Source organism: Pan troglodytes, chromosome 10, assembly GCF_028858775.2.
Source record: "Pan troglodytes isolate AG18354 chromosome 10, NHGRI_mPanTro3-v2.0_pri, whole genome shotgun sequence".
Classification (NCBI taxonomy): Eukaryota; Metazoa; Chordata; class Mammalia; order Primates; family Hominidae; genus Pan; species Pan troglodytes.
In genome coordinates this window covers 24,177,047-24,321,225 of record NC_072408.2, presented here as the reverse complement: position 1 = coordinate 24,321,225, position 144,179 = coordinate 24,177,047, and the positions used below count along the sequence as shown (strand labels likewise).

The 144,179-nt window shown below is 35.4% G+C and overlaps 1 long non-coding RNA gene and 1 other non-coding gene across 2 annotated transcripts; both read left to right on the top strand.

The window, feature by feature from the left end:
• Window positions 1-25,331: 25,331 nt before the first annotated feature.
• LOC134807428 (uncharacterized) lies at window positions 25,332-106,473 on the top strand. Its single transcript, XR_010147895.1, has 4 exons — window positions 25,332-25,805; window positions 43,172-43,296; window positions 61,055-61,156; window positions 105,789-106,473. It is a non-coding gene; the product is annotated as an uncharacterized LOC134807428 (long non-coding RNA).
• A 12,160-nt stretch (window positions 106,474-118,633) lies between these two features.
• LOC112205103 (U6 spliceosomal RNA) lies at window positions 118,634-118,739 on the top strand. Its single transcript, XR_002938964.1, has one exon. It is a non-coding gene; the product is annotated as a U6 spliceosomal RNA (small nuclear RNA).
• The last annotated feature ends 25,440 nt before the right edge of the window (window positions 118,740-144,179 follow it).

The window sequence follows — 144,179 nt, the reverse complement described above, 5'->3', positions numbered from 1 at the left end:
TGGGCAAAATTTATAAGAATATAAATTTATGTTAACCTAGAAAATATGATTGGAAACATTTAAAGGTTCCACTTTCAGCCATAATGAAGTAACAAATACTGAACTTGCCATGTAGCTGAAATCAGCTATAAAACTGAAAAAAAAAATGAGACAACTCTTTCCATTCATTGGAAAGTAGACACCAAAGAATTGTGAACCATTATAGAGGGAAAATAACAACAATGGATGAGTCATATGGATGCCTTGGCTTTCTGCATGGAGTTAATTACTGGGCCCTGGCCCAAGGAGAAGTAACATAAAAATGTTTTTGTAATATTGCTGAATTGAGCAGCCAGGAATTAGATATCAGCAAGATTTAGAGAACCAGTATTTGGTAGACAGAGTACTGACAAAGGAAAAGCTGCTCAAAGAGAGTTTTAAAGATCTGCATAAGGGCCATCTTGATGCTTGGCTGAATGATATGTTGCACAAGACCAGGCAAAGAATAACATTAAGAAAATACAACTATCGGCTGGGCATGGTGGCTCATGCCTGTAATCCCAGGACTTTGGGAGGACGAGGTGGGCAGATCACAAGGTCAGAAGTTTGAGACCAGTCTGGCCAGCATGGTGAAACCCATCTCTACTAAAAATACAAAAAAATTTAGCCGGATATTGTGGCATGCGCCTGTAATCCCAGCTACTTGGGAGGCTGAGGTAGAAGAATTGCTTGACCCTGGGAGGCAGAGGTTGCAGTGAGGCAAGATCATGCCACTGCACTCCAGCCTGGGCAACAGAGTGAGACTCCAACTCAAAAAAAAAGAAAATACAGCTATCATAGACATAGAGCAATAAAATAAAAATCCTTCAGAACTCCCATGGGGTTGGAGTTTGAATTTAACAAATCAGAGTGAAGAGACCTCATGGAACATATCAAACATTTTGTAGAGTTGCCAGATGGTTTACGCATTAAAATTACAACTAAACTAATTATAATGTAAGTCTACTCTAGACCTTAACAGGGATGTTTAGAGTCATTTTATGATGACAAGTAGGCAGTTGTTTAAGAGGATAAAACAATATTGAATGTATGTGCACTTAATAACACAGGCTCATTTTATTAGTCTTTTCTCACACCAGTATAAAGAACTATCTGAGACTGGGTATTTTATGAAGAAAAGAAGTTTAATGTACTCACAGTTCAACAGACTGTAAAGGAAGCATGGCTATGAGTCCTCAGGGAACTTACACAAGGTGAAGGAAAATCAAGCATATCTTACTAGAGTGGAGCAAGAGAGAGACAGAGACAGAAGGGGGAAGCAGTATACACCACGCCCGGCTAATTTTTGTTGTATTTTTTAGTAGAGACAGGGTTTCACCATGCTAGCAAGGATGGTCTCGATCTCCTGACCTCGTGATTTGCCTGCCTTGGCCTCCCAAAGTGCTGGGATTACAGGCATGAGCCACCGCTCTCGGCCAGCAGTATGCACTTTTAAACAACTAGGTATTGTGATAACTCATTCACTATCATAAGAACAAGAGGGAAGTACATGCCAATGATTCAATCACCTCCCACTGGGCCCTTCCTACAACACATGGGGATTACAATTCAATATAAGACATTAAAATGTGTAGAAGCAAATGAACTGTGCTTATAGAAAACTCTTACACCTTTAAACTATTATATTAGAAAAGAAGAATGTTCTAAAACATAAATTTTCACCTTAAGAAATTAGAATAAGAACAATAAATTAAACTCATAGTTGTAAAAGGAAAGAAAATAAACATATCATTGGAAATCAGTAAAATAGAAAACAAGCACAATATACAGAAACATTGATGAAACTAGAAGTATTTTCTTTAAAAGGATCACTAAAACTCATAAAACTCTAGAGTAATGAAGCAAAAAAGTAGAAAAAAAACTGTAAATTAATAACAAAATTAAAAAAGAATATCACTAAGAACCTACAGATATTGAAATGATAATGGGACTTATGAACAAAATATGTTCATTAATTCAATAACTTAGATGAAATATTACAATTTTTGAGATAAACTAAAAAAAACTGACATAAGAAGATATAGAAAACTTACATTACCCTGTATGGATTAAACTATATGTATTTTGTTTTGTCTCTATCTTTCCCTCTCTCACACACACACACATGAATAGATAGATAGATAGATAGATAGATACATAGATAGATAGGTAGATAGATAAACACAGAATCTCCAGGACCAAGTTCCTTTACTAGTGAGTTTTTGATTATTTAATAAGGACATACTTCAAGTCTCACATAAACCTTTCAGAACATTCAGGGGTAGAGAATATTTCCAAATTTAGACAAATATATCATGGAAAAAAATACCAATATATTTCATGAATACCGATAAGCTTTAACAAAATATTAATAAATCTAACTACAATTACATACAACGAAGACATCCAGGACAAGTTTTGTCCCAGAAATGTAAGGTTGTTTTGATATTCAAAAATCCATCAGTATAATGCACTACAGAATGAATGAACTTATATTTAACATTGTACTGGACATCCTAGTCAGTATAATTAATAAGAAATAAAAAGCAGTACAGGTGTATAAAAATTAAAATAATCTTTATTTTCAGACAATATGATTGTGTGCATGGAAAATCCTAAAATCTACCAAAAAATAAAAATAAGGAATTAATAAGTGAAATTAATGAGGTCAAATGACACAAGGCCAGTATATGCAAACAAATTTTACTTCCAAGCAAAATCATTTTGAAAATGAAAGAAATTTAAAATCATCATAAGAGTATCAAGAAACATAAAATACTTAGGTATAAATTTAGCGAATATGTGCAAGGTTTATACAGATAAAACCATAAATTACTGCTGAAAGGTATAAAAGAGAGCTTAAATAGTTGAAATTATTTGCAGTGTTTATGCAGAGAAGGACTCAAAATTTGTAAGGTATCAATTCTCTGTTAGTTAATCTGTAGATGCAATAAAATCCCAAATAAATTTCTATTTGACTTTTATAGAATAATTGATAAATTAATTCTTAAATTTTATGTTGATGCTAACAATCTAGTCTAGCCAAACTAATCTTGAAAAAAATATGTAGAGGACTTACATTTTCTGATTTCAAAACTCAATATAAAGTTACAGTACTTAAGACAGTGTGCTTTTAGCATAGGATATATAGAGATAAATGGAATAAAATAAAATGTCCAGACATAATCATGCACAGATATGGCCTTTGTATTTCAACCAAAAAACCACAGAAATTCAGTAGAGAAATAATAATCTTTTCAACAAATGATGCTGGGATATTCTGGATTTCTGATTGACGAAAAGTAAAACTATACCATTCATAAAAATTAACTGATAAAATGGATGATTGCTCAGAATATAAGAGCTAAAGCTATGACGAACATAGAAAAAACCATAAGAGAAAAATCTATGAAACTTTGGGGTAGAGAAGCATTTCCTAGCTAGAACAGAGAAAGCACTAACCGAAAAAGAAAATAATAATCAATTGGATTTCTTCAATATTACAAACTTCTGTTTGTCAAAAAACGCCATTAAGAAAATAGAAAAGCAAGGCAGCGAGTAAGGGAAAACATTCTTAATGAACATATCTGTCAAAAAATTTACATCCGTAATACTTACAGAAATTGTACCTCAATAATAATAAATCAAATAGCTTCATAAAAAGTAATATACAAAACATTTAAATACTTTATAAAAGAAGAAAGTGAAAAGTTGGTTAATATCATAGGTTGCTAGGAAAACGTAAATTAAAACCACAATGTAGTACTACTGCACATATACTAGAATGGCTGAACTTTAAAAAATTTATACCAGTTGTTGGTGAGGATGTAGAGCAAGTGATACTCTCACATGTAGCTGGTGGGAGTGTAATAAGGTAAAACAATTATTGAAAACCGTTTGTGGCTTCTAATAATGTTAAATATGCTGTTATGCAATTCTAAGCAATTCCTCTAGTATTTGACTCAAAGATGAAAACGTGTCTTTATAAAAAAGACTTCATATGCAAATATTTATAGTTGATCTATTCATAATCACCAAAAACTGGAAACAGTTTAAAAATTAATCAATATGTAGTATAGTCACACAGAGGAATAAAAAGGAACAGAACAATGGAAAAGGAAGAAATAACTGATAAACACAAGAACATAGATAATCTAGAAAATATTTAGCTCAGTGCAAAAATTCAGGCCTCAAACTGAATATTGTCTGACTCCTATTATATAAAGTTCTCACAAGTGTAACTAATCTAGAGTGAGAGAAATAGTATGGTTGACTGAGATGTGAAGTAGCAGGGACTGACTGCAACTCATGAGGAAATGTTTGGGGGTTATGAAATGTTCTATATCTTAATTGGAGTTGTGGTTACCTAGGTTCATAGACTGGTCAAAACTCAAGCCATTTTTTCCCTTAAAAAGTGACTGCATTTCCTGGTATGCAAATTGCATCTCAGTAAAGTTAAAAAGGAACACAAAGCAAATGATGTCTAAACTTATTTTTTCATCTAAAATAAAAATGGAACAGGTTCTCTTTCAAGCTGTTTACTTTTTATCACAGATATTTTCATGACGCCTCAGTGAGGTATGGGTATTTCTGCCACTCAAATCTAATGTATCCAACATGCTCTTTTCACTAACTAAAAAACTGCTTTGCCTTTTGTATTATCTATCTTGATTTGATACCATCCCTCACAGAAATTTGTTGTATGGATATTTTGCATGATATATTGAAGCAAAGGGCCAGGGCAAGATCACTAATAACTTCTCAATGTTGGCAAAAGTATTCTTGCATTGGATATGAGGCTTAACCTAGCCATTTCTATTTCTGCAGTAATATCAATAGTGGTTGCCTTTCTAGACAGTTACCAGAAAACTGTTGTGTATTATCTGTGGGATTGTTTCTGAGCCCTCTAGTATTCTCTGTAGCATCAGTGGGACAGCAGCCTCGTTTCGCTTCTTCAGGTCATCAGCTGCAATAGATTGAGCCCATTCTACACCCAGCTGTCCTCTATTATCACAGATTTTCTTTGAGAAAGAGGACTATCTGGTGTATTAGGTTTTCTGTTGCTGACATAACAAATTGCCACCAATTTAGCTGTTTAAAATAACAGAACTTTATTATCTGTCAGTTCTGTAGGTTAGGAGTCCAGGTACATAGCTCAACTATTTTCCCTGCAAAGAATTTCACAAGGCAGAAATCTAGGTGGTTTCAGGGCTGTGTTCCTATCTGGAGGCTCTAAGGAAGAATCCATTTCCAAGTTCGTTCAGGTTGCTGGCAGAATTTATTTCCATGTGGTTGTAGGACTAAGAACACCTTTTCTGTGGGCTGGCAGCTGGGTTTGTTCCCAGCTTCTAGAGAAGTTGTGTTGATCCCTACTTCGTAGATTTCCTCAAAGTCAGGAGTTTCAAGTTGTGTTCTTCTCATTTAATTCACCCTGACTCCACCTTCTGCCTCATCTTTTCTGCTACAGACTGACAGACTCTTCCGACTTTTGCTTCTAAGGGCTCATGTGAATTCACTGGGTACACCCAGATAATACAAGACAATCTCACTCTTTTAAAATTAGGTGATTGGTAACCTTAATTTCATCTATAAATTCCTTCACAGCAGTACCTACACCAGGGTTAGTTACACTGAATAATCAGGAGACAGGAATCTTACGGAGTGAATCAACTTTAAAATTTTACCTACCATATGTGAGTTCATAATTCTTTAAATCAATTTCATCAAGTGTTCTCTGATCAGTACTCATCAACATTTGCCAAAGTTATCTTCTCTCACCATTACGGCTGCTACTTTGATCTCAATTTTTTTATCTTAAGTTTTTTAGTAAACAATAAATTGCTGATATAGTATATAAAATTACTGCATATGAGTTCATAGCGCAAACACTTAGGTCCATGCATAGGGAACGGAAATTGAGGCTATTAGTCCATTTTCACAGTGTCAGAAAGAAATACCTGAGACTGGGTAATTTATAAAGGAAAGAGGTTTAGTTGACTCACAGTTCCGCAGGGCTGGGGAGGCCTCAGGAAACTCACAATCAGGGCGGAAGGCAAAGGGGAAGCAAGTACCTTCTTCAGACGGTGGCAGGAGAGAGCGTGTGTCAGCACAGGAAAAACTGCCATTTATAAAACCATCAGATCTTGTGAGAATTCACTCATTATAACGAGAACAGCATGGGGGAAACCACACCCTATAATCCAATCATGTCCCATCAGGTCTCTCCCTAAACACCTGGGGATTACAATTCAAGATGAGATTTGAGTGTGGAGACAAAGCCCAGCCACACCACAAAGTACGTTATTATTTCAATCTTGACTACTCTTCTCTCCCACAGGCATACACCTTTACTCATCTTCCTTATGTTGTAAAATTAACTCTATGTATGAAAGAGAGAAGTAAGTAACTGTTTATGTTTGACTAATCTTTAATGTTATGAGGGTTACAGTTATGGGAATAAGTTACATTTATTGTTCTATATTAAGATAGTATGACTTTTTGCCACCTCACCTTCCAATTTTTTTGTTATTTATAGAAAAAGATAATTCCAGAGGATGTGAAGAAAATCAAGTTTAAAGTTATGAAGGCAAAAGTTTAAGCATTATCTGAGGACCACAAGATGCCAAGGGGGAGATTTCTATCTGGAAATGGTGACACAGATGGACTAAGTTGGGTCAGGACCATTATGAGAGGTCTTTCCCCATAATATCCAGATGTCAAAAGCACCTGACCCAATTCAAAGGTGACAATCTCAAAGAAGTGTCTAATTTTTTTATGTCCCTAAGTCCTGCCAATATTAACATTCAAACTATCCAGACATGGAAAGAGAGAATTAAAGACATAGATGCATAAAAGGAAGAAAGACAAGTCACTTTACTAGGACATCTCAGTACAAATGAAACTGGGAACGTTTCATTTATATATATCCTAGTGATTCAAATATTGCTTTTTATGTGGCTTTATGTACTGTTTCTTCTCTACTGCCCTGATGAGACTACTCAGCGTGTAGCATGTTCAAGATCATACCAATTATAACATACTCCATAAAAGTTTTCATGACTGATCTTGTTGAAATAGCTTTAATGTTTTCCTCAAACTACTAGATACAAACATGAAATGCAAAGAAATCAGTATTCATTTGTTATCTCTAAAATGCACTCATAATTTATTTGTTAAAATCTTAATAAACATATTTTAATGTTTTCTAGTTATCTGACTAGATTGTATCTAGTCCAGCATATACATTTTCTTATATTATGAATTCGTAAAGCAAATAGGCTCTCTCTGTACAGTACCCAGTGTCAAACAGCTAATACAGCACCATGCTCAAAGAGGTATTTAATAAAGTTATAAATAATTTCTTATGATCATGACATTCAAAATCCTTAAACCAAGAAAAATTTGGTATAACAAACTAATAAACTGAATTTTAAAGTTAGATCATCCTAGTCCTAATTTTATTACTCTTTGACTTTAAGCAAGTTTCTTTTTAATCTGCAAAAATGGGCAGTAGAGTAATTTTGCAAGGACCTATTAATAAAACATTAATTATTTTCAATTTAACATATCATGCAAAGCAGATATGTATGACCAGATTGAGGATAACAGAGAGCTGTCCTTTGAAAATGATCCTTAAATGTTATTTGTTCGTTCCAGCATCAATTTTTCCAAAAATAACAGAAGGAGAAAAATATATCAGAATGGAGCAACACGATACATGAAACAAAAATGGAAGTGTCTGGAGTGAGTCTAGGTGAGTATGAAACGTCTGCATGATTTGCATTTAGACTTGAAATACTATTGTGTAAGTAGTACTCTTTAAAAATAAAATGTAAATTAAACTTAATTCAGAAATCTCATTTCCTTCCAATGTTATTTCAATAGTTATGAAGCTTATCTCACTCAGGAACTGTATGTAGCTAAGAAACTGTGCTTGTTCTAAAAAAGCCCTTTGGAATAAAACTGCTTCACAACTTGTAAAATATTATCATTCATTTTGCCATTTTGCTTGGGATTTTCCCATCTCTTTGGATTGTCTTTCTTGCTTCCCAAGACATCTCTGCTCTGACAGTAAGAAAAAGGGATCTCCTGGGTAAAATTCAGACAGACCACGTGGCTTGACAATTTGAACTTACTTTTTGCCTTTCAACTTCTCCTTCCGCCTCTCTTTTCCCCCAAATCCCCAGGGATGCACAAATTTTACCTTCACTGTGTGAAGATGTGTTTTGGGAAAAGAGGAAAAAGTGTTTTTCACATACAGTTGAACATGACCAAATTATACCAGTGAAACCTGATGAGAAATGTTAAAAAAAAAAAAAAAAGTTAAAAGATAAATCTTACTTTGCTTTATCCGGAAGAAAATTTATATGGCTACTATATAAAACTCCCAACTACTTATCTAAGATTATTTTAGCAGCCTTAGAAATTAGCGTAGTTGTTGCAGAGGCTGAAAAATCACTGTGAGAGAAAATAGTTCTCATCATCACTTTACTAGTATTCATTCTCTTTTTCATTGGAAGCAAAACATAGTTGGGGTATCAGGCTCAACATTTTTTTCTAGGTCAAAATAAGAGTCAGAGATTATTTATCACATGTGGTAGATAATGGATGAATTTTCTAAGGTCTAGTTTTGGACTTGAACCTAATGCAGTGTCTGTAAACTAGAAAAACTATGACAAAGTCCAGCTTATATTATTTGTCATCATTATCATTGTCATATCATCATAATCAGCTGACCATTATTTAGTATATTCTATATATCAGGTGCTGTTTCCAGTGCTCCGCATCTATTAATTTATTTAAACTTGAGAACACAGTCTTCTATGTGTGCACCTACACTTCCAACTTTTGTCCTCATTTGGCTTTACTTTATTGTAACGTTCCTTTGCATGCCCCAATTCAAATCCATGGCCTCCCTAGTCATTCAGACATAATGCATTTTTATGTTCTAGTCCAGACAATGTCTCTGAACTGGATATTTTCTAACAAACATCTAAAAAACCCTCTGTGTTTCTAAGTTTTCCAAAAAAACTTCTCCATTTGGATGGCACACTGGCACCTCCAGCTCAAAATATTTTCTCTCCCTCTGTGTTTGTTGTCCTGATTACTTGGACAGCAAGCCTCAAGTCACCCAAACAAGAATTATTTCAGTCATCCCACATGCTTTTCTCTTTTACTTTTAACATGTTCAGTAAAGTAAAACTAAAAAAAAATACTTTCACTTTACTAATCATTCTCTAATTAATTCAAGTTAATACTGTAGCTTTTGTTTATCTTTGAGTCTGCACCCCCATGGCAAATGTTTTAAGCAAATTCTGTGCTCCTACTCCCTAGGAGCAATATTATCTCACCATTAGGAGTACAAACACTGGATTCAAGTATACACGGGTCCAAATCCCATTTTCACTGCTTTCCGGCTGTGTGAACTTGGACCCATTTCTTAATCTTTGCAACAGGAGTATAGAAAATAAATATCTTTATCAATATAACAAGATGAAGGAAGAGTAAAAAAAGTTATACAAATTACTTGGTAATAAACAAGAGACCTCAAATGAGATGTTAAAGTTAAGTCCAAATAAGTCAGAAAATAAAACAAATGTAGAGAAGTAAATTTAGTTTTAAAAATTCAGAGATTATGAGACTGCATTTTAAAAAATCAATTTTGTGTTACTTACAATAAAAACACCTAAAACAAAATGAAACATTAAAGGATGCAAAAATAAGATATATCATGAAATATCAACCATAGGAATGTCAACGTGTCTACATAAATCCCGTTATAGAATTATAAATCATAAGTGGAATGTAAAGCTTTGTCTCTCTTTGCTTTTATTAGTAGGTAATTTATGTGGCAATTCATAGATACCTAACTGAAAATACCTTATATAAAACAGAAATCATTGGTTTACATACTAGAAAGTTTAGTCCTGGATTTGGCTTAGACATGGCTGTACTCAGGAGATTAAATGTGGGGTTTATTTTCTCCATCTTTTGGCTCTACTATCCTCTTCATGTTGCTTTAATTCAGCAAATAAATTATCTGCACATGGCAGGAAAGATATCCACTGTGAGCCCCATTCACAACCTGCCAGCTTACCAATCCTAGCAGGTATAAAGGGAAAGAGACCTCTCTCTTCCCATGCCCATATAGCAACCTTGGGACAAACTCTGTTTGGACCTGCCAGGGGGATGTCTATGGATTATTTCTGACTGGGACACATGCCCAGCTGATTGACCGTAAGTGAGATGAGAGACTGTGATTGACAAAACTACTTGGATTATATGCACATGTAGGATGGAATAGCACTTTAAAAGTAATCAGTACTGAACAAGAAAAAATGTACACTAAACCTCTTTTACTGACTATTGTTTAGAGTAAGGCAATACATACCAAGACCATAGTGAGAGACAATGAAAAAGATCCATGAAGGCCTATTTTTAAGACATATGCTGGGCTGGGAGACAAAAGAATACTGTGGCTTACATATGGCTCAGCCCAATTCACAATGACTTATTTAAATGTAAAATATTTATTTAACTTTTGAACTCCATGATAATTTTCTCAGATCCTGTGACAACAGGGAGCTGACTTCTAGCTTATATCTGTCTTCTCCTTGGATTAATGACTAAAACACATTTATTTGGAAATACAGGAAGAATATAAATAAATGACATTTTAAATTGTTCTTTCTGACTATAGGCATTCATCAGTATCACAGTATAAATCTTAATACAGTATAATAACAGTGTAAAAGTTTTTTAAATGATTTTGTGTAGCTTTGTGCTTTGCTTTCTTCCTTTTACATGTTTTTCTCCACATATTGCAGATTTCCAGGGGCAAATGAAATTAGCCTTCAATGGCTTAGGTTCTAGTGACCAGATCACAGGGTATTTACTGATGCTGCATTTTTGATTCAGATAAAGCCTTTAGGCAAACATCACAAACCTCTGTAACTGACTATAACAAAGGGAGTTAAAGGATACCTATACATTGAAGTGAAAGATAGTAGTATTAAGGGAAAGAAAAGTCAATATAAGGGGAAAATTGGAAGCATATAAGAGAAAGCATAAAAGTTTATAATAGTTAGTTGTCCCGAATGAATCAAAAGCTTCTCTGGACAAAATAATAGAATAAATACGATTTCAATGGCATCTTAACATCCTTGGTAGAACAACAGGTTTTTTTTTTATTATTATACTTTAAGTTTTAGGGTACATGTGCACATTGTGCAGGTTAGTAACATATGAATACATGTGCCTTGCTGGTGCGCTGCACCCACTAACTCGTCATCTAGCATTAGGTATTTCTTCCAGTGCTATCCCTCCCCGCTCCCACTACCCCACAACAGTCCCCAGAGTGTGATATTCCCCTTCCTGTGTCCATGTGATCTCATTGTTCAATTCCCACCTATGAGTGAGAATATGCGGTGTTTGGGTTTTTGTTCTTGCGATAGTTTACTGAGAATGATGATTTCCAATTTCATCCATGTCCCTACAAAGAACATGAACTCATCATTTTTTATGGCTGCATAGTATTCCATGGTGTATATGTGCCACATTTTCTTAATCCAGTCTATCATTGTTGGACATTTGGGTTGGTTCCAAGTCTTTGCTATTGTGAATAATGCCACAATAAACATATGTGTGCATGTGTCTTTATAGCAGCATGATTTATAGTCCTTTGGGTATATACCCAGTAATGGGATGGCTGGGTCAAATGGTATTTCCAGTTCTAGATCCCTGAGGAATCGCCACACTGACTTCCACAATGGTTGAACTGGTTTACAGTCCCACCAACAGTGTAAAAGTGTTCCTATTTCTCCACATCCTCTTCAGCATCTGTTGTTTCCTGACACTTTAATGATTGCCATTCTAACTGGTGTGAGATGGTATCTCATTGTGGTTTTGATTTGTATTTCTCTGATGGCCAGTGATGATGAGCATTTTTTCATGTGTTTTTTGGCTGCATAAATGTCTTCTTTTGAGAAGTGTCTGTTCATATCCTTTGCCCACTTTTTGATGGGGTTGTTTGTTTTTTTCTTGTAAATTTGTTTGAGTTCATTGTAGATTCTGGATATTAGCCCTTTGTCAGATGAGTAGGTTGCGAAAATTTTCTCCCATTTTGTAGGTTGCCTGTTCACTCTGGGTAGTTTCTTTTGCTGTGCAGAAGCTCTTTAGTTTAATGAGATCCCATTTGTCAATTTTGGCTTTTGTTGCCATTGCTTTTGGTGTTTTAGACATGAAGTCCTTGCCCATGCCTATGTCCTGAATGGTAATGCCTAGGTTTTCTTCTAGGGTTTTTATGGTTTTAGGTCTAACATTTAAGTCTTTAATCCATCTTGAATTGATTTTTGTATAAGGTGTAAGGAAGGGATCCAGTTTCAGCTTTCTACATATGGCTAGCCAGTTTTCCCAGCACCATTTATTAAATAGGGAATCCTTTCCCCATTTCGTGTTTTTCTCAGGTTTGTCAAAGATCAGATAGTTGTAGATATGCAGCATTATTTCTGAGGGCTCTGTTCTGTTCCATTGATCTATATCTCTGTTTTGGTACCAGTACCATGCTGTTTTGGTTACTGTAGCCTTGTAGTATAGTTTGAAGTCAGGTAGTGTGATGCCTCCAGCTTTGTTCTTTTGGCTTAGGATTGACTTGGCGATGTGGACTCTTTTTTGGTTCCATATAAACTTTCAAGTAGTTTTTTCCAATTCTGTGAAGAAAGGCATTGGTAGCTTGATGGGGATGGCATTGAATCTGTAAATTACCTTGGGCAGTATGGCCATTTTCACGATATTGATTCTTCCTACCCATGAGCATGGAATGTTCATGGCAGTGGTTTGTAGTTCTTCTTGAAGAGGTCCTTCACATCCCTTGTAAGTTGGATTCTTAGGTATTTTATTCTCTTTGAAGCAATTGTGAATGGGAGTTCACTCATGATTTGGCTCTCTGTTTGTCTGTTGTTGGTGTATAAGAAGGCTTGTGATTTTTGTACATTGATTTTGTATCCTGAGACTTTGCTGAAGTTGCTTATCAGCTTAAGGAGATTTCGGGCTGAGACAATGGGGTTTTCTAGATATACAATCATGTCGTCTGCAAACAGGGACAATTTGACTTCCTCTTTTCCTAATTGAATACCCTTTATTTCCTTCTCCTGCCTAATTGCCCTGGCCAGAACTTCCAACACTAAGTTGAATAGGAGTGGTGAGAGAGGGCATCCCTGTCTTGTGCCAGTTTTCAAAGGGAATGCTTCCAGTTTTTGCCCATTCAGTATGATATTGGCTGTGGGTTTGTCATAGATAGCTCTTATTATTTTGAAATACGTCCCATCAATACCTAATTTATTGAGAGTTTTTAGCATGAAGCGTTGTTGAATTTTGTCAAAGGCTTTTTCTGCATCTATTGAGATAATCATGTGGTTTTTGTCTTTGGCTCTGTTTATATGCTGGATTACATTTATTGATTTGCGTATATTGAACCAGCCTTGCATCCCAGGGATGAAGCCCACTTGATCATGGTGGATAAGCTTTTTGATGTGCTGCTGGATTCAGTTTGCCAGTATTTTATTGAGGATTTTTGCATCAATGTTCATCAAGGATATTGGTCTAAAATTCTCTTTTTTTGGTTGTGTCTCTGCCCGGCTTTGGTATCAGAATGATGCTGGCCTCATAAAATGAGTTAGGGAGGATTCCCTCTTTTTCTATTGATTGGAATAGTTTCAGAAGGAATGGTACCAGTTCCTCCTTGTACCTCTGGTAGAATTCGGCTGTGAATCCATCTGGTCCTGGACTCTTTTTGGTTGGTAAGCTATTGATTGTTGCCACAATTTCAGATCCTGTTATTGGACTATTCAGAGATTCAACTTCTTCCTGGTTTAGTCTTGGGAGAGTGTATGTGTCGAGGAATTTATCCATTTCTTCTAGATTTTCTAGTTTATTTGCGTAGAGGTGTTTGTAGTATTCTCTGATGGTAGTTTGTATTTCTGTGGGATCGGTGGTGATTTCCCCTTTATCATTTTTTATTGCGTCTATTTGATTCTTCTCCCTTTTTTTCTTTGTTAGTCTTGCTAGAGGTCTATCAATTTTGTTGATCCTTTCAAAAAACCAGCTCCTGGATTCATTAATTTTTTGAAGGGTTTTTTTGTGTCTCTATTTCCTTCAATTCTGCTCTGATTTTAGTTATTTCTTGCCGTCTGCTAGCTTTTGAATGTGTTTGCTCTTGCTTTTCTAGTTCTTTTAATTGTGATGTTAGGGTGTCAATTTTGGATCTTTCCTGCTTTCTGTTGTGGGCATTTAGTGCTATAAATTTCCCTCTACACACTGCTTTGAATGCGTCCCAGAGATTCTGGTATGTTGTGTCTTTGTTCTCGTTGGTTTCAAAGAACATCTTTATTTCTGCCTTCATTTCGTTATGTACCCAGTAGTCATTCAGGAGCAGGTTGTTCAGTTTCCATGTAGTTGAGTGGTTTTGAGTGAGTTTCTTAATCCTGAGTTCTAATTTGATTGCACTGTGGTCTGAGAGATAGTTTGTTATAATCTCTGTTCTTTTACATTTGCTGAGGAGAGCTTTACTTCCAAGTATGTGGTCAATTTTGGAATAGGTGTGGTGTGGTGCTGAAAAAAATGTATATTCTGTGGATTTGGGGTGGAGAGTTCTGGAAATGTCTATTAGGTCTGCTTGGTGCAGAGCTGAGTTCAATTCCTGGGTATCCTTGTTGACTTTCTGTCTTGTTGATCTGTCTAATATTGACAGTGGGGTGTTAAAATCTCCCATTATTAATGTGTGGGAGTCTAAGTCTCTTTGTAGGTCACTCAGGACTTGCTTTGTGAATCTGGGTGCTCCTGTATTGGGTGCATATATATTTAGGATAGTTAGCTCTTCTTGTTGAATTGATCCCATTACCATTACGTAACGGCCTTCTTTGTCTCTTTTGATCTTTGTTGGTTTAAAGTCTGTTTTATCAGAGACTAGGATTGCAACCCCTGCCTTTTTTTGTTTTCCATTTGCTTGGTAGATCTTCCTCCATCCTTTTATTTTGAGCCTATGTGTGTCTCTGCACATGAGATGGGTTTCCTGAATACAGCACACCGATGGGTCTTGACTCTATCCAATTTGCCAGTCAGAACGATAGGTTTTAATCACTCTTAAATATCTTAACGCAATTGCTATACTAATTTCTTCTATTTTTATTGTTTTTTTGAAAACAGATTGCATATGTAATAGAAACCTCCAAAAAAAGTGGAAATTAAATGATACTAACTTCTAAAAGATTTTTTATTTGAGACTTTCCATCCATTCTAATCAGTCCTAAGGCATGAAAATTGACAACAGTGACCTTTGCTTTTGAAACAGTGGTCCCCAGTCTTTGTTCTCAAGAACCCTGAGTCTAGAGAGAGGCATACAGGAGCTCTGTCACATACTTCTTTGGAAAGTGTCACAATATAAAGCTATCAACAGTTATACCAAGTAAACAACCATAAGAATTTTCATAGTAAAGAAAGTGAAAAGAAAGTTGATATCACATTAATAAAACAGTTTAAAAGTAATAAGAACTGCTGGCCAAGGTTGAAAAACTGATATTAAATTAGTCTTCTTGCCATTAATGCAAAACAAAGCAAACAAACAACAACAACAAAGCCCTAGGAAATTAGAAAAGCAATACGAAAAGAAATTCTTCACATATTTTGGACAACAGACATAACAGACCTAGGATCCCTGAAAGAAGAAAAAAATATATCAAATACACCCTACAATTGCCAGGCTTTCTTGCTAGAATCATTTGCAGAACAATGCACAGGGAAAGGAAATCCAAGCGGGAGCTATAAACCAAACTAGTGCCTGAGCTTGCAAGTTCACATCCACTGAGATATATTTGAGGTCCCACAGTTTCAAAGACATCTCATCCAACATCCAGAAAATTCAGAGGATGCTTCAGAAATGCCATACCTTAAAATACAGACTAAACTAAGAGGAGATGAAAGACTACACTGGATGGGCACTAACAAAGTGTGAAAACAAGCTTAAAAAGATTAAGGTGATTGGCAAGTAAATTAATGGTTTGCAGAACAAAACCAAACACTAAAGAAAGGCAACAGTATTCATACACCCAATGATGTTCAAACTGTCCAGCAGCCAATCAATAATTACTAAATAGGCAAAAAAGCTAAAAAATGTGACACATAATCAGGAGAAAATTAGTCAATAGAAACAGAATAAAAAATGACAGGGAAAATTGAATTAGCACATTAAAACTTTAAAAGAGCTAAGTAAATACGTACAAGTACTTAAGAAAAGCATAATGTGATCATGAGAAATATAGAAAGTTAAAGAGCTGAATGGAACTTATACACCTGACTATATATCTGACACGGATGGACTTAATAGGAAATTAGTTTTTCTCAAGTAAGACTTAAGTAGATTTGAAAATATGACATTAGAAATTATCCAAACTAAAACATAAGAACAAAAAATAAAACACTGAAAAAATTTAAAATTTTGATGATTTTTGGACAAAATTAAGTAACATAACACATATGTAATTCAAGTATCCTAAAGATGGGGGGTTAGGTAAATGTTTGAGAAAATAATATGTGAAAATTTTTCAAATTTGATTTTTAAAAATTAATCCAGAAATCCAGGAAATTTAATGAACCCCAAGTAGCATTACACTAAGAGACATGATAATCAAATTGCAGAAAACCATTGACAAAGAAAATAATATTGTAAAAGTAGCCAAAGCAAAAAGACACATTACATCTAGGGGAAAAAATTTAAATGACTACTGAATACTCATCAGACAGAATTTAGCCAGAGGCAATAAAATAAAATTATTAATCTATTGGAAATTGGTTAGTCATGCCAGAATTCTGTACACAGTGAATATATCTTTCAAAAGGTATGGCAAAATAATGCCATTTACAACAGAAAAAAGTTAAAAATATATAGCAGTAGCCAACCTGCACTACTTGAACTTCTTTGGGATAAAGGAAAATGTTATCAAATGCAGATAAGTCAGAATCATATTTGTCCATTGTATAAACAAATATAAACAATTTTTATGTTTTCCAAACTTTCTAAAATACAATTGTCTGTTTTGATAAAAAGTAGTACTTTTTACCACTCAAAAAATATATACCACTGTAAAAGCAGTATTTTGAGTGGTATATATCATTGTGGAAGTACATTATATGATAGAAATAACACAAAAGACAAGTAGTGTAGAAATACACTGTTGTATAGGTAAGTGACATAATATTATTTGTAAATAGATTATAGTAAGGTCTAAATATATATTGCAAACACTGGAACAACTAACATATGGTGCAACAAAGTTATATAACAAAAACATCAGTAGAGAAGATAAAAAGGAATAAAGGAATACTAGAGGTATTCAAGTAATCTTAAAGGAAAAAGGGAAGATGAAAAACAGGAACAAAATAGATGGGGCAAACAGAAAAGAAATACTAAGATGTAGACTGCAATACAATATCAATAATTACATTAAATATAAATGGATTAAACATCCAAATCAAAAGAGAGCAATTGTCAGACTGCCTAAAAAAACAAGATCCAATTATATTCTATTCACAAAAAATACTTTAAATATCAAAACACATTTGGGAATGAAAAGGAACAATCTACTGACACATCCAACAACTTGCATGAGGCTCAGATATATATTTTTAATAAAAGCATTCAGGCACTATTAAATGCATACTGTATATTTTCATTGAAATGAAATTCTGGAATAGAAAAAAATAGATCAGTAGTTGGCTGTGTCAGGTATGAAAATTATAATTTACTGTAAAGGAGCAGGAGGAAACATTTTAGCATGATGAAATGTACTATATCTTAATTGGGATGATGATTACAGACAGACATATAAAGACATCAAAATGTACTCTTAAAATTGATGTGTTTCATTTACTATTAACTATACTTCAATGAAGTTTACAAATAAAAAGAAAAATATGACAACTGGAAAGATTAGCCTCGAGTAAGAAATCAATTTAAATATTTAATTTCCTCTCTAATCTGTCAATAAAGTTAGTTGGAAAACAAAATAATTTCTATAGTCATTTGTGGCAATTGACTTAATATCCAATTTGTTGAGGTTTGAAATAATGAACATTTTAAATATTTTAATAACAATAGAACTAAAGAGTTTATTTTGCTGCACGATTCTCTAATATCTCAGAAGCTGTAACTTCTACATATCATGAAGCACATTGATTTATACTGTGGATATTTGCATATGACAAAGCAAAAGGCTCAGTTGATTTTATATACTTGGAGGCCAAAAAGATTTGAGTATGATAGGTGATTTAAAGCTGTAAAAACTACAATTGCTGAACTTCCAAGGTCTTTTGTCATTAAAAGTGTTTTTTAAAACAGAAAATAAAATTTAGTTTTTGTCTCCTATTTTAAGTAATAAAATTATAACTGAGAATAAATTGTCATATTTATACCAGCACATATTTCCCCTGAAAGTAAGCAAAGGAGTTAAAACTTAAAAACCTGATTGAAGACAGCTGATATTCTTCCACACAGAATCAATTTAAGGAGTTAGAAAGTAATATCATAAAGGAAAAGAGATAATCAACTTTTTGTAGGATATTTAAAATCTTATTATAAAAATGAAAATTATTAACAAGTAGAAAAGAAATAATATAACACCTATGAATTAGAAAAGGATGTTGGAGAAAATCCACAATGAAGCCAAGACTACAGAGAAGTACAAGTATAAATACAAAAACGTAGCAAAGAAGTTAGAACTTAAATTTTATTTTAAAGTTCAGATTGAATTAAGAATAAAACCTATGCAGATTTTTAAAAGAAAACCTACCAGCATGGCAAATATGAGAGATAATGACAGAATTGTCTGAGTATTGGCTACTGGGGAAAAAGAAAACCATAGTTTATAAATTTACTGATTCACATATTGATAATTAAATATTTTACAATTATACTCAGTGGAGATCTTCACATTATATGATCTAGAGCAGGGGTTGCAAACTTGTTTTCGTACATAAAGTTATGTGGGAAAACATCTATGCTCATCCATTTATGTATTGTGTATGGCTACTTTTGTGCTACGAGGAAAGATTCGGTGTAGTTATAGCAGTGATATGGCCTGCAATACCTAAAATATTTATTATCTGGCTGTTTAAAGAAAAGTTTTGCTAACCCATGGTACAGAAAACAAAAGTAGATTTAAAAGGAAATATTTTTTCAACAGCGATAATATTAGATAGCTGCATTCAGGAGTTGTGGCTGCTTTTCATGATAAAATCAACTGGTGTTAATTCCTTATGTTAGTGAAAGGAAAAATGAACAAGGCTATTAAGAGATATTTTTTGTTGTTGTTGAGGGGAGGGAGGAGAGAGAGACAGACACAGAAAGAGAGCTCCACAGAGAGGATTGTTATTAATGAAATAAAACATCCACAAAGTGGCGTTTTGTCTTTTTCTTTAGTCTCTTACTTCAATTAATAAAATTATAAAATTTGTGAGTGTAACTTTTCATAAAATTTGGAGAGATGTTTGTATATTTCTAGAATGCCCTTTGATTACTGGTTTTACTGGATTTTTTTTAATTGAAGGCCTTTTGACTATTTAATGACATCTCTTGGCCCTTTCTCTGAAAAAATGCACATAATCATATACCAAATTTTTTTCCTATTTGATTCAGTATATGAAACCTTTAATACTTACTCATTAATCCCTGTATTGATTTCATATCAAGAATTCTTGCTCTGGATTAAACATATTCATACTTTTAGTTCATCATGAACTTAAATATCTTTTATTTTAGTCTTGCTTCTTCTTTATCTTATGTTTGGCACATTGTAAATAAAGACATAAGTCATTTTTGAAAGCCATAAGAAATTGGATGCTGCTTTTTGAAATTAAAAGAGAAGAGGCAATAAATAGATTTTAAAAATTAATATTAGCAAAATTAAAACATTCTAAAATTAAATTATTCTAAATAATTATTTTTAAATAATTAGCATATTACTTTATAAATGAAAACAAAACTCTTGCACAACATTCATAGCTGAGATGGTAAAAATCCTTTGCTTTTAACTCAGAACCTTAACTCAAAATCTCTCCACTAAGGTTTTCCAGGAAACTAAACAAATAGCTACGTGTATGTCTCTCTCTAACCAAAGTTTTATGACAAAATACTTTATAGACTTAAAGTTGTTAAAATGTGCTTTGATACAGGCTCATGAGGGAACATATTTCATTTATATATTTCACCAGTAAATCTTTATTCTTACAGAATGTATTAATGCTTAGAGAACAGATGTTTCTTGAAGTAGATTGGGATCTGCTGCTGTAGTCGAGCAGTCTCATTTACCAAAGAGAAAATGAAAGGTGGAGGAGGTTAAGTCCTTGCCCAAAGTCTCACATCTTAATAGCAGAACTCAATCCAAGACTTGGGTTTTCTTTCTTTGTCTAATGCTCTTTTCTTTCTTCTTTATGAAATAACTTAATATTATTCCTCTTTACTCTCCATTTAAGTTCTACCTGGGTCCAGATTACTGCAATCAGAATCATTGTAAATTTAGTTGGGGAATTCTTCATTGCTATGATGGGTACAGAGAGTTTACTTCAAATGCACTGTGACAGGGAATAATTTATCTCTCATAACCATTTAAAACACCACTTTAGATGCCTGAATGTCGGCTTTCTAGTCAATGTTGACTGCTGAGGCTCTGACAGAATGACAGTCCTTAACTGGTTAATCAGAGGATGTAAGTGATGTAAAGGTGACAGTCACTACTCTATTAGTGTTCCCAAACGGAAGATCAGAACTTCTACTCATGATGCTTGAGAAAAGTTTTATAAGAACTAAGGCAATCTTTATCATGATTTTTAAAACAAAAGGTTTTAAGTATCAGAGGATGATACTTTGTGGCCCAAACTTTCTCCCCATTGCTGGTCAAACATAACAATTCTTATCTGACATGTGACACCATCATAGCATGTTGTCATTCATTATAGGGTATTCAAAGTGAGTTTCTTTTTGTTTGTTTTTAGTTAGTTTGTTTGTTTGAGACAGGGTCTCACTCTATCACCCAGGCTGCAGTGTAGTGGTGCAAATTCAGCTCACTGCAACCTCTACCTCCTGGGCTTAAGCGATCCTCCCACCTCAGGATCCCAAGTAGCTGGGACTACAAACACACACATCGCCATGTCCAGCTAATTATTTTGGTATTTTTCATAAAGACAGTTTCACCATGTCGCTCACACAGGTCTCAAACTCCTGGGCTCAAGAAATCTGCCCACCTTGGCCTCCCAAATTGCTGAGATTACAGGCGTGAGCCATAGCGCTCAGCCCAAAGTAAGTTTCTAATAACATTTTCATTGCCACATTTTTCAAATAAACTACTTGAGAATTATTTATACATTTATACTACATGAGAATTATACATTTATACTACATGAGAATTGTTTGCACATGTGATTGTCATTCTTACATGTGCAGCTGGCAATAAATAGAGAACTGTTGCACAAAGAAAGTTCTGACAAGCTTTCTTTCAGGATATATTTATTTCAAGTTACTTACTTGTGGAGTTTTATACACACATACACATGCACACACATATCACAGAATCTAAAACTATGGATTGCCATCAGCATCTCCCCATCTCCAAAATGTTTCACTATAGGCTTTGAAATTCTATCCCCTCAAAATTCTATCTCTCGTAATGTGTAGATGTTTTTCTCAATGTTGAATAACTCCACCAAGGAACTGAGATGACCAAGAAATAAGGAAGGGTAAAATCAATGCACTCTCTTTTTCAGAACAGAGCAGACATATATGTGAGTCTAAGATATGTATACGATGCTGTTTATTTGGATTCTTCAATGCCTTTTAATGAGCTAGACACATTCAGAATGCTTCAACCACCTGCTACTTCAGTAACAGTGTATGTATTTCCAGATATTTTCACTGAGTAGCAAAGAGTTACAGGGCACCAGGGTGAAAAAATTGGAAATTGATGTTCCATATTCTAGTCTGGGAACAGGACGGCTGTTATACAAAAATTTTAAGCTATATGTGTGTGTGTGAGTGTGTGTGTGTGTGTGCACACACCTTATATATACCTCTTGCTATATATATACATTATATACATTATGTATATTATATATAATCTGTGTAATATGTATCTGTATTATACATATATCTATTCTTTAATATTAGATCATGGGAAATTAAGATATGAGCAAGCTACTCTGAATATCACAATATCAACAAGCCTCATCACATGATTTTAAAAGGAACTAAACTTAGTGTAACTATACGAGGAATATTTTACTTCCTAAGAAGCTTCATCTTTTATGTTGTTGAAGCCAGAAGCATTATATTCACAGTTTCAGAGTCAACCTGTGCCTGGATAGATATTGATCTAAATCAGTTTGGTCTGGTAATATTATCTCTCTTGTGATATGGTTTAACTTTTTACCATAAGAGATTTCCTCCAACCTGGAATGCATCCAGTGTTCAGATAGCTAAAGGGAAAAGATACTGAAGAAGCTACTTGCACCTACAGGCTACACCTACACACTAAACTCACTACACAGTCAGCTTGGGTGAAATTAGAGAGAAAACTGCCCAAGCGTGTCAAATGTCTAAGCTTTAAGACCCGGGGTGGAATGAAACAAAAGAGGAAGGAGTCCAGGGGTGTTTTAGCGTAATCATGCTGGCTCATGCCGCTGAAGGCACAGCTGGGATTGAGAACTCACTGCTGTGAGGAAACTTGCAATTGTATTCCCATCCCACAGTCACCAGTGGACAGGTAGGATGTGTGTGTGTGTGTGTGTGTGTGAAATGTTCCTGGTAAGAAAGCAAAAAGAGAGAAAAAATTCAATACCACAGAAAGTAATATGTTTCTCATTCCTTTATTATAAATGTGTGGTATCTTAAATATCTCTCAGCTCTCTACCCCTTAAGTTTCACTTTTGACAACTTGCTAAATGAGACTGTGTGGTGCATAGCATTCGAATACCCTTTTATTCAATGTGAAATTCTATTAGCGTATTCCAGAAAGTACTAGTATGATACATGGAATCTGGTTTTTTTTACATGCAATATACATATGGAGGATAAATTGTTTTTGGTAAATACAGGTAAATTCATGAGAATTTTTTATACAGGTGAGTGTCACTCTTTATACCAATGTATGTTATTGTTGTTGTTTATGTTTAGTGTTTTTAGTGCTAGGAGGAGGTGGCATCTGGTAATTCAAAGCACTGGATGTAAGCCCAGGTATCAAGGCAACATTGTACTTTGTTTCCTTACATTTCCATGCCCCCATTTTGATGGCTTTTCGATCCATCTCTATCTCCATTTGCAGATTTAGCCATTTGGTAAAACTGACTGACAGCAAAGTCAGGCACATGAGAGAAGACATCAATGGTACTTTTTGGAAATAAAACATGTTAATAGGACCTAAAACCCTATAAATGACACATCATGTATCTGTTTACCAGATACATTTATATCTATTGCAGAGACTGGAGTTAGAACTGGATAGGTGGAGAGGGCATAAAGCTATACACCTCAATGGAAGGAAAATAACATTATCTGAACCGCTTTCCAAAATGAGAAAAAAAATCTACAAACAAGACTCACATGAGATATTCCTGCAGAATATTACCATGATATTTAGCCTTCTGTAATGTAACTTATAACAAAACAGTAAGTGGTTTCTAACATTTGTGACAGATGGTTACTTGAACTACCAAAGTTTGTTATGTTATACATTAATTACTGTAAAAGATGTATGACTAAATGGTACAACTCAGACATTCCACACTTCCATACACATATTCATATTTTGACCCTTAGCCCAAAGTCAAATCAGATCATTAAGAGATTTGTATAATTTCTAGTGTACTAGGAGTTATTTTCTTCCTTTCAATTAGCAGAGCTACCCATGACATTTTGGATGAAAACCTCTGTACTAGAGAAGTAAGTATAACATAAATAGCTAAATTGGTTTGCATAAGGATGCTGCATCTCTAGAAGTGAATTTCATTCTAGAAGTTTTAGTATTACTAGGCAGATATGAGTTAAAAATCTGATTCTCATCGAGACCATCCTGGCTAACACAGTGAAAACCCTTCTCTACTAAAAATACAAAAAATTAGCCTGGCGTGCTGGTGGGTGCCTGTAGTCCCAGCTACTCTGGAGGCTGAGGCAGGAGAATGGCGCGAACCCGGGAGGTGGAGCTTGCAGTGAGCCGAGATCGCGCCACTGCACTCCAGCCTGGACGACAGAGCGAGACTCTGTCTCAAAAAAAAAAAAAAAAAAAATTGATTCTAGGCCAAGCAGCTAAGAGGAGTTGGGCATTTTATTTTGTCTAACATTTCATTTTGCACACTGGTATATACTACCTACTTCATAGTTATGAGTAAGTGAACAAATGCCTGCCAGTCATGGAAAGTATAGCTGCTGGCACACAGTGAGAATTTAGTTGATATAAGTCATTTTTTATTCTTTGTCATTATAACATAATTATAGTTATTCAGAGATACCTACACATTTAATACACATTTAATTGGCTTATTTGTCCTCTATTATATAATCTATTTAATATCTATAAAATACCCAAGACCTGGTAGACACACCAAAATACAGAAGTATTAATGTAATACATGTAAATTCTCAACTTTCTCTCCCTTTAAAAAAATAGAATCTCAAGAAATTCTTAGAAGTTGTGGATTAGATTGAATGAGCTAGCAGTTGAATTATTTCAAACCCTTATGCATATTTAAAACCAATGGACCAGTTAATTATTGTATTGCAGCCAAATTTACTAAGTTTCTTTTCAAATGACTGATTTAATGTGTGAATTTTTTAATTAAAAAATAATTAGGGAAAATTCAGTTAAAATAGAAATCTCTCAAATGCATTCAGATATCCAAACCAAAGCAGTAAAGCCTATAGATTATGCACACTGATTTTGATATCAGACAGACCTGGTTTGAATCACAATTTCATAACAAATGAACTGGTGATTTTGGAAAAGGAAAATTTATGTTGATTTCTTCTGCTGTAAAACAGGGATAATACTGGGACAACCTCTTATCCCCGTATTGCTTAGCATATCTCAGCTCATATTAAGTGTTCAATAAATATTATTTATTGTTGTTGCTATTGCTATTGTTATGTGTGTGATACATTAATCTACCTAAAAAGAAGATTGATTGCGTTAATATATCAGAACTATATTTAAATTAAATTTAAATCAACTTAAAATATTTCTTATCTGCTTTCAGTTATTCCTTGATATCTATTTATGGAGAATTGCTTGCGGGACACATGTGGATACCAAAATTAGTGGATGCTCAAGTCCAGTAGAAGAAATGGAGTACTATTTCCATATAATCTATGCATATCCTCCCTTACACTTTAAATCATGTCTTGATTATTTATAATAGCAAATATAATGTAAATGTGCTATAAATAGTTATTATTCTGTACTTTTTGTGTGTACTTTTAAAATTGACTTATTTTTAATTTTCTTTAAATACTTTTGATTTGCAGTTGGTTGAATCTGAGGCTATGAAAGCTACAGACGTACTCAGAAATACACTATCTTTATGATGTCTTTTAATTTTCATAGTGTACTTTGAATACACCATTACATCTGCTTTGAATATATTTTTATAGAATTATGACCTTTGAACTGTTGGACATTTCTTATTTTCTTGATTTGACAAGTTCAGTGTTAACAGAATGCCTGATCAGGTTTCAGTTTTAAAAGCCATCTCTTCAGGTAAGTTTTCTCAGACTATTACATTCAAAATAACAATTTATTTTGCACTTATTTATTGTCTACTCCAACAGATTATAAACCCCATAAAGAAAGGGACAAATTTTGTTCACTAATATGTTTACAGAACTTAGTTACCTGGCATTCAGTATAATAAATACTTTTTTGTGGAATGAATAAATGAGGTAATCATATATAATAGACTTGTAGTTAATAGAAAAGGGGCTCACAAAAGACAGAATTTTTACCTATACACATTTTTTTTGGGTTATGCTGCTACCTTGACTTTTAAGAAGATACACATTTTCTTCTGATGAAACTTATGAAAAAGAGCTAGTCAAAATTTTGTTATGAAAATATATCATATACATTTAAAAGGGAGAAAAATATTCACAATGCCATACCACCATCTAGGGTTAATAATAGCTAATAACATTTATTGTGCACTTGCTTAGTGCCAAGTCCTGTGCTAAGCATATCATTCACATAGTTATTCTATTTTATGTTCCATAAAACTGTAAGGTACAGGCTATTATCATCATCTTTTAGATGAGAAAACTGGGATACAAATGGAGTAAGTAAATTTTCAAAGCTACATAATTAAAGTGGTAAGACAAGATTTCAAACTTAGAATATTTACAAACCTTAGCCTTTAACCCTATATTATGATGTTAAAATATTTTTGCCTATTTCATACATTTGCAGACTTCCTTGCAGTTTATTTTCGAAGCTATGTAGTTCCTTATAATAGCAATTCTGAGCATTCCCTTCTGAATTATATATCCTTCAACACTGCATTTTTAAATTGATACTTTTTAACAATTCCTCTTTTTGCAGGACACTGAGATTATTTCCTCTTTTGAGAACTGTAGTGAGGCATTGGTTAGTTTATCAGGGTAGTATGATTGAAGCAAAGCCATTCGCTATATTAAAAGAGTATGAGCATTTTAAAAAATCTCGGTTTTTGTTGCCAAATATTTTTGAAATGTATACGTTTTACCTCTGGGATCATTGTTTAAAGTACCTATTTTATATGCCTTTGGTAGTCTTTTGGCATAAATATTTTTCATAAATCATAGTTCCAAAAGTGAAAAATAGTGTCTCAATATTTTAGTTTTTATGTTTAACATGGTTTTTATACCTTTACTGTTTTTCAAATTGTTCTTTTTTAAATTGCCTGTTTCAATCCTTTCCCAACAGTTTTTCTTTCACAGTTACTTGTTTTCAATTTTATTTATGACAGTAGTATTTCTCCATCATACAGATTAAATTTTTTAAATTCTAGCCCAATTGTGGATTTTACTTTTGTTTACTATATTTGGTGATATGCAGAAAATGTAGCTCATTTTTTTTATGTTATTTCGGTACTTAAAAGTTCTTCTCTAGGACAAAATCTATTCTACTTTTATTTATGTCTAATATATTTAATTATTCAAATATAAAATCTAGTACAAATGTATAATTATTGCAATTAATTATTTGTTACATCATCATGTATTGACATATGTATATTCCCTAAGAGATTTTAATGATATCATTTTTATTTGGACAGTTTTATGTATGTGGTTTCTTGCTTCTGGGCTGCTTATTTTGTTCTTTTGATCTTTATGTCAATTCTTTATTAATAGTCCCTTCTTATTATCACTACAGTTTTATATAATCTACTATCTAGTAGGCAATGTCTTTTATTTGTACTTTCTTTCCAGAATGCTAATAGCCTCATTAATTTTCCAGATGTGCTCTAGAATTATTTTGCCAAGGTCCAAATAATCTCTACTAGGGTTTTAATTAGAATTGTATTCAATATGTTCTTCATTGAAGAATAATTGACACCTCTGAAATATTTGGAATTCTTTGGTGTCTTTTTGTCAGATTATATAGTTTTATTCATATTGCTTTTAATCATATCTTACAATATTGGTTCTATGTATCTTATGCTGACTTGTATTTTTAAGACATAAACTGGAACCAAACATAAGCAGTGGTAAAACTCATAAAATTTCATAACTATAGATATTACATCTTAATCATGGAAATGATGCCACTCAGAATTTAGTTAAATGTCAGTTTATCTATATGGTAGATCACACATAAACACTTTTGCCTCCACCAACACCAATCCCACCCACATACATTGGATTGAACCCAAGTTTATACAACAACTCATCTGCTTCTTCACTATTTCAAATCCCCATGGAAACAGGCAGGGTATCAATTTTAAACAATAACCCATAAGTGTGAGTTTTGTCACGCCAAAATGTGGCATAAGATATGAAAAGTGGTTTGAATCCTAGCCTTGTATTTACTAGACTGCCCTTCATAAAGTTATTTAATATCTGTAATTTAATTTTGCTCATCAGTCAAAGCAGAAAAGTAATAAATCTTAAGTCATAGGATTGTGGTAAAGATTAAATGAGGTAATATTTGATAAAAAAAAATGTCTGGAGTATAGCAAATGTTTGATGCAGATTGGATGTCATTACCTAAATGTGGGTACTTAGGTGAGGAGAAAGAGACACAAAGCATATGATACCTTTCTTTTAAATCAAAATTCTAAAGGCTAGGCTAACCGAACATGCAAATTGCTGTCAAAAAAAAAAAAAAAAGACACCCAGTATATAGCATCCTTTTGCAATAAGTTCTTTTAAGAACATAACAAATAATGCTATCAACATGAAAAGATAATATGGAGAATTTTGCACTGAGGACTATTTCCTAGCTGTCTCCTCCTGTTTGATTAACTATTAACTTTAAGTCAGTGAGAACCTTTGACTATCAAAGATCCATAGGCATGGAAATACTCAAGTCGAAGAGAAAATTATAACTCAAAGTAGTCATATAGTTTTTCCAGCCCTTGTCTAATTTTATAGATAAGGAGTGGAATCTTGGAATAGAATTCTCTGAACTTCTTAGATAACTATCATATTTAGGAAAAGACTTAAATTTAAACTTAAAAATTCAGCATATGCCTGCTATGTATATAGATATATATATACATATTTATATTTGCAAGTAGTATATATGTATAACTGTACTAATAAAATATCCATATTATAAAACATAAGCATAATGCTGTTTAAAAAACAAATAAAATAATATTTTTACATGACTTTCAAATCCTAATGCTTCACGGGTATTGTTAGTTGATAACTCATAGCAAAATATGTTCTTAGAGTGAGGTTGACTGTTACTGATATGGGATTCAAATGCATATTTCAAATAGACTCCCTGTTATGTATAAAAGAATTTATTTAAGTTTTTTGATTACATCATTTTTTTTCTTCTGGTTTTTCCTTTTAATCTCTTAATGTAGAAGATAGGGAACTCACATTCAAAGTAGAGGCATGTTCGTTCTGCATTCTGCATTTTTTTATTATTCTCTTTTGCATACATATTTAGTATTACCTCATTTGTATATTGTCTTGGTAAAGATTTTCTCCAGGCATGTTTGTATTTTGTGAAATTTTATTAATTAAAACTAGGTGCTATAAACCACAAATTTAAATCAGCACAAACAAACTGTGATTAGTTGAAATATGTGAAAAGTGAACTGAAGAATGAAGGCCCCTGATAACCTCTGCCCCCAAATGTGGAGTACCCCCACTCTTCCCTCAAGTACTCTACACCATGTCTGACATCCTAGCCAAATGTGGTTTCCAGTGCCATTCCTTATGTTGAATATTAGGAATGCTAAATGTTTTTCTTATTTAATTAGTTAAAAATCAATTTGAGCTGATAAGAGAAGTTTTCCTATTTCCTATCCAATTCCTAATAAATCCTTGCATATCCCACAATGCTAAAAATCGATTGTCTATTTACATTAGGCCATTCTCCATAACATTAAAGTTTTTAAGTTTTATAATTTGTATTAAGATTTAGAAGTTAAGAAATTCTAGCTACTAGGGACATACCTCCACTCAAGACCTCTGTGTGTCTGACTAGCGAAGGAAACGTGTGGCAGATGGGTGCAGAGATCCCACATTCTGCCCTTCTTCCAGAAGCTTTTCTCACCTCCAAATCTTTTTCTCTATTAAAATATATTCAAATATAATTAGTGTAACATTAACATGGAGGAAATTTTGTAATTGCCAGTTGTTCTGTAGCCATGGTTACATCAAAGATTTATAGCAAGTAACTCCCGGCTGGGCACGAACAAGCAGTTAGCAGGAACAGCAGTAAGAAAATGTTTGTGTGCACGTGCAGGTGTGCTGACGTGAATGTTTGCCAAAAAAAAAAAAAAAAGAAAAGAAAAGAAAAAAAGAAAGAGAATATTCAGTGACATTTAAGGTGCTAATATCTGGAAGTCAACCTTTAATTTGACAGCTTTTAGTGCTAGTTAATTTCATTCATCCAGGCGAGGTGTAGGAAATTTGCAGCACCTTTAAATTATCACGTTTTTCCACACTGCCTCGGGCCTATGTGGAATACCTGAACCATACTTTTTTTTTACCTTTTTTTTTTCAGGTCAGTTGAAGTAAAACTTTCATTCCCTTTCTCAGACAATTAATCTTTAGCTAATTGAAGCAGGGATGCTGCAGGATGGGTTTCAGTGGGGCCTGTAAATCTCATTTAGCAAAGTGAATTCAAGGCACATGCTGCACCTAATGATGTGACAGGTGGACTGCACCGCAAGACAGCAGCCTCGGAAAAGTTGATTCTCATTAGACCCGCAGAGTCCTGCAGTCAGTTTTCTGATGGCTGAAGAACACTAATCGCATCTGTTTGCTACTGGGGTGGGTGGGGGGAAGCAGGGAAGTTGAAAGGGGGAATGTGAAGGGAAGAAAATAAGAGGAAGGGGCAAAATTATCTTCTATTCTTTCGCGAGTTAATATACTTGACTCCTGCCCAAACACCAGCAGGTCTACCTCCCACCAAGCGATCAGCCTCCGTTCTGCTGACTCCAACAGGGTGCACCCTTTCTCTAATTAACTAAAATGGCTATGGAAAGCAAAGGAGGCCTTGTGTTGGGTGAACCAATTATTTTGAAGGGTATTAAGTCATCAGATTTACTTTTATCTTGATTGCATTGTGGAAATCGTGCATAATTAATGGTGGGAGCTTATTAGGAAAATGATTAGGCAAATTACACAGGTGTCGGATGCATTTTTTATGATAAATTTGCTAGAACAATCCTGCAATTCCATCTGTTCAGCTCACATCAGAATGTCACTCTGAAGAAATTAATGGTGCAGAGTTATACAAAGTTACTACAAGCTTTGGTTGCAGATTTAGGTAAGCTATGTATAAATATATAAATATATAAAAATATATATAATTATATAGCAATTACTAACAAGTTTTTGATGGTACAGCTCAATAAATTTCTTATTTAATCCTGAAAGTAAATGATATTCAGATGGAAACAGAGAAGTAGAGCAAATGTAAACCTCATCTCATCATTTTGATGTGTATGTAAATAAAAATAATCACAAGCTATAATAGCTCTTTCCTTTATGTAATGACTGCAGAAGAGACACCAGCTCACTAGCAGCATGAATACTTGTTTTGTCCCAAAATGTCCAATCTTACCTGCAGCTGTTCTCATTTTCAATTTTCTTTCAGTTTTAAATGTAATCACCTTAAGAGTCGCAGTTTATCTGAAGCCTTTTTATAAGCAGTGTATATAGTATATCCATATAAACCAATTATTTACTGTCTGAGAAACCAACTTCCTTTTTGAATGCCAGAAGAAAGTCAGATGGGAGACTTGATAGGAGCTTCCATTCTACCTGATCATTTATCAGCTGGGATCAAATCATGCTTATTCTCTCTATGTATGATCAAGTTATGTCATGTGTTAATATTCTCCAAAACCTTTCTGATATCACAACCTGATGTAAATCTCTGATCTGAAATATCTGCTCTTACATATCAGAGCAATATACTTCACGGTGTCTTTTAAAAAATGTCAGACCTAGTTCTGTTGTCTTATCACAAAAAAAGTAGTTAATTCTTAGTAGCATTCAAAATACCTTCATACATCAAAGCCATCAGAAAATGTTTATAGTTTAAATTATTAGAGTACTGCTCTAAAATAGCAAATCACCCTTCCTTTTGTATAGCATCCTGGAAAGAACCATTATCATCTTATGGTCTTTGGGCTCTTCAAATTCCAAAGCAAATTAGAACATTAATGAGCATTGACATAGTAGATATACTCACCGTGACATTCACCAAAGCAGCATTTTTGACTAAAGCATTTTACAAAGAGAAGATATGAGGTAATCCAGGCCAAGAAAAAGATCCAACTTCCATACTTCATATGTATTTTATTTAAGCTGCATATTCTCAACCAACTGAAGCCCAGTTGTCTGTTTTTCCTACAAAACTCTCAAACTCAACAAGATAAAAACTGAATTCATTATGACTACTTCCAAAATAGTTCCCATATGAATATATGCAAAACTTTAGCAAATGCTATTATATCCCCCACCTTATTAACCAGGCTTGAAATTTTAAAAACATATCTTTCCTCGGTCTCAAGTCCAATGTCCAATTTACCACAAAGTCCAGTCATTTCTACCTCTAGAATATCTTCCCCTATCATCGATACTACCTCAGTTTGGAATTCATTGTTTCCCTCTTGTGTTAATTTGATGCCTTCAAAATTGTCTTTTTATTACTTAGCACTTTATACCACTACTGAAATTATTTTCTAATACTCTACCATTCAATATTTCCACATTGCTTATAAGATAAAAATTCATCTTTCTTGGAATAAAGGCCTTTCATGATCTGATGCTTTGCCTAGTTATTTTTTGCCACTCCCCTACAATCATCTTGAACTACCTGTGGTTCACTGAGTATGCCATGCATTTTAATGCTTCTTCGCTTGTGCAAGTGTTACTGCCTCTGCAAGGAGAGCTCATTCTTAATGTTCTGTTGTCTTAATATTCTTCCTCAAGTCTCTGAATAGTGCCACATCTTCTGTGAAATCTTCCTGAATCCCACAAATGCATTTTTTACCTTTTCCTCTGTGCAAATGTAGTACATTGTATTTAACTCAATATTACTATTTTTCTTAGCAAGTTCATCTCTTCCATTGAGGTGTGAGATCTTTGAATGGAGGGATTGTGTCTCAAGCTCCACTCTATAACTGCTGCCCAGTATATTTTCTAGCACATAATATATAATAATGATTATTAAGTAAATAAACAAATGAAAGTATATGTGTAGCCAGACATGTCTGAATAGTAACACCCCAACCAGCTTCAGCCACGGGGGATCTTGATTCATAGATAACTAAATTATTGATTAATGAAAGCAAGACACTTATCTTGGAAGCCAAACCTGGAATAAATCATAATTTTCTCTTACTTGCATCCTTACACACATACACAAATGCACACACATACACATATTTGTTCACCTACCACAGGTAGCACAGAGAAAGGTATTCTCTAGTAGCAGCAGCAGAGAGCTGTGTTGAGTGTACATATTGTCTTGCTACTCAAAATGTATACCAGGTCCAGCAGGGTTGGACTTAACCTGTAAGAAATGCAAGCTCTTAAAATATTACCAGGTGATGTATGGCACATAATGTTTTTGAGAGGCACAGCATTAGAAGACATATCTTTCACAAACTTCAAGGATTTATGTAGTAATAAATAGAAATACAAATGTAATAGAGGTATAAATTGAAATAGTGAAAAATTTGAATTTCAACTTTGATCAATATCAAGCAGATACTGAGAATTTTCTGTATTAATAATAGGACCTCTTATATAGGGAGTAACTTCTCCTCTTTATATTCCTACAGAGTGTGGATCAGCATTAGGGTGAGAAGTATTAGGTTGGTGCAAACATAACTGCGTTTTTTGCCATTACTATGGAATCGAGGAGAATAGAAAATAAAGATCTTCACAGAATCATGACATGACTATTATCTATCTTTTAAGTTACTTTATTCAGGTATGATTTATGTGCATATTTAAGATATACAACTTAGTGACTTGGGAAATAAATTACACCCATAATACCATCACCACAATCAATGTCATAAACACATCCATCACCTCAAACAGTTTTTGCTTTATTATTATTTTATGTGTAATAAGAACACAAGTATTACCCTCTGTGAAACTTGAAGTCTACAATACAGTATTGTTAACTATAGGCATTATAATGTACAGTAGATCTCTAGAAATTATTCATCTCATATAACTAAAGCTTTGCACTATTTGACCAACACTCCTCATCCTCCTCACCCTAATCCCTGGAAACCACATCCACACCAACATCTATTATTTTTTGATTTTTTGATTATGTCCATTCTTGCAGGAAAAAGGTAGTATTCCATTGTGGTTTTGATATTTTCATTTCCCTGATAATTACTGATATTGAGCATTTTTTCATATGCTTGTTGGCCATTTGTATATCTTCTTATGAGAACTGTCTATTCATGTCCTTAGCCCACTTTTTGAAGGGATTGTTTTTTTCTTGCTGATTTGTTTGAGTTCTTTGTAGATTCTTCATATTAGTTCTTTGTTGGATGTATAGATTGTGACGATTTTCTTCCACTCTGTGGTTTGTCTGTTAACTCTGCTGATTATTATTATTATTATTATTTGTTGTGCAGAAGCTTCTTAGTTTAATTAAATCCCATCTATTTATCTTTGTTTTTATTGCATTTGCTTTTCAGTTCTTGGTCATGAAGTCTTTGCTTCAGCCAATGTCTTGAAGGGTTTTTCTAATATTATCTTCTAGAATCTTTATGGTTTCAGGTCTTAGATTTAAATCCTTGATCCATCTTGAGTTGATTTTTGTGTAAGGTGAGAGACGAGAATCCAGTTTCATCCTTCTATACATGGCTTGCCAATTATCCCATCACCATTTGTTAAATAGGGTGTCCTTTCTTCACTTTATGCTTTTGTTGGCTTTGTTGAAGATCAGTTGGCTGAAAGTATTTGGGTTTATTTTTGGGTTCTCTATTCTGTTCCATTGATCTATGAGCCTATTTTTATACCAATACCATGCTGTTTTGGTGACTATGGCCTTGTAGTGTAGTTTGAAGTCGGGTAATGTGATGTTTCCAGATTTGTTCTTTTTGCTTAGTCTTGATTTGGCTATGTGGGCTCTTTTTCAGTTCCATATGAATTTTAGGATTGTTTTTTCTAGTTCTGTGAAGAATGATGGTAGTATTTTGATAGAAATTGCATTGAATTTGTAGATTGCTTTTGGCAGTATGGTCATTTTCATGATATTGATCCTACTCATCCATGAGCATGGAATGTGTTTCCATTTGTTTCTGTCATCTATGATTTCTTTCAGCAGTGTTTTATAGTTTTCTTTGTTTCCTTGTAGAGGATTTTTACCTCCTTGGTTAGGTATATTCCAAGTATTTTATTTTATTATTATTTTTGCATCTATTGTGAAAGGGGTTGAGTTCTTGATTTGATTCTCAGCTTGGTTGCTGTTGGTGTACAGCAGTGCTACTGATTTCTGTACATTGATTTTATGTCCTGAAACTTTGATGAATTCTTTATCAGTTTTTTGAGCTTTTTGGAGACTTTTTAGGGTTTTCTAGGTATATGATCATATTATCAGCAAACAGCAACAGGTTGACTTCCTCTTTACTGATTTCGATGCCCTTTATTTCCTTCCCTTGTCTGATTGCTCTGGCTAGGACTTCCAGTACCATGGTGAATAGCAGTGAGGAGAGTGAGCATCCTTGTCTTCTTCCAGTTCTCTGGGAAAATGCTTTAAACTTTTCACCATTCGGTACAACATTGGCTGTGGGTTTTTCACAGATGGCTTTTATTACATTAAGGTATGTCCTTTTTATGACAATTTTGCTGAGAGTTTTAATCATAAAGAGATGCTGAATTTTGTTGAATGCTTTTTCTGTGTCATTTGATATGAACATGTGATTTTTGTTTTTAATTCTGTTTATGTGGTATATCATATTTATTGACTTGTATATGTTAAACTGTTGCTGCATCCCTGATGTGAAACCCACTTGATTATGCTGGATTATCTTCTTGATATGCTGTTGGATTTGGTTAACTAGTATTTTGTTAAGGATTTTTGCATCTATATTCATCAAGGATATTTGTGTGTATTTTTTGTTTTTGTTATGTCCTTTCCTGGTTTTGGTATTAGGGTGTTGCTGTCTTCATAGAATGATTTAGGGAGGATTTCCCCTTTCTCTATGTTGTGAAATAGTGTCAATAGGATTGGTACCAATTCTTATTTGAATGTCTGATCAAATTCAGCTCTGAATCCATCTGGTCCTGGGCTTTTTTCTGTTGGCAATTTTTTTTCTTACTATTTATTGGTCTTCTCAGAGTTTCTATATCTTCCTGGTATAATTAGGATGGTTGTATATTTCCAAGAATTTATCCATCTCTTCTAGGTTTTCTAGTTTATATGGGTAAAGGTGTTCATAGTGGCCTTGAATGATCTTTTGTATTTCTGTGGTATCAGTTATAATATCTTCTGATATGGTTTGTCTGTGTACCCACCCAAATCTCACCTCAAATTGTAGTAATTCTTACATGTCAAGTGTGAGGGCCAGGTAGAGATCATTGAAACATGGGTGTGGTTTCCCCCATACTGTTCTCATAGTACTGAATAAGTCTCATGAGATCTGATGGTTTTATAAATGGGAATTTCTTTGCACAAGCTCTTTTCCCTGCTGCCATGTAAGAGGTTACTTTACTCCTTATTCACATTCCACCATGACTGTGAGGGCTCCCCTGCCATGTGGAAATGGGAGTCAATTAAACCTCTTTCCATCATAAATTATCCAGTTTTGGGTATGTCTTTATTAGTGGCATGAGAACTGACTAATACAGTACATTGGTACTGGTAGAGTGGGGTGCTGCTGTAAAAATATGTGAATATGAGGAAGCAACTTTGGAACTGCATAACAGGCAAAGGTTGGAAAGGTTTGGAGGGATCAGAAGAAGACAGGAAGATGTCGGGAAGTATGAAACTTCCTAGAGGCTTGTTGAATGGTTTTGATGAAAATGCTGTTAGGGATATGGACAATTAAGCTCAGGTTGAGGTGGTCTCAGATGGAGATGAGAACTTGCTGGGAACTAGAGCAAAGGTGACTTGTTATGCTTTAGCAAAGAGACTGGTGGCATTTTGCCCCTGCCCTGGAGCTTTGTGGAATCTTGAACTTGAGAAAAATGATTTAAGGCATCTGGCAGAAGAAATTTATAAGCAATAAAGCATTCACGATGTGGCTTAGGTGCTGTTAAAAGCATTCAGTTTTATGTATTCACAAAGATACGGTTTGGAATTGGAACTTATGTTTCAAAGGGAAGCAGAGCATAAAAGTTCAAAAAATTTGCAGTCTGATTATACAGTAGAAAAGAAAAACCTATTTTCTGAGGAGAAATTCAAGCCAGCTGCAGAAATTTGCATAAGTAACAAGGAGCTGAATGTTAATTACCAAGACAATGGGGAAAATGTCTCCAGGGCAAGTCAGAAGTCTTCACGGCAGCCCCTCCCATCACAGACTCAGAGACTTAGGAGGAAAAAACGGTTTCATGGGCCAGGCCCAGGTTCCTGTGCTGTGTGTAGCCTAGGGACTCGGTGCCCTGCTTCTCAGCCACTCCAGCCATAGCTAAAAGGAGCCACGGTACATTCAGGAAGTGGCTTCAGAGTGGTGTTGAGCCTGCAGGTGCACAAAAGTTAAGAACTGAGGTTTGGGAAGCTCCATCTAGATTTTAGAGGCTCTATAGAAATACCTGGATGTCCAGGAAGAAGTTTGCTGCAGGAGTGGGGCCCTCATGGAGAATCTCTGCTATGGCAGTGTGGAAGAGAAATGTGGGGTGGGAGCCCACACACAGAGTCCCGACAGGGGCATTGCCTAGTGGAGCTGTGAGAAGAGAGCAACCATCCTCCAGACCCCAGGATGGTAGTTCAACTGACAGCTTGCACCATGTGCCTGGAAAAGCCATGGACATGCAATACCAGCCAATGAAAGCAGCTTGGGGGGAGGCTATACCCTGCAAAGTCACAGGGGTGGAGCTGCTTACCTCTTGCATGAGCATGACCTATATTGAGATATGGAGTCAAACGAGATCATTTTATAGCTTTAAGATTTAGCTTCCCTGCTAAATTTTCAACTAGCATGGGGCCTGTAGCCCCTTCATTTTGGCTAATTTATCCCATTTGGAATGTGTGTATTTGCCCATACATTGTATGTAGGGAGTAACTAATGTGCTTTTGATTTTACTGGCTCATAGGTGGAAGGGACTTGCCTTATCTCAGAGGAGACTTTGGACTATAGACTTTTCAGTTAATGCTGAAATGAGTTAACATTTCAGGGAACTGTTGGGAAGGCATGATTGCTTTTGAAATGTGAGGACATCAGATTTGGGAGGGGCTAGGGTGAAATGATATGGTTTGGCTGTGTCCTCACTCAAATCTCGCCTTGAATTGTAATAATCCCCACATGTCCAGGACAGGGCTAGGTGGAGATAATTAAATCATGGGGGTGGTTATCCCATACTGTTCTCATTGTAGTGAATAAGTTTCACAAGATCTGATGGTATTACAATGAGAGTACCCCTGCACAAGCTCTCTTGCCTTCCACCATGTAAGACGTGACTTTGCTCCTCATTTGTCTTCTGCCATTACTGTGAGGTCTTCCCAGCCATGTGCAACTGTGAGTCAATTAAATCTTTTTCCTTTATAAATTACCTGGTCTCAGGTTTGCCTTTATTAGCAGCATGAAAATGGATTAATACATTTTCCATTTCTTTTTTAATTGAGCTTATTTGAACTTCTCTCTACTTTTCTTGGTTAATCTCACTAATGATCTATCAGCTTTATTTATCTTTTCAAAGAATCAGCTTTTGTTTATTTATCTTTTGTATTTTTTGTTTGTTTACTTCAATTTCATTTAGTTCTAATCTGATCTTGGTTATTTCTTTTCTTCTGCTGGGTTTGGGTTTGGTTTGTTCTTTTTCTCTAGTACCTTGAGGTATAACCTTAGATTATGTTTTGTGCTCTTTCAGAATTTTTGATGTAGGCATTTAAGGCTTTGAACTTTCCTCTTAGCACCACCTTTGTTGTATCCCAGACGTTTTGGTAACTTGTGTCACCATTATCATTCAGTTCAAACAATTTTTTAATTTTTATCTGGATTTAATTATTGACCCAATGATCATTCAGGAGCTGGTTATTTAATTTCCATGTATTTGCATGGTTTTGAGGGTTCGTTTTGGAGTTGATTTGCAATTTTATTCCACTGCAGTCTAAGAGAGTACTTGATATAATTTAGATTTTCTTAAATTTACTGAGACTTGTTTTGTGCCCTATTATATAGTCTGTCTTGGAGAATGTTCCATGTGCTGATGAATAGAATGTATATTTTGCAGTTGTTGGTTAGAATGTCCTATAAATATCTGTTAAGTCCATTTGTTCTAGGGTATAGTTTAAGTTCATTGTTTCTTTGTTAACTTTCTGTGTTGATGACTTGTCTAATGCTGTCAATTAAGTATTGAAGTCCCCAACTATTATTGTATTGCCATCTAATCTCATTGCTTCTGTCTAGAAGTAATTGCTTTATAAATTTGGGGGCTGCAGTGTTAGGTGCATATTTATAATTGTGATATTTTCCTTTGGGAAAAGTCCTTTTATCATTATATAATGTTCCTCTTGGCCTTTTTAACTACTGTTGCTTTAAAGTTTGTTTTGTCTTATATAAGAATAGTTACTCTGGCTCACTTTTGGTGTCCATCTGTATGAAATATTCTTTCCACCCCTAAACCTTAAGTTTATGTGAGTAGTTATATGTCAGGTGAATCTTCTGAAGACAGCAGATACTTGGTTGGTGAATTCTTATCCATTCTGCCATTCTGTATCTTTTAAATAGAGCATTTAGGTATTTACATTAAATGTTCACATTGAGATGTGAGGTAGTATCATATTCATCATAATCTCTGTTGCCTGAATACCTTGTTTTTTAATTGTGTTTTTGTTTTATAAGTCCTGCGTGCTTTAAGGAGGTTCTATTTTGCTGTATTATTATTTTGAGAATTTGTTTCAAGATTTAGAGCTCCTTTTAGAAGTTTTTGTAGTGCTGGCTCGGTAGTGGTGAATTCTCTCAGCATTTGTTTGTCTGAAAAAGATTATATCTTTCCTTCATTTATGAAACTCATTTTTCCTGGATACAAAATCCATGGCTGATAATTGTTTTAAGGAGATTGAAGATAGAGTCCCAATCCCTTCTAGCTTGTAAGATTTCTGCTGATAAATCGGCTGTTAATCTGATAGGTTTTCCTTTATAGGTTACCTGATGCTTTTGCCTCACAGATCTTAAAATTCTTTCCTTCATCTTGACTTTAGATAACCTGATCACTAAGTTCCTAGTTGATAATCTTTCTGTGATAAATTTCCCAGATGTTCTTTGAGCTTCTTGTATTTGGATATCTAGATCTCTAGCAAGGCCAGGGAAGTTTTCCTCAATTCTTCCCTTAAATATGTTTTCCAAACTTTTAGATTTATCTTCTTCCTCAGGAATACCAATTATTCTCAGGTTTGGTCATTTAACATAATCTCAAACTTCTTAAAGGCTTTGTTCATTTTTTAAAATATTCTTTTTTCTTTGTCCTTGTTGGGTTAGGTTAATTCACAAACCTTGTCTTCGAACTCTGAAGTTTTTCTTCTGCTTATTTGATTCTATTGCCAAGACTTTCCAGTGTGTCTTGCATTTCTCTAAGTTTATCCTTCATTTCCAGAAGTTGTGATTTTTTTTTAATGCTATCTATTTCACTGTAGATTTTTCCCTTCATATCTTATTTTTTTTTAATTTCATTAAGTTGAACTTCACCTTTCTCTGGTGCCTCCCTGATTAGCTTAATAATCGACCTGAATTCTTTTTCTAGATATTCAGGGATTACTTCTTGGTTTGGATCCATTACTGCTGAGCTAGTGTGATTTTGGTGGGTGTTAAAGAACCTTGTTTTGTCATATTACCAGAATTGTTTTTCTGATTCTTTCTTTTTGGGGTAGGCTATGTCAGAGGGAAGATCTGGGGCTCACAGGCTGCTTTTCAGATGCTTTTGTCCCACAGGGTGCTCCCTTGATGTAGCACTCTCTCCCTTCCCCTAAGGATGTGACTTCCTAAGAACCTAGCTGCAGTGATTGTTTTTGCCTTCTGGATCTAGCTACGCAGTAGAGCTACCAGGCTTTCTGCAGGTACTGGGGGGTGTCTGCACAGAGTCCTGTGATGTGAACTGTCTTCAGGTCTCTCAACCATGGGTACCAGCACCAGCTGCAGTGGAGGTGGCAGGGGAGTGAAATACACTCTGTGAGGGCTCTTAATTGTAGTTTTGTTTATTGCTATTTTTTTGTTGGTTGGCCTCCAGCCAGGAGGTGGCACTTTCTAAGAGAGCATAGGGAGAATCAGCTGGTGGGCAGGCTCCTAGAGCTCCTAAGAGACTATGTCCTTTGTCTTTGGCTACCAGGGAGGGTAGAGAAAGGCCATTGGGTGGGGGCAGTGTTAGGCATATCTGAGCTCAGACTCTTCTTGGGTGGAGCTTGCTGCAGCTGCTGTGGGGAATGGAGGTGTTGTTTTCAGGCCAATTGAGTTATGTTCCCAGGAGAATTATGGCTGCCTGTGCTGTATTATGCAGTTCACAGGGAAGTGGGGGAAAGTCGACAGTTGCGGGCCTCACCCAGCTCCCATACAACCCAAAGGAGCAGTCTCACTCTCATCATGCTCCCCGCAATAGCACTGAGTTTATTTCCAGGTAGTGAGTGAGCAGGGCTGAGAACCTGACCCAGGCTACCTGCCTCCCAGCTGAGAAAGCAAGCAGGGCTTTCAGGTTTTACACTGCCTGCTGTAGCTTCTGTGCTGTGTCTGCACTCCCGCTTCATCCCCTTCCCTGAGTTCTGGCCAGGAAACTTCACTTTCAGTCAAAATTGTAACAAAGTTCAGCTGGAAGTTTCCTTCTCTCTGTGGTCTTTTCCATTTCCTCTGGCAGCCCTCCCCAAAGACCTCTGAGAGACAAAGTCAGAAATGGCTTTCCTGGGAACCAAGTAGCCCACAGGGCTCTTCCCACTGCTTCTTCTACCCCCATATTTCACTCGGGTCACTAAATTTGTCTCAGCTCTAGGTAAGGTCAATTCTTCTCCTGTGACCTGGACCTTCAGGCTCCCCAGTGTGAGTCTGTGACTTGGGGCTGACAATCCTCCTTTCCCACTTTGGGAACTCACAGTTTTTCAGTTGTCTCCTGGAGCCTGCAGGAGCAATCCACTTTCTTCAAAGGGTCTGTGGACTCTCTTGGCTTCCTCGGTATGTTCCTGTGGGAGTTCTTGGAGCAAAAGTCACAATGTCAGTCTCCATGCGCTGCTCTGTCCATCTGAATGGAAGCTGCAATTTGGTCCTGCCTCCTATCTGCTGTTTTTCCCAGATGAATTAATCCATTTACATTTAAACTACTTATTGTTAGGTAAGAACTTATTATTGATACTTTATTTGTGGTTTTATCTATTTAATAGTTATTTTATTTCCCTCTTCCTCTCTTGCTGTTTTTCTTTGTGATTTGATTATTTTTGTAGGGATATACTTTTATTTTTCTTGTATTTATTGTAGGTTTTTTCTTTGCAGTTGCCATGAAGTTTGCATTAAATTTTTTATAGTTGTGACAATATATTTCAGGCTAATACCAACTTAACTTCAACCACATACAAAAACTATACTTTTATATCCCCCACACACATGCTCTATTTTAATGTCAAACTTTATACCTTTTTATATTGTATATCCATTAATGCACTTTGGTGCTTATTGTTATTTTTAATATTTTGTCTTTTAACTTTTATAACAGGATTAAAATAGGTTATACACCATCATGATAGTATTGAAATATTATGTATTTGTTTATATATTCACCTATACCAATGAGATTTAGACTTTTGTATGCTCTCATATTGCTGTTTAAAATCCATTTACTTCAATTTTAAATCTCTGTTTAGCACCTCTTGTGAGGCAGTTTTATCAATGACAAATTCTCTCAATTTTGCCTGTCTGGACGGTCTTTATGTCTCTATTTTTTAAAGATAGGATCGCCCAATGTAAAATTTTTGTTTGGCAGTTTTATTCTTTCAGCCCTGTGAATATATCATTTCATTTTCCTCTGGCCTGCAAGGTTTAAATTTTGTTCATGTATTGCTTTCTTATTTTTGTTTAATTGTTGACTTGTGTTCTCTTGTAGCTCCTGAGCTTAGAAAAAAATATTTTGAATTTTTTGTCAGGCAGGTTGTAGATTTCTCTATCTTTAGGATTACTTACTGGAGCTTTATTTTCTTCCTTGTAGTGTCAAGTTTTGTATTCTTCATGATCTTTGTATCCTTGCATTGGCATATGTGCATTTAAAGACGTAATCATTTCTTTCAATCTTTAGGGGATGGCTTTGCCAGGAAAAGTCCTTCAATAGCAGCCTGGCCAAAGATTCTGGGCAAATAAGTTGGCTGGGTCCATGGGCAATCAAGATTCTGGGACCTGCAATCAAACTTGCTGCTGGCGTTTGTAAGTGTGCCTTCTACCAGGGGCTATGGGCTGGCTGTGAGATACACAGGTAGGTTGTTGAGAGACCTCTTCCCCTTTTCTTAGTTGTCCTACCTTCAATCAATCTAGCCATGCAAATTCCCATAGTGATTTGGGTGAAGCACACCAGAAGTAGCCCCCTTGGGCCTCATTCTTAAATTTGGGGTAAGTTGGATCCTCAGTTTGCACTTTTTTTTTTCTCCATGGAAGAAATTGTGGGCCAAAGGGATCCCTCTTGGCACTGTGCTTTGTCAGCTTGTGGGAGAGATGGTTTGGGTAAAGTGGAACTGGTGTTCTTACCCTTTTTAATAAATCTTTTATCCTTTCTGTGCCCCACCTGGGTGTTTTAACCTCTAATCTGAATTCTAGAGACCTCATGAAGGTATTTTTCCCATGAATAGTTGTTAAATAAGTCTTTCTGTGAGGGATAAAGGCTGAGGCCACCTATCCTACCATCTTTATGACCTCTTTCCCATTTTTTAAATCAAAGCTTATGCCGATTTCTTAACAACAAAGATTGGAAGTTAATACTCTTTTCCTGTGTATGTGTGTGGGATGTACATAAACAACTAATAATGCTTCACTAAATTTTTTAGATTGCTGCAGATTTTTTTTTACTACAAAATATTCAGAACAGTCTAAAATGCTGTAAATTTGAAAGTGGATGAATCCATTTTTAAATGATATTTCTATTTTCTTTCTAAAATTTCAAAAAATAATATCTTCCAATATTAGTACGGTGTACTTAAACAAGATAGAACTAAATTGTGTAGGATAAATTTACCAACTGAGGAGCACCTTTGACAAAATAGTGCCTGAACAAGCTATGTATCGATCTGGAGGTGTCCCAGTGCCATAGCTGAAAGTCAGGCTTACCAATCGAGGGAAAATGGGAAATCTGGAAAGCATCTAATTCATTGTGCAACTTTTTCTCAGTTAACCATATATCCAAGGCAAACACTTGCTTCTATTTCCTCAAAATAGACAAGGCAATATGCCTGGTTGGGTTTAGTCTAAACTTAATACTACACTTAATTTAATGAATAGATTAAGCATGAAGAGAAGATGATCTCACAATTCAAAAGCTCTAGACATAACACTATTTTTTACATGTAAGAAGTGGATTTTTTATGTCATTGAGGTCTTTTTTAATATGAAACTTGTCTGCTTTCTTAAAGTAGGATATGAAAGGGGGGCACATTTTTATGGAAGTTTTTTTTTCCTTCCAGAGATCTGAAAGAAATTTTGATTATCCATTTTATTCAGCATATTATTATCAAAGAAGAGTACAAAATTAATGTTTCCTTATAATTTTGCTAGTATTTTATAGCATAATTGTAAAAATTTTATTACTTCTATATATTTTCCTAGCCATAGTGCCATGTATTGGATCCAGTCAGCTTATCTTATTCAAAACTGATTATAACTATAATAATCATAATAAATTTGGGTCTTTCTAAGGTTTTAAAGATTCTTTACAAGCCATGAAAATATGTTGTAAGTGCTAATAAAGTGAATCATAAGTACTTTATTGACTTTTAAAATATGTCAGAATGCATAAAATGCTAAACATATTTAAATGTAAACTTATTTGCAATGATTTTCTTTTTCTGCCAACAATGTAACTTTGGAAAATCAAACATTCTCCCTACTACAACAGTGATAATTCACAAAAAAGCCTGATATCATCTCCAATTCAAAGAACTCAACTGTGTTGTTTCATCACTGAGGAAAACTACATATTTGCATATAAAAAAATGCTTCATGGAAAATATAATTTCTCTTGAGATTTCAGCGGGTACCTAATTATAAATAGTTATCTGATTTATTTAATTATGACAATAAAGAATAATCATTAAGATGGTTGTTTTCTAAATAATTGGTGTTTTCATAAGCATAACAAAAGCAAAAAATGGTCACCATAGGCTACATAGCCCATGAATACTACATTGAAGATCATCAAATCCCAAAAGAGACTGACACTAGGTGCAACTTTTTCGCAGTTAACAAGATATACAAGGTGAACATTTGCTTTTATCCCCTCAGAACAGACAGGGGAATATGCTTGGGTGGGTTTAGTCTAAAATTTATACTTCATTTAATGAATAAATTAAGCATGCAGAGAAAATGATCTCACAATTCAAAGGCTGTAGATATAAGAAGATTCTTTACATGTAAGAAAGTGGATGACTTTTTTTTTTTTACGTAATTCAGTGTATTCCACGGCATTGTATGTTCTAAGTCAGTCTCCATGAAAACCTCAAAGAGACAGCCTTTTGGTAATTCATTAAACTGTTAAGGCATGAGAAATCACATAGTAGGGAGTAAGGATTTTCTAAAGATAGACTGTTGGGAGAGAAAGGTGCTTTTTCTGAAGACTTTTCTGGGAAAATGATCTTCTCTACAACAAATGAAAAACCAGAACAGTTCAATAGGTATTTAACATTTTGCAAGATATCCAGTGCTATCAAAATTCATCCCAGATTTTCAAGATTGAGTTCTGGTTATCCCTTTTAAATCATATATGACACCCAGCAACCTCTCTCACTTACCTTCATAGTTCTATCAGACTTACCTTCATTGTTCTATCAGACTTAGTTCTTCGTAAGAGAAGCAAACATCAAATAATGTATCTTCTAAGATGCATTTGAGACCCAGATACTGAAAGTAGAATAGCATGCCATTTTGGTCATTTGACATATTCAAAGAGAACCCAAATAAAGCAAGTAGCTTCACTTGAAGGTGGAGAGTTGACTCTCTGGAACAAAACAAGATATCTTAATTTACTCTGATAATAAACAATTTCTATATTCTGATATGCAGAAAAAATGCGAGAAAATACCTTTTGTAAAACTATAGATTGAATGTAGATTCTGCATGTCTTTCAAGTGTAATTTCTCCAGGTCTATCAGTTGTTATCTCCCATAGTCAATCAAACTTCAATTCAATTCTTTATTAGCAGTGTGATCTTAGAGAAATTCCTATTATTAGCCACAGCTCCTCATCTGCAAAATGGGATCATTACTACTATCTATTTCCTAGAATTATCTTCAGCATTAAATAAGATCATACATGCCACAATCCTTTAATGCCACCTTCAATACCACCATCCTCACCACTAAAATGATGATTCACAGATTATATCATGATGGAGAAAAAGTAAGGAAACTCATTTGGTAGTCATACTTCATTATTATAATTGCAGCTTTGTTGTGACTATCTCAAAATTTGATGTCCTGGAAAAAAAATAGCATTACCTTCCTTCCAGATTTGTTTGCCCTTTGTTTATTTTCCTCTTGTTCTTCAGCATTGATATAAACTGACATCAAGTGCCAGAATTTAGTTGCATACCCCATAATTTTGAAAAAGATAAATTACTTGCTGTGGGATAATTTTAACATTCAGCGCCTGTGTAATAAAGTTCTGCACCTTTCATCTTTGTGATTGGAAAGACCCATAGCTAGGCATAGAGACCAATGTTTATAATTCTTATAGAATTGGAGTAACTTGGAAGCAATAATAGAATGTTAACAACAGCAACATGAAAAAAAAAAAACATTAAATTTAGAAAGGAGAAAAAGAGAAGGCAACAATTTGAGAAAACTCCAGTAAGGGATTTCAGTTGCCATTAGGATATGTTCCAAAAATAAGGACCCCAGGGAACTTAGATTAATCCATCATTTATCTTACCCACGAGGTGGATCTGTAAATGACTTCATTGATCCACAGCTGTGTTCAGTATCTTACACAACAGTGGATCAGGCAGAAATAAGATTGTGTGGGCAAAGGGGCATTAATAGAAAAGATTGAGCTAGAATTAGTTTCTCAGATTCTTTGCTAGTGTGTCCTGACAGCTTCCACCTGTTTGGTTTTAAACTCAAAGGAAATTTCTTCTTACATGATTATTATCATGGAATGCTGTTCAACGCTGAAGCAATTCCTTTCACTGTTTCCATTGGCCAAATGAAGGAGATTTCTAAAGACATGCTATCAGATCATTTTCTCATCACTGATCTGTGATGTTTATAGTTTAGCAGCTATTTACAGGGGAGTTAAAGCTGATCTGTAAAATTTAAAAATGTATATTTTAATTAAAATCAAATTCAGCTCAGAGGCAACAATTTAATATTCTTTGTGACTAAATCCCAGGGAGGTCCCAGATTAGCATAGATTCATGTTCCTTGAAATTCAGAACATCTTCCAGATACCATCTTGCTGTTCCTTCAAGATCAGAAAAGGAAATGTATTGGCATTATGCACTGCTCTAGGTGAAAGGAGTGTGTCTTACAGAAGTAGCTCTGGCAGCACAAGGTTGCTACAAATCTCTGACAATACTATCATCTGACCCATGTGGGTTTGTAACTTCAAGAACAATCCTGCTGGTATACATTTGCAAAGGTCACCTGAAAACATTATTAAAGCAGCATATGTCTATGTGTTTCAAAATGAACTCAATTTTGGTTCTGACATGGCAACACTGAGAATCAGCCCATTGAGAGATTTGCTTAATTTCCTATATTACTTATTGAGGCCAAATTTTTTATTGGAAAGAAGTCTGGTATTTGAATAAAGAATCTAGGAATACCGAACAAGATTTTTATTCTGTCACACAGATGAACTGTCTCTCTTTCCCAAAACAAGTTTCTGCTTTACATCTTAATCAGTGCACTTTTCCGTTACTGCCCTTGCTTATGAGAGAATTGGTGCATGACTCAAATATTGACCAGACATGTGGTCCTCTTGCCATCAGATGTAATTTGGCTTGCCCAGTGGTAATTCTATGCATGTGGCCACTTGTGGGGAACTTGCATTGATATTACATCGCTTCCTTTTATTGGTTAGCAGAGATTACTTTGTCTCCTAAACTATTTTCCTGCAAATTCTTAGTTTGGTAAGAGAAATGGCAGGTGAATATGTGTAGAATAAAAAGAGAGCCACATATCTATTATTTGAACATCTTTTTAAAATGCAACATGTGGGCAAAGAAGTCGTTTCAAAAGTTGGTTGGTTGGTTATGTGACCAGTGTTAATGATAATATCTTGGGTGCAATGCATGTCACTCTCTGTCACCCAACATAACTAAAAGCTTTATATGCATATACACTTTGTGTAAGAGGGTTGAGTGTAACTAAAATAGAAAACCAGAGTTACAAGTCTGAGTATGCAAGAATGACAAAAGAGTCAAGTAAAGTGTGATAAAGGAGACTAAAAGATTAACAGAAAGAATAGAGACCTTGAGAACATAAATTATAAAGAATTGGCAAAAATCTTGGAGAATACATAGCGGTTTTAAAAGGTACTGAATTTTAATTTAAATCTCAGAGTATAAGAGAGCACTTGATAATATTTGGTTACATAATTTAAACAATAAATAAATAATTTTTTCTCTATAAATAGCTTCATTTCTGACTGAGTTTAGCATACTTTGGTCTACAAAATGAGGCAGGAAGGTTTTTCCAGTCTTTTATAATTTTATGTTATCCAAAAAGTTGAAATGTATACTAAATATAATGTGGGCATAAGTCAGGACTACGTCTGTGAAATTGACAAAAAGCAAACAAACATATACTAGCCGAAATATGAAAACAAATATATTGCCCTCTTTATCTGGCAAATTAAAGGGCTTTCAGATCCAATGATTCAAAGAATGTGACCAAGTTATTTATTCTTTTAAGTGCCATCTTGTCATCTTTTGGAAGGCAAGCTCTTAGGAAATAATGAATTCCTTGTCAATGTAATTTGCATGACAAAATTGAATGATTCACATATTATAGAGATAATTTTAGGCTATGGATAGAGGTCACGTGTATACCCAATGAGATCAATGTCCTTGAAACCTCATGATTCCATGACACTAGTAATTCTTTTATCAAGAGTCTAGAAATACAGACTTTAAACTGTTAAAAAACATATGCTTGGTAAGCATCTAAGCTAATGCATGTGGGGCTTAATATCTAGATGATGGGTTGATAGGTGCATCAAACCACCATGGCACACATTTACCTATGTAACAAACCTGCACATTCTGCACATGTATCCTGGAACTTAAAATACAATTGAATTAAAAAAAATCTTCCTTTCATACTGTCACCCCCACTCGACTGGTCTTCTTTTCTCTGGAGACCTTTGAATGCTTTGACAGTATCATCAAAATCACGGCTGTCCCTTCCCCTCACTGCTAAATGTGAAATGCTGTGGTAGTGTGAAATATAAAAGCAACATCTTGGAAATGGTGCCCTCTCCAAATCCTTGGGTCTGGTCTGGCTCTGGCCCACCCTAGGGACCCTAGGGACAGTGGGTCATTTTCTACAGCAGCTCAGGCCCAGCTTTAACATCAACCCCAAGGCCAAAAAAGAAAATGTACCTTTCTTCTGTGGGGCTCAGAAAACAATACCCCAAAATGAAGGCTTCAGAAATAGCCTCAGAAATAAAAGTTTTTCTCTGACCTTCTGCTTTCCTGTCTCTCAGTCCCATTCTCCATCCGAGGCTAGAAAGAGAATCTAGAATCCCTCTTCTCCAATGCAAGTTACAGAAATCAGAATGCTTTTTCCCCAAAGCCAGCCATAAAACCTAAAACTGTTACTCTAATTTTCCCTTCAACTTTCTGTGTGAAAACGGGCCATAAAGAAGTTATCTGACCTAGCTTGTTTGACTGTAGGTCACAAGATTCCCATTCCAGAGAGGGCCCTGCCCCATACCCAGAAGAAAGGAATGCTGCTCAGAGAGGCCAAGAAGAGTCTAGACAGACAGGCTTTGCTGGGTTTCCCGACTCAGGCTATTAGCATTAGACCAGACTTTTTTGTGCAATTGTGTTTCCACACAGCTGTCCATACTTTGTTGAACCTAAGCATAAAAATGGAAAATCTCCCCTATATTTTTGAGTTTTCATTCTGTATGCTCTCATGTATACATACATGTTAAATAAATTTGTATGCCTTCCCCCACCAGACACAAAAAAACAGATGCTTTAGTGACTGTAGTTAATAATAACATATTGCATATTTCAAAATAGCTAGAAGAGAGGATTTTTAAATGTTCTCACCACAAAGAAATGAAAATATTTGAGGCGATGGATATGCTAATTATCCTGATTTGATCATCATGCAATGTATAGATGTATCAAAACATCACGTTTTACCCCATAAGTATATACAATTATTTGCCAATTAAACAATAAAATAAAACTTTAGAGAAACAAAAAACAGAGACTTACAAAATCAGTTAAAAGAAAAGATAAATAATGTATGCGATTATAATGGGAAATCAAGTTTTAAAAATCAAATTCCAATTTACATGCAGATTCTCAGGAATAATATCAGTATTTTAATTGACAAGTAGTTTTTTTTTTTTATTTTGTGGAGAGAGGGACAAGGTTTTAATACAACCATCCACCCAGACAGCTAGCCAGTCAGGCAGCCATTTGTTACTCATTTATAAATAAATAGTGAGCAGCAAATATATACCAAGCCTTTTTCTAAGAGCATGAGATACATTGGTGATCTTATTAGACATGGCCCCTGCCCTCATGCAACTCATATTTCTAGTGGGAAAGGCAGATACAAAGTAGGTTCAAAAATAAATACTTTACATTAGAATGGGGAAGGAGTTATATAGGACGGTCAGGAAAGGTCTCCCCAAAGACCCGACATTCAACTTGAGATGAAATTTGAGGTCTCATCATTGAGCAAAGAAAAGCAAAGGGTATTCCAGTAGAGCCAGTATCAACAAAGGTTTTGAAGGTAGCAAAGAGCTGGCCAGATCAAAGATATGAAGAAAATCTTTATCATCGAAGTCAGAGAGAAAAGAATGGTATTAGATAAAACTGTGGCAGGAAGCCAATGCCAGATTATGTACATTTGGAGTTTGTACTTTATTTTAAATGCAGTAAGAAACCATGGCCAGGCACAGTGGCTCGCGCCTATAATCCCAGCACTTTGGGAGGCTGAGGCAAGTGGATCTCCGGAGTTCAGGAGTTCGAGTCCAGCCTGGCCAACATGATGAAACCCCCGTCTCTACTAAAAATACAAAAATTAGCTGGACGTGGTGGCAGCCGCCTGTAATCCCAGCTACTCAGGAGGCTGAGGCAGGAGAATCTCTTGAACCCAGGAGGCAGAGGTTGCAGTGAGCCGAGATAGCTAGATAGCACCATGTACTCCAGCCTGGGTGACAAGAGCAAAATTCCGTCTCAAAAAAAAAAAAAAAAAAAGAAAGAAAGAAAGAAAAAGAAACCATTAAACCATTTTACATAGGAAAGAAACATGGTATTATTATTTTATAAAAAACTTCAAAAGCAGATGAGTAGAAAATGTATTGAAAGTGAGAAAGAGTAGAAGCAAGGGGAAAATTAATGGATTTGAGATATAATGTAAGGTGAAAATGATAACTTATGCTACTAAATTGAAAAACTATGTTTTAGGCAATGCTGAAACCATAAACCAGTTTGAAAACTCTACCTAATAATAAAGACAGCACCCTCCCTCCAGTGGTAGCAGCCCTGATATCATTTACTGTTTGTTAACAATAAGTTCCCACTAAATAATGGAGAAAAAGACTCACAGCAGTTTCTCCAAAAAAAAGCAATATTCTGTGTTGATTGAGTCAATACAGGTTTTGCTAACTTCCTAAAATTTTCATAATCCTTGTAGGTAATGACTACCAAATTGTATGGTGAAACAGTTAACAATAACACTTTAAAAAAAGAAAGAATAACCTGTATCTGAATAGTACTTTGCCATCACGTTTCTCCTTCATTTTCTTGAGATATTACACATCTGTGCAATAGGTATTATTATTCATGTTTTACAGATAAAAGTAACTGAAGGTCCCAAAGGTTAAGTGACTTGTCTAAGGTTGCAAAACTAAAAAAGCAACAGTCCTGATCAAACCTAGGTCTTCTGACTTTTAACCATTAACTCATTCCAACATGTAACACTGCCTTCTCCATGCAAATTGGATCTGTCCTGCTTTGTCTCATGCTTAAATATGAATTTGTATGAAGTGACTATATTAAAAATTTGCTTGTAATACCAAGCTAGCAGGAATAGTCACAGAAAGAAGAAGCAAATTTAGCCTCTTTAGTCAAGCCTTGGCCTTTCTGTTTAGACTGCAAATTAGCACTGATTGTGTTAGAGGTTTCCATGGTGTAGGCACTAGTCTCTCATGAACTGAACTTACATCGTCAACATTTAAAGCTGAAAGCCATTAGACAACAGCAACTGAGGTCACTTGTTACCATTAAGAATTTATGCAGCACTTTATATTTGGAAAGAGGTCAATGAAATGTAGACAGATTTGAGTGCTGCCTAAATGGACAAATCTGTGCTGGCATCCCAACAGCACAGTCGCTTCATAGTACAGTTTTTATCCCTTTTGATTTATGACAGAATGTGGTATTTATAACACAGTGCACAGTTTAATATGTACAGACCTTCACTCATACTAAACCAAAAAATACCATATTTGTTTTAAGTTAACAGCTTTATCATTAACTATTCCTGGGCATCAGTAAACTTGTAAAAGATCCAATTTATTCCTTGGTCCCCAGGTATTCAAGAAAAAAAAAATCTTAGATGTATCAGGCTTAGTTTGTATTGAAACAATTTAGCATAGTTTGATAGTTGTATTCTTTGAAGTCAAGGCACACACAGCTTTCAATTCTTTTGTCTGACCTTCTGGTAATTCTGTGACTTTTAGGTAGGTCATTTAACTTTTCTGTACCTTTAATAGCATTTCTTAGGGGTTAAAGAAAACATGTGGGTATCATTTATTATCTTTGGCCACCTAGCCACTAATGTAACTCCCACTAATCCTAAGCTGCTGTTCCCGATATTATACTTACTTTTTTAATCCTCCCTTGTGGTTATGAGGCAGACACTCGAACTATAATTTGTCAATCACCAAAGTTACCCTAGATATTGATTTAGGATCTAGTGATGCAAGAATTAGGGGACCCCCACAGAAGTGGCAGCAGCTATATCTCTTTCTCCAGGGGCAGAGGTAGGCAGTGTTGGCAACAATGTCCACTGTTTGGTACCCATCTTTTCATTCGGCACACCAGATGCCATGTGGGCGTCTAGTGTACAGGAAGGGAAGTGGGACTGTCACTAAACCGATTCTCCCCCATGCTTTTGAGTTTTCCTTCTGGTTCTTCTTGGCCCCTTACAGATCTACTCTGGGTTTTCCAATTCTTTTTCAAATAACCATTTGCTTCTGGCTAAATCATCCCAATCATCCCTTGTTGCTTGCACCAATGAACCTTCGACTTACAATAAAAGTAGTGAATTGGGTATCTGACAGTTTTATGTATTAGCTTTGAAGTTTTTGAAGAATTTTCTTTTATATTACTTCTCTTAATCATTGCAGTAATACAATGAAAAGATTAACAATTTACTGAAGAGACTGGTGGTCAGAGAGGTCTCATGAGGTTCCCAGTATTACGTTTGGGAACTACCAGGATTAATTCTTTTATTTTCCTGAAAGTATATTTGGTTTTTATTATTAAATCATAACTGTTCAGACATAACATTTATGTGGGTTCTTGGGTATCCATTTTAATAAAGATCAACAATGCATATTTAAGTCATAAGATGTTGCATACAAGACAATTTCATTTATGTAGAGCAACCAGCCACCCTCAAATAGCACACTTACTATGGCTATTATAACATCAAACTTTGCATAAAGTAGACATTTTGACAAGATTCCATCAGTTTCCAATCTCCTATCATGCATTATAAAACAAAAATGTATGATTTTCTAATTTTCAAGAAGCAGAGGAATATTATAATGTAAAAATTTCACATTTATTATAAAATATCCCAAATTAAAATTTTACTGATTCCTATAGAATATAAATTTGTGATTTTAAATAAAAATCCAGAAGTACTCAAATATATGATTTCCTAGAAGTCTCAATATCTTATTCAAGATGCACTACACTACAAATATGTTACTTATTTCTTTGAGAACTTAAAATATTAATTTTAATGGTCAACAAATGCCTCACGGAAAAATCATATTGTATGCTAAGATTTCAAATTGGTACAACAACTTTGGTTAATGGCACAAACTCAAGTTGAACATGTGCAAACTCTATAACTCAGAAATCCCCCTTCTATGCATGTACTTAGAGGAACAATTGCATCTTTCTAACCATGAGGAGCATACAAGAATATTAATTATGGCACTGCTTATAATGACAAAATATTAGAAATAAACCAATGTCAATCAACACGAGAATGGATAAGTTGTGGTATATTTTTACAATGCATTATAAAACATTAGAAAGAATAAATGATAGCTGCACACAAAATGGATGGATCTCAAATACATAGTATTAAGTAGAAAAAAAGCAGCAAGTCAGAAAAAAAAATCATGCTTTATGATTTCATTCACCATAGTTCAAAAAGAGACAAATCTAAATGATATTTGCAGGTTGCATATAAATGTAGCAAACTGTAGAGAAAAGTAAGCTTTTAAAAACTACAAAATTCATGGTAGCTTTTACTCCTGAAAAAGGCAAGAATGTGGTGAACCTTTAAAATGTATTGGTGGTATGATTAAATGAGTGATTATTTTATTTGTATTTTAGTAACTTAAACTACAAGTACGACTGAATTCTTCAAATAACAGATTTTAAGAATGAGTATATATGTGATTTACCTATTAATCATCCTAAGTATTCAATTGTTGAAAGGGTTCACAGATCTCAAATAGTTTATGCTCATGAAATAGCTTTATCACAGGCTGAGGTACGATATAGCAAGAGCAGGAAAAGTCTGCATTCCATGGGTCCTCACTTTTAATGCAGTCAACATGACTACAGTGTAGTCTTCTTTTTCCTACTTCCACTGGTCAAGTTGCACAGAACATATTGTGTCAAGCTCTCAAACTGCTACCTTGTAGCTACGTCACTACCAGAAAGTTCAATGTCTTCTTCTTCCAGGGGGTTCTCTTAGAGTGAACTGGTCTGTTCACACAGGTGTAGGCACATTCTAACTTTCTAACTGTGTGACATTTCTTAACCATTAAAACAACATCTACCTGCTTATGGTGGCTCAAGCACATACCTACACACCCCTCTACTCTGCAACCCACTTCCCAGGAGAGGCTCTACCAGACAAGTTGCAATCCATAAATTCAATTAAAATTACTAAGTAATGCTGATGGACTAATGCAAATTGAGGAACTAAGAAACCTGTGGTCATAGAGCACCATTTTCATAATTAATAGGTTTCCTAGTACTGGCCAAGGGTCAGTACTTCTGGGTATAAGTATGGGGTCAATCCAGAGCAGGTGAGAGTAACGCATGCTATGCAGTATATATTATGACACATGTGCACCACTGATAGGGTAGTATTGACTACATGCCAAAAATATGAGTAATTATTAACTAGCCTATGTGTTTCTATATCCATCTAATCTTGATTGCTAAGCCACTTAACCCCTACCTCTAGGCTTAGTCCAGCTGCTGATTTTTGGAAAGCCTCTGTTCCTAAGTAGAAGCAGTGTAGGGAGTATCTTCTTCAGCCAGCCTCAAATGTGCCTTCTCAGTGGTTTCTTTTTTAACAGCTTTGTTTTTAACAATGACTATAATAAGGAATACCACTTAGTAAGAACCTTTTACATTAAGCACTGGACTTAATAAGAAAAAAATTATTATCTCATTCAATGTTACAACAAGAAAATTGGAAGAAATTGAGATTCTGGACATTTACTTAACTTTCCCAAGGCTACAAAAAAAAGCATGTCAGTTAAACATGCTTTCAGTTGCAAGTATCAAAAACTTGATCATAATGTGCTAAACAAATTGGGGCTTATTTTTCTCTCATAGCAAGAAATAAATAGCTCTGGCCTACGCTGTACAATAACATCAGCACTAGGTTCTCTATGATACGTTCAGCCTTCTTAAGTTGCAAGAGAGCTGCTACAGTGACATGAATTGTATTTGCATTTGAGGCAGGAAGGGGAAAGGGGCAACATCAGTCAAAAAAAAAAAAGGTCCCTCTTATTAGGAAAATGAAGTAAAATTTTCTACTGACACTCCCAACAAATTCTCCTTAGTTCTTATGTAGAAGTGTCACACGGACACTCTCAACTGCTGGAGAGAGGCAAAGAAGAAAGTATTTAGACTTGGATGTTGTGTAGGCCAACAAGAGTGTGTGTTAGCCAGTTAAGGGTAGTGCCTGAATTCAAAAATTAATATTAAGCAGTCACTCCTCTCATTCTCTTTGAATTAAATTGGTGTTCTCTTTCCACAATCAGGTTTTATTTTTGGTTTGTTGTTTTTATCTTGCATTTGAGTCCTTACCTTGATTCCCTATGAAGAACACTAATTTCTCTGAGAATGCTCTCCTACCATCTCTTACTCCACTGACCATCTGTTCTTTGCTCCTCAAAGCAGAGTGTGCACTTTTCTGGGCATCTATAATATCTTCTTATTTTGATCTGCTGGCTTGATCCATCCTTCCACTTGATACAATTATGGTCATTTGTTTTTCTCATTAGTCCATTTATTGCACCCAGAATATAACCTAGCATTTTCTCTTAAGATTGTGCCTGGGATGGCTTCTTTTCAATGACTGTCAATTATTTCAGCCACAACACATTGTCATATTGGAATTGTCTCAGAACACCACACCTATAGACAGATCTCTATCTTCTATGAAGAAAAGTAGAAGGTATTGTCTACCATCTGTTTGAAAAATAATCTCTTGCCCTATAAAATCTGTTGATATATTTGTTATCAGGTTTTTTTTATTTTAAATTTTAGAAAACTACAGTTTAATAGAAAGAGTATTGAATTTATAAATTGCTTTGGGCAGTTTGGCCATTTTAATGATGTTGATTCTTCCTGTCCACAAGCATGGAATGTTTTTCCATTTGTTTGTGTCATCTCTGATTTATTTCAGCAGTGTTTATTAGTTCTGCTTGTAGAGATCTTTCACCTCCCTAGTTAGTTGTATTCATAGGTATTTTATTCTCTTTATGGCAATTTTGAATGAAAGTTCATTCCTGATTTGGCTCTTGGCTTGACTGTTGTTGGTGTAGAGGAATGCTAGTGATATTTTCCACACTGATTTTGTATCCTGAGACTTTGCTGAAGTTGTTTATTAGCTTAAGAAGTTTTTGGGCTGAGACGATGGGGTTTTCTAGATATAGGATCATGTCATCTGCAGACAGGGATAGGTTGACTTGTCCTCTTCCTATTTTAATATCCTTCATTTCTTAATCTTGCCTGATTGCACCAGTCAGGACTTCCAGTGCACAGGAGATATAGGCAATGCCAAAGCTGTGCATCAGGCAAGACTCGCATTCCTCCCTCCTCCGTCATGGCCCACAGCCTCATCACCATGAGATGGCTTGGAATCTGTCTAAATTAACTCTATTATACCTTTTGTTTCTGTTTACTTCAGTCCCCAAAGGAAGGCGAAGACCTCTTGTTATCTCTCATCATCTAGAATCCCATCCTTATAAGGTTTCATGCATCCCTAGTGTCATCTTTTCTTTTGTGCTTCACCAATTCCCAAAACTCTTCCACTATTCCGCCTAAAACAGGGGTACCAATCGCTTTATTCTTATCTTTTCTGAACATTCTCTTCACCTTCCAGTTTTAATGGAAACTTGACCATTTTCTAAGCACACTGGTTTCCTGGAAATTCTCTCACATGCTACTTCTCTGTCCATACCTTTCAAGTTACCAAGCTTGGAAGTACAGCAAGTATTTATCATTGTTACTTCCAGACCATTTCTCATCTCTACTCTATTTACGAATAGAAATGGGAGAAAACAATTTTAAAACCATGTCAGTAGCTTTGTCAAACTCTACTCTTCTTCTGTGCAATTATCTATAAAATATATCCTTTTTTTATTCGTCGTTTGTTTTATCTCCATATTCTCTCTCATATTTCTCCTGTCAGTATTCTTGGTAACTTTAATAATTTCATAAACAATCCTTCAAATGCGGCCTTTTAGTTTTTTAACATTCTCTGCTTTGATCATCTGATCTGATCTACCTCTACTTTAAACATACACTCCCATAATTAGACGCTAACCGCTTCTATTACCAGCAACTAAAACCCCTTCACATAACATCAATGGTAATAATTTCTCTCTGACAATTTCTGATTTATCCAGTGCATCCTCTCTAGAACCTTAATTCAACAACTTTCTTTATATCTAAAAACTATGAACATTTTATCTAATAATTTTTCTACTCTAGCCTTCCTCCTTTATGTCTCATTAGTTGTGCTCTGTAGTTTATGGTCTATTATTAAAACTACTGCTAAAACATATCCACATAGCCCCACATTTCTTGCACTTTCTCCATTGGTCATACCTCCCGGATAAAGCCCAACCCTGGATTACTACAACTCTTTTTCTGTTCTTTGCACCTAAGCAAATAAATGTGATTTAGAAGCACATAACCCAAAAGGCACAAACATATTAATTGGTCTCAGGCCATTAAATATAGGTGTTACTTGACATTTCTGTTACATTTTGTTGTCCCTATTATCATTATTCAATCTCTCTCATTAAAAACTATTTTATACTTTCTCCAATAACTGTCCCAACAAATCCACTCTTGGAAAATAAGCTTAATTCCTATTTCACTACTAGTATAAGCACAATCAGAAGAGATATCATCTATAATTTCATCTATACCCCATCAACCTACCTGCATCTATACTCCAGCTTATTTCCTGTAACCACATGTGAACCATCACACTGCTATTTAATATCAACTTTTACATATGTGTGTATTTTTTAACTCATTCCTCCTATTTGCTAAAAATTATTTCTTCAAAAATTTTGCCCTCTTTAATATTAATTATTTCCTTTCTACTAGATCATTTCAACAGCATATAAACATGTGATAGCATCTTCCATAATGAAAAGGTAATTTAATCCCAATCACATTGTCTCATCTATTCTCCTTTTTAAAATCCCTCTTAAAAATAAAACTCCCAGAAATGCACACCTGTAATATTTAAGTTCCTCTTTTTGCTCTTCAGCCAACACCAATCATTCCTTCTTCCATCCCTTCTTAGAAAACTGCTGTTTCAATGTCATAAATCATGAATTATTCAGGCAGTGGTTTATTAGGAGCCCTCATCTTGCTTCACCTAAAGGATTTAACACAATTGTTCATCATCTACCTCATGAAACAATTTGTTCACTTGGCTTCTGGAATATACTCGTTCACAGTTCTACTCCTACTTACAGGCTGTTCTTCATCTGCCCCATCTGCTGCATCCTCATCTTCTTGGAGTCCCTTAGGGATGTGTCCTTGGACCTCTTCTCTTTTATTGTTCATGCTCTTTCTGTTGCAATCTCATCAGGTCTCATGGCTTTGATACTGTCTGTATACTGATGACTCTCAAAAGTATATCTCTATCTCAGACCAAGAGCATGAGCTCCAGATTTGCTTACCCAACTATTCCCTCACTTGGATTTTAGATAGCTTAACATATCCCAATCTGAATTTTTAATTTACTTCTTCAAATGTGAATTTCTAATTTACTTCTTCAAATGCGATCCTCCCTTGTGTTCTGCAGCTCAGTGAGTGGCAACCTTTACCTTCAGTTGCTTAGGTTAAATTTTTTAAGTCATTTTGACACCTCTTTCTCTTCATTCCACATCAAACTTGTCAGCAAATTCCTTTGACTTGGATTTCAAAATGTATAAAATATCCAATCTTATCTCATAACTTTTGTTATGATCACCATAACTGGTGTTACCAGGATTATTGCAATAGTGTTCTACTTCAGAGGTCTACAAATTATTGCCTGAGGGCTAACTTACTTGTTCATATCTTTTGTGCATTTTGACGTGGATTGTTTATCTTTTACTTATTGATATGTAGGCAATAGTCATATATCCTAAATAGTACTCATTTGTCTGCTGTGTATTTTGCATCTGTCATCTTCTAATCTTTAGCTTACTTTTTACTATGATTTATAGTATTATTAGTGTACAATTTTTCACACATTTTACCAGCTAACTAAATTTTAAATTCCCTGAGGACATTGTCCCTTACCTGCTACTTTAGTATCCTACTATGGCTAACTCATCATGAGTGTTTAATCAACATTTGTCGGTTGATTGATCCAAAATACTGCATTTCACTTGAGTGAAATTTTCAGTACACAGCACACAGGTAACAAAGTTATAATATTCAGCAGTCTGTACTAGCACTGACCTGTACCCTATCAGCAGCCAGAAATGAGCTTTGGAGGATAAGCTGGTTTCTCATGTTCCACTGTGTCAGAACTCAGGTACACAGGGCAATAAGTAGGAGGCAGCGTATAAATGCACAGAGGATTCCAGACAGAATCTTAAAGTAGTAAATGCACTTTCAAAAATGAAAAGGTTCGTTTCAAGGTCCTGCTTCTTTACACTGTTAGAAATATTATTCAGGAAAAGTCTTTTAAAGAAGCTCTGTTCACATAGTGTGCAATTTTATACACACAGGACAGTCAAGCTACCAGGGACTAGTTTTGTATTCTATAATTCATTTGCCACCTTCAACTGTTAGCTTGCATGTATGTTTACATAAGACTCTATTTTACATTTACTACCAGATCAAATAATATATATGCAGCACCAAGAGAAAGTATTCCTACTGCCCCTGCAATAATATCATTCACTAAAACTTTAAAATATAAGAGAGATGCCTTTCTAGCCATATACTTACTCTGTCTCTTTTTTTCCTCTCACTGTCTCTCTCTTCACTCAAAAGAAATAACTATCTTGGAATTTTACTGAGTTTATAAGCCTGCAAATAAGTTTACTGATATAACGAAAGTCAGGAGGGACAACATCTGAGCAAGATAAATCTGAGGTAAGAGAAAAGGAAAACGTATACAATGCTACAAAAACTATGAACTAATTAACATGAGACTCACACTTGATTTGTACGTATAGGCTTTGCCTGGTTATTGCATCTGTGTGTCTGACTAGAGAATGTTTTTAATGATTTCTGAACATCTTAAGTCCACTGGAAAACTACTATCTTACATAGAAAGAGTGAGCATAACATAAGTGACTAGTCTGACGGTAGCAGACCTAAAAGTAATAGACAGACATTAGGAAGGGAAGTACTTGAAGAGAGAGACTGAAAGAGAAACAGAGGTATATAGAGAGAAGGGTTAAAGAGGCAGCCAGTTCTGAAATGAAAGCTAAGAGGACATAATATTCTGATATAAATGATTTATGTACTCAACACATTATTGCCATTTACTTTCTGCACTGTGAAATATCAGCTAATGTTCTTAAACTTATATGGTTAGAAGGATCGGCTAGAAAACTTTTAAAACATTATTCCCCAGATCTATTCGTCTGTCTCTGAACCTCCACCCCACTTTATGGTTCAGGATGGCAGCTGGTCATTTTTTATGCATATATTTATTTACTTTTAAAGTATCTTGGCTATTTATTTATATACAGATGCATTACATATGCATGTATTAAGTTCAGGAGGTGATCCTGATTTCCAAAGACGTTTGGGAACCTCAGACTAATTTTGTGATTCACTGAAAGCTGGGTAGGAAGATATCTCTGCTTTTTTCTCTGCCTCCTTAGCTTTTCCTTCAAAATTAGAAGAAATACTAGTCACATTGAATGAGGTTTTAGGCCTGCCATTAAAACATAAGATTCACAGGATAAACTCTCTCTTCTGCTAGATTGATAAAAGGACTAGGATCTGAAGTTCTAACAAGTAGATGTGGCCAACATACTTCTTTTTCTGTTCCATTTAATCAAGATTTCTTTGATCCCTTTGATGATTTGTTTCTTGAAACCAATTTGAGGTAAGGTTTGGACTTATATGGAGAAACGTTCCTAAGAATTTCTCTCAAAGTAGTTAATTTATAGCTTTTTTCAAGTGTTAATTGTGACTCTGTAAAATAGAGATAATAACACTTATCTTCCTTCTGGTTTTGAAAGAGTATAAATAAATAATGTATATGTATGGCTAGAATTTAAATTTATTAATATGCTAATATATTCAGATATGCTAATATGTTCATATATGCTAATGTTTATATAACAAATATGTAAAATGGCATATAATATTATTTATATAGTTTACCAAAGATAGAATTGTGTTTCAACTACCAAACTAGATTTATAATATGCTCATGATCATTTTTAACATGCTCATGATCATATAACATGATCATTTTTCTAAAACAAATCACACTGCATGGTATATGGTCTCTGGTTGCTGACCCAGCCCAATATTTCCAGACATCTAATCTATTAATCTTTCATACTATTTTTAAAATTCATTAAATTCTTCATTCCATCTGCATATACAAAGAAAAGGGAAATCAGACCAATTCATGCTGTTGAAAAGTATTCTGAGATATGCAGCCTCGGTTATCAAAATAACATAGTCTTATAGTCAGAGACTTCAGATTACTGAACCATGCCAAAGTAAAAAGGAAACAAAATTAAATATATATTTCAAAAACAATTTTATAAGAGTTACAAGAGACTTCAACTATCTCACCTGCATTTGCTGTTAGTCTTTGAATAATTATTTAAACCTGTTAGGTGAAATTTTCTTCCTATTTAAAACATCACAATGATTATCTCTACCATATTTGAGTGTTGTAAGAATTAAATGTCATCATTTACATAGAAAACACTGTATCATTTCTGGCATATTTTAAGGGCTATATACAAGTTATCTATTTTTATTTACCATTATACTTATTTAACATCATAATGACAGAATTCATACTCCAGGAAGTCCTCTGTGTATTCTAACCTACTCCCTAAATTATTATTTTACAATTTCATTTGTATATTGTTATATATATATTGAATGCTGTGTGTATCCCCAAAATTCATATGCTGAAATCCTAATCTTTAGTATGATAGTATCAGGAGGTGAGGTCTTTGGCAGGTGATAAGATCTTGATGATGGAGCCCCCATGAATGGACCCTGGAGAGTTCCCTCACTCCTTCTGTCACTTGAGGGTACAGGAAGTAGTTAACCATCTTTGACCAGAAAATAGGACTTCACCAGAACCCAATAGTGCTGACATCCTGGAATAGGGCTTCCAGCCTACAGAACTGTAAGAAACAAATTTCTGTTATTTATAAGCTACCCTGTCTGTGTTAGTTTGTTGTAGCAGCCCCAACAAACCAAGACATACAAATAAAAACTTGTTTCAAAATATACATTTTAATTATTACAAAAATTACAGAAGGTTGACAGTTTTTATCCTCAATCCATCATTTTAGTATAAAACACAGCATAGTAATAGAAATATTTATATTTGTTATAAATAAGTTAAATGAGCCAATAAACTGATTCTACCTACTAAAATATATTTATAAAATGTATTAATTAATTATTTATTGATTTCTCCAAAAAAAGATACTATCACTGGCTATAGGAGCAATTTTAACATGACATTAAAGGAAATTTTCACACCAAACTGAAATTCGAACACTGGCTCCGGAAATTTTAATCGATGATGAAGTAGCACAAACATATAAAATATCTAGATATTTTTCAAAATATGAAGTAGCACAAACATATAAAATATCTAGATATTTTTCAAAATATTATTTATTTATTTATCTGTCCATCTATATAACCTGTCTCTTTGACAAGAGCCATTTTGAAAATTGCATTTTACAAAACATGAGATGCAAAATGACACTACTAACAAATCATTAGACTTTCCACTACTTGCACTGTAAAAATATATCCAGAATTTTGCCTAACATCAAACTTAAGAAAATGATCTTGCTTTTGAGAAGGTGTTAAATAAGTCATGATAGGCCAAAGCTTAGAGTTCAACAACTAGGAAAACTTGGATTAAAAATATTAATCGTATTTTTAAGATACCCATGTGCTGTCGAAGCAACAAAAAATAGATTAACAGGAATTTTACAGAAGAAAAGGACTTTCTGAAGTAAGTTGACAATCTGAGGCAGTGTATTTGCTTATTTGCAAATTCTTGTCATGAACTAAAAATCAAACTTGCTCAGGTAGAAAAAATCTGTGGGATGAAAGAGTAATCAACAGAACTTTACCCATCATCAGTTGTTGATCAGACACATTGGAAACTTATGAGGATTCAAACAAATGACTTGTTCTTCTGTTAGATATTTTCTAAACACTGTTCTCCACCAGAGGCTAGGGTGTCAGAGTAATAGCTTCTAAGTGGCAAAGTAAAATTTCCTATAGTTTTATAAATTATAGCAATCAAAAAATTGTTGAAAATTCATTGCTTTTTTCAAACATTAATGTATTTTTAAGTTCATATAGTTGAGAAAATGGGCTGAAACTTTTGAATATCCAAGTTGAGATATCCTAATGTTTCGGGGCTGAGAAAATGGAGAGCTAACATACATTCAAACTGACAATGTGAAGAATCATGTACTAGACAGGGACTAAAAAAAGAAGTGTGAATCTTAATACACCTAAGCTCCTACCATTTGTTTGGATTCGAATGATTAATCTCTTACTAGTTTTCAAAAAGAATAGAAATAAAAATATTTTTGGTGAAAACTAACATTATCTCAACACTGTCCATCACACAGCCAACAATTACTAGATAGTCGACATGGCAAGAAAATATGGCTTATAATTAATGTAAAAAAAACAGAAAATAGATGGATATCCACAGTTTTTTAATATTTTTGACTTAACAGAAAATAATTATCATTAATATGTCACAGAAAACAGAAAAGAATAGATGGATCAAATATTTGAAAAGATTAATGTCACCAAAGAACTGGAATGTGTAAAACAGAATCAAATGAACATTCTAGAATTTAAAAATGCAAACTGATGTCAAAGAATTCAAAGTTTGGTTAAATTATACTTTGGATAATATAGAACAGTGTTATTAAACTCAAACATACATTTAATATAATTACTGATTAGCTAAAATTTACTATTGACATTTTGCCCACTGTTTTTTGAATGTTTTATAGTTCCTTCATTTTTTTTCCTTTCTTTTTGTTTTTCTTTGTGATTTGTTGATTTTTTTTTTTTTGCAGTGGCATATTTTGATTCCTTTCTCTTTATCCTTTGGGTTTCTACTAATGTTTATTTTTCTTTCTGGTTACCATAGGGCTTACATTAAATATCTTATTGTTATAGATTTCATTTTAAGGTGATAACAACATCAATTGCATACAAAACTCTATATTTTTACTTTTCCCTGCCACTACATTCTATGCTATTGATGTCACAATAGCCAAAACATTCCTAAGCTAAAACAACAAAGCCAGAGGCATCACACTACCCAATTTCAAACTAAACACCAAAGTTACAGTAACCCTAACAGCATAGTACTGGTTAAAAAAAAAAAAAAAAAAAAAATATATATATATATATATATATACACATAAATATATATATACACACACATAAATATATATACACATATATACATAAATATATATACATACACATATATATATATACACACACATATATATATATATATATATAGAGAGAGAGAGAGAGAGACCAATGGAACAAGATACAAAACTCAGAAATACAGCCTGATTCTCATCTGATTCTCAACAAGGTCAACAAAAACAAGCAATGTGGAAAAAGACTCCTTATTTGATAAATGATGCCGGGATAACTGGCTAGCCAATATGCAGACGAGTGAAGCTGGACCCCTACCTTTCACCACATACAGAAATTAACTCAAAATGGATCAAATATTTAAATGTATGACTTCAAACTATAAAAATCATAGAAGACAAACTAGGAAATACTTTTCTTATCACTGACCTTTGTAAAGACTTTTTGGCTAAGTTCCCAAAAGCAATTGCAACAACAGAAATTGACAAGTGGAGCCTAAGATTAAACTAAAGAGCTTCCACACAGCCAAAGAAACTATTGAAGCAGTAAATAGAAACCTATGGAATGGGATAAGAGATTCACAAACTATGTGTCTAAGGCCTAATATCCAGAATTCATAGATAACTTAAATAAATCTACATACAAAAACAACTCCATTAAAAAAATGGGCAAAGGGCATGAGCAGCCACTTCTCAAAAGAAGAGATATACGCAGCCAAAACACATATGAAAAAATGTTTATCATTTGTAATTATTAGAGAAATGCAAATCAAAATCACAATGAGATACCATCTCACACCAGTCAGAATGACTATTATCAAAAAGTCAAAAAACAACAGATGATATTAAGGCTCAGGAGAAAAGGGAATGCTTAGACATTGTTGATGGGAAGGTAACTTAGTTCAGCCACTGTGAAAACCAGTTCGGAGATTTCTCAAAGAACTTAAAGCAGAGCTACAATTTGACCTAGCAGTACCATTACTGGTATCTATTCAAAGGAAAATAAATCATTCTACCAAAAAGACGCATGCACCCGTGTGTTCATCACTGCACTGTTCACAATAGCAAAGACATGGAATCAACCAAGGAGCCTATCAATGTTAGATTGGATTTTAAATGTGGTACATAGACACCATGAAATATTATGCAGCAATAAAAAAATAAAATCATGTCCTTTGCAGCAACATAGGTACAGTTGGAGACCATAATCCGAAGCAAATGAATGCGGGAACAGAAAAACAAATGCCATGTGTTCTCACTTATAAGTGGAAACTAAACATGAGCTCACATGGATATAAACATGGCAACAATAGACACTGCATGCTACTAAAGTGGAGAGGGAGGCAGGGGTATGGGTGGAAAAACTACCTATCAGATACTATGCTCACTACCTGAGTGATGGGATATGTACCCAAAACCTCAGTGTCACACAATATTCTCACTTAAAAAACCTGTACATGTACCCTCTGTATCTAAAACTAAAGTTGAAATTTAAAAAACAGTAACAAAAATAAATTATTGTCAACTGATAAGGTACAATTTACATCTGCCATATTACCAGGTAATTGATTTCTATATGCCAAATATCCTTCTTTTTCTTCTGTTCCTCCATTATTGTCTTCTTTTGTGTACATGTTATCTAGTGTGGCATTTTAATTCTCTTATTAAAACAATAGTTTCCATTACTATAATAAAATAAAATACAGTAAAAATAAAAATAATGGGTAAAACAGAAGATAACTCAAGGAATATCCGAACAAAGCCAAAATTTAGCCTTTATGTAATTGAAGTACAATAAAGAGAAGATAGAAAGATGAGATAGTAGTAGTTTTGGAAAAAACGTGGTAGGGAATTTCCCAAAACTGCTGAAAGATATCAACCCACATACTTCAGTTCTCAGAAAACAAAGCAAGAAAAATGCATACAAACATAATGAAAAAAAAACAAAGAAAGAGAAGAAAATATATAGAGAGAGACAGAGAGGGAAAGAGAGAGAGATTATAAGAATAATCATAGTAGACCCCTTAATTTGTCCCTCTAATAAACCTGTTGATCTGGTCTTCCCTGCGGCCAGAATCTCCCCTTCAACAAAATGGGTGTTCCTTTTTTCATTCCACTTCATGGAGAAGATGATTTGAAGGGCCACATGAAGTTATTTGCTTGTTTGATGCATTTTCCAAAAGTATAGATCTCACGAATCAGATATCCCATGCAGATGATGCCAATATTTACCAAGACTTCAAGCAACCTAAGTGTTATCTGTCAAGGCAATTTGCCTCTTACTGATTTTGACATCACCACATTTGTTGATTAGTTCTTTTACTAACTTCAGGTTCAGGTACCCCAATGCAATATACGGTTCCACAATCCTCAGAATGTTATTTGAAGCATTGTTGAGCTTAACAAAGGTTGCGTTGATGATCTGACAAAGGGAAAGAAGCTGCAACATCTTTTGGACCTTTGGGCTCACACTATTGATACTTCTGGTCCTGATGACAAATAGCAATTTGGGTTCTGCAGGTATGTAAAAGTTGCCAGCTTTTCTTGCCAGCCTACCCATTCAAATCTCAATTTTGTACATCTGCTCATATTCCTCAAGGTAGTGTTTAGTTTCTTCATAGATGCGTTTTCTTCTTTGCTTTCAAAGCATTTATGGGTAAACTTCTTTCTCAGGTACTCGATCTTCCGCTCTGCAAAATTCCCTCACTTTTTCTTAAGGGTTTCTGCCACAACAGAGACCTGCTTTATCTTCTCTTCAGTATCCTCCATGGTTCCAGCTGGAAAAGATCCATTTTAACTATTTTTAAGTGTACAGTTTGGTGATATGAAGTATATTCACATTGTTGTGAGGCAGATTTCCACAGCTTTTTCATTTTGCAAACCAAAGCCTATATTCATGAAACACTGCCCTCCACCCTAGCCCTTGGTATTCACTACTCTACTTTCTATTTCTGTGAGTTTAACTACTTTAGATTCCTTATAAAAGTGAAATAATACAGTATTTGTCTTTTTGTGACTGGCTTATTTCAGTTAACACAATATCTGCCACATTCATTCACACAATAGCATATGCCAGTATGCCTTTACTTTTTTAAAAAAAATTTGTGTATTTAATGGAATACTATAAAATACTGAAAATTAACTAGGTATTTCTTTTTTTAATTTTTTAAAATTAGGTTTATTACATGATCTGCTTTTTTTATTATTATTATACTTTAAGTTCTAGGGTACATGTGCACAATGTGCAGGTTTGTTACATATGTATACATGAGCCATGCTGGTGTGCTGCACCCATTAACTCGTCATTTACATTAGGTATAATCCTGCCCCCCTTCCCCCACCCCACGATAGGCCCTGGTGTGTGATGTTCCCCACCCTATGTCCAAGTGTTCTCATTGTTCAATTCCCACCTATGAGTGAAAACATGCGGTGTTTGCTTTTCTGTCCTTGCCATAGTTTGCTCAGAATGAACTTTAAAGTAGTTTTTTCCAATTCTGTGAAGAAAGTCATTGGTAGCTTGATGGGGATGGCATTGAATCCATAATTTACCTTGGGAGGTATGGCCATTTTCACAGTATTGATTCTTCCTATCCATGAGCATGGAATGTTCTTCCATTTGTCTGTATCCTCTTTTATTTCATTGAGCAGTGGTTTGTAGTTCTCCTTGAAGAGGTCCTTCACATCCCTTGTAAGTTGGATTCCTAGGTATTTTATTCTCTTTGAAGCAATTGTGAGTGGGAGTTCACTCATGATTTGGCTCTCTGTTTGTCTGTTAATGGTGTATAGGAATGCTTGTGATTTTTGCACATTGATTTTGTATCCTGAGACTTTGCTGAAGTTGCTTATCAGCTTAAGGAGATTTTGGGCTGAGACAATGGGGTTTTCTAAATATACCATCATGTCATCTGCAAAAAGGACAACTTGACTTCCTCTTTTCCTAATTGAATACCCTTTATTTCTTTCTCCTGCCTGATTGCTCTGGCCAGAACTTCCAACACTATGTTGAATAGGAGTGGTGAGAGAGGGCATCCCTGTCTTGTGCCAGTTTTCAAAGGGAATGCTTCCAGTTTTTGCCCATTCAGTATGATATTGGCTGTGGGTTTGTCATAAATAGCTCTTATTATTTTGAGATACGTCCCATCAATACCTAGTTTATTGAGAGTTTTTAGCATGAAGCCCTGTTGAATTTTGTTGTCTTTTCTGCATCTATTGAGATAATCGTATGGTTTTTGTCTTTGGCTCTGTTTATATGATGGATTATGTTTATTGATTTATATGTGTTGAACCAGCCTTTCATCCCTGGGATGAAGCCAACTTGATCATGGTGGATAAGCTTTTTGATGTGCTGCTGGATTCGGTTTGCCAGTATTTTATTGAGGATTTTTGCATCAATGTTCATCAGGGATATTGGTCTAAAATTCTCTTTTTTGTGTGTGTGTCTCTGCCAGGCTTTGGTATCAGGATGATGCTGGCCTCATAAAATGAGTTAGGGAGGATTCCCTCTTTTGCTATTGATTAGAATAGTTTCAGAAGGAATTGTATCAGCTCCTCTTTGTACCTCTGGTAGAATTCGGCTGTGAATCTGTCTGGTCCTGGACTGTTTTTGTTGGTAGGCTATTAACTATGGCCTCAATTTCAGAGCCTGTTATTGGTCTATTCAGGGATTCAACTTCTTCCTGGTTTAGTCTTGGGAGGGTGTATGTGTCCAGGAGTTTATCCATTTCTTCTAGATTTTCTAGTTTATTTGCATAGAGGTGTTTATAGTATTCTCTGATGGTAGTTTGTATTTCTGTGGGATTGGTGGTGATATCTCCTTTATCATTTTTTATTGCGTCTATTTGATTCTTCTCTCTTTTCTTCTTTTTCAGTCTTGCTAGCGGTCTATCAATTTTGTTGATCTTTTCAAAAAACCAGCTCCTGAATTCATTGATTTTTTGGAAGGGTTTTTTATGTCTCTATCTCCTTCAGGTCTGGTCTGATCTTAGTTATTTCTTGCCTTCTTCTAGCTTTTCGATGTGTTCACTCTTGCTTCTCTAGTTCTTTTAATTGTGATGTTAAGGTGTGAATTTTAGATCTTTCCTGCTTTCTCCTGTGGGCATTTAGTGCTATAAATTTCCCTCTACACACTGCTTTAAACGTGTCCCAGAGATTCTGGTATGCTGTGTCTTTGTTCTCATTGGTTTTAAAGAACATCTTTATTTCTGCCTTCATTTTGTTATGTACCCAGTAGTCATTCAGGAACAGGTTGTTCAGTTTCCATGTAGTTGAGCAGTTTTGAGTGAGTTTCTTAATCCTGAGTTCTAGTTTGATTGCACTGTAGTCTGAAAGACAGTTTGTTATAATTTCTATTCTTTTACATTTGCTGAGGAGTGCTTTACTTCCAACTATGTGGTCAATTTTGGAATAAGTGCGATGTGGTGCTGAGAAAAATGTGTATTCTGTTGATTTTGGGTGAAGAGTTCTGTAGATGTCTATTAGGTCCACTTGGTGCAGAGCTGAGTTCAATTCCTGGATATCCTCGTTAACTTTCTGTCTCGTTGATCTGTCTAATGTTGACAGTGGGATGTTAAAGTCTCCCATGATTATTGTGTGGGAGTCTAAGTCTCTTTGTAGATAAGGACTTGCTTTATGAATCTGGGTGCTCCTGTGTTGGGTGCATATACATTTAGGATAGTTAGCTCTTCTTGTTGAATTGATCCCTTTACCATTATGTAATGGCCTTCTTTGTTTCTTTTGATATTTATTGGTTTAAAGTCTGTTTTATCAGAGAGTAGGATTGCAACCCCTGCTTTTTTTTGTTTTCCATTTGCTTGGTAGATCTTCCTCCATCCCTTTATTTTGAGCCTATGTGTGTCTCTGCAGGTGAGATGGGTCTCCTGAATACAGCACACTGATGGGTCTTGACTCTTTATCCAATTTGCCAGTCTGTGTCTTTTAATTGGAGCATTTAGCTCATTTACATTTAAGATTAATATTGTTATGTGTGAATTTGATCCTGTCATTATGATGTTAGCTGGTTATTTCACTAATTAGTTGATGCAGTTTCTTCCTAGCATCAATGGTCTTTACAATTTGGCATGTTTTTGCAGTGGCTGGTACCGGTTGTTCCTTTCCATGTTTAGTGCTTCCTTCAGGAGCTCTTGTAAGGCAGGCCTGGTGCCTCACAAAATCTCTCAGCATTTGCTTGTCTATAAAGGATTTTATTTCTCCTTCACTTATGAAGCTTAGTTTAGCTAGATATGAAATTCTGGGTTGAAAATTCTTTTCTTTAAGAATGTTGAATATTGGCCCCCACTCTCTTCTGGCTTGTAGAGTTTCTGCTGAGAGATCTGCTGTTAGTCTAATGGGCTTCCCTTTGTGGGTAACCCAACCTTTCTCTCTGGCTGCCTTAACATTTTTTCCTTCATTTCAACTTTGGTGAATCTGACAATTATGTGTCTTGCAGTTGCTCTTCTCGAGGAGTATCTTTGTGGCATTCTCGGTATTTCCTGAATTTGAGTGTTGGCCTGCCTTGCTAGGTTGGAGAAGTTCTCCTGGATAATATCTTGAAGAGTGTTTTCCAACTTGTTTACATTCTCCCCATCACCTTCAGGTACACCAATCAAACATAGATTTGGTCTTTTCACATAGTCCCATATTTCTTGGAGGCTTTGTTTGTTTCTTTTTACTCATTTCTCTCTAAACTTCTCTTCTCACTTCATTTCATTCATTTGATCTTCAATCACTGATACCCTTTCTTCACTAGATCAAATCAGCTACTGAAGCTTGTGTATGCATCACGTAGTTCTTGTGCCATGGTTTTCAGGTCCATCAGGTCATTTAAGGTCCTCTCTATGCTGTTTATTCTATTTAGCCATTTGTCTAATCTTTTTTCAAGGTTTTTAGCTTCTTTGCGATGGGTTCGAACATCCTCCTTTAGCTTGGAGAAGTTTGTTATTACCGATCATCTGAAGCCTTCTTCTCTCAACTCGTCAAAGTCATTCTCTGTCCAGCTTTGTTCCATTGCTGGTGAGGAGCTGGGTTCCCTTGGAGGAGAAGAGGTGCTCTGATTTATAGAATTTTCAGCTTTTCTGCTGTGGTTTCTCCCCATGTTCATGGTTTTATCTTCCTTTGGTCTTTGATGATGGTGACGTAGAGATGGGGTTTTGGTGTGGATGTCCTTTCCATTTGTTAGTTTTCCTTCTAACAGTCAGGACCCTTGGCTGCAGGTCTGTTGGAGTTTGCTGGAGGTCCACTCCAGACCCTGTTTGCCTGGGTATCACCAGCGGAGGCTGCAGAACAGCAAATATTGCAGAACGGCAAATGTTGCTGCCTGATCCTTCCTCTGGAAGCTTCGTCTCAGAGGGGCACCCAGCCATGTAAGATGTCAGTCAGCCCCTACTGGGAGGTGCCTCCCAGTTAGGCTACTTGGGGGTCAGGGACCCACTTGATGAGGGAGTCTGTCCATTCTCAGATCTCAAACTCTGGGCTGGAAGAATTACTACTCTCCTCAAAGCTGTCAGACAGGGACGTTTAAGTCTGCAGCAGTTTCTGCTGCCTTTTGTTCAGCTATGCCCTGAACATAAGCTATGCCTTTTGTTCAGCTATGCCCTGAACATTTTCTTCAGATTCACCCCAGAGGTGGAATCTACAGAGGCAGGCAGGCCTCCTTGAGCTGCAGTGGGCTCCACCCAGTTTGAGCTTCCCAGATGCTTTATTTATCTACTCAAGCCTCAGCAATGGCGGACACCCCTCCCCCAGCCTCGCTGCCGCCTTGCAGTTAGATCTCAGACCGCTGTGCTAGCAGTGAGTGAGGCTCTGTGGGTGTGGGACCCTCCAAGCCAAGCATGGGATATAATCTCCTGGTGTGCTCTTTGCTAAGACCATTGGAAAAGCACAGTATTAGGGTGGGAGTTTCTCAATTTTCCAGGTACCATCTTTCACAGCTTCCCTTGGCTAGGAAAGGGAATTCCCCAACCCCTTGAGCTTCTCGGGTGAGGCGATGCCCTGCCCCGCTTCAGCTCAGGCTCTGTGGACTGCACTCACTGTCCGACAAGCCCCAGTGAGATGAACCCAGTACCTCAGTTGGAAATGCAGGAATCACCAGTCTTCTGTGTCACTCATGCTGGGAGCTGGAGACTGGAGATGTTCCTATTTGGCCATCTTGGAACCCCCACCTTTACTTCTAAGGCTGAATAACATTCCATTGTGTGTGTCCGTGTTATATATAAAATTTAAAAAATAAAGTATGGACACATACTTTATTTTTCTAATCTCAACTTTTATTTTAGGTTTGTGGTGGTATGTTTGTAGGTTTGTTATATGTTAAGTTGTGTGTTGTTGGTGTTTGGTGTACAAATGATTTCTTCAGTGAGGTAGTAAGCATAACATCTGATAGACTGTTTTTCAACACTTACCCTCCTCCCAACCTCTTGCTTCAAGTACGCCCCAGTGTCTATTGCTCCTATATTTGTGTCCATGCGTACTCAATGTCTAGCTCTCACTTATAAGTCAGAACATTCAGTGTTTGGTTCTCTGATCCTGCTTTAATTCACTTAGGAAAATGGCCTCCAGCTGCTTCCATGTTGCTGCAAAGGATGTGATTTCATACAAAAAAAGCAGGTAACAATCCTATTGAAATTATTCCAAAAAATCAAGGAGGAAGGACTCCTCCCTAACTAATTTTATGAGGTCAGTATCTTTCTGATAACAAAATCTAGCAAAGACAATACCTAAAAAGAAAACTCCATATCCTTGATGAACCTAGATGCAAAAATACTCAACAAAATACTAGCAAGCCAAACTCAAAAGCACATCAAAGAGCTAATACACCATAATCAGGTAGACTTTACCCTTGGGATGCAAGGTTTGTTCAAGATATGCATATCAATAAATATGATTCATCTCAACAGAACTAAAGACAAAAACTACATGATCATCTCAATGAATTCAGAAAAGACTTCCAATAAAATCCAACATTCTTCATATTAAAAACCCTCAACAAACTAGGCATTGAAGGAACATACCTCAAAATAATAAGAGCCATTTATAACAAACCCACAGCCAACATCATACTGAATGGGCAAAAACTAGAAGCATTCACCTTGAGAACCAGACCAAGACAAGGATGCCCAGTCTCACAACTCCTATTCAACATAGTACTGGAAGTCCTAGTCAGATCAATCAGGCAAGAGAAGGAAATAACAGGCATCCAAACAGGGAAAGAGGAAGTCAAACTGTCTCTCTTTACAGACCATATGATTCTATACTCAAAATACCCCATAGTCTACCCAGAAGCTCCCAATGCTGATAAACAACTTCAGTAAAGTTTCTAGACACAAAATCAATGTAAATATTTTGTTCATTTACCCCTTCATGACATTGAAGTTGCTTCCATCTTTATTGTGAATAATGCTTTTATAAACATGGATGTGCAAGTATCTCTCCAAGCTCCTTCTTTTAATTCTTTTGGATATATACCTAGAATTGAGATTATTAGATCATATAGTAGTTCTATTTTTAATTTTTTGAGGACGCTCCATACTGTTTTCTATAGGAGTGGTAAAACTCTACAACTCCACTAACAGTGGTCAAGGGTTTTAGTTTCTCCATATTTTTACCAACACTTGTTATCTTGTGGTTTTTGTTTGTTTTGTTTTTGATAGCAGCTATCCTAACAGATACTTTTGAAAGATCATTTCACTGGTTACAAAATTCTAGCTTGGCATTTTTTTCTTTCAATACTTAAATATTTAATGCATTGTCTTTTTTCCTATATGGTTCCTAAAGAGAAGATTCATGACAGTCTTATACTTGTTCCTCTATTGGTAAGTTTTTTTTTCTGGTTGCTTTTTATTCAAGTTATTTGTTTTCTTTAGTTTTCTGCAGTTTAAACACAATGTCCCTAGGTTCAGATTTTTTTTGTATGTATCCTGTTTAATGTTTGCTTCTGGGATCTATGATTTGGTGTCTCTCATTAATTTTGGAAAATTCTCACCAATGTTGACTTTAAATATTTCTTCTACTCCTTTCTGTTTTTTCTTTCTAGTATTCCCACTACACATGTTACATTTTTTGTAATTTTGTCACCATTCTTGAATATTTGATTCCATTTTATTCATTATTTTTTCTCTTCACATTCAGTTCGGAAAGTTTCCGTTGACATATCTTTAAGTTCAGTGATTCTTTCCTTGGCCATGTCCAGTCTACTAAAGAGCCCACTGAAGATACTCTCTATTGTGTTACATTTTTTCTAGCATTTCCTTTTGTTTTTAGATATTTTATCTTTCTGCATACATTATCCATTTTTCTTACATGTTATCTACTTTGTATGTTAGAGCCTAAACATCTTCATCATAGTTATTTTAGATTTTCTATCAAATGATTCCAAAACCTCTATCATATCCAAATCTGCTTTGTCTTTTTGGACTCTTAGTGTGCCTTATAACTTTTTATTGAAAGCTGTTGATGACTGATGCATCTGGTAATAGGAACATTTAGGTATTTTCCCACCAGTTAGTGAATCCAATGACTTCTGCTCCTAGTAAGCTAATTTTGGCTGTGATTCTAAATATTTGTCTATATCTCTAGTTTTTAGGATGGTGGCTTCTCCTGTGACCTCAGTTCTCTGATGAATCTAAGAAAAGTCAGTGGTTATCAGCTTATTCTACTTTCTTTTTTATTGTGGATGTAAGAATGATGACTTCCAAGCTTCATGCTCTTTAGATATTGGAACTGAATCAAGAATTCCTAAGTGTTGCTTTTAATACTGTGGTTTTATAACAGAGAGCTATTATTTCTATGAACACCTATATATACATTTATATACATGCTCTTTTACTTTTTAAAAATATGTAGAATATTAAAGTTTAATTCAAACATAATTCTACCTCTCTTTTACCCAAATTTTACAAAACAAGAAGTGAGCGTTTTTACCTACTGAACTCCTTGGCTTTTCCACTTCACTCCACTCAGGGCTAATTATTATTTTCTGATTATTATATATCTTTCCTGACTTTACCTAAAAGTATACAGATGCACACATATACTTTTAAAGCAAAAGTTGAATCATGTTTTATCAATTGCTCTGTAACCTCAAGATACTTAACTCCATACAGAAAGATAGTGGAAAGAATAAAAGCAATAGGACCAAATTACATTTTGCTACATAATAACTCTACCGTAGGTGCTCTTGGCTAGTTTTGTAATGGTTATCATCCGTAGCAGGCATTTGTTGAGCATCTATTTTGTTGAAAGCACCCTAGTAGATGTGGGATAATAAGGGAGGATTGCAGAAGCAAAACATACATATCTGAATATTGCACTAGAAATTAAAGAGAGTATGGTATTAAAAATAAAAAAACTAACACAAATATATAACTGCTTTAAGTTATAGGAGAAAAACATTACTATCTTATGCAACTGCATTGTTTTCATTTGGGTAGGATGTGGGTAGAAATACAATAATTTGGATTTGAGAGCCATATAATTCAGGGAAGAAATCTTGAGCCAAACAAATAGTAAAATTTTTGTTAAGCTAACTTATATTGGCCATCTATCTTGTGCCTTTTCTCTTCTAGAAATTTTGCATGTATTAATACATTTAATACTCAACAATCCTATGAGATAGATACTCTTCTTATCTCCAGTTTTGCTCTGAGGAGATTGAGACATAGAAAGAGCAACAACTTGCCCAAGTTTATGCAGGTTTTGAAGCAAGATATTCTCTAGATCCAGTGCTTTTCACAATGCTAAATCCAGAAGGTGGACGCATATATCATTTGGGGAGGGGAAAACAGTAATGTTGGAAAAGTAAATTAAAGCTTAACTTTGCAGGCTTCTGAATGCCAAGCTAAGTATTTTGAATAATTTTTCCCCAAGCAATATGGAATCAATGAAAACTCGACCAGAGGAATAGCTTGTACAAAAGAGTGTTTTAAGATAATTAACTTAATAGCAGTATATGGAATCATCTGCGTCTGAATAGACAAAAAGCAGAATAATTATTGAGAAATTTGTTTCAATAGTTAAGTAATGAAGGGGTGAGTGCCTATTTAAAGGTAATGGCAAGAAATAACAAAATCAAAGGGCAGACATTTCAGTCATATTCCTCCTTTAATTCTGCCAGAGGCACTATTATTATCACACCAAAAAGAAAAAATGGCTTTCATAGTCTGAAATGTCAAACGCAAAAGAGCTTGCCTCTTAGTCTGGCCAAACACAAGATTGGGCAGATGAAAAAAATTCTCAATTGCCATTCAATACATATGCCAACCTTCAGCACTTTCTAAAAGATGTTTTATAATATGAAATTGTAAATGATGTACATATTTGAAAAGTTGAAAGATAAAGATACTCATGATGAGGTCAAAATACATATGTTAATGTACCATATATTACCTTTAGTGAAGGAGCCATTCTCAAAGAGGTAAGCAGCAAAAGGCTTTTAACTGAGGCAGCACAAATTAAGAGGAGCCTCATTAAAGCATAAGCACCTGAGAAAATGAAAGAATACAAAAACAAAAGCAAGATCTGAAAAACAGATATTTTCAGGCAGAGAGTAGAACATTCAATAATATAATAAGAAAAGGCATTATAATAGAAAAAGGAGAAAGCATAAACACCTCTGGTGCACAGACAAAAATAATAATTGTTTTTAGAAACCAGGAGATGGGTTCCAATTTCCATAACTTAATAAAAAGACACTTTACATGCAAAAGAACCCCAGAAAAGATTAGAGACTGAGTGATCTAAAATAATGCTTTAAAAGCGCCCTCTTTTTTGTCAAAATTTCACATTATTCAATATAATCATATATACAAAAGTAATCTAGCAACAAATTAATTTTTAGATGCCTGAATGTAACAGAGAAGGACATGTGCAAATAAACTCAGCAGGTAGTTAATAGCTGGTTTTTCCCAAGAACTGATTGTCATCTTTACATCCGAAAAAAAAAAAAATCAGGGTTCTGCCTTTGGGAATATCTCTATCATATTTGTACGGCTGATGCACCTCACTAGTTAATGGACATCAATATCCTGACACAAAAATAGAAATACTGGAAAGAGATTAAAATGAACTCAAAGAAAACATTTCACTCTAAGATAAATACCATGAAAATATAGTGGATTGCAGTTTCTTGGGCAGAAATTGTCATGTGTACACAACTCATTAAAAAGGAGTTTAATATTTAAAGAAACTATTCTTGTTACTCCAGTAACATGTTCATTCTCCCCACCTCTGGTAACAGCACAGCTTAGCTGATAAGTTAAATGCTAAAACAGAAGAAAAAAATATTTTGCAATAGTAGAGCCAAGAGCTATTAGGGGTGGCTTAATGATCACAATTAAAGTACATAATTTTCCTAGAAAGAAATCCAAATCCAAATCCCACTAGCAATTCTGACTTCTTGTCTTGAACTAGATTCCAAATTCCTCATTTTATAAAGGTGCTTTACACAACTATGAACACATGGCATTGTCTTAGGAAACATGGGTGTAAAATGCAAAAATTAATTTGTAAAATTTAATATTCAAAATGCTTCTGAATGTTACAATTGCATTTTGTACAACTGTCTTCACTATGAATTTATACTATGATCTCAGTTTAAAATATAGAATTTATAGTTCCATTAATCAGTAGTTACTAAAAAATAAAAAATCTAGTTTCACTGAACCAATCCCTGCCAAAACCTCATGGGCCTTCTCTCCCATCTGTGCTTAATTAGCTCATCTGGCTATCAAAATGCTGTCTACACGATTGTCACTCATTGCATGCCATGAAAAAAGTCCCAGATCCATGATGAATATGATTCCCAGTACCCTGAGAAGTACAAAAACTGTATCATCTTGGAAAAGTTATGTTAGGACTGTACTATATTTTGCTCATACTAAATGAAATAGTTGAACTTGACCTTTTAGAGACTTTTCAGCCTTTGGCTCCTACATTGTCATGCCCTCACCAGTATTTTCAGATTCCAGACTGACAAGTAAGAATGTCAAGTGTGATGAACTGAGTGTTTGACAGTATTCAACCACTGAAATTCTATTAGGAATTACTAGGACAAAGTTATCCCTGGTCAAGTTATTTTCAACATGTTAGCTTTGTGCCCCACAGTGCTCAGCAGCTTTTTGTGCATGGGGTGAAGATGCTTCTATGTTCTCACTCAAATTCAAATTCAACTAACAGTGACCAGGCAAAATCTGTGGGCCAGGTACTATGCTGAGTTCTGTCGTGTAAATTATTTAACTTAATTATTACAAAAGTTCCTAAATTGTGTTGTGTCAGCATCATCATTTTACAGTTGCAAAAACTGATACTAATAGAGGCTAATAAAGGGAAGAATAAAATTTTGAACCCCAATCTTGTGGTCCCTATACTTAAAGAGATTCTGTTTGTGAATGTGTATGTGTTTGTGTGTGTGTATGTGTGTGTATAGTATTTATGTATGTACCATTATTAGAATATTAGCTATTGACCAGACATTGTACTATATGAGATGTGCGTGTGTGTGTGTGTGTGTGTGTGTGTTGCAAGGTAGAGATTATGGAACAGATAAGACACAGAGATTTAATAACTTGTCCAAGGTGACAAAGCTCTCATGTGGTAGAGCAAGATTCAAACTCAAACAGGTTTGATTTTAGTGTCCACGGTCTCAGCCACTTCATTATACTGCCTGCACATGGTATGCTTATTTCCATTCCAATTTTCATTAACTTTCATCATTATTGGACCACAGCTCAGAACAATTTTGAGGTTATTTGAATCCTACACAAAGATATGTGGGATAGACAAATATTTTTAATTATCTTCTGAAGTCACCCAGTTTCTCTCAGATTAACAAGATGACAATGTGGAGAAAATGTTCCTTGCTTCATCTTTGCTTTGTTTTCTAAATAAAATTAAGAGATTTCCATATGCTAATTTGTCTAGTCTGTTTAGGGAAAGGCAGGGCCTTTGCTCTAACCTCTGGGAGGGACTGTGAAGATCTTATGAACATTCTGCTCTTGGCCTGTGTTCCATTTGCATTGAGTGTGTGTGGAACGGGAAGGGAGGACACATACAGGACTGTCCTACACCACATCTGACCTTTCAACCACCATCTAGAAAAAAGTGGCCTGTGGAGTAACACCCTGTTTAAATGTGAATTCCATTCAGCACAATCACTTGGATGACTGGCCATGCATTACTGCATGGTTTTGCACTCATAGATATACTCTCAGTTGCAGCTGTAATCTACCTTTAAATACCACATTTGCCCTCCGAAAAAAAAATTTTTCTTTTGAAAACTTAGCCTCAGTTCTCCAAAACAAAATTTATCAATCTCCTTTGTGTTTTTAGTAGCAACAATGAAAAAAAGAAAAGACAATTTCTTAAATGGAGAATTGACAAGTGACAGTGATTAATGACATTTTTGTTTATTGGCTTGGCTGTTGGCCAAGTATGAAGCAGTGCTTCCCTAGACCCCGTGTTGCTAAAATTGCAGTTAAAAACAGGTGCAAAAACATTACACATAATGTAGTAAAAGAGGGCTTACATCCAAGAAAGTCTACCCATATTAGTTTATATATTTTGTACTTCACTAAAGGAGAAATGTGAATCAAATTTGTTCCAACACAGTTGGAAGCTCTACTTTCTTTTTTGGTCTACATATTGTTTAAAATGCCAGTCAAGATAAATGTAAAACACTTATGCTAGTTTCTATTTTATAATTATTTTTAAATTTTTGATGGCTCTTTACTTTTTAATTACTTTTTCAAGCTACTTTTATCTTCATAGCAAATATGCTAATTATCAAATCAAAGAGTATTTATCTGCCAGGCATGGTGGCTCACACGTGTAATCCCAGCACTTTGGGAGGCCAAAGCAGGAGGATCACGAGGTCAGGAGTTCAAGACCGGCCTGGCCAATATGGTGAAACCCTGTCTCTACTAAAAATACAAAAAATTAGCTGGCATGGTGGCATGTGCCTGTAGTCCCAGCTACTCAGGAGGCTGAGGCAGGAGAATTGCTTGAAGCCAGCAGGCAGAGGTTGCAGTGAGCCGAGATCGCTCCACTGCACTCCAGCCTGGGTGACAGAGCAAGACTCCATCTCAAAAAAAAAAAATAAATAAAATAAAATAAAAGAGTATTTATCAAACATTAGCTTCACTTTCCTCTTTATATTCTACAGGACACAGTCTCTGTCCTTGCAAAACTTCCATTCCTATCAGGAAAACAACACTTTCAGCATGGGTTGCTCTCTTCTTTAACTAGACAGTAGCTCCTGCAGCTCCATTAACATCCCATATGCTTCAGTTACACTATTTATTTCTTTCCACCATCTCATTCCTTAGATTCCATATTTGAATTATTAATGCATCAAATGTTCACATTAAATTTATTGACTGTGATGTCCTCATAGGAGAGAAAGAAAAGGCAACTCAGGCTCTCACAGTCTACAGGCACAGATAAAGGAGGTAAAAGACGAGGAAAACAGTGACTCATTTTCACTGAGGGAAAAATAAAATGGAAAACTTCAGATGAAAAGAAAGCCCATAATATGCAAGTACTCAAACAGGTACATTGGATTAATAAAAAAAAATTGTAATCCAAAATAGGCTTATAAAGAAAAAAATCATAATTTTAAAGATGTATGTATATCTATTTTATTTAATATCAGACATCTTGGGGCCACCTTGAATGTTCCTCAACATTTTCTAAGAATCATTCAAGTGCTCTAAAATGTTATGTGAATTTCTCCTGATATACTCTCTGGATTTGAATATTATTAAAGTATTTATTTCTATCAATTAAATGAGTATATCTCCTATGAAACCAGTACCTAGACTCAGGTTTGCAACCCCCTACCGTACACTGATATTGTGAGAAAGAAATAAAGTTGTAATAGCAACAACTTTAATATGTTAAAATTTTGTTATGACTTTTATAGCTCTTTACCCTTAAGGCGTTTTTAAACCTCAAAAGTTGAACAGAGAATTTGAAGCAACACCAGAATCCTCACCAACTGTTTAAAATGTAGTTCAGTCAAACATATCCAAACCATCAATCCCCATTTCATTGTCAAAACTACCCTATAATCAGACAAACTAGCTGAGTAGTTTCCACCCTCAGGAAACTCAATCCATTAGGAGCATTTGAAAGTGAGTAGGGGCATTTTAAGCTGTCTAGCAAAATGATGAATTGTTCCAACAAAACTTCCAGTGGCACCCCTATGGAAAATAACTGCCCAAATCTAGCTCTTTCTCCATAAAAATAAAATAAAATAACCCTAAAACCTAGAAAAGAAATGTCCTACATGAGCCAATGTCAACCCTAGTTTTGTGGGCACCCCAGGGTATCCCCAGTTATCTCAAGCGGAGGAATGACATTTTGCAAAAACTCCTCAAAGTAAAGGTTTAGGACCTATTTAAAATGAAACTTCTGTGCTGCATTTTATGGTGAGAAGGTCTTGAGATCAAGCTAGGTAAGGTATCAAAACTTCCAGTTCAAGAGCCTGTATTATGGAGCCTATTACTTTACAGCCTTCCTGCAAAAAGTAGGATATTGTAGGGGCCGCGTGCAGTGGCTCACGCCTGTAATCCCAGCACTTTGGGAGACCAAGGCAAGTGGATCACAAGGTCAGGTGAAACCCTGACTCTACTAAAAATACAAAATATAAATCAGCCGGGCGTGGTGGCGGGCACCTGTAGTCCCAGCTACTTGGGAGGCTGAGGCAGGAGAATGGCGTGAACCCAGGAGGCTGAGCTTGCAGTGAGGCGAGATTGCGCCACTGCACTCCAGCCCGGGCGACAGAGCAAGACTACATCTCAAAAAAACAAACAAACAAATGAACAAAAAAAAGTAGGATATTGTAAATCATCTATAGCTTTGCAAGATCAAATGAATGGACTAGATGAGTGGGTAAATATTTTGAACAATGCAAAGTGCTGTAAAGGATGTCAAATTAACCAGGTGTTTTCTTGTTCTTGTGTAGCTTTGTAGTAAATTGAGGAAAAACTAGTAACTATTTCAAAAATTTGAATGGAGTAAGTACTTTCAGAATACAGAAACCAAACCTATTGCAGGTTTTTCTTGAGAACTCTGAGAATCGCCCAGGTGATAAGGTGACAGGTAAAGCTTTGCCTCTTGTATGACTGTTTCAAAGAAAATAGGTGGGCAGAAATGAAAATGAATGTTTTTTCTAACTTGTTGTTTCATGAGTTAGCCCCTCAGTAAAATAATTTTTAGTAAATTTATAACATCTTCTATCAATCAGTGAATTAAAGAGACAAAAATAAAGTTGATGTAAGAAGTTATGGAAGTTTGATTGTTAGCTTTATTTTTTAAGATTTTAAAGTGTATTGTATATATATATATTACCTTGGGGACTTTATTAGAAAATGTTTCCATTTACTCATTTATTCATTCATTCATTCATTCACCACTAAAAAGGTTTCTGTTACCCAAATTTATGGGCAAAACAGTTTGCCCTGTGCTAGACAATTTGGGAGGAAACAGGCATATAAGACAAAAGACCTTAAAAGACATACTTTCTAAGATTTTACAACTTTCAGGTCTTCTTTGACAAAATAAATAATAAAACACTCCACAAAGATGTTGATTTGACAGCAAATAAATTATTGCTGATGTATTATACTAGGTCACTACTATATCTTAATATAAATCTAGAAATACCATCTAGAGAGAGTAAAATAAATGTCAAATTTATTGTGTTCCACACTGCCCTAAGTGCTCTTATGAAACCACAAATTAGCCTGAAATAGCCTAATCATTTCTCTATTCACCAAAAAGGGGTGACACCAAGTTTGCATTCTCTCAGATAAATGTTCATAATTTGCCATTTTTATTCTGATCCTAGATTTCAAATAGACATTCCAATCTAAAGTAATGATAAAAAAAGCAAAACTGCAACATTAGGATGATTGACACTTTTATGGTATCTTCAGCAGACATATTCAGTAGAATACTTTTCTATATGTCTTCTTTTACTTTTCTACTATTATTCTGTCAGTCTTCAGTTGGATACAAATTTAAAAATATGATTGTCACAAAAGTCTGTCCCCTCCTCTCACATATCTGTATATCTATATATGAGCATATATAGATACATGCACACACATATACATATATGTGTGTATATATATAATAGGTATAGGTATGTGGATGTATGTATATATGCATTTATTTACTGACACACACCATTTAGGTGCATATTTAGATAGATATAGAAAGAGAAAGGATAAGAAAGGAAGAACAGAAAAAAAGAAAGGAAGAAAGGAGAGAAGAGGGAGGGAGGGAGTAAAGATATATTTACCACGTTCAAATGTGTAGACCCAACATTGTATAACTTTATTTTAGGTAACTTCATTCCTAAGAAAAGACAGCCATGTTCCTTTTTAAAGTTCTTAAACCATGGATACCATTTTTCAGGGACTAATGTTCCAAACTGAATTACTTAGGCCTTTGGATGTTCCTCTTTTTTCCTGCCGTCTGTCTCTGGATAACTTCACAGATCAGTACATCAATCAAAAAACTAGAAAAAAATGTTAGAGATGAAATTAAAATCTTTAAATTCATTTTGTGCATATCTCTGGGCAGGAGCTTTGGTTAGTGAAAAATTAAAAATGACTACTGCCTCATTTCATTTGGGTTTGTTTGCTTAATTTTAACAGAGACAGCCTAAAACAAACACACCAAAACTGGCTCTCCTTCAAACTAAGATCCATCCCCATTCTCTCCTTTTAAAATCATATCTGCTGAAAAACTGCCTTTACCCACAGTTTCCCTCACTGATTCTCTGGCATTCTGTTCACATCCTTATCATTCTATTGAAATTTCTTTCTCAACAGCCATCTATAGGCTATTCTTTGTCAAATCCAATGACCTTTTCTCGATTCTCTCATTTTACTCCCTGCTGCATTTTCCATTCCGGACCATTTTCTCCCAGGATCCCTTCTCTCCTGGTCTTAGCAAAAAGTCTCGCAGCTGTCTAGTTTTCTATCCTCTCTGAATGTTGGGCATTCTCCTTCCAACCAGTCAGCAAGACTTGCTCACCCACACACGCAACTTACAATCAGCTTTTCAGTGTCTTAATCTTAAATATAAATGGATAGCTAAGGTCATAGGACATTTGAAGAAAGGCTTCAATGTGAAATAGCACAGAAAACACAGAGGAAATTAGATAAATTTGACAAAATGCACTACATAGGAAAAAAAGCAAAGCAACAACAAAATAACTTCTTTCTTGGTTTAATGATTTCTTGTAAGTTTGTATCCTTTGTCATATGCAGTTACTGAAGTCTCTGCTTATATAGCTTAGTGGTCAGATAATAATTGGTCAGAGTTTTCCTTAAATGCCTGGAAACAATAAGTTTCCCAGTCCTTGCCACAGGAATCTGGGTGCATTTTGAGGCACATTTTTGACCCTCAAGCCCTTCGGTTTACACTCTGCCTTAGCCTTCATTTCCTTCTTAAGGTGCAACTGCAAGATTACCCAGAAATTAAATAACAGGGCCCTAGTTCTTTGCTGACCATACACATAACCCTCAACATGCCCACAGCTGTTCATATCTGCATCACCCTCTAGAATCCTAGGGACATGTTTGAGGTTTTCAAAGCCCCTATAGACATCTCATTTCCCTAGATTTTCCTACTAAGCTTTTTGATTTGCCTCTTGTCTGCCCAAACTTTTACTCAAGCATCCACAATGTTAAAAATTGAATCAATGCATGTCTTTCAGTGGTATTTTGCTTTTTCTACTGTATAACTCTGATAAAAATAAAATTTAAAAAACTAAATAAATATTTAACAAATGTATAAATAGAGAAAAAACTTCGTAATATTTTCATATGGTTAATGAGGAACTACACTTTGCCTGGTTAATCACTCCCATCCTACAAGTCTTTGGGTAAAGGCTGCTTCCTCAAAGAAGCCCCCTTTAACTTCCCATCAACCTCCAACAATGTTTAACACTGCTGCACAGCCTCCAAATGTATTAGATGAAACTTATCACAGTTGATATATCAAAATATTGGTATAATTCTTTGACTACTGCTGTAGTATAAGTTCCCCTTGGGCAAGAACATATCTGCTTTGGTTACCTCTGTATCCTTACCACTTATTTCACTTACTGTCACATAATAGAGTGTTAAAAACGTGTTGAATAATTACAGTTCTACATTCTAGCCATAGGAGAACTCACCTATGACTTTATTTCCTCTACATACAAGCATAACTCCAGTCTCCAGAGGTCCATATGCTAAATTCCTGTCTGCTGAACACCCCCCCAAAGGAGGTCTGTTAGGAACACACACCTAAATGTCTTCGTTTTCAAATATGCTTCCAATGCCAACTCATTTGTATATACCCTGCAGCTACTACCATGCTTAGAACATATTGGTTATTCCACATCAATTTATGGACTTACAATTACTTCATAAAAGCTGACATACTTCTCAAATCTTGAAACCCTATACTATTTATTTTCTGTACAATGACAGATAGATAAGCCAAATACCTAGTTATTTGCTATTTCTCATAAAAATAACATGGAAGAGCTCTATTTTATCAAAATTTGTAAGTCATGTAAATTGCTGTGTTGTAGCATCAACATGGAAATCTGATGCTATAGTGTGAACTAAAGTAGTTTATCATATTGTAGTTGTTTACTTATTATACATTTCTATACAGAGACTCATTTGTTAGACAAAATACACATATTTTTGTTTACAAATTTTATTGTAACCTTATTTTTATTTATTTTAAATTTATTTTAGACAATTATAAAGCAGGCACATAATTAAAATTTTAAATAGAACAAAAGGGTATTCAAATGCTAATATTTATAGTGTTTTTCTTTTCTTTTTTTTATTATACTTTAAGTTCTGGGATACATGTGCAGAATGTTCAGGTTTGTTACATAGGTATACACGTGCCATGGTCGTTTGCTGCACCCATCCATCCGTCATCTACATTAGGTATTTCTCCTAATGCTATCCCTCCCCATCCCCCCACCCCCTGACAGACCCCAGTGTGTGATGTTCCCCTCTCTGTGTCCATGTGTTCTCATTGTGAGAACATGCCGTGTTTGGTTTTCTGTTCCTGTGTTAGTTTGCTGAGAATGATGGTTTCCAGCTTTATCCATGTCCCTGCAGAGGATGTGAACTCATCCTTTTTTAGGGCTGCATTGTATTCTATGGTGTATATGTGCCACATTTTCTTTATTTAGTCTATCATTGATTTGGGTTGTTTCCAAGTCTTTGCTATTGTGAACAGTGCTGCAATAAACTTACATGTGCATGTGTCCTTATAGTAGAATTATTTATAATCCTTTGGGTATAAATCCAGTAATGGGATTGCAGGGTCAAATGATATTTTAAATTCTAGATCCTTGAGGAATCGCCACACTATCTGCCACAATGGTTGAACTAATTTACACTCCCACCAACAGTGCAAGTGTTCCTATTTCTCAACATCCTCTCCATCATCTGTTGTTTCTTGACTTTTTAATGATTGCCATTCTAACTAGCATGAGATGATATCTCATTGTGGTTTTGATTTGCATTTCTCTAATGACCAGTGATGATGAGCTTTTTTCATATGTTTCTTGGCTGCATAAATGTCTTCTTTTGAGACGTGTCTGTTCATATCCTTTACCCATTTTTTGATCGGGTTGTCTGTTTTCTTTCTTGTAAATTTGTTTAAGTTCTTTGTAGATTCTGGATATTAGCCCTTTGTCAGATGGATAGATTGCAAAAATTTTCTCCCATTCTGTTGGTTGCCTGTTCACTCTGATGATAGTTTCTTTTGGGATGCAGAAGCTCTTTAGTTAAATTAGATCCTGTTTGTCTATTTTGGCTCTTTTTTTTTCTTTTGCCATTGCTTTTGATGTTTTAGTCATGAAATTTTGCCCATGCCTATGTCCTGAATGGCATTACCTATGTTTTCTTCTAGGGTTTATATGGTTTTAGGTCTTACATTTAAGTCTTTAATCCATCTTGAATTAATTTTTGTATAAGGTGTAAGGAAGGGGTCCAGTTTCAGTTTTCTGCATATGGCTAGCCAGTTTTCCTAACACCATTTATTAAATAGGGACTTCCTTCTCCATTGCTTGTTTTTGTAAGGTTTGTCAAAGATCAGATGATTGTAGATGTGTGGCATTATTTCTGAGGCCTCTTTTCTGTTCCATTGCTCTATATATCTGTTTTGGTACCAGTTCCATGCTGTTTGGTTACTGTAGCCTTGTAGTAGAGTTTGAAGTCAAGTAGTGTGATGCCTCCAGCTTTGTTCTTTTTGTTTAAGATTGTTTTGGTTATATGGGCTCTTTTTGGTTCCATATGAAATTTAAAGTAGTATTTTTCTAATTCTGTGAAGAAAGTCAATGGTAGCTTGATGGGGACAGCATTGAATCTGTAAATTACTTTGAGCGGTATGGCCATTTTCACAATATTGATTCTTCCTATCCATGAGCATGGAATGTTTTTCCATTTATTTGTGTACTCTCTTATTTCCTTCAGCAGTGGTTTGTATTGCTCCTTGAAGAGGTCCTTCACATCCCTTGTAAGCTGTATTCCTAGGTATTTTATTCTCTTTGTAGCAATTGTGAATGGGAGTTCACTCATGATTTGGTTCTGTTTGTCTATTACCGGTGTATATGAATGCTTGTGATTTTTGCACATTGATTTTGTATCCCGAGACTTTACTGAAGTTGCTTATCAGCTTAAGGAGACTTTGGGCTGATATGATGGGGTTTTCTAAATACACAATCATGTCATCTGCAAAAAGGAAAAATTTGACTTCCTCTCTTCCTATTTGAATATCTGTTATTTCTTTCTCTTGCCTGATTGCCCTGGCCAGAAATTCCAATACTATGTTGAATAGGAGGGGTGAGCGAGGCCATCCTTGTCTTGTCCCAGTTTTCAAAGGGAATGCTTCCAGTTTTTGCCCATTCAGTATGATATTGGCTGTGGGTTTGTCATAAACAGCTCTTATTATTTTGAGATACATCCCATCGATACCTAGTTTATTGAGAGTTTTTAGCATGAAGGGGTGTTGAATTTTATTGAAGCCTTTTCTGCATCTATTGAAATAACCATGTGGTTTTTGTCATTGGTTCTGTTTATGTGATGGATTATGTTTATTGATTTGTATATGCTGAACCAGCCTTGCACCCCAGGGATGAAGCCGACTTGATTGTGGCAGTGCTGCTGGGTTCGGTTTGCCAGTATTTTATTGAGGATTTTAACATTGATGTTCATCAGGAATACTGGCCTGAAATTTTCTTTTTCATTGTATCTCTGCCAGGTTTTGGTTTCAGGATGATGCTGACCTCATAAAATGAGTTAGGGAGGATTCCCTCTTTTTCTATTGTTTGGAATAGTTTCAGAAGGAATGGTACCAGCTCCTCTTTGTACCTCTGGTAGAATTCGGGTGTGAATCCATCTGGTCATGGACTTTTTTTGGTTGATAGGCTATTAATTACTGCCTTAATTTCAGAACTTGTTTTTGGTCTATTCAGGGATTCAACTTCTTCCTGGTTTAGTCTTGGGAGGGTGTATGTGTCCACGAATTTATCCATTTCTTCCAGATTTTCTAGTTTATTTGCATAGAGGTGTTTATAGTATTCTCTGATGGAAGTTTGTATTTCTGTGGGATCAGCGGTGATATCCCCTTTATTATTTTTTATTGTGTCTATTTGATTCTCCTATCTTTTCTTGTTTGTTAGTCTGGCTAGTGGTCTGTTTTGTTAATCTTTTCAAAAAACCAGCTCCTGGACTCATTGATTTTTTTGAAGGTGTTTTTGTGTCTCTGTCTCCTTCAGTTCTGCTCTGATCTTAGTTATTTCTTGCCTTCTGCTGGCTTTTGAATTTGTTTGCTCTTGCTTCTCCATTTAATTGTGATGTTAGGGTGTCGATTTTAGATGTTTCCTGCTTTCTCTGGTGGGCATTTAGTGCTATAAATTTCCCTCTAAACACTGTTTTACCTGCGTCACAAACTTTCTATGCATTTGTGAACCTTCTCAGGCATACACACGCACACACACACACGTGTCTTTAGTTTTCACATTATATAGAACATGTAATAAACAGTAATCACAGATTCTATAAAATGTATAGCAGGAAGCAATTTGTTCCTTTGCAAGGTGATGGAGAATGAAAATTCTGGTCAATGGAAAATTAGAAGGAACTGAAAATCGTCTACGTGATAGGATAAATGCTGCTCTGGTGTGTTTGTGGCTCTAAAGTAATTTGAATGTAATTTTGACACTATTTTCTAAGTGATATATTGGTCCCATGGGGAGAGAGGGAGCCACAGAAAACAAACTCAATCATGATTTGGTTTTCAGTAGAAATTGCTTGCTTCCTTTGTCATGTGTCATCGCTGACAGAGCTCCTGTCTTCACACTGAATCCCACAACAACTTGGAGCATTTTCTTTGGAAAAGGTCATCAGAATAGCTCATATGAAACAAGGAAATTAGTAAGTAAAAGTAGCGAAAGAACTGTAACTTGCAGGTTCACATTAACTCAGTTGATAATTTTTTGTAGGTTGTAGGATACATAGAGAGGCAATTGCACAAAGAAAGGAGATAGGTGCTTGGTCATGTTGAAGGGAAAGAAAAAGATTATTTTGGGGAAAAACTGTTTTTAAGTTTTCAAGATATGGGTTTTTAATCTGATGTGTTTCTTCAGTGAAATGTCAACTCTTGAAAGAAAGGTGCTGTTTATACTCTGATCAATTTGTGTAGTCTCAGCGCATATTAAAGGACTGTTGAATGATTAAAGGATGGTTGAATTCAGAAGAGCTTCTAGGGAATTACCTTATCCAAGCAAACAAGAAATACTAGAGCTTAAAATGAGAGATGAAAATCAAATGTTGAGGATAGAGAGTTATCCTGAAAAACCAGGTTCCTAGATGACCTTCTAAACCAGATCCCATCCACCCATTGTGGACTACTTTTAGAGAGATAAAATATCTGATTTATTTAAGCCATAGTATTTTGGAGTCATGTTGCTACAATATTTAGCCTACCCAATAACTAATACCAAAGTAGGAAATGAAAATACACTTCCATTATAAACAACCTAAAATATAAGGCATTGGCTCAGGGGACAACAAGAAAACAGATATTGCAGACTTGAAAGCTATGAGCCTTGTGATGTCATGTCCAAATATTTTCAACTGTCACCTGCAATAACTAAGAAAGTAGATCACGTGTAACTCTGGGGCTTAAAGATAAAAACAGAAAGTTGCAGTGTTTTGAATTTTCCTTAATGCATTTGGCAAGGTGTTATAAGAAAGCGCCCAGCCAAAAACTGACAAATTTGCATACCAGAAATTGAACAGACTAGAATTCTATAAGGAAGATTTTTATCTGTCTTTAGCCTCAGTTGGATAGTCCAGTAATAGTAGGCAGGTTTGGGAAAGTCATCTGCTTACGTAACTCACACAGTAGAAAATAATGCTCCAGACATTTGTCAGCATCTCTCATGATGACTTCTCAAGCAGAGAAATGGGAGCTAGCCTACTGGTAAAGATCAGGCCGGGGATGTATCTTTTCTCTGGGGTCTCGCTCTGGTCTTCCACGTGGAAATGAACGAGAGCCACACGCCTGCCTGTGTGAGACTGTCACAGCAACGGCGACACCCACAGGCATTGCCTCCTTCACGGAGAGAGGGCCTGGAAAACTCAAGACTCCCACGGAGGTTCAGTTCCACACTCCCCTCCACCCTTCCAGGCTGGTTTCTCCCTGCTGAAGATGCTTGGGAGCCCACAGATCTTTAACCATTAAAGCAAGGAAGAAAGAAAAGGATCCTAGAACAGAATTCAGTATTTAATACAGGCTTAGATAATTATGTCCAAATATTAACTGCGGTAAGGTTAGTGGCACATGAAAATTATTGGAACTAAATTCATATGAAGGCAAGTATGTTTTTTAAAAAAGTTTATTGTCAGTTGAGCACGGTGGCTCACATCTGTTATCCCAGCACTTTGGGAGGCCGAGGTGGGAGGATCACCTCAGGTCAGGAGTTTGAGACCAGCCTGGTCAACATGGTGAAACTCGGTCTCTAGTAAAAATACAGAAATTAGCTGGGCATGGTGGTGCGTGCCTGTAGTCCCAGCTACTCAGGAGGCTGAGGCAGGAAAATTGTTTGAACCCAGGAGGCAGAGGTTGCAGTGAGCTGAAATTGTACCATTGCACTCCAGCCTGGGCAACAGAGCAAGACTCTGTCAAAAAAAAGCAAGCAAGCAAGCAAGAAACATATATATATATATATATATATATATATATGTATGTATGTATATAAAAGAAACATCCATTCAATATTTCCAAACCATGTGATTGAGCTTTAAATTTATTCTTGAACTTTTAGGCCTCTACCAGCAACAAGTGGACTGCAAAAGCTGGAGAGTTCTGTAATGCCCAATATGGCCACAGAATGAGGAAGAACTTCCTAAAGGACTGAATCAGAAGTCACAGAAAACAATGGTCAAAATCATCTCTTTCCAAAAACCAAAACTAGTGCCTGATAAAGAAATTTATTTCACTGTAAAAGTGGATTTTTGTAATTCTTGTTCTGAAGGATTTCATCATTGATAACACCTTGTAACTGTCATGTCTTCCATTTTTCCGTTTCTCAAATGGAAAGTTGTTTTTGCATTTATCATGTACTTCTCTCCCTTGGTGAGCGTGATTTCATGGGAAAAGAGTGAGCAAGGCAGCTTTATGACCAAAAGGAACAGAAAGTGGAAACTGCCAACCATCCTTCAGGATGCATTTTCCTCCCACTCATCCTCTTAGTAATTATTTGTCCCCACTTAGTGTTAGGTGAGCATATATCTACTCATCTAGAGACTATATTTCCCAGACTCCCATCAAGCTAGGTGTCAAGTGACTAAGTTCAGGAAAAAAGGATATGAAAGGAAGTGATGCGTTCAATTTCCAGGTCATTTATTTTAAAGATAAAGCTTACTGTCCTAGATTTTCTTCTACTCCCTTCCCGTGGGCTGGAAAAATTAACATGACATTAGTGAACTTCCTTTTATTATTGTGTATTAATCTGCCATCACACTGCTATAAAGATACTACTTGAGACTGGGTAATTCATAAACAAAGGAGGTTTAATTAACTCACAGTTCCTAGTGGCTGGGGAGGCCTCAGGAAACTTACAATCATGGCAGAAGGTGGAGAGGCAAATACCTTCATCGCAAGGTGGAAGGAGAGACAGCATGTGAAGCAGGAACTGTCAAACAGTTATAAAGCCATCAGATCTCACGAGAACTCACTCACATCAAGAAAACAGCATGAGGAAAACCACCCCCATGATCCAATCACCTCCCTCCATGAGGATTATAATTCAAGATGAGATTTAGGTGGGGTCACAGAGCCAAACCATATCACATTGTGATGAGTAGAATCAGAGAAGCAACCTTAAGTACAGAAATAGAAACTGCATATTGCAACAGAGCTTGAGTAGTGCCAAACTCAACCTGCCAGCTTAGGTTCCTGAATGAACTTTTAGAGCAGAATCTGCTTACCCTTTCTGAAATGTTATGGGAAAGAGTGACACACTCTCATTTTATTTCAGTCACTATATTTTAAGAGTACCTTTGTTATTACAGCTTAGCTTATGAAGACTACATTTGCCTACTACTTTTGCTTTGCCAAGCCTGTGTTAAAAGCTAATTTGATTTCATATTCTTGGATCTGCCTCAGCTATAATCATGGCTATTGCCTCAAGCCTACTGAGGTGGTAAATCTTACATGACAACTTGTCTGGGCCACCATGCCCAGATATTTGGTCAAACATTATTCTGAACATTCCTATTAAAGTGTGTTTTGGCTGAGATTAACATTTCATTCAGTGGACTTTGAGTAAAACAGATTACCCTCCATGATGTGGGTGAGGTCCCATCCAGTCACCTGAAGCCCTTAATAGAACAAAGACTGACCTTCCCCAAGTAAGAAGGAATTCTTCCAGCAGACCGTCTTTGAACTGGAACTGCAACTATTCCCTGAATCTTCAGCCTGCCACCCAACCCCATGAGATTTTAGACTTTCCAAGCCTCTACAATCATGTGAGCCAATACACATCCACATCCACACACACATGCATAACATTGATTCCGTTTCTCTGGAGAACTCTGATTAATACACCTAACCTGCTACTTCTCAGTCTTTAATATCATTGTAAAATTACCATTTTTCTAATGACAGCCTGTATCTCAACTTTGGATTACTCCTACCTTTTACAAATATGTATTAAAGATATATTGTGTACCAGACTCTAGTTTTAGAATACAAATGAGTCTCTGTCTTGTGGAGAAATACATTTTAGTGGAGAAGACAAATAATTAATCAACCAATCAACAATATGGAGAAAGTGATATGAAGCAAAGAATAGCGGAGGAAGGGACGCAAGAACAAGTAAAAGGGAATGTTCATTTACAGAAGGAGAGGTTTTCTCAGGAGAGGTTTTCTAGATTAGATTATGCAAAAGTTGATCAATGATATTGAAGTGGAGTTAGTCACAAAGACAACTTTTCTAACAAAAAGGTCTGGGCTGAGGAAATAGTAAGGATAAAGTTCTCATGGTGATAGAATGCTTGGTGTGTTTCAGAAAAGTTTGCTTGGAGTGTGATGAATGGAATGGCCTCAGAATTAAGCTGGAAAGAGGTTCCTATTTTTGAGATTCTAATTTGGACAGAAGACAGACCTTAAACCAGGGATAAGAAATGCCTTAATATTTCCGAGAGTAAATTTCCAGTGTATCAATTTTAAAATTTCTAGATATCCTTGAGAGTCATCATAAAATAAAGTATCTTCTAAGTGTAGACATATTGATAATTAGTCAAGAAATATGCCTGTAAGTTTCCCCAAACTAAGATGAGATAAATGTTTTGTGTCATATTTACATAGTTACATGCTATATTTTTAATTTCCTAGAAATTTAAACTGCCTAGAACTTAATTAAACTAGCCTAGTCTCAGATGCACGTTAGCAATAGGGAGAAAGAGTATGAACTTGGATCTAACCAGAAGAGCCATCCTTTGCCCCAAACCCAGGGCAATGAGAAGGTGAAACCAGTCATTAGGGAAACAGAGTGAGGAGATTAAGGTCCAGGCTTTCTCATTAATATGGAGAGTTTTCTTATTTTACCGATAGAGAGGATCTGAATTGTATTTTATTAAGGAGATAGTAGTTTTCTTACCACGTATAGCCTTGTATCCAATCTTACATTTCTGGCTTTTAGTCCTAAATTATCCATTTAGTCCTGCTTTGATAAGCAGAGCTTATTAGCAAAGGAAAAAGGTGGGAAATAGAACCTCAAGTTATAAGGCATTTCCCTCTTTCTTTACAACTTAATGACAGCCTCCGGAGGGTGAGGCCTCATTGCAAATATTGTTCTTAAATTAAACATAGCAATAGGCTCGTTCTTGTCATCAAACACAATCCAAACTCCCCATGTTGGTAAGCTAAAGAGAATCTCAATGCTGCTTCAAACACCTATTTTTCCTTCTAAGAAGCTGTATGGAATAACAGCCATCCTGCGTGAGGTGGCATTCTCAAAACATAACTAAAGGAGATTTCATTTTTTAAAGACTACTTATTAGCAGAGAGGTGTAAGATGTAGGTTGAAGGGTATTATATAAAGGAAGAGAGTATCCCTAGGCTCAGTAGCATCTTCTGTTACCAGCCCATGTCCAAAGGGACAAAAGGGGGAAACTTGTTAAAACCCAGAGGAACACAGTCACAGAAGTTAAGCAACTTTGAGAGAAACAGTACACTTCGGTGTAAGGATAGGGATACAACCTAGTAGAGAGGGGACTAGGACAATAAATTTCTGACTTCATTCTCCCCACTCTTTTAACATCCTATCACCAAACCCAAGTGAGCTAATTAGAGAATATAAGAATCATGATGTGATTTGGACAGTGAGCAGGACAGGGAAGGGTCAAAAATTAACCTGGAGGGACAAATAAAAACTATTGAGCACTTTTCTCTCTCTCTACTCTACAGCAGAATCTTTCCCGAGGTCATTTCAACAAGCAGCGTCTCCATAAATGTGAGAGATAACTACTCCTTTTATCCTGTTATTGATACAGATCATAGTTATAAGACAGGCTCATAACTATGCCTAGTACATGCAATGTTCTGAAGGATGGAAAGCTTTCTATCAATAGATTAGTTGCTATTTCCTTGGGAAGACGACTGAAGTGGAGGTGGGAAAGAGATATTGGAAATGTTTCTTTCAATAATCTCCAATTAAAGGAGAACTAAGGTCTTCTTATCAATGAACTCAAAGAAAGAACTCAAAGAGAGGAGCATCTTTTTAGTTATAATGGCCACAGATGTTAGTATCTGAAGTTAATAATTTTCAAAAGAGAAAAATATCCAGGCACATTTGTCACTTTCATAATACCTAGACTTATTTTGTCATTTTTAAAGAATACTGCAGTTAATATTGGAAATATATTTGCCTCCTTCCTGGGCTGAGGATTCTCAGCCTGACCTTAGGCCATTCTTTAAGGATTTGCAAAGTGAAGCCCTAAATGAAAAGATGAGTCTTTTCAGTTCTTTCTAAAGGTCACCATGCTGAAGATCATAGTAACCTTTAATTTGTGAGTCCCAAGATACCAGAAACACCCATGTAATATAAACTGAGATTTTTCTTTATTTTGTTATCTAGTGTTAATCAATAAAGTTCACGTTTTCAAAACACACGTATTTTAAAATCAAAGAGGCTGTGTGTATGTTGTACATAGTTCAGTAAAATTAATCCTCCCTATTTTAACTTTTATTCTTATGAACAAAAGGAAAGGAAAGAAAACCCAAAACGGTCAAGTGAGATTTTTGTATTAGTCAAAAGCCCAGGATGAAAAACAAAAGTTTGTTTTTTTTATACTGAAATACCCACATGACAGCAGAATACTAGAGCATAATTATTTGTTTATATTTCACTTAGATACAGAGTAAATTATGTCATATATTATATAATCATATAAAAGTATCTTTAAGTACTTTGACATATCTTAATTTACATCACAGATTGCACAGGTGGTGGTACAGTTTCTAAACAATAAAAAATTAACACCAAAAAAAGAAGCATTGATTTGACATTATTAAAAAATACCATGAACAAAATATGAAGCCAAATAGCAAACAGACAAAAATAGCTACAATAACATTTTATATATATATATAAAAATACACAAAAGCAGCTGATCAATAAATAAGAATTAAAAAATAAATACTCAGTTTAAAAATAGAGAAAACTAAAGAGTTTAATCATACATCAAATTTATCTACATCACTCAATTTCTACCTTAGTTCTAATTATCATAATTTTTCTTTCTCTCAGACTGTGAAATAGCCTCCTGTAGTCGTCTCCTAATAGTCTTCACCTTTGCCTTTTCCTAATCAATCCATTTTCCATGGATCAGCCAAATAATCTTAACACATTAATTTGATCATGATCTTTCTACCAGTTTAAACTTTTTTATTGTGTACCATTACCTTTAGATCAAATTCAAAATTCCTATCGATAGTTACATTATCCTTCATGAAGTTGTGATGGTTAATTTTACGTGTCAACTTGACTGGATTAAGAGATACCTAGATAGCTTGTAAAGCATTATTTCTGGAATTGTCTATGAGGTTGTTTATGGAAGAGATTGGTATTTGAATCAATAGAATGAGTAAGGAATATCTGCCCCCATCAGTATAGATGGGCTCCATCCAATCAGCTGAGGGCACATGTAAAAATGAAAAAACAGAGGAGGCAAATTCTTTCTTCCTGACTTGCTTTCTTTGCCTATCTCTTCTGGAGCTGGGACATCCATCTTCTCCTGCCCTTGGACACCAGAACTCCAGGTTTTCCTGCCTTTGGACTTTAGGACTTGCACCAGCAGCCCAGGTTCTCAAGCCTTTGGCCTCAGACTGAGAGCTACACCATTGGCTGCTCTTTTCTCAAGCCTTCAGACTTGGACTGAGCCATGCCACCAGATTCCCTCACTCTTCAGCTTGCAGATGGCATAGCATCGGACCTCTCAGCCTCCATAATCATATGAACCAATTCCCTTAATAAATGTCCTGTCATCTATCTAATCTTCTACTGGTTCTGTTTCCCTAGAGAACCCTAATACAGAGGTTATTTCAATATAGTCCACTGTAATTTTTTCCCAGCCACTCCCCTTTCTTCTAGCAAGCTCTGATCCAATAATATCCATCTTATATGCATTCATTGAACCTTCTAAGCTTCTTCCTATCATAGGCTTACTTAGTGTCTTTGGAAAGCTCTCCCCTAACAATGGCAAGTGACTGGCTTCCTAATTTAATTCTGGACCCTGCTTAAATATGCCAAGTTCTTTCACATCTGAGGTTTTTAGCATATTCTTCTAAATCTTCCTTAAATTTTCTACCTATTTCTTTTCAAAAATCTGGCTGTTTATTATCATTTTTTCTCCAATTATATATAAACTTTACAGAAACATTCTTCATAAACATCGTGTTTGAAAGGTATTTATTATTTCTGGTTTTAAAATAAAGGCTATCTTCTTCTTTACTCAGAAATTATACCAAATAAACTGATCAATGAGAAAATAAAACTTAAGTTTTATCTTCTATAGTACAGGGTAATATCTATGGTTCAGGCCAACTTTTGTGACATTCACCAAAATTCTTGCCTGTATATATACCCTGTTTAATTCTCTTATGAGAATATGATACAGCATCACGTCCGTGATTAGGTTACTAATCAGTTGACTTTAACAAAAGGGAAATTTTCCTGAATGGGCTTGACCCAACTTGATGAGCTTTTATAAAAAGGTAAAACATCAGAGACATTCTTCTCCTAGAATCCAAAATGAAAAAAAACTACCATGTTTTGGAAAAGGAAACATGGCAGGGATAATGTATAGATCCTACAAAATGAGGACCTGTCTTACAATTGCAGGGAACTCAATTCTGCCAACAACCAGTAAGCTTGGGAGGACCCTGAATCTTAGACAAGATAACAGTCTCTGCTGGTACCTTGATTTCATCCTGATGATAACCTGAGCTAAGAGCTCATTGTAGGTGTGCCTAGGATTCTGACCTACAGAACTGTAAGATAATAAATTTATGTTTTTTTTTAAGTTGCTGAGATTGTGGTACCTTGTTACACAGTAATAGAAAACTAATATATTCTATATAGAACACACATTATAAAGAACTTTCAAATTCAGTGGAAGTGAAATAAAAAGCGTAGAGATAGGCTAGGAGAAAAGGCTTGCAGTCATTCTTCTCAGAATTACATGATACACACTTGGAAAAAAATCAACAACCCATGTTTTGTACAGTAAGAACTGGCTGCACAGGCTGATGTTTAAAATTCCACTGCACCTGTTTTTTTTCTCCATGGAGAATTAGGAAAAGCAAGTTTAAGTAATACATCACATTGACTTCTTAAATTTGGTATAACAGATAAAGGAAAAAAATTGGAAAGTCGTGAATAGCCTAGCAGTTGCTGATCTCTGCTGGATTAGGATGAAATAAAGGATAAAGTAACTCATATAAGTATGATCTTCCATCATGAGAAACTTTGTTAAGAATGGACAGAATTCTACCTAGATTGGCCCTAATTGGCCCTAATTCTTCCCAAGAACATGAATGACCAAGGAATATTTCACCTTATAAGAGAAATACTTACTAAAAAGGAACTAACATAGTCTTTATACAAAAATGCAATTTAAAAACAAAAAATTGGACATGAAAGAAAACAAATGTGTCAGTAGGGAAGACTTTACTATTTATCATGAAGGCTATGCAAATCCCTAGAGCATTCAAATGTTTGTATATAACAAGAACACATGGTATATTTCAGAGACACTAGTAATAAAGCAGCATTAAGAGATAAAACCTTAATTAGCAGTGCTCAGGAAAAAAATTAGAAAATAAATCTTAAGTAAATTATATTTTCTTCTTTTTTTAAAGATATACAAAGATAAAATAACATTGACTCTTGCCTAATAATAATAAAAATCTAGATCATTGACAAAGTTATAATTTTTCTTGATTCCATTAGAGTTGAGGCAAGAGATGAATCCAGCTAAACTGACTTAGAGTAACATGTTCGTCTAAGAAGAGGCAGAACCTAAGAATGACAAGTGTCACATTTTTCAGAGCTCAGGAGGAAGAGATATTGTCATAAAACAAGTTTAAGAACTGCAAAATATTCATAAGTTTAAAGAATCCTAATGGATGCTAGAGTGGCAGTTGTGAATCTCCAGGAGTCCCCATCACAAGAAAATTCCAAATGTGCTTACCAGCTCTTTGGAGCCTCCACTGGTAGTCACAAGAGAGAACATAGGCAGAGCAGAAGACCTGAGAGAAACACTTTTTATGTCACAAAGGAATAAGACCCTATAAACTTCCCAGATCACCCTCAAGAAAAAAAAAAAAAAAAAAAAAAGCCTTAAGCAACTGAAAGAGGAGCAAAAAACCATGCCAGTCCTGGTAGTAGGCAAAAATCTACTGCACTAGGGAGGGATAAAACCAAAAGCCATTTGACATTAGGGGAAAGACAGAAAACCACTCAAGCCAAGGACCCTGCACTGATACAAAGTAGATGACCTCCATTTTGGGAGTTAGACAAGAGATTTACTATTTTAAAATATCCTTACCCTAATAGTATGAGAAAAAATCAGGCTTTTATGGAGACGGGGCAGAAAAACTGAAAAGGCTGCGCCCACAAAACAGGTAAACAAGACCTGCCTAAGAGGATGAAGCAAAAATCAAGAAAATTTCCACAGCTTTCTCAATGATAAATCTCAAACCAAATAGCAGGCAAGAATAGGCTCTCTCTGAGGGAGGAGATAAGGTTGAAGAATGCTCTATTCTAGGGTACAAATTTGAATCACCTGGTAGAATCTGGTGGTGGAAGAGGAACCCTAAGAAAAAAATTCAGGTATTTCAGGTCTCGTACTAAACACAAGATAACATTAGCCCACCAAACGAGCAGTTTTTTGTCTCTAGTGCACTAAAAGTTAAAGAACACAAAAATCTAATTTAACTAATGGCTGCATTGACTCAATTTCCCATAATATCAAGCTGACAAAAATTTGGGTTGTAAATTATAAAATTATTTGGGTATAAATTATATTTACTTCTTTTTTTAATGCAACATTTAGCATTAGTAAAAAGTTACAAGACTCACAAAAATTCAGGTGAAAGAAACCAAATCTGTTGTGAAGAGATAAAGCAGTCAATGGAATTAAACTCAGAGAACGCTCAGAAGCTGAGATAACCACATAGAAACTTAATTTAAATAACTGAAACTATCTAATGGAATAAGTGAACAACATGCAAACATATAAAGAATTTCAGCAGAAATATAAAAACTATAATATAGTGTAAAATGAAAATACTAAACATTTTAAATATAAAAACAGAATATCAGAGATGTAAATGTCTTATTAGGCTAATCATCAGAATGAACCCAGTAAGAAAGTAATGGTGAACTTGAAGACCCACTAAAACTACACAAACCAAAATGTAACAATAAAAGATAATAGCAAGAAACAAAATTAAGAAAATTCAAAAGCTAAATACATATCAAATGGTCTAACATTCATATAACCAGAGGCTTAGCAGTGGAGAAAGAACAAGCAAAAACAAAGGTAAAGATACATTAGTTGAGAATTTTCCATAAGTACTAAAATACAGCAAACCATAAATTTAAGAAGCTCAGAGAAAATTATTTATACATAACTTTATAAAATTACCTGTATATATAATTTTATCTGAGCTTCTTAAATTTATATAATTTTCTCTGAGCTTCATATATATATATATACATATATATATATACACACATATATATATATATATACACATCAAGAGACATTTTAGTCAAACTGCTTGAAACTACAGGCAAGGAAAGACATTGAACACTTCCAAATTAAAAAGAAATAATACACACAGAAAGGAAAATATAAGAATTACAATAAACTTCTCATCAGAAACTATGTAGCCCAGAAGACAATAGTAAAATCTTTGAAATACTGGCAAAAAAAAAAAAAAAAACAACAAACTAACAACCTAGAATTCTGTACCCAGCAAAGATACATTCCAAAATTTTTTTTTCTAAGACAAGAGCAAGATCTCAAAGAATTAATTACCAGAACATCTACACCACAGGAAACACTAAAGATTTTCAGAAAGAAGGCATATAATAACAAATGGTTACACAAAAGTGAAGAATATCAGAAGTATTAAAAACCTAGGTATATGAATAAAGTGCACAGTTAAGTCTTTCTTCCCTGTTTGAAAGACAATTGTACAGAGCAAAAATTCTAACAATGATGATTGGTTTTATAACAAATATAGCAAGCAGTAGAATATATAATAACAAAAACACTGAATATGGTAAAGATTAAATAAAATGGTTGTAAGGTTCTTATACTATATGTGAAGTGGCATAATAATATTGAAAACATATAATAATTTAAAGATGTGTACTGTAAATCCTAAGGCAACCACATAAAAATATAAATGAGGTATGACAAATGAACCAATAGTGGAGATGCAATAGAATAATAAAAAATATTTTTCTAAAACATAGGGAGAAGAATAGAAAAAAATGAAAGCCAACAAAGAAAAGATGAAATATATAACAAAATCAAGATATTTCAACATATTAACAACTGTATTAAATGTAAATGAATGAAACATATAAATTATACAATAGAGATAATCAGATTGAATATAAATGCAGTACCAAACTATTTGCTGCTTACAAAGAAAAACCTACAGAAAAAAAATACTTATGTGGAAACACATACATAGGAATAAAACAAAAGAATGAAATAGTTATATTATGAAAACACTAGTGGCTATATTCTTATAAGGCAAAGTAGACGAGGCATGTTACCAGTGATAAAAGAAGACATAACATGATGATAAAAGAGCTATTTCATCAAAACAACAAAAACATATGAATGTATGAATCTAATCATAGCTTTAAAATAAAAATGGCAAAACTATTTGAACTGAAAAAAGTTAGATTTCAACACTTTTCTCTCAATATTTTATATAAAAATAGAAATAAAATCAGAAAGTGCATAACAAATTTGATATTTTTAATCCACTTGTTGTAGTTGACATTTATATTCTACCAGCAATAGAGAAATATACATTCTTTCCAAGTGCTCATGAACATTCAGCAGTATAGACAATTCCTGTACTAAGAAGCAAATCACACAGAATTTAAAAGAATTAAATAATAATAATTGTATTACCTGAACCTAAATAAACTTGGAATTACTTTTTCAAAAATTTTAATGTAAAGTCCCTATTTTTAAATTAAACTATACTCTTATAAATAACACATGATCAAGGAAAATATAATAAATAAATTAGATAACATTAAATTAAAATTCAAAGCTGTAATATGCAGTGAAACTAATGTTTAAAGAAATTTAATAATTTAAAGTAATATGCAGCAAAACTAATGTTTAGAGAAGAATTTATGTCAGTAAAATAAAATAAGCATGGTCTCAAAGCAATAAAGCTTCCAACTTAAGAAACTCAGAAAAGGGATGGCTCATGTCTGTAATCCCAGCACTTTGGGAGGCCAAGGTAGGCAGATTGCGTGATTCCAGGAGTTCAAGACTAGCCTGGGCAACATGGCAATACCTCATCTCCGCAAAAAATACAAAAAATTAGCTGAGTGTGGTGGCATATGCCTGTAGTCCCATCTACTTGAGAGGCTGAGGTGGGAGAATCAATGAGCCCAGGAGGTTGAGGGTGCAGTGAGCCGTGATTGTGCCACTGTGCTCTCCCCTGGTAACAGAGTGAGACCCTGTCTCAAATAAATAAATAAATACATACATACATACATACATAAAATATCTACATTGTAGCAAAAAAAAAGAAATTGAAATCCAGAATTTTATATATAATTTAAATTTGAATTAAAAAGCACAAAGTGCTTACGGACAAATTTTAATAATATATGTGTGAGACTAGCACACTAAAAATTATGAAATAATACTGAAAGGGTGATATAAATAAATGCAGAGATTTATGGTGTTTACGGATTGAAAGATTCAATATCATTAAGTTGTTCATTCTCAAATTAATCTGTAGATTCAAGGTAAGCTTAATTAAAATCTCATGAGCCATCTGCCTGGCTTGATTTTTAAAATTGACTTGTTTCCTGTGATCTTGCTAAACACAGTTATTTGTACTCATATATTTCTTTTAATCTTTGGGAACTATTTAGATAATTGTGGTGTGTGCAAATATAGACAGTTGTATTTATTTTATTTTAATCTGTATGCTTTTAGTTTTTTTTTTTTTTTTTTTGCCTTATTTGGTAAGTTGGATATGATAGAAAAATTCCTTGAAAAACACACCCTATTAAACTCACTCAGAAAGAACTAGAAAACCTAAATAGTTCCATATCTATTTCAAAAATAAACACATAGTTAAATATTTTGGCTAGGATCTCCAGTACAATGTTGACTAGAAGAAGTGAGAGCCAACATCTTAACTTTCTTTCTGATATTCAGAATAATGCATTCAGTCTTTTACTATTAAATATATTACTGGTAGGTTTATTCCTGATGTCTTTTATCAGAATAAGGGAGTTTCCTCTTTTTCTTGTGCACTGAGAGATTTTCTTATGAACAAATATTGAATTTTTTCAAATATTATTTCTGCATCTACCAAGGTAAATTTAAAAAATATGTTCATGTGGCGAATTGTATTGATGTATGTTTTAGTTAGTGTTCTCCAGAGTAACAGAAGTGACAGAAGGTGTACTTAGAGAGACACATGAGAATGGATTTATTAGGGGAATTGTCTCACTCAATTATGAAGTCTGAGTAGTCCCATGATAGCCCATCTGCAAGGTGGAGGATCAGGGAAGATAGTAGCTTGGCTCAGTCCAAGTCTAATGCCTTAGGACCAAAGAAGCTGATGGTGCAACTCTCAGGCTGAGGTTGGAGGCTTGAGAGTCCAGGGAGCCACTGGTGCAAGTTGTCCTAGAGTCCACAGGTCAGAGAACCTAGAATTCTTTCATACAAGGACGAAAGAAGGAGGGTATCCTGGCTCCAGAAAAAAGAAAAAGAACAAGAATTCACCTTTCTCTTTTTTCTTCCATTCAGGCTACCAGCGGGATGTTACACTCGGTCTACTGACTCACATGCATCTTCTCCAAGAACACCCTCACAGACACACCTGGAGAAGCTCAAGCATTCTAATCAAAATGAAAACCACCTGGAATTCTCTTTCAACAGAAGAGGAATGGGTTCCGTTCCTATTGAAGCATTGAGAATAAATAACCCTTTACCAGCTACCTGAGTATTCCTTCATTCAGTCAAGTTTCATCCAAAATCAACTGTTGCAACTTATTCTGAAATGTTCAACTAGCTTTACACTCTTTAGATTAGGTCCTGCTTGTTCATGATATATTGTACTTTTGTATAGAGCTAGATTTTATTTAAAATACTGTGAAGTTTGTTTGAGGCTGAGGTGGGAGAATCAATGAGCCCAGGAGGTTGAGGGTGCAGTGAACCGTGATTGTGCCACTGTGCTGTCCCCTGGTAACAGAGTGAGACCCTGGCTCAAATAAATAAATAAACAAACAAACAAATAAATAAATAAATAAAATTTCTACATTGTAGCAAAAAAACAAATAGAAATTGAAATCCAAAATTGTATATATAATTTAAATTTGAATTAAAAAGCACAAAGGGCTTACAAATTTTAATAATTTTTGTGTAAGACTAGCACACTAAAAATTATGAAATAATACTGAAAGAAAGGGTGATATAAATAAATGCAGAGATTTATGGTGTTTATGGATTGAAAGACTCAATATCATTAAGTTGTTCATTCTCAAGTCAATCTGTAGATTCAAGGTAAGCTTAATTAAAATCTCAAGAAAATTTTTGTTGTTCTTGTCTTGTTACAGTTCTTGTGGCTGAAAATGAGAAAAGACAAAAGCTTGGCAGAAGTTATTGATTATATTTAAATCTATGGTTAAATTTACATAAGAAAAGATTAAATGGTGGCATCATCAAGATAGCAGAGTAGGTGATACCAGGCTTTGTCTTCACCACAAAAAAAGAGAGACAGCTGTTTAAAAACCAAAATATCCCCAAGAAAGCTCTAGGGCCTGTAGGATACAGTAAATTCCTCTTCAAAGATTTTAGCCTGTTAACTTCCTTTAACATTCAAGAGGGGTAAAATCGTTAAGTACAATCAGTTCTGAATTCCTCTTCAGAAAACTAATGTGTCAGTATGTTTAGCTTCCCTGTTCTTTGCTCTCCATTTTAAAGTTTAACTTCCTCATTCTTAGGCCTCCTTGCCCTTACTTTCAGTAAACAACACCCTGCTAGCCTCTATCACCTGCGCTGTCCTTAGTCATCCTTAGTCACCTGCTCTGTAACCGTCCTTCCCACTGAAACTACTCATCCCGCCACTCTGGCTCGTACCCCTGCCGTCTTTGAAATAGCCAATCTGAATTAGCTTAGACTGTGCAGTCCAACCCTAGCCAATAGGGGAAAGAAACAGCAGTAGGGATTAACTGCTTTAGGGATAAGAATCCCTTCCCCTCCCTTGTCCAGTGTGCTCTCCCCATTGCTCCATCTGCGAGACACACCCTTCTATAGAAGTAAATTTGCCGCCGGGCATTGTGGCTCACGCCTGTAATCCCAGAACTTTTGGAGGCGGAGGCGGGCGGATCACATGAGATCAGGAGTTGAGACCAGCCTGACCAACATGGAGAAACCCCGTCTCTACTAAAAATACAAAATTAGCCTGGCGTGGTGGTGTATGCCTGTAATCCCAGCTATTCGAGAGGCTGAGGCAGGAGAATCACTTGAACCCAGGAGGCGGAGATTGCGGTGAGCTGAGATCGTGCCACTGCACTCCAGCCTGGGCAACAAGCGTGAAACTCCATCTCAAAAAAAAAAAAAAAAAAAAAAAAAAAAAAAAAAAAAGTAAATTTGCCTTGTTGAGAAAGCGTTTTGCCGGAGTGCTGATTCTTCTTTGTGGCACTGAAAATGTTTCCACCAGGTCCATTTAAGAAGCTACAGCAATACAGAAAAGTAAAAACAAACAAACAAACTATCCAAAATGAAAAGGATCACTGGTGAGATCGCATATCTGAGATGCCAGTATATGTTTAAGAACAAAGAAGAGAAATAGGGACCGCTATAGTTATTGGCTACAAGGCAGAAACCACAGTGGTCCCCAGTGTCTTGCTCGGCAGAAAAGACTGGCATATTTTGCCACTTAGGTAATCAACATCCATTCCCACTGGGAAACTCCAGAGAGAAAGATGTGACTGTACATCTCAGCTACAAGAAGCAGCCCTTGCTGAACTACTTCAGAAAAGATGCCAGATCTGCGACTGCACTGGGCATACCCACATCTCAAACACCAGAGCCATCAGCATAGCGAGTTAGTTTGCACTCCAAGCCCCATAGCCAAACTCTCACTACATGTTCCTATACTCTGTGAACCAGCTCAGCCACCATATAGAGTTAAGTTTTGCCCTAACCCCAGAGTCACTGTATCTCTGCACGTATCTGTTCTCCTACTCTCAGTTCCTGGCTGCTTCACAAGCATCCACATGTTACATACTGTTACAAATGCAGTAGTGGGGATGCCTGTGCCACCAGTACCATGCCATTAGTTGCTGCTACATAGGTGCTGAAACAGCCTTTGCAAAATTATAATCAGCCAGAAGGTAATGACAATGGGGAAGATCTGATCTAGCCCAACTGCCCTCATGGCTTTAGCCCCCAAGCTGCTTTTGATTATTAATGGGCTAGCTTTGGGAGACATTTAGTTTATAGTTTAAATGATAATAGCCTTTCCCCAAAACTCAATCAACTTTGTAGAGCTGATGAGAGGTTGCTAACGGGCTAGAACAAGCAGAGGAGCCCTAACCCTGTTAAGGTGCAGACATAAACCATTGTCAGCCATATACAACTTCCTTAATTGCTCCTGCAAATAACATCACTATTGTAGAACCTAAGATTGGCCTTTTGAGATGTATTTTCTTTTCTTTTTCTTTTTTCTTTTTGTATGTTTGACACCCACGGCTCCACCTGGACCTGATGACTCCACCTGGACCTGCCAACCCTGTTCCTGTGGCCCCAGCCAGAAGTGATTCAGCCCACAGGACGACAGCTTTGACCCCCTATGATTTCATCTCTGCCCCAACCAATCAGCAGCAAGCACCTGTTACCCGGCCACCATCACCCTTCCCCAAAACTGCCTTTGAAAAACCCCAAACCTACAAGCTTTAGGAAGACTGATATTAGTAATAATAAAACTCCCGTTAGCCACGCAGCCAGCTCTGCATGAATTACTCTTTCTCTATTGCAATTTCTCTGTCTTGATAAATTGGCTCTGTCTAGGCAGTGGGTAAGGTAAACCTGTTGGGCAGTTACAGTGTCACTTATCAGACACTCAAGCTGCTGCCCCTGTGAACAGGCAGACAGGTCAAATCCAATGCCAAGAGAGATCCCCTGGGTTATAACTTTCTTGATGGGAGAAACACAGTTGGGAGGACCTTAGCAGTCATAGTCACCAAAGATCCTAACAACCCTCATCACCATTGCAGACATCCACAGTATTGTCTTCTGAGGATACCTGCAATTCTCAGCAACACTGACCTCATTTGACAGAACTGCACAGAGACTATATAGCTGCACCATCCCTGGTGCAGAACTGCTGCATACCACAGAGCAAGGGCTCTCCTACTTTCCTGCAGGAAAAGAGATATTTCTACAGCAAAACTAGCTTGTAAAGCCTAGAGGAGAAGACTCCTCCATCAAATGCACAGGCATCAACATAAGGCAATAAGAAACATGAAAAAACAAGTAAACATAGCCTGGATAAAATAGGCAGACGCTGTCTCTACAAAAAATTTAAAAACTGGCCAGGTATTGTAGCAAGTGCCTGTGGTCCCAGCTACGTGGGAGGCTGAGATGGGAGGATAGCTTGGGCCCAGAAGGTAAAGGCTACAGTGAGCCATGATAATGTCACTGCACTGCAACCTGGGCAACAGAGCAAGAGCCTGTCAAAAAAAAATAAATAAAATTAAAAAAAACTACTAAAACACAGTAATTTCAAAGTAGCTAATGTCAAAGCAGTTGAGATAAACAAATTGCCTGACAAGGAATTTGAAGCAATTCTTTCAAGGAAGCTCAGTCTCCTTCAAGCAAATATGGAAAGAAAATTCTATGAAATTCGGAAAACAGTAACTGACCAAAATGAAAAATGTAACAGAGAAATGAAAAAAAAAAAATAGAAATTCTGGAGGTAAAAATATAATACATAAAATACAAAATCAAATAGAAAATATCAAAAGCAAAATTAATCAAGCAGAAGAATCTGTGGAGTAAAAGGTCATTTGAAACTATACAGTTAGTAGAAGAAAAAAAGAAGAAAATGAAAATGAATGAAGAAAAGTGATGGGATTAATGGGACAGCATCAAAAGCATAAACATTCAAATGACAGTTCAGGTAAGAGAAGAGAAAGACAAAGGGCAGGAAGTTTAGTTAAAGAGATAATAGCAGAAAACTTCCCAAATTTGGAGGGAAATGTGGCATATATACACAATGGAACACTGTTTAGTGTAAGAGAAAAATAAAGAAGGCGATACTGTCATTTGTGACAATATAGATAAACCTGGAGGGCATTGTGTTAAGTGAAATAAGTAAGCTAGGCACAGAAAGACAAATAGAGTCATGCACCACCTAATGGTGTTTCAGTCAATGACAACCAAATATACCACGGTGGTCCCATAAGATTATAATACGTTATTTTTACAGTAGCTTTTTTATGTGTAGATATGTTTAGACACAGGAAAATTCACCACTGTGTTACAGTTGCCTACAGTATTCTGTAGAGTAACATGTGTACAGGCTTGTAGCCTAAGAACAATAGGCTATACCATATAGCTTACTCTGCAGTAGGCTATACAATTTAAGCTTGTGGAAGTACACTCCATAGTGTTTGCACAATGATGAAATTTCCTAACAACACATTTCTCAGAACATATGCCCATCGTTAAGCAACGCATGACTGTACCACATGATCTCTCATATATGGAATCTTAAAAAGTGCAACTTATTGAAACAGAAAATAAAATGGTGATTACCAGAGTCTTGGGGTGAGGGGATTGATAAGATGTTAGTTAGAGAACACAAAATTTGAATTAGGAGAAATAAGTTCAAGACATCTATTGTACAACATGGTGCTTACAGCTAATACATTGTATCCTTGAAAACTGCTAGGACAGTAGATTTTACGTTTTCTCATCATACACACATACATATATGTTTGTGAAGTAATGCATGTTAAATAGCTCTATTTAGCCATTCCATAATGTATACAAATATCAAAACATTATGTTTTGTATCATAAATATATACAATTTTTACTTGTCAATTTGAAAATCAATTTAAAAATAAAGACTAAAACCCTGAGAGAAATTATGTGGTGTAATCAGTAAAAATTGAGTTGTAAAAGAAATTATGTAAAAATATATTAACTTCATTACTCTTTACTGGTAAGATAATGATACTATTTAAAAAATAGAACATTAAGCATATAAAATCACCTATATGTACACATGTATTTACTGAAACAATATATGCTGCATAAATTATCACAAAAACAAAAAAGAGGAAATACAATATAACAAAAAAATAACATAACAGAGAATATAACTTAAGATATGACTCAGAATTCAAACCCAGTTGTCAAATAAAAGGAAATATTTTTAATTGGGTATTATCTAAATTAAGTTGTATCCATATAGTAAAAAATATATAGAATATATGTACCCACTAAGAAGAATGAGGCAGCTCTATAAATACTGATGACAATGGTTTCCAAGTAAAAAATCATCAGGAATGGTGAGTACTTTCACATTTTTAAAAATCATACATACACACACAGAAACACACAGACACATATAGTTATCTCTATAAAGATATAGAGAAAATAATTAAATATTGATTGCCTTTGAAAATAAGATTTGAAAAAGAGTTGAGAGAGTTACTTTCACAGGGTAAAATAAACAGGGTAAATTTACTTTTATATATTAAATCTTGTGCACGCACATATTTTATCCATTCAAATAGAAACAACATTGTTCTAAGAAGTATGCCTTTTTTTTCCATCGCAGCACCCTGTTCACTTCTTCAAGAGTACTTCAAAAAAATTTGCAATTAAAAGAATGCATTTGTGTTTATGTTCATTGTTTATCTAACTTGTGAGGCTTTAAGGTTTGTGTGCGCTAGGACAAAGTATGCTCCCCACTGCACAGAACCTGGTCTGCAAATAAACCCTAAATCTGCCTACTTCAAAAGAATGAATGAACATAACCAAGTGAATGAAAGTAGGTGACTGAATCCACCAAGAGATGAAAACAATCAGATGAAAAATTATTTATACTGGTAATGAAATACAAGTTAAAACTAAAATGTTATAATTTGCTTATCTAATTTGCAAACTCTTTGTAATTATTAACATCCAACACTTTTGAAAGTATGCAAACAGGCACTTGCAAACATTGCTGGGTTGGAAAGAGTGCGAAATATTCAGAGAAAAATTCAGAAAATGGAAAAATTGAACTTAACATATAGTTTCACAATATAAAGAGTTGGCTAGAAAAAATGAGGTATAATCCTATGACGCAATACTAAGCTGCAAAGAAAACCTACTTTACAATAATAATATTTTAAAAGTTCACACATTAATAACCAAATTGTTTCTATTCCTGAGCATAATTTTTAAAAGAAAAAAATGTGCACACAGACACATATACATTGCAAAAATATTGCAAGTACATAAGGCAAGAATTTCACAGTGGCTATATATTAACGTCAGGGCTATTTGTACATTTAGATATTTTGCAGATTTTCTATAGTGAACACATATGACTTTTTAAATTACAGCATTTGCAACAAAAATATGTCACGGGTAGACTAACATCTAAATGGGTAAAAAGCTTGATTCCTAACTGGCAAAACAAAAAAACCCAAAAGTTAATGAAATATAATTTCTATTATGAGACAGACCTAGTCCTATAAAATAATGTTTTAAAGCATTTCTTTTCTATTTTGGGTGAGCAAAAAAAAAAAAAGAACATTTCAGACTTAAAATGTGTTGGCATCTTGGTTTAATCTAAAGATCATGGTTTTGACTCATATCGTCCTTAATTCAAATAAGGCTCCACTTTCCACCAGAGCCCAGTCTGGCCTCTCCCTATGTACCAGGTTGTTTTTATGCAGATGAACAGTAATGTTACATAGCTATCTGCAAGGATAAATTCCCTTTAACTTCTCCAAGTTTCAGTTTCTATATCTGAAGTAGTGATATCGGTGCCAACCCCAAAAGAATTTAACAAAAATAATGCTCACAGAAATGCCTAGAACACATTCATCTTAGTGAATGTATATATACCATACATGTACAAATTGTAATTAACATAAACTGTCTATATGTAAATATAGACACAGATTGCATGCCCATAAAAATGGAGACTTATAATTGCACACTAACAAATGGAAGTGCATTTTATAAAGAGAGGATTAGATATGCTTGCAAGTGGAACGTAAAAGGCCAGTATATTTTCTATTTTTCACTGACAATTTTAAGAGTAAACAGAAGGGGTTTACCAATTTTGATTTATTAATATCATGCAACTTATTTTTGGTTCAAAACTAGGTTTATTCATTTAGGATGGGCAGAAATATGCAAGAAAGAAAGAAAGAAAGCCAAGATTTAAGGAAAGACTCTGAAATAAAATATGCACACACAGACTTGAAACAATCTGGTCCTAGGGTAACAAAGTAACAGGTTTTTCTCCACACATTTCCCCCACCCCCAGACAGGCACTGAATCCCAGTATGCAAACAAAAGGGACATATTGTAGAGGTGATTCATACAGCTGGGAAGACAAAAGGCTGTACCAGCCAAAGCCAACATTTAACAACGGCCTATAATGGCAAACTTGTTTCTCTCTTTTTGAGGAAAAGTGGCATGTTTGAATAAGTGGCATATTCTTTAAAGTTTCCATTTTTAAACATTAACTAATATACCTAAAATAACTACCAACTTTCCCTTTTTTTTTACAGAAGCCCAGTTTTTCATAAATATCTGTCTGTGCTTTCATCTACATATGTGCTGCTATCTTTCCATAAACTCAATCACAGTGTAATTTAGTCTGTATGGGTAAATGTAGAAAGGCTCTCAGATGGCTTAGAAGAAATAGAACAAAATTAGTTTGGATTTTTTTCCAAGTGGATTGTCACAATCTGTGCATGTTATTTCCCTTATCGTTACATTTATGCAACATTCAGATTCCCTTTCCTCCTTCATCTATCTCCTATTTAAGATAAACAGGGGAAAAATTAAGTGGGTATAATCACCTCTAGATTCTTCATAAACATTATACAATAGCTAAGAAACTGTAATGTGTGAATGGCTGTTATTGGTTTAAATTTGGCATGTGACATTGAAGCAATGTATCCTCTACTGTGCCCAGGAAAATCTCAAAAATCTCAATCAGAGTTCCAGGCACAGATAGGCAGAGGAGATTTTTTTTTATTTTTTTCTTTCTTTCTTTTTTTTTTTTTTTTTTTTTTTTTGCTATGCTATGTTTTAACATTCCAGAATCTGGTCTCTGTCAAGATCATCCTTCAAAGAAGCCTCCATTTTAACACAGCTGCCGCTAGATTTCAAATACAGGAATTAAAGCAGCTTGTTTATAGAAATGTGCTTAGTCTCATTTCTAAGGAAATTTATATGTGACATGCTACATATGTATTTTATTAAACCATAATTATTTGCTACTAACAAACATAACACAATTAAATGCATGTTAATCTCAAAGTCACAATAGAAATTATTTCTTCCAGGCAGTTCCAAGGTGGCCTCCAAAAGTGGAGGGTCTTTGAACTTTCTTCCATTGAACATCACTCTAATAAAAGGATGGCACCTAGGATTTAAACATCATTTTCCCAACTAATGGCAATATTGTTGCAAGTACCTGAAGTAATTAGATTCAAAAGACATTTCTAATTCTTCTGCATTTAATCGATTTCTCCCTATGTGTGCCTCCTAAACCTTCTAACCCTCCTAAACCATAAGAAGAATTTACATTTTTATAGTGAATATTTTCCAAAATGAATATCAATTACCCATTTGCACTTTATTCTCTCTATTACTAGCATTCCCTTTGGAGCAGAGGTCTTGCCTCCTTGCCTTCTATACCCATGTTTGAAACACAGCACCAGCCAGGTGTGGTGTGCACCTTCTCAGGAGGCTGTGGCAGGAAGATTACTTGAGCCCAGGACTTTGAGACTGAAGTGAGCTATGATTGCACCACACTGCACTCCAGCCTGGGCAACAGAGCAAGACCTTGTCTCAAAACCAAGCAAAACATTGCTAGAAGAGTAGTCTCTGAATTCAATAAATTATCTATTTTGTGGTAATATAGTTTAGAGCCTACAACTACATCAGATATTCAGAAAATCTTTCTCACCATACTAACTTTTTTAAAAAATTTTTCATTGTCGTATAATAGTTGTACATATCTTGGTGGCATATGTAATATTTTGATACATGTATACACTGTGTAATGATCAAATCAGAGTAATTGGGATATTCATAACCTCAAATATTTATCTTTTTTGTTGTTAGGAACATTGTAATTCTTCTCTTCTAGCTATTTTGAAATATACAGAAATTGTTGTTAGCTATAATTTTCCTAGTGAACTATCAAATACTAGAACTTGTCCTTCTATCTAACTGTATGTTTGTACTGACTATAATTTCATCAGGGACCTCCATTTCTGATACGAAGTGGATGAATAACACCACCATTTTAGATTCAATATAACCTAGTCTCTTCCAGGTTAATGTAGTTTCGTTGGAGAAAATACTCAGCTTTTCAGAATTGCTCTACATCCTCCCTTTGTCATCTTTCAGCCAGTGGAACCTGAGTTTAGAAGAGGCTTGCATATGGCTTAGCATTGGAAGAGACAGGTGAGAAGAAACAGGGCAAACAGGCAGTAATGCTCCAGTGAGTTCATCCAGCATCCAGAACCCTTAGAGTGTTTTTCTATTCGGCGTTGTCAAAGCTAACTCACCAGCATCCCATCCTTATTCCAGCCTGTAAGAAAGGAAAATGAGAAGTAGTAGTGGAGAGCATGAAATTTCCTACTTGGTGATATGACCTGGAAGTTGTGTACATTATTCCTGTTTAAATCCAATTGACTGGAACTTACTGGATTCAGTAAGTTTCATAACACATTCTGATAGCAGAGATATTTGCATGAATAGCTAACAACTATGTAACAAAAAAAAAAGAGTTTTCATAAAATGGGTGAAAATAACATCTAACAAAAGTTGTTCAAGCAGGAAGACTCAATTCATCTTGAGGAATTAGGTAAAGCATTTTAGAGCATGCCTCATAAAATGAACTAAATGGGTTATATTCAATTGATTTATTGAACATATTTAGTGAATCTCAGCAATGTAAGAAATGAGAAGCTAGGTAATGAGAAGCTAAACAATTACTATACCTTTACTAATTACTAATTTTACTATACTTTTCTTGCATGACCGAAATCATATAAAATGGTGAAACCCAGGGTATTTGAGACACATTTTTTAAAGCTCAAAGTTCTACAATATATTAAAGTAGAAATGCTACTTACCATATGCTACACTTTCAAATCAACTGGGTAATACTGTGCAAAATAGCAAACAAATATTGAGAAAAAGTTTTGTATGACTTGAATCAGTTATCTTTGGTTATAGACAACTTTTGGTTGAAAACAACTAACACAGACTCTAGATGTGGTGCAGGAGTTTACAAAAAATTACCTAAGACTCTGAGCTCATTGATCTCCCAACTCTGTCTGTTTTTGTTGATTTTTAGTCTTTTTATTCTCGCCCCATCTACTCATCATGGGTCTTTTAGTTATTTATTTTTAACAGTAAAGCAAAAGCATACACAAATCTCCTTAGAAGACCTAAGTTTCTGCTTTCTTGATGAAAACTACAAGAAAACTTAGGAAAGTAAGTATCCTGAAAAAGAGATATTCCTATAGCTAACTTAAATCAATAATGACTAGGCTGACCCTCTGGAGTGGGGCATATTGCCATTCTAATTAAGTCAAGGTTTACGTATTAAGTAAGTAGAGGGAGAATATCTTTGGGGTAAGCAGATAATGAATTCTTTCATAGCTATGTCACCTCTGAAATCATGGCCTTCATGTGCCTTGATAATTCTCGGACAACTTTAAGGTTATTTCCAATCTCCACTGCCTCCTTAGGTAACTCACTTCATCAGTGATGCCATCTCTCTCCTTAATAAACAGTATTCCCTTTCTACTTCCGCTTTGTTCATGGAATTACTAGTCTCCCCCATTATAAAGATAAATAAATCTCTTCTCATCCCAATCACTGATTCTAACTACCTTGCAATTTTTCTCCTTTCCTCAATGGCCAAGTATTTCTAAAATGTAATTCTTCCTCATTGCCTCTGCTCATTTACCGCCCTTTTACTTTCTAACCCTAATTAGTATGATCTTTCCTCCCACAAAAACAGCAAACCTGTTATGGGGAAAGTCAACAGTGGCCAATGATTTTAATATTTCAAATGAAATACACAATTTTCTGATCTTGTAAAACCTGAGTACTGTGTGGCATTTAACTCTGTTTACTACTCTTGCTGAAATTCTAGCTTCCTTTGGCACCTGATAATATGTTGTTTACCGGATTTTCTCATACATTTTTGGCCACATCTTGGTCATTTTAATAATTTATGTATTCTCTTTGTATATCTCCTCCACTGATATGGGATACTAATATGATAAAAATACTCTACATTAAGAAATATCTGTTAGAATTCAATTGATTTTGTTAGACCATTAAATTTCTCTATCACTTTTAAGTGAACATGATATTCACCCGGAAATGATTTTCAGTCATATTGAAGACCAAGATGATAAACAGATACCCGGTTTCATCACATAGACAAATACTGTAAAAGTATAATTTAGAAAGTTGTTAAATATGCAGTCAAGCATAAAGAAAAAAGAAAGGGGATCGTCAGGTGCTAGTAACAAATAGAAAGCTCAAAACCAGATGAAGCAATCTCAAAGTAATTCAATTGTGACTCTTGAGTGCTTCAATAATCCTTGAGGGTTAAAATCTAACACCATTATATGGAAAGAAAATGTGGCCTCTCATCTCTAAAAGGTTGAAAGCTTAAACAGTCATCTGAGTATGGCTGAGATCCTTCAAATGTTGCCCTAGGCATTATTAAAAATAAAAAATAAAAAAAAAAAACTTAGGCAAAAAACCCTAACTACTGACCTTGAAAAGTGTTTTTAAATACTGGCTACATATCAAGGAAAAAAAGAAAAGAAGACCACCATAAGAGATAGGATATCAAGGCCTATTGCATGATCGAGAATGGAGTCTACATATATATTGCCCACGTGATAGTAGAGACACATTCTAGGAAATTAACTTAATGCTACTTGAGGATTATTGAAAACCCTGAATTCCTTATTGAAGCACACATTTTCCCGTAGCAGTTTGTATTGAACTTCCACAGACCTCTGCCAAGCTCACAGGAAAAAATTACAAACCTCGAAAGAAATAAGCCCTCTAAAATCAATACATTGAATATGATAAAAGAAATTTATTTATCCAGCTCTTCATCCATCTGATAAATGTTTATCAGATGACCACTATCAACTAGAGCGTTTTGAAGGCATAGCATATACAGAGGTAAATAGAGAGTGATGAGATGAAGATATAAAAGAAGGGAAAGAAACTACAGCAAGCCAGGATAAGAGGAGGAGGAAGAGGAGTAGTAGGAGGAGGAGAAGGGTAAGAATCACAAAAGAGAAAAGTTGTAATAAGAATTTACTCTCTGAAATTAAAACTTAATGGACATGTGTTCACTTCAGGGGTATACATAGTAAAATTGGAACAATACAAAGAAGATTAGTTCGGCTGCTCCTCAAGGATGGCATGCAATTATGTGATATTGCTATATAATTTTTAACATCAATTTTTAAGTCTGATAAAGATAGCACTAAAAAGAAGTCTACAGAATAATATCACCAATGAACATTGGTGAATAATCCTCATACAATATCATCAAATATAATTGCATGGGCAAACAAAAATATTTTAATATAAACAATTGAAGAATGCTAGGATGGTACAGTATTAGATATTTTATTAAAATATTTTACTATGTTAATATATCTAAGGAGAAAACTCATAAGAATATCTCCAGATAGGATGAAAGGTGCTAGACAAAATTCAAAGCCCATATCTGCTAAAAATCCCTTAGTAAAATAGAAATAGGTGAATGCAATGAAATACTGTGCCACTTATACATACCAGAATGGTCAAAATAAAATAAAATGCCAAGTTTTGTTAAAGATGTGGAGCAACAAGAACTTTCCTATACTGTTGGAAAATGATATGCTGGACAGTGCTAAAGCTGAAGATTTGCATAACCTATGGAACCACCAATTCCACTCTTAGGAATGTAATTGACGAAGATGAACTTAACATTTCCCTCAGCTTGACTAAACTTTAGATAGAGTTCTTCCTTACTCTAGAGGGCTGACCTTCCTTAGAGCATTTACTTTGGAAAACTTGTAATTATAAATTCTTTCTCTGCCTTTGTCAAATGAATAGTTTGCAAATATTTTCTCCCATTCAACAGATTGTAGCTTCACTTTGCTGATTGCTTCCTTTGCTGTTCAGAAGCTTATTCGTCTGATATAATTCCATTTTATCTGTGCATTTGAGGTCTTAGCCATAAAATTTTTGCATAGGCCAGTGTCCTTAAGTATTTTTCCTGTTTTCGTCTAGTACTTTTATAATTTTAGGTCTTATTTTAAGTCATTAATTCATCTTAAGTTGAATTTTTTATATGATTTGACATAGGAGTTCAGTTTTATTCTTCTGCACATGGACATCTAGTTTCCCCAGCACCATTTATTGAAGTATGCCCTTTACCTAATGTATATTCTTAGTGTCTTTCTCAAAAAAATCATCAATTGGCTATAAATATGTAGATTTGTTTCTGGATTATCTGCTCTGCTCCATTGGTCTATGTGTCTCTTTTTATGCCAATTCCATGCTACTTTTGGTTATTATAGCCTAGTAATATATTTTGAGGTCATGTAGTGTGATGCCACCAGCTTGCTGTTTTTGGGATTGCTTTGGGTATTCAGGCTCTGTTTGGCTCCCATACAAATTTTAGAATTGCTTTTTCTATTTCTGTGAATAATGACATTGGCATTTTGGTAAGAAATGCATTGAATCTATAGATTTTTGGGGGAAGTATGGTCATTTTAACACTATTGATTCTTCCAATCCATGAGCATTTGTTTGGGTCCTCTTAAATTTCTTTCATTATTATTTTGTAGGGGATTTTTTTAATGTAAATTTTCTTTTAAAAAAAAAACCTCTTGCCAGTTATATACCTAGGACTGTCTTTCTCCAGGACCTGGAAGCCATCCCTTTGAAATGTAATCCATATTTAGTCAACTGGGAGACCTATCTCTCAGTATCTATTGGAGGGTAGAAGCCTAACATCAGTGGGTCCCCACTTCCATGCTACACAGCTATCTCCTATGGTAAAGACAGATAATTAGGTATGGCCAGTTGGCAAACACACAATCCTCCCATACCTGCTCTTAATAATTCTCCTATCCATACACTGGAATTGAGTTTAGACTGTGCTCTGCTCTCTCTATCCTATTGCAATAGCCTTGAATAAAGTCATCCTTACCTGTTTAACTTTATCTGGTGCACGTTTTGACTTGACATTCCCAACAGAAATGCAAACATGTATACTCCAAAAAGACATGCACTAGAATGTTCATAGCAGTACTCTTCAAAATAACCCCAAACTTGAAACTAGCCAACTGTCAGTCAACAGTTGAATGAATACATAATTCATGGTATATTCACAAAATAATACTATTCAACAATAAAAAAGTCTACAACTGCAGGAAAACATAACATCAAGCAAAAAAGGCAAAATAAGCCAGTCACAAATGCCTTCTATTTTATTTAATTCATATAAATTACAAAAACAAGTAGAGCTTATTTATCCTCTTAGAAAACAGGCTCATAACTACCCTTGGTGGAGACAGTAACAGAGTTATTCAAGTGCTGGTCATATTCTGTTACTTGTTCAAGGTGCTAGTTACACGGGTGTATTCAGAATGTGAAAATTCAGCAAACTGTCTAGTTCTGAAAGATGCACTTTTCTTTATGGATATTTCTCTTAGCATTTTTAAAAGTCACCCAGGGGTCCTGTTAAGCATACGAATTTCAGTACTACATTTCTAGACCTTCTGATTTAGAAAATCTAGGATGGGACTAGGATAGGAGCATTTTAACAAGCAGGTGGTCTTGGCACACTTTGAAAAATACTGTGTTTAAGGGCCGTAAGGTAATGAAACTCTAATTACTTTTTGTCAAAGAACCAATGAGAAAAAAAAGACAGAGTAAAATTTAAATGTGACAAAGAGAAAAAATTATGGAATAGAACTCTACCAACTATAGCATTTTGGATATATTTTTGTAAATAAAGAGGTGCAGTTTAGTAAACAAAGTAAAAAGCTGTTTCTGCTCCACTCTAATACAAAAAGTATATCATTTTTGCAAGATTTTCTTGATCATTTATGGTTTAGGAGAGGGGGCATTGCTATGGCAATGCAACAACAAACATGGTAACCTACATTTAGCACCTGAGTGGAGACTGGGCTGAATATGATATAAATCTGTCATCCCTTCATCTGCAGGATTGGCTTGGCCATTCTCTCAACCCTTCTATCCTGTACTCACTCCCGCTAATGTTGCAGTGATTAGGAATTTGGCCAAGCGTGCTGTGAATTGTGTGTCACAACCTCTTCTGAAGGTAGCTATACTAAGCTGCAACTTCTTAGGGCTTATCATCCCATTAATTCAAGTCTGAGAGAAGAGATTCCAGATAACAATAGGAACAAGGCAAATACAGCTTTACCTCTTCTAGGTTTAGGTGGATACATTATCTGAGCCACATTGGGCTACTCCAGCAAAGAGATCACTAACCAAGATTTTGTTTTATTTACTTGACTCACCAATGATAAGTAAATTATTGAAACAGTTTTATAAATACTCTAAAAAATAACTGATACATAAATTATACATGTCTGCAGAATATAAAACAACAAAAAAATATAATTTGTGACTGCAGGTATGAATACAATCTCTACATATTCACTTGGGTGTAGATTCATAAAGCTGTTGTTTTTCCAACTCCTTTCCTGACTTCTTTCCTCCCACATTCTCCCTTACACAATATCTTGTATTTTCTCTACAATAAAGGTTGAATTCACTGATTTGCTAGTCTACAGTTTTTCTGGTTTGTCTTTTGACCCATTTTAAACCTAATGGATTTGTGTTTGCCACTTTTAAATCCTCAGATATCTTCCCTGAATCATGTGATTTCCACCCCCTTTTGCTGTCACTTTGGTTTTGAAAGAAGTAAATCAATACTGTGGCTTACAAAGCCCTGGCACTATTGTCGGTAAATATATTGCATTCAGTTACTTTTGCTCACTAACTGTTGCTTGATATAATACTAGAGCATCCTCTGCTGCACCAGAAAAAAAAAAAAGCTATTTTGAGCTGTGAACCAAGGATTGATTTCTTTTAAAATATAATATATATTTTATGTATTGCATCTAACCTTGTTATTTTTGTGATTTCATGGAAACCTATATTTTCTCATTTGTGTGCAATAGAGGCAGCCTTCTGCAGAGGTGAGGAGTTGTTTTTGTCTCTCCAGCTTATATTCTGGTAAGTTCCACATATGGTCATTTAATCAATTATACTTCTTAATGTCTCAAGCACATGTTCCAAAACACATCCCTAGAGTCAGAAAGCTTATGCGGATTCTAACACTTTTCAACCTCTCTGAGTCTGTGTTTCCTCACCTATCAAAGGAAAATATTCACAATAAAACCATTTTGTGATATTGGCAATCAACAAGATAATGCAAACAAAAGTGTAAACTGAAAAGCAACCTATAATTGCCGGTCAATCCTGTATCATCAAAAGTTAAGCAAAGATTGTGTAAAAAGAAGGATAGGTGGGTTTCCTCCAGCTACTCACATTGTCTACTGTCCCTTATGAAGGTGGAATTTGTCTAGGGCATACCACCTATATTAGTCTGTTTTCACACTGCTATAAAGAATACCACCTGAGATTGGGTAATATATAAACAAAGGAGGTTTAATTAACTCACAGTTTCACATGGCTGAGGAGGCCTCAGGAAACGTACAATCACAGTGGAAGGGGAAGCAGGCATCTTATTCACAAGGCAAAAGGAAAGACAGAGGGGGTAAAGGGGGAAAAGGCCCTTATAAAACCATCAGATCTCATGAGAACTCACTCACTATCATGAGAACAGCATGGGGAAATCACCCCCATGATCCAATCACCTTTCACTAGGTCTCTCCCTTGACACGTGGGTATTATAATTTGAAATGGGATTTGGGTGGGGACACAAAGCCAAACCATATCACCACTCTGAATGTTCCTGATATCGTTTGAGCTTGGAAGTTAAGTGTGATCAGGCCTGGTTACTACTGAGATGGGAGACAAAGGAGGAAGTCCTTACAAAGGAATCAGTTGGATTAGCCACATTTGATGCACCTATATTCAAGAAGATGAGAGCTTCAGGAGAAAGCTGGCAATCTGGAAGAGACATAGTGCCACTATAAATTCTGATCTCCAATCCCTGAAGGGCTCAACGTACCTTGTTTTTCAAGTCAATTTTCACTCCTAATGAGCACAAAGACTCTCTCAAGCCCCTTTGCATCCTCTACCTTAGACTCCCCTCATTTTCAGCAAACAACTTCTCCCATTATATCCTATTTTTAAAATACACTAACATGGATGAGAAACCTCACACTCTGCCATCACCTAACTTACCAATGTGCCTCCATTCAGTCTCCCTCCTTCTGGCTAGAAAGTGAGCCGCATAACTCCAGCCTGCCACTTTCTACCACATAACTCCTGTGAACAGTTAAAAATGATAGAGTCACCTCATCTTAAAAACAATAACAAAAAAAAGCTTCTCTGGATGGCACATCAATCGTCAGCTAGAAATTTACCTTTCTTCTTTGTTTTTACAGCCAAATTTCTTCAGATTCAATGCTTAATATCTCCACTTCGCAACAGCCTACTCACTCTTCAACCCACTGCAATCTGGCCTCTTCCTACTACACCACCAACAGATCTCTTCTCTTTAAAGCACATGGAAACTTTTCAGTCCATATCTTCCTTGATCTCACAGTGGCTTTTGTTTTTGTCATTTATGCCCCTTCATTTTAAAAATAATGTATTGACATGAAATTCATCATACAATAAATGCTGAATAAGAAAAAAACTACAAAAAAAAAACTATCTGTTTCCCCCAGATATTTCTTCTGAACTCCAGATCCATATATGGAACTGCTGTTTGATATTTTCACTTGTCAATCATGCATACACCTGTCATACACTTATAGACAGTCCCCAACTTATGATGGTCCCAATTATAATTTTTCAACTTTATGATGGTGAGAAAGTGATATACATTCAGAACTTGTACTACAAATTTTTATTTTTTTCTAAGCTAGTGTTATGCAGTATGACTGTCTCTCAAGATGCTAGGCAGAGGTAGGGAACAGCAACTCCAAGTCAGCCACATGATTACGAGGGAAAACAACAGAGACTCTACAGTGCACTTTGTTGTCAAAAGATTTTGCTCAACTTAGGCTCATGTGGGTTCTCAGAACACTTAAGGCAGTTTAGGCTAAGCTGTAATATTCAGTACCTTACGTATATTACGTTCATTTCAACTTACGATATTTTCAATTTACAATGGGTTTATCAGGACATAACCCCATCATAAGTCGAAAAGCATCTTTACTTCAAATACAACATAAAAGACTAATGTCACTATGTTGTCCAAAAGACTGTGCTTCCTTTTACTTTTCGACTCTCAGTAAATGGCAGTGCCATTTACCCTGTTATCTAAGTTAAAAACCTAAGTGTTACCCTTGATTTATTATTCTCCCTCCTCTCCCATATTCAATCACCGAATTTTATTCAGTTTATCTCTTTAATATCTCTTGAATCCAATCACTTTACTCCAATTCCATCAGCATTAACCTTGTCCAAAACACCATCTTCTCTTCTATAAATTAAAACAAGTGCTTCTTAGCTTGATCCCATGCCTCCAGGCACAGTCTATTTTCCATATTGCAGCCAGAGTGATTTTCTAATATACAGCTCTTGTTGTGCCAACCCTATGATGAAGAAATGTCTTCAACAGCTCCATATTGCCCTCAGGATAAAGTACAAACTCTTTAAAAATGCTTTCTGGACACTTCAAGAACTGGTTCTGCTTACTCCTCTCTCCCCGTGTCCAGCCACTCTTCCCAGAATTCTACATCTTATGCACAATAGCTTTTTAGTTTTTGAACAGGCTACACCCTCTTTTTTAAAACATATCTTTGCCCAAGCTGTTTTCTTTGTATAGAACACTCTCCTCACACAACTACACAGCCACTTTCATCTTACGGCTTCTGAAAGGTCAAATACATTCTTTCTGCCTTCAGCACAGATTTTATTTGGATACTGTTTTGGTCATTCTATATTTAACTACTGCTCAGTGTAATGTGTTTTAGTACAGGTCAGGGTTAATTGCCTTGTCTTTATCTCAAACTTATGATTCTCTATCCTGGCTTAGCAGAGACCATGTGTTTTTGCATCTTTTTTGAGAATATTAAAGTACAGTGTCCTAAGTTTTTTTATTATTTCTGAATAAAAATAATTTTCAAATTATGCCTTTATTTCATGGGTGTGAATATATGTTTTAAAGACTGTGGCTTTGTCTTAATTAGAGACTCACCTGTGTTCCCATTAATCTTCCCCTCACCATACCTCAAGGCCAGTTTCATAGAAAGATACACCCAACCTGGAAAGTTTTTCCATGATGTCCTTGCAAGACTTTGAGTTTGGAAATTTACATTGAAAGATTGTGATGAAAAAGAAAGAAAAAAAGGACCACACTGACTCTATTAACTAAAATTAAAAAGAATCATAATTGAATACTTTATTGCCAAAAGGATCTTCTGATAACATGTTTTGGACAAAGATCATATTAAAAATGTATACCTACCTCCTATGGGCTGAATGTGTCTGTTCTCCTCAAAATTCATTTGTTGAAACATAATCCCCAACATAATAGTTTAAGAGATGAGGCTTTTTGGGAGATGATTAAGTCATGAGGATAGATCTTTCATGAATAGGATAGGTACCCTCACACAAAAGGCCTGAAGGAGGTCATTTGCCCCTCTTGCCATGTGAGAAAGCAGTAGGGAGGTGCCTTCTATAAAACAGAGAGCAAGGTCTCGCCAAACACCAAATTGTCTGGCACCTTGATCTTGGACTTTCCAGCCTCCAGCACTACAAGAAATAAAGTTATGTTGTTTCTAAATTATCCAATATAAAGTATTTTAGTACAGCAGCCTGAATGGCTGAAGATATTACTCATGATTTTCAGTGTTTAAATACATCTTTGTAAAATGCAAAGAAGAAAGTTTTTCTATTTTTAGTAGAGACCGGGTTTTGCCATGTTGGCCAGGCTGTTCTCGAACTGCTGACCTCAGGTGATCCACCCTTCTTGGCTTCCCAAAGTGCTGGGATTACAGTGTGAGCTGCTGTGTCTGTTGTCCCAGCTACTCAGGAGGCTAAGGCAGGAGAATCGCTTGAACCCTGGAAGACGAGGGTTGCAGTGAGCCGAGATCGCGCCTCTGCTCTCCAGCCTGGCAAGAGAGCAAGACACCATCTAAAAAAGAAAAGAAAAGAAAAGAAAGAAACAAGAAAACAAAAAAGGAAAAAACATTTTCTAAACTATTTTGTAGAAATCTTGAAAGAAACAGAATAAAATATTGGCTAGGAAACAATACATCAAGAGCACTCAGTAGGTATTAATGTCAGGGTAAAAAAAAGTAAGTAAAATTGAAAATGAACACTATGATTTCATAAATCAGTCTGAGTAAAATAATAAAACAAACAGTTCTACCAGCGAAAAAGAAACTAGACTTTTTCTTAAGCGATCCACATTTCTGAATCACCCACATGTGACTTTTAAAAAGTATAGTGTTCTTGGCATGTGAAACAAAGTTAACAGCACTGCTTTATCTTTTTAAAGTCCACAAAAGACACATTAACATATTCTATAATTTAACATTTAAAAATTGCCTTGGATTATGTAATTCTCATATGAAATAAATCCTACCAGGGACACACTAGGAGGTAATGGGAAGAATCTCATATCAATGGTCAAGTAACTGATTCTTGCTCAAGACTTACAACTAACTATGTAACCTCAAATTAGTCACCTAGCCTCCAGTTTCTCTGTGCCACATTTTCTTCTCCTATGAAATAATAAGTGGGTTGGACTAACTGGTCTCCAAGGTCTCTTTCAGCTCAAACTCTAGTATGGAACAAAATTGAAAAGCAAATGTACTTTTCACTAAAATAATTACTTACTACTGAGTATAATTGCTTCCTTTTGGTAAAAGGACATGCTCATTATACTCATTTTTATGTGTACAGCACTGTTTTCTATTTACACAGTATGCCTATAAAGCTAGGTGATGTTTGTTGAGCAAGCATAGAAGCACTTATTCTTGCAAATGAATCTAGTCCCATCTTAGATGGCTAAACCCAGAGCGTGCAGACTTATTCTACTGATGCTGAGATTGATTCGTTTGAAACTGTTAAAATGATCTTCTGAGGTCAGGCAGAATGGTGCACACCTGTAGCCCCAGCTACCCTGGAGGCCAAGATGAGAAAATCCTTTGAGGCCCAGAATTTCAGACAGAGTGCACGATGATTGTGTTTGTAATAGACACCGCATTCCAGCCTGGGGAACATAGCAAGATTCTATAACTAAACAAATAAATAAAGTAAATAAATAAAAATGCCTTGCCCAGTATATACCCCAGTATATTCTGAATTGCACACATATATTTTTTATCTTAATATTTCATGCATTTATTCACTTGTTAAGGATATCCTTACTGGGGATAAGTTTTAATATGTTGACTGTGTTTTTAATTTTTTCTTAGTAACAATGAGACATCTTTCATAATCAGTACTGGACTTGAAGATAGAGTGATAAGACTAGATAATATGGCAGTTGATATCTAAAATGTGTGATTTACTTATAACATAAAGAGATCAATTTTTTTTGTGTGGCTGGTAAAATAGTAATTGTTAAAAATAATCTCAAAAGAGGAATTATAAATTTGGCTTGAAAAACTGCAGCATATTTAGAATAAATGCATGCATTCCAAGGGGAATACTTTGAAGCATAGCTTTATCTAATTCTATAATTCTACTACAGTTTGTTTAAAAAAATCAGTTTCATTACTTTGTAAATAGACATATTTATAATAAACCTAAAATTAAATCTGTGTTTGAAAGAATATATATATATGGCAAGATTTGCTAGTTTTGAAGTTCCAATTTCTTCTATCACTCTTTTCCTTACATCTTCATCTCCTGTGTCCAGAATAAATACTTAAATAAATTACCAAACGGAAATTTAAAAGGTTCCTGAGCAAAGGTATCTTTAAGCTTCATGTAAGAATAGATACTTAATGGAAACTTATTCCTATGGCCTGGATACCGGGGAACTCTTTCTTTCCCTTCTTGTCAATATTGTGGTAAGTTCTTTACCAGGCTGAATTAAACTGCTCTTGAAAGCAAAGCCACAATTGGAAAGATAGACAAATATTAACATTTATTCTGATATGCATTTTATTCCAAAGATCCCTTATCACAGAACATAAATTGAAACAACCTATCTCTTTTAAGTTGCAGTTTCTGCTACTTAGAGACAATTACTGTTTTTCTGTACAGTTCACTTTCCCCCAGTCACATGAAAGGTGGTATCAAAACCTGCAACTACTACATTGTCTTGTTAAAACAAAAACAACATTGACTGCTTTCATTAACAGGTATGGATTTTCTATGTGAAAAAGATTTTTATAATTTCTAAGAAATTTAAGAGAAAATGTTTTAAAACATTAAAAACACAGCTGGATTACTTCCTTCCAATCTCAAATTTTACTCCCTTCCCTTCATTCTTTACATTCTTTTGTTTTTAATTTATTCATTAATCTAGATTTCACATTCTACCCAATTGTCATTTTTCCTCACTAAACCCAAATTACTTTAAACAGAAATTTTGTTTGTTATTGTTTTTTAACATGATTTGTTAACACATTCCATTGAAATCTGGTCAAGGAAAAAAATTTGGCAGGTTTTTTATTTGTTTTTTTGATTTTATATTATTGTCAATCCTGAGTCAACATCGTGTTATAATGATCAATCATAGATTTGCAATCACTTTCTGGAAGTAAAATTTTAAAATATGTGTGGATAAGTTGGTATTATGTGTAACACTTTTTGCTAAATTAAAATTTGCACTTTCAACTAAAAGTAGCTAAGTCCTGTAATAGTAAATCTCAAGAGATGAACTCCCTGACAGGACACTTACAGACAAAGTTCCTACAAGTCATGGGTTCATAATGTCTACTGACCTGAAAGAGACCTGCCTGAGCTACGTGCAATGTCGTTTAGCAGAGCAAATAATCGAAGCTAATAGAAGGAACTTCCTGTGTCTTATGAACTCAACAGAATTACTTAATATCCCACCCCCTCCAACTCCAATATATGAAGAAGAGACCCATGATCTAGCATCTATTTCTTTTCACACTTGCTCAGCCACCTGTGATTCATCCTCCAAGCATGCTAGGCTATGGGCCTCTACACAGGATAACTTGTCTCATTATCTAGTAATTTTTACGCAATTAAAGGTGTTCTGCCTTGGCATTATTCATCTGCAAATCTCTTCTGACCATCTTAGACCAAGTGTGGTTATACTCTTTGTGTTCCCACAGTACTGTCTACTAACTTCCACTTAACAGTTGCATTACAATTTCTCATTTTAATATGTGAACGAGGACCATACTTTATTCACTGCTGTATCCCCAATGCCATCTATAGTGCTTGATATATACTTGGTGCGTAAAAAATAATCCGTTGAATAGATCTTCACTAAAAGCGTATTGTCAAACAATTTTATCCTGAGAATAGTATCTAATCATCTGGAGCTCTCCAGCCTTATGTTGATCCCTGAAGCAAGTTTCTGCACCATCAGGTAAAAAACCAGCAACAATGAAAGAGTTTCAGGAATCTCACCCTTGTTCATGACCTTGCACACTTCAGTGATTGCTCCTTTGTGTTCATTCAACTCATGCTGCATCAAAATACAGGCCTCTTGGCTCTAACGCATGGTTCTAGCTCTTTGGGTACTAATATTGACTTTCTTCTGCCTCAATTTGTCAATTATCATTCAAATTTGTCCTCAGTGAAGTACCCTTAGAAACAACATAGCAAAATTTACCTCTTCTTGCTTTAGAACTTTGCCTCAACTGGGTTTGCCTTAGACTTCACAGATAGAAATTTTATTATATAAACATTTGGTATGGTTTTGTGTCCATGACACAACATGACAGTGGTGCTCATTTAATTTTGTTTACTTGTTGATTCTACAATACATTGAACCTCACAGTTCCTCTCCAGTAATATAAAGACTACATAATATGTTGCAGCTAGATACATCATTTGATCTTATTGAATTATAGGCACACACAACTTAACAACAGGATATGTTCTGAGAAATATGTCATCAGGCAATTTTGTTGTTGTGCGAACATCTTAGAGTGCACTTATGCAAGTCTAGATTTTATAGCCTGCTACACACCTAGGCTTTGTGGTAAAGCTTATTGCTCCTAGGCTACAAATGTGTACAGCACGTTACTATATTGAATACTGTAGACACTTATAACACAATGGTAAGTACTTTTATATCTACATATCTAAACATAGAAAGGTAGAATAAAAATATGATATTATAATCTTACGGAACCATGGCCATATGTGTGGCCAACTATTGATCAAAACATGATTATGTAGCATGTGACTCTATTAGCATTTTAATAAACACTTAACTAATATGGTTAAATTAGCATATATGTTTACATTCTTAATAAAATGTTTTTATTTTCTCATAAAACAAAATGAGCATCTATAATTTTTCCATGTGCCTGTGGTCATTCATGTCTTTGTTTCAACATATTTGCCATTACAATGAAAATTACTACCCTTTGAATGGGTCATAACAGGCTCCTTCTACCACCCCTCCCCAACTTAGTCCATAGGAGAAAGTAGAAGAGCTCAAACTGTTGACTAGTTAGCTGCATAGCACCACACACTAATAAATATTAATCCACAATTTTCCTTTGTCTTTCCTGCCTCCTTTTATTTCACCAGTGATATCAAATGTGAAAGCATCTGGGTTCACATTAAACCCAAGTGAATTAGGAGGGCATTCAGCACTAACACATGAAAGTCATCTGATGAAAATACATTTACTCTATAATTTTTATAAATGATATATATTATAATAAACTACAATAACATGTAACTTATTTGCACATCTTAATTTTTTAATGAGGCATTAAAATTTGTTAGAAGTGAGGTTTCAAGTGCTATTACGACTCACGTAATTCTGAGGAAAAACATCTGGACTAATTTCCTAATGTATTGTTCCATTAACATAGCCATGCTTGAGAGCAAAAATGAATGTAGAAAGGAGAAAGGAAAAAGGGGAAGAAAACTGCTCAGTAGAAGGTAAAAAGAAGAAAGGAAGAACATAATTGATTGCCTTACTTTGCTTGAACTGAAATCATTTTGTGAAATAGCCAAGTTTATATTATTCAAAAAAGTTTAAAGACAGTATTAGTAACCCAAATATGTTTTTAAATTTCTTTCAGCTGGTAGTATATTTAAGTAGCATGTCTGGGCACTTTGACTGGACTTGTGTGTCTAGTCTAAAGGAAACTGATTTATGGGGATTAAGGAAGCTCTGAAAGAGCAAGTAAGGATGACTTCTACCAGGGTTCAGACATATGGTCAAGATTGTCCATCAGTGGGGTAGTCTGACAGAAGCCTATTTGCAAGGGAAGCTAAAGAGCAGGGAAGTCTTTTAGAAGAGAATGTATCCTTAGGGAAGAAGGACCTGCCTCGATGAATTTGAACAGACATGTAACAAAGTTGTAAAGAATCAGGATACTGGGAAAAATAGAGTTGCTATCATCTGTAACTGTCCTCACTCCCTAGATTCATGCCTGGGTTCTAGGAGAGAAAGAATTATAAGGAAAACAAACAAACCAAAGAGTCATTTGACTACGCTGGAGTACAAGCGTAATTGCAACACAACTTTGGTACCCTGAAGGGTCAGATCTGTTTCCAATAGCAAATTGTGCCTGGTGGGAACTGTGGAACAACAGCAGAGAAAGAAAAAGTTCCCTGAGGGCATGGCAGAGATGCCAGGCACCACAGTGTGAATATTGTAAAGAAGACTTCTATCTGAGCATATAAGAAATTCTCTCTAAAAACTCCAAGAAATACTCAAGGAAACAGAGGTGATCTACATGAGGAGAGGTCACCTGAGCTAGGATAATCATCACAAGGCATAATATTTTCTAAAATGTGAAGAGGTTTAAGTCTCCTTATTTGTAAGATCTCCAGGCCCCTTAGTTTCCTAATTAGACACTCAAGTTTAAAATGTTCCTAAGTATTCTATGAAGATGCAATTTGTCTCCCAGCTTCATTCAGCGTGCCCCTCCCTGAAGTTACCAGAACAGAACTGGAACCTAGACAATCTGGTTCCCAGGGCTGTGCCCTGAACCTCAACACTATACCTTCTGGCTAAATCTCAAGCCCTTCCACAAGGGTCATGTCAGCTTCTCTACTCTTCACCTGAAGCCAGCTATTCAGATCTTGTTACTAACCAGCATCTTCTATAGAGAAGGTTTTTGAGGGTATTTGAATATTCCAAGGATCGTAACAGGATACAGAAAACTACTGTTCTGAAATGAATCGTCTCCCCATATTTCATATGACATTATGAACAAATTCAATTATTTTAATGAAAGCCTGTTCAAGGAGCCGAGTTAGCTTTTTTTAAAAAAAAATTTTTAACCCCTCAGTCATTTTACCATTTTTGGAAAAAAAATTACATTTAATCTTTCCTTCTGAGAAAAAAAATACCAATATTATTAATACAGAGATAATGCCCATACTTTCAAATGCTTGTGAAGTACAAAAAAGCCAAATGACTTCATAGTTAGAAAAACTCCCCTCCCCCAAATCTATAAACTTTCAGAAACAAGGCAGGAATTGTAGTGTTTTCTTGTTAGACTCCATAAAGGTTACTTTAGTAAGTAACTTATAAGTTACAGGCACATATTACCATTGAGGGAAAAGTAATTTGTTGTAATCGTTTTTAATTATAGTTATTTTTAATTATCTTTGCTGTATGTGTAAACATTAAAAATACAAACAGTGCTGCTATAGCACAGATGGTTGGTGCTTGTTACCCAGGCTGTCAGGCATCATTTGAACACCATTGCCTTCTTTTCCCTAATTGTAAGGAAAAGCAATAAAGTTGCTTCTTGGAAACAGTGTTCATGTTTGAGAAAACTGGCTGCTACTAAGGAGGGGAGAAAGAAGTTATGGAAAATTTTGTCACCCTTTCTCTCTATCTGGACAATGCTTTTGAACTCTTCTACATCTGAGACCCTCTGCACACTAAATGGTTGTGGGTCACCCAGTGTTCAAACTAGACATGTCCATTCTTGGTTTTGCTCTAACTCAATCAACTAAGAGCTGGAATAGTTAAAAAAAAATAAAGTTCCCTTTTAAAACTTGAATATGAGCATTGAAGTGGCAAGAAAAAGTGTGCATACGAATGAGCATTCCAAATATCTGGTTCTATTCAGGTCCACATACAAAAACTAAAGTAACAATCTGACATTCCAAAATTTAAATGCTGTTAACTCACTGGATGTCAACATATGGTTAAAGAAAAATCTCAATTTTTTCAATTAACATGAGAAATATTATATCTATCACCTGGTGTTGCCAGCAACAGAGCAGGTTGAACTCTAGTTTGAATGCCCTCAAATAGAAGATGAATTTGCTCTGTGACAGAAGAGTCAAGTCAAAGACTTCATCATAATCCAAATGTTAAATCCCTCAGATCAATGCAAAGAAAAAACTGCTCTTGGCTTAGCTTGACGTTGGTCAATACATTATATTACCATTTACATATTTTTAAATGATTGTTCAATATTTAATATTGTCTATTCAGGCATGCTGGACTGCAGCCATGGCAAAAAAAGAAAAGAAAACAGAAATAAAACTTTGATAATCAGTATTGCATAGAAAAAAATATTCTCTATAAACATGAAATTGTAACCGAAAGAATAATTCAGGTTTCTCAAAGAAGAATTCTATCTGTAAACATAAGCATAGGCATAAGATGCTAAAAAGAGTATGGTTTACTGGCAGTTTATATCAGCTTTGGAGGAAATAAATGGGGTAACTGCTGTCTACACTGACCAACCAGCTTTACTACCAATCATTCTAATGATCTAGGAGAACAGAAATAACCTGGAATAAAACAATATAATATTTTCCCTAACATTTGGTAATTTTGAATGTCTGAGGGCATTTAAATATTAATATTGTCTGAATGTTTATGTCTCCCCAAATTCGTATGTTGAATCTAGTCACCAGTGTAATGGTATTAGGTGGGGGAAGTTCAAAGGTGATTAGGTCATGAGGATGAAGCCCTCATAAATGAAATCAGTGCCCTTATAAAAGCAGCCCCAGAGAGTTGCCTTGCCTTCCTCCACCATATAAAGACACAGTGAGAAGGTGTCATCTATGAAGCAGGAAATGGGCCCTCACTGGACACTGAATCTGCCATCACCTTGATCTTGGACTTCCCATCCTCCAGGAACTGGTCAAAATAAACTGTTGTTGTTTATAAGCTGCCCAGTCTATGGTATTTTGTCATGGCAGCCTAAACAGTCTAAGACAAATACTAATCTGTAAAAAGACACACAAAACACAAGATATATATGTATATATTTAGATAATATTTTTTCATATGCAGATATAGGAGAAATGAATGTGATAGAACAACATTTACTCAGAAGTTGAGGAAGAAGACTCTAAACTTGAAATAAAATTGCATTCTTTTTAAAATTGTTAATGGTAACTATTGCAATAATTAAAAATCAAGTTTTAATTTGTCACTGAAGGTGCCAGATGGACAGTCCCGGAGTGCATGTCTGTTTTGATCACAGAAACAAGTTAACAAAGACTGCTATGCCATTTCATGCCAATTTTATATTTAATGATGAAATTGCCCTTATTAAAACCATAGTACTTTGCTGAGATGTGGATGAGTGATAGAGTGCTGTCCACTTAACTTCAAGATTGCAACACACAGTGAAGTGCAGACAAGACTGTGGTTACTTTGAACACAGCACATAAAAGATAAGCCAGAAGCAAACAATTTCACATTCTCTGATATTAAGTTAGTGTCTACTACATAAGCCAGAATTTCTAGTTTGAAGTCTGTGCTGTAAAAGCTTACTTTTGTTTAAGAACAACTCTAGCAACATATTCTTTAGAAAACAATTAAAGGGCCTGACATGAAGTCTAAGGGCTTCTGACCTACGGTCTTTGATAATACAGCTACACATAATGCATACATTTTTTTAAGTGAAATAATATTTAAAAGCACCATTGAGTCTGTAAAAATATAAGAATAAAACAAAGTTGAATGGAAAATAGGAACTCAGAGAAATAAGTCCCTACCAAATCTAATTTTGCCCTGAGGACAAAGGTCAAAATCCAGGGATGTGGAGCTTGCAAAGGAAAGTGTGGAGACTTCCTTTAGTACCAGAACAGTCCTAGAACACTAGAACTATAAACAGTACAATGAAGAATGAAAGGGTAAATTTTTTCCCCACAGAAGGGTAAAACAAAGAAACTTTCTTGTCCTAAATTTTGAGCTGGATGGTGGAAAAGAAGAATCTCCCTTGAGAATGCATTACCACAGACTATCACAGGAGATTATAACACCAATTCACACTTTCATTTGTGAATTTCCAAAAATCCCTTAAGCTTCATATTTGTTGGTCATGTTTTAGGATCAGTTGTGTTCCCAGGATCTAGAAGAAGTAAATGTAAATCTTCATGGGAAAAACTTAACTTTCACTCATATGTAAAAAATTCTCAGAAATAACCAGGCACAGTGGCTCACACCTGTAATCCCAGCACTTTGGGAGGCTGAGGCGGGCGGATTGTGATGTCAGGAGTTCGAGACCAGCCTGACCAACAAGGTGAAACCCCGTCTCTACTAATAGATACAAAAAACTAGCTAGGCATGGTGGTGTGCCCCTGTAATCCCAGCTACATGGGAGGCTGAGGCAGGCGAATCACTTGAACCCGGGAGGCAGAGGTTGCCGTGAGCCGAGATCGCACCATTGCACTCCAGCCTGGGCGTGACAGGGCGAGACTCCATCTCAAAAAAAAAAAAAAAATTCTCAGAAATGAAGCTCCAGAGATCATAAGCTCACACTGAGAAATAACAACATACACAAGTCAACACAGTACTTTTGTGCAAAATCCTACAGAAATACAAATTACATAATTAAATATTCAAAGACCTCCAAATGACAGGTACATAATGATAGTATGATTACTATATATTCAAATATAATAAATTATGATAACAGCCTTTTCTTAAGCTGTTTCCTCATTTATGCTATTGTTCTCCAGAGCTCTGATAGTCACTAGGTTTGTATTAATACTTACACATCTGGCCCTCTTTGTGCTTGGAGTCCACTGAAGTACTATTTTCTAACCTACTATTTTCAGCTGGTCCCACTTCATATTTAACTCCAAATATTTCCCTGATCCAGTAAAAATGAAATTGCATGTAAGAAATTACTCTACTTTCCTAATGGCTGTGAACTTCTCATTGCAATTTTAGCTACATAACCCTTCCTTGACTAGCCTTCCAGCCAAGAAGGTTAAATGGCTTTACCATTATTCATTAGCCTTGCTTTTTCATATCCACTCACTCTAGACTGCATTCACACCTTTGCTTAGACTTAACCAAATCCTAATCCCAGCTCCATCATTTGTTAGCTGTGTCTTGTTAGTCTCCTGACCTTAAATATGAATTATTTGTTGGTCATGCTCATATTTCTACTCCTGCCTAGAATTGTCTCCAAAATGTGACAACCATATATCCAACTATCTACTTAAGATCTCTCTGTGGATATCTGATAAACAATTTAAATTGGATGTCCAAATGGGCTTTGTATGTTTGATTATGTTGTTTGTGTTGTCCAAATCTGAGCTCTTGATCTTCCTTCTAAAGCTGTTCTCCAAGTCTCTTCAGCTCACTTGATGTCCTCCCAGTGGCTCAGCCTAAAGCATGATTCAAGGATCATGCCTGAGTTTTCCTTTCTCTCACATCTCACATCTAATTCTTAAGGAATTTAGTGGGTTCTATCATTAAATTAAGAATTTAATTAAAAATTAAAATAAAATCTGACTAGTTTTATCTCTCAGTATTCTCTGTATAGACTGATGCTATTGAGGGTGTTTGCTTCGTATTACTGTCTAGTGTTTCATTTCTCCCATAGGAAGTTCTGCTTCGAATCTCACCTTGTGGAGGCTGGGACTGGGGTATGTCTTTGAGCGTTCCCTAGCTTTACCAATTCTCTCCCGCAATAGAAACTTCTACTGAACATATATTTAATTTCTGGGTGGAATTCTAATCGGTTAGAAACATTGATACCCCCCTCCTGATCATGATGCAAACTTTGTATGTCTTATCTTCCATGTGCAGCTTCCTTGAATACCAGTGTCAGCTCAGAGTAAATATTAATTGGCTACTACACAATAGGCACCACATATTAGACCACTGGCCTAAATGTCAAATGCCTGACATATAGTTAAGTAAAGACCCTAGACCCATTCTACTTAGTCTGGATTCTTCTACACAAACTCAGCTCACTATCTGTTTATTTTTTAATTTTTTAATTTTAATTTTTACTTTTTTATTATACTTTAAGTTCTAGGGTACATGTGCACAATGTGCAGGTTTGTTACATATATATATACATGTGCCATGTTGATGTGCTGCAGCAGTTAACTCGTCATTTACATTAGGTATATCTCCTATTGCTATCCCTCCCCTCTCCTCCCACCCCATGACAGGCCCCAGTGTGTGACGGGCCCCACCCTGTGTCCAAGTGTTCTCATTGTTCAATTCCCACCTATGAGTGAGAACATGCTGTGTTTGGTTTTCTGTCCTTGTGACAGTTTGCTGAGAATGATGGTTTCTAGCTTCATCTATGTTCCTACAAAAGACATGAACTCATCTTTTTTATGGCTGCATAGTATTCCATGGTGTATATGTGCCACATTTTTTTAATCCAGTCTATCATTGATGGACATTTGGGTTGGTTCCAAGTCTTTGCTATTGTGAATAGTGTCACAATAAACATACATGTGCATGTGTCTTTATAGCAGCATGATTTATAATCCTTTGGGTATATACCCAATAATGGGATGGCTGGGTCAAATGGTATTTCTAGTTCTAGATATTGGGGAATCACCACACTGTCCTCCACAATGGTTGAACTAGTTTACAGTTCCACCAACAGTGTAAAAGTGTTCCTGTTTCTCCACATCCTCTCCAGCACCTGCTGTTTCCTGACTTTTTAATGAGTTTCAGATGGTATCTCATTGTGGTTCTGATTTGCATTTCTCTGATGGCCAGTGATGATGAGCATTTTTTCATATGTCTGTTGGCTCCATAAATGTCTTCTTTTGAGAAGTGTCTGTTCATATCCTTTGCCCACTTTTTGATGGGGTTTTTTCTTGTAAATTTCTTTAAGTTCTTTGTAGATTCTGGATATTAGCCCTTTGTCAGATGGGTAGATTGTAAAAATTTTCTCCCATTCTGTAGGTTGCCTGTTCACACTGATGGTAGTTTCTTTTGCTGTGCAGAAGCTCTTTAGTTTAATGAGATCCCATTTGTCAATTTTGGCTTTTGTTGCCATTGCTTTTGGTGTTTTAGTCATGAAGTCCTTGTCCATGCCTATGTCCTGAATGTTATTTCCTAGGTTTTCTTCTAGGGTTTTTATGGTTTTAGCTCTAACATTTAAGTCTTTAATCCATCTTGAATTAATTTTTGTATAAGGTATAAGGAAGGGATCCAGTTTCAGCTTTCTACATATGGCTAGCCGGTTTTCCCAGCACCATTTATTAAATAGGGAATCCTTTCCTCACTTCTTGTTTTTGTCAGGTTTGTCAAAGATCAGATGGTTGTAGATGTGTGGTATTGTTTCCGAGGGCTCAATTCTGTTCCTTTGGTCTATATCTCTTCTTTGGTACCAGTACCATACTGTTTTGGTTACTGTAGCCTTGTAGTATAGTTTGAAGTCAGGTAGTATGATGCCTCCAGCTTTGTTCTTTTGGCTTAGGATTGTCCTGGCAATGTGGGCTCTTTTTTGGTTCCATATGAACTTTAAAGTAGTTTTTTCCAACTCTGTGAAGAAAGTCATTGGTAGCTTGATGGGGATGGCATTGAATCTATAAATTACCTTGGGCAGTATGGCCATTTTCACGATATTGATTCTTCCTACCCATGAGCATGGAATGTTCTTCCATTTGTTTGTGTCCTCTTTTAGTTCATTGAGCAGTGGTTTGTAGTTTTCCTTGAAGAGGTCCTTCACATCCCTTGTAAGTTGGATTCCTAGGTATTTTATGCTCTTTGAAGCAATTGTGAATGGGAGTTCACTCATGATTTGGGTCTCTGTTTGTCTGTTATTGGTGTAGAAGAATGCTGGTGATTTTTGCACATTGGTTTTGTATCCTGAGACTTTGCTGAAGTTGCTTATCAGCTTAAGGAGATTTTGGGCTGAGACAATGGGGTTTTCTAAATATACAATCTTGTCATCTGCAAACAGGGACAATTTGACTTCCTCTTTTCCTAATTGAATAGCCTTTATTTCTTTCTCTTGCCTGATTGCCCTGGCCGGAAATTCCAACAATATATTGAATAGGAGTGGTGAGAGAAGTCATCCCTGTCTTGTGCCAGTTTTCAAAGGGAATGCTTCCAGTTTTTGCCCATTCAGTATGATATTGGCTGTGGGTTTGTCATAAATAGCTCTTATTATTTTGAGATACGTCCCATCAATACCTAATTTGTTGAGAGTTTTTAGCATGAATGACTGTTTAATTTTGTCAAAGGCCTTTTCTGCATCTATTGAGATAATCATGTGGTTTTTGTCTTTGGTTCTGTTTATATGCTGGATTACGTTTATTGATTTGCGTATGTTGAACCAGCCTTGCATCCCAGGGATGAAGCCCACTTGATCATGGTGGATAAGCTTTTTGGTGTGCTGCTGGATTTGTTTTGCCAGTATTTTATTGAGGATTTTTGCATTGATGTTCATCAGGGATATTGGTCTAAAATTCTCTCTCTTTTTTTGCTGTGTCTCTGCCAGGCTTTGGTATCAGGATGATGCTGGCCTCATAAAATGCGTTAGGGAGGATTCCCTCTTTTTCTATTGATTGGAATAGTTTCTGAAGGAATGGTACAGTTTCTGAAGGAATGGTACAGCTCCTCTTTGTACCTCTGGTAGAATTCAGCTGTGAATCTGCCTGGTCCTGGACTTTTTTTGGTTGGTAGACTATTAACTATTGCCTCAATTTCAGAGCCTGTTATTGGTCTATTCAGCGATTCAACTTCCTCCTGGTTTAGTCTTGGGAGGGTGTATGTGTCTAGGAATTTATCCATTTCTTCTAGATTTTCTAGTTTATTTGCATAGAGGTGTGTATAGTATTCTCTGATGGTAGTTTGTATTTCTGTGGGATCGGTGGTGACATCCCCTTTATTATTTTTTATTCCATCTATTTGATTCTTCTCTCTTTTCTTCTTTATTAGTCTTGCTAGCGGTCTATCAGTTTTGTTGATCTTTTCAAAAAGGAGCTCCTGGATTCATTGATTTTTAGAAAGGTTTCTTGTGTCTCTATCTCCAGTTTTGCTCTGATCTTAGTTATTTCTTGCCTTCTGCTAGATTTTGAATGTGTTTGCTCTTGCTTCTCTAGTTCTTTTAATTGTGGTGTTAAGGTGTCAATTGTAGATCTTTCCTGCTTTCTCTTGTGGGCATTTAGTGCTATAAATTTCCCTCTACACACTGGTTCAAATGTGTCCCAGAGACTCTGGTATGTTGTGTATTTGCTCTCATTGGTTTCAAAGAACATCTTTACTTCTGCCTTCATTTTGTTATGTACCCAGTAGTCATTCAGGAGCAGGTTAAGTTTCCATGTAGTTTAGCGGTTTTGAAACTCAGCTCACTTTCAACTATTCTAGCACATAAAACTAAGATACTTTCACCACTCAAACATAAACATTAAACCAACTGAAGTCCAGGAGTAGGCAGTCCAAGCCTCGTGTGATGGTTCAACAATTGCCATAGGAACCATGGCCTTTCTGCCTTTACCCTCCAATATGCAGATGTATGCCTTCATCTTCATGCCTGGGACCCCAAGTCTATAAAGTTATTGCTTGTCCTTCGGACAGCATAGCCACATTACAGGCATAAAGAAAAAAAGCACAGCCTCAGGAGCAATACCTGTACCATTAAAGTGACGGCTTACCCAGAAATCCTCATCTTACCCTTTATGGACAGAAGTATGACATGTATTTATCCCAGTGCAAGGGAGCCTGGGAAACAAATATCTGTAGCTGATATGTTAGCTCTCTGAACACAATCAGGATTCTATTGGTAAGTAAAAAGAAGCAATGCATATAATATGTAGATAACCAGTTTCTGCTATATCTAGCAAAGAATACTGGGCCTGTTTCATACTCTATAAGAAAAATCACAAACGTCAAATGAGTATTAAGCAATAGATTAAAAATAAGGTTCCCTTTTTGAACAAATAGCTCATACCATTAAAATTACAAAGATAATTGTTAATTGGATCATTCTTCCTTAGAGCCAACTAAATATTGAAAGACTATTTTATTCACTCTGATTACATGAAATTGGTCAGTTTACTTCAAAAATAGATGTCCAGAAGATTCAGGCATTCTGTTCCAATACATATTCCAATTCTTTTAAACTTTTTTGCCCCAGTGAGCTCCTTTTCATGGTTCAGAATTTGAAAACTAGAAACAGCCTAAGAACATTGGTCTAAGAATAGTTATATGTTTATAAATATGGCTATTAGACTATAAGTATAAGGAATACTACTTAGATATGCTATTCCTGAGCAGTTAGTTTGCTACTGTGTAGAATTTCCTCTACTTGTTGACTGCTAGAAAGCCCACAACCAAATTTGTGGTCTACTCTTATAAAGCCTATAGGACTTCAGTGATACATATTTTTTGGCAAACTTCTTTCTTGACTATATTTTTCACAGATGCATATAATATACACCCTCATACCACATTATATATGTCTTCATAGTCCAAATACTTTTTCAAAAAGGTTAAATAAAAAGAAACTAAAATATTCATTTATATATAATGCATTAACCTAGGCTGAATGTTTTCTGCACATAGTGCACTGTATTATGAACTCTGAAGGCACACAATAGAATTTGAACACATGTTGTTTGTTTACAGGAATTAAAGACATGCATACATGTCTTCCTTCCCCATGTCAAACAGTGAAGTTCAATTTGCAATGATGAAATCATGAGTGAGATTTAAGTTTAAATTAAGAGTTAGTATCTATTAGAAGATGTCAAATGGGAAGTAAGTAAAGACAGGATTTTAACATGATACATATTTGATTACTTTTTGAAAAAAAGAGTGAGACATGGTTGAAGAAGTGGAGAGCCCTGTAGAAAGAATGAAAGAGTGAAAGAGTGGGGCTGGGTGCGGTGGCTCACGCCTGTAATCCCAGCACTTTGGGAGGCAGAGGCGGGCGGATCATGAGGTCAGGAGATCAAGACCATCCTGGCTAACATGATGAAACCCCATCTCTACTAAAAATACAAAAAAAAAAAAAAAAAAAATTAGCTGGGCGTAGAGGGGGCACCTGTAGTCCCAGCTACTCGAGAGTCTGAGGCAGGAGAATGGTGTGAATCCAGGAGGCAGAGTTTGCAGTGAGCCGAGATCATGCCACTGTACTCCAGCCTGGGTGACAGAGCGAGACTCCATTTCAAAAAAAAAAAAAAGAAAAGAAAGAGTGAAAGAGTGAAAGGCACAGACATGGAAGTGAATATGTTGAAAGCATGTAAGCCATAAAACTACATGTCTTAAGCATTCATGAAGATACTTTAGGCTGATAAAAGCAAGATTTAAAAGGAGAAATGTGGATAGCCTTGTATTTGATTCAGCAAGAAACCAGGAATCACATTATTCTGGAAAAGAAAAGAGAGATGATGAACCAGTGTTTCAGGAAGATTTTGTAAGCACTATTAAGGATGGACGGGCATAAAACTGAACTGAGGGACAACAGATAGGAGTCTCTTGAAATGATCCATGTATGAAGTTATGAGAAGCAGGACAAAAATGGTTAACTGCTGAAATGGAAAGAGGAAGAACAAGAAAAGAGTCATTACAGAAAGCACTGGCAGTCTCCAACTTTAAAGTGAATCCAGCTGAGAACCAGAGGTTAAACTGACCACGTGGCAGCACCAGCCATGCTTATAATAGTGCATGTGTCATTATCTAGTTCTACAGGCAGACAGGTTTACAAAAACTGAACCCCATGTCTACGATTCTTACCAATTCTAAAATAATCTCCCAATTGCTAAAATTACATTGGTGCTTTCTGAAATAAATCACTGGTTGTATCAAATCTCTGAAATCTGTCTTGCATTTGACCTCTTCTTTGCAAAGTGTTTTGGTTTGTATGAAAGACTAATGGCAAGTCCAAAAAAGTTCAAGGTATTATGCCACTCTGCATAAAGGTCATAGTAATAGATATTTTTAAATGACACCAGATAATCATATCTGAAATCTCCAACAGCATTATACTTGCTAGGTATGGTGAAAGTGGCTATTTACCAAAATCCATGTTTTCCTCTGTTCCTGGAAACCAAACTTGACCATATTTCCCTTAAGTGTGGCTATGTGACTGAGTTCTTGCCAATAATTGTCCATAGAAATGATGGTCACCATTTCTGGACTGTACCCATATAACCACCCACATCCACTCTTCCATTCTATAAATTTCACAGAATTCATTCTATGGATTTCAACCACATATTGAAGTTGTCAGGACCTCAGTCACTCTGGGTCTCTGAAGGATTGTACAAACCCTCCCAAGGCAGATGTGTTACAATCTTGAATTTGTATGTGAATGACATATAAATTTCTCCTTGTGCTTAAGCTGTTATACATGTTAGCATATATCTGTTAGAGCAGTTAACCACCCTTACACATTAACAC